Here is a 127,679-nt window from a genome sequence, read left to right on the forward strand (position 1 = left end):
CGTTGTTGGGTGATGAGCCAGCACGGAGGGCGCCCCCCAGTGGGCAAATTCCGTTATTGATTTTGCTCCATCAAAAATCATACCCTTCTGGATGACACTCCATTAGAGAACAGGATCCCTCGAAAAGGACGTCCCTTAGGGATGGCCTGCCCCAGGGCAGATACCAGCACTACCCTGCAGGTGACATGCTGTTAGGGGCCCTTGTCTGGGAAAAGGCAAGCAGCATAGGCCTACTCCCCTGGTCCCTATGGTTCAGTGCAGACTGTCCTTTGGCTTTAACTCAAGTATTTTATTCCTTCACGTTGATATCCCTGGACTCCCAAGTGATCTTGGTCAAGGGCAGACCCTGAATTGCACCCACCCTGCAACTACACCTATGGGTGGGGTCCCAGAGCCCTGGGCGCCAGCCGGCTGGGCCTCTGCTTCTCACTGCCTGCTCTGCAGGGACCCTGCAGCGGGGTGGGGGGCAGCCCAGGGTGGGCGTGGCCATGAGCCTCCCCAGTCCATCACAGGAGAACTCGGTGACGGGGTGCCCCTGAAGCTCTGCTGTGTAGGCTACAACTGAGACCAGGGAAAACCAAGATGTGCAAGAGGAAGGCACTGCGGCCCGGTGGCGCTGGTCCCCGGGAACCAAACCCCTTTGGAGAAGCCCCTGGCTGGTGCTCCAGGGTGCAACGGTGACCAGGAGCTTGTCCCTGGGGATGAAGGGCACCCCCAACCCTCCATGGGGACCGTCATGGGCTCAGAGGCCCTGCTTAGGCCCTGGCTGCTCACCCAAGGAGGCCAGTCCACTTGGGGTACAGTGCCAGGGCCCCATTTCTAAACCACGGCCAGGGCAGGAGCCCCCTCGCCCTTCTCCTCCAGCGGGTGGAGGCAGCCAGCTGTGCCCCTGCTCCCCTCCCTCCTGAGCTCTCCCCTCTCCAACAGCCACCACCTGCTCTGCTGGGGCAGCGGGGGGCAAGGCCCGCCCTGCCCTGGACGTGCACCCCAACAGCCGGTGCACAGAGAAGACCAACCCAGCGGACAAGTTCCATACGGGGGTGATGTGGCAGACGACAGGGTGGGGACCACGTGACCAAAGCGGAGTTGAAGGCCCAGCTGGAGATGCAAAGGTCAGAGAGATGAGCCTGAACGGCCTGGGGGAGCGGGGCGAGGCGAGGTTGGCGACTTCGAGGCCGGTGCTCCACTGGGCAGCCCTGGTGGTGGCAGCAGCCAGGGTGCGGGAAGGAACTGAGGGTGGGTGCGCGACCCCCAGCTGTCACAAAGCCCCACAAAACACTCAACCACCTGTCCATCCAAAATCAAGGCTGTATTTTCCTTCATTGGTTGATGTGAGAACAGAATGTTTAAAATAACCGGAGTCTACAGTGGAAACACAGGGTTGAAGATACAGAACCGAAGAAAGCAAACAGCTACAGATGGCCGAACCAAGGCTCAAACGCCGAGGACACAGGTGTGGATGCCAGGAAACAAGGTACGCTGACGACAGGGCATGGTGACATTCACGGGGTTATGAAAGTAAGACTGAAACCAAAAGGAAATCATGCCAAGGCCTTGGCCGGTGGGAAAACATGAGACAAACGTCTGCTGATGTCCTCCGTGAGAAGAGAAGTTATTTCTTTTGTGCCTTTAGCCTTTAGCCTTTTCACCTCCCAAACCCTACTTGTCTGGGGTGGATCCCGAGGACACTGCACAGTCAGCACAAGGTGCACACACGTCCCAGGGCCGCTCCGTGGTCCCCCCGGCGGCCCGGCCGCCCTGAGCGCTTGCATAGTTGAAGGACGGTGCTGCAGTTAAACGTCTGAGGGCATTTCCAACTGACAGCGGGTGGGTTTTTGTGACCACGTTAAACAGATAACCAGAGGAGTTTCTAGAAACCGTTTTTATAAAGTCTACCTAAATTAAGAATTTAATAACATCATATATTTATATTAACAGACTATTTACACTGTTTGTGTTTTTTTTAAAAAAACAAACCGAAAAAGAAACCCTTCTACACTTCTGCATAATAAGGCAAATAAAGTTTTGTACATTATTAATTATCTTAATATATATCTGTAACTTCGGTTCCAAGTACCAAGGGAGGGCCAGGGCCGGGCCTGAGTGGGGACCTCACAGTGCGCTGGACAAAATGACCGTTTTCTTCTCCATAAATAAGACAAAAAAACCCCCTGGGGCTCTGAGGCCATTAAATCGCAAAAGCAAACTAAAAGTTAAAAAGCAAAAGTCTTTTTTGTTTCATTTAAATGTCTAAAGAGCACAAAGTTGAAAAAAATACAAATCTATTAAAAACGCTTCTCACCTGTGGGAAAAAAGGTACAAACTTGAATTTTTTTTCCAGTAGCCTCATCTCAAGCTCGGAAAACAAAAGACCACCCCCAGAAGAGCTGTGTATGACACCCCCAACTCCGCAGGCTGCGAGTGGAAGAGCGAGCATCGCCCCAGGACCGATGGAACTGTGCTTAAGTTTTAGAAACAGACGTTTAGGTTAGTCGACAGCAGTGCGTTCGTTCGTGGAGGAACCTTCGCAGGCGCGGCAAGCGCGGCCCCGCGGCCACTACCGCGCCTCTACCTCCTGGGGGTTGCGCGACGGGGAGTAGTCGCGGGCCTCGCCGGGCGCGCGGGCCCCGAGCGGCGTAGTCCTGCTCCGCGGCGGCCCCGGGGGCGTGGGGGGCCCGGCCGCGGCCACCAGCGGGGGCGGCGCGCCGAGCGAGGCGGCGGCGGCCGGCGGGGTCCGCGCCAGGAGCCCGTTGTGCAGCGCGGCGGCGGCCGGCGCGAGGCGCGGGTAGTGCAGGGCGCCCAGCGCGGGCAGCAGCGCCGCGCCGTCCAAGTGCGCGGCCCGGGCGCGCTCCAGCTCGTCGCGGCGCGCTTCCCTCAAGCGCTCGGGGCTGTAGTCGTGCGGCTCGCGGTCGCGGTAGGGGCGCTCGGGCGGCTCGAGGAGGGCGGCGGGGCCCGGGGCGAGCGGGGCGCGGCGGGGCGGCTCGGGGCCGCGGTAGGCCTCCCGCGGTGGCTCCCAGGCGAAAGCTGGGCGCTCGCGGCCCGCGAGGCCCGGGCCGGGCTGCGGGGGCGCGTCGCCGTCCTCCCCGCGCTCCTCCTTGACCTTCACGTCGCTCTGGGGCCGCTCGGCCGCCGCCTCGAGCGGCTTCGCCGGCTCACGGCCCAGGAGGCCCGCCAGGCGCAGGCCGTCCCCCAGGGCCGCCTTGCTGGGCTTGGCGCTGTCCTCCCGGGGCGGGGAGCGGCTCTCCTTGACGCGGGGCTCGGCCTCGCGCTCGGCAGGCACCCCGGTCCGGCCCGGCTCGCCCTGGCCGCGGAGCAGGAGGCCACTGCCCAGGTGGCCCACGGCGGCCACGGGCGAGGTCCGGCTCAGCAGGCGCGTCTTCTCCAGGAGGTCCCTGGAAGCGACAAGACAGCCCCCCTCAGCCTGGCGGGACACCCTGCAGCGAGCTCCCCCGACACCAAGCTCCCACCTCAACGTGACGAGGCCACTGCCCGCCGTAGTGACCTCAGGGTCCTTGCGTGCGTGCGTGTGGGGTCCGCTTAGCACCCCCGCCTCCCGTGGAATCATTGCTATTGAGACCCCGTCAACACGTGGTGACCACAACCCACGTCCCCACGAGAGTTACCCCACGCCTGTTTCCCCTCCACAAGCACCACGGACACCGACTTTGCAGCGGAACTGCAGAGCGCTCCACGGGGACCCAGGCCGCTGAGCCCCTGAGCCCGGACAGTCCTTCGCTGAGAAACTTAGGGCAGTTCCACCCATGCCCCAGACCTGCTGCAGGGACAGGGTCCTGCAAATCCTTCCTCATGCGGAGCCTGTGGCCTGGCTGCGGTCACCATAGTTCCACCCACCCCACTGCAGGCTACTTCTCACCCGAGGCGCCACCCTGTTGTTTTTTTTTTCACCCTGTACTTCTTAGTCCTTTGCTCCTGAGCTAGGACCACGATGGGCACGGCCCCCACCTTGATGAAGGGCTGGGAGGGCAGCTGGGCTTGACTGGGTCAGATCCGAGGCTCCTTTTCCCCTTGGGAGTCCCCAGGTCCCCCGGCCCCCTGACCAACCCTGTGCTGCACCTGGCCACCATCACTCTACTCGAGCCCCACCCGCTTGACCCTGAGATCCCCATGGGGGACCTGCAACTCCCCGGGCTCCTGACCCGCTGTGGCGACAGTGCTGTGGCTGTAGGAGGTGAGCAGGCCCTGGGCTGCTCCCTGGCACCCTTCCTGGGTTCTGCGACACATCCCCACCGTCTTCCAGGCTGATTCTAGGTCGTCTCCTCTCTCTCCTTGCTCTGCGTCAAGCTCCACCCTGTGCACCCAGTGCCTGGCACGTAGCACTACCCATGAGTGAAATGCTCCGCATTCAGGATTGGGGGGACAGGACCTGGGTGGAAGGGCCGGACAGGGAGCCCTCTGTTCCAGTCCACGTGGCGGGCCACGACTCAAGAACACTCAAGCCCCAGCCTCTGCCGTTCACCTGAAAACGTGGCTACCACCTCCCCTGCCCTGGCCTAGCTCTGCAACGCATGGGGCTGGGGGTAGGGAAACACGCACAAGCTCAGCCCCCATCCACCTGCCCACAGGTGTACCTCCCAGACTCGGGCCCCCTGGTGGCTCAGCGGCCCCCTGCAGCGTGCAACGGCATTCTCTGCCCTGCTGATCTGAGCTCCCTCGAGGCCCCGCTGTGGTCCACAAGCCCACGGTCCCCGCCAAGGCCTCGGAGGGAGTGAACCCCCGCCCTGGATGGTGCCTGCCCAGACCCTGCACCAGCAAGGGTCCTCTGTGCAGACAGAACGGAGAGTGCTTGGGTGTGGGGTTCCCTTCCCCTAGTCTTCCCGGGCCCTGAGGATGCAGACTTCACAGCCTCCCAACCAAGGAGACTGAGGGCAGAGCTCAGTGCGCCCCGCGGGCAGGTACGCGCGGCTCCGCTGAGCTGCCTAGGGGCTGCGGGGGCGGGAAGCCGGCAGGATGGGAGAGCGGAGGGTCCCCACTCACCGCTCCTCCCTGCTCTTGTCCAGCTCTCGATCGTGGTTGGTCAGGGCTGAGACCTGCTCGGCGTCTACAGGCTTAGGCCACGGGGGTGGCGTAGGAAACGAGGGCGGCGCCCGGTGCAGCCGGTTCCAGGCCTCGCGGGGGCTGGGCAGGCCGTGCAGCGTGGGGCCCTCCTTGGGGGCAAAGAGGCTGCCACCGGGAGCTGGGGGGTGGGTGGCGGTGGGAGCGTGAGGCAGCGTTGCTAGGAAGGCGCACACACACGGAGATTCCCGATCTCAGACCCGCACGTGCCCCAAGGAGCCGGCAAAAGGGGTCCGTGCGCCCGGCGTCAGGGCGGCCCCGCCCCACGCAGGCGTGCGCGCGGAAAACACATGCGCGTGCCCCTGCGCGAAGTGACGGCGCATGCGCGGGCGGGGGGGGGGGGCGCAGTCACTCACTCAGCGCGTGGCTGCCCAAGCCTCCGAAGGCGTTGCTGCCCAGGCTCCCCAGGCCCCCGAAGGTGCTTGATCTGCTGAAAGGGTCTGTGGGGGTAACGAGGGCTCAGGGGTCTCCACGTGCGCACCGGACCCTCCCCCCACCCCGTGGCTCCCGAAGCTGGCAGGTGCTACCTCCGCAATCGGAGGGCTACCCGGTTCTTGGGGTCATCTCCCCACCCACCTGCATCCCCCCAGCCCTGAGGTCAGCACAGGCCAGCCAGACCGCACGGACCTCAAGGGGCACCTACCCGTCAAGTGACCAGTGGGCAGGAAGCTGCCAGGATGCGCTGAGGGTCCGAACAGGTTGGTGGTGGGATGGGCAGCACCTGAGAGGGGGACAGGTTGATGGAAGCCGGAGTGCACCCGGGGCCTCGACTGCGGCTCCTTCCAAGGGTGGGTGCGCCCTGGGCGGCTGTTCCTCCCACTGCAGGCATGTGACCAAGCAGGAGGTGGGCTTTCATCTCCCCGGAGCCTGGGGGACCCCGAGGGGGTGGAGCAGAGAGGCAGGTGCTGACAGCAGTGGAGCCCCCAGAGGAAAAAGGGCAGAGACACGGCCTGCGATCGAGCCTTCAGGGGGCTCTCCCGAAGCCAGCGGCCCTGGAGTTTCCGACCAGAGCTACAGTCCCGGTCACCTAACGGCGGGTGCGGCCTGGGTGCTGACGGACACTGGCCCGAGTCACGGCTGCCAGAGGCCGCAGCTCGTCCTGTGGTGTCCCCTGGCTGCAGGCCACAGTCCACAAGCGTCACGATGGCAACAGCCCCGGCTCCCCCGACGCCCCTCAGGACCGAACCTGGAGGGCAGCCGGTAGGCCCAGTCTGGGGACGGGGCCTGTTGAGTCAGGGGCCGACTCTGCCGCTTAGGGTGCCCCATCCCGTAGCCTAGAAGTGAGTGCCTGGTGAGACCAGTGACGGCGCCCCCTCGTGTCCCTCCAGCTCCCTCCACCTGTGGGGACCCCAATAGTGGTGCGCTGTGTGCGTCACAGGTGGGCTCCTCCACCCACACACACGCAGGTTCGAGTCCCCAGAGAGCTCCCAGCTAGAAACTTGACCTCACCTCCAAGCGACCTTAAGTCAAAGTTCGGAAGCCAGCTGGCCCCAGGGCTAAAGAGGGTGGTGTATCGACAGGGCCGTGGGTGGGTGAGGAGCACAGAGGGGCCCAGGCCACAGCCTGTGGGCTCTGGCCCAGATGGGAGGCCCTCTGCTTTCTGAGGGGGCCTGACGCCTGGCTGGGGTCTGGAGGCCATCAGGGTGGTGGAGCCAGGGCTGGGAAGAGGCGCCACGCTCACCAAGACGGCCAGCGTGACACCCGTCGTGCCAGTGTGCCGACAGGCTGCCCGCATGGACCACGTGTCCATGTGCAAGGGGCAGCGGGTGGGGGTGAGCGTACATGAGCTTGGAGGAGGGCGGGGGGAGGTGTCCGAGGAGCAGTCAGGGAGGGCTCTCTGAGGAGGTGACGTCCTTTGAGGGCCTGACAGCTGGGGAGGAAGCAGCAGCAGCCCCGGAGCGAGGGCTCAAGGCCGCTGACCTCGGAAAGGGCTGCTGCTCGGCTGCCCTCAGCATCTGGGAACTCGGGTTCCAGCAGGTTTCTCGCTTCCCTCTGATAGGAAGGCCGCACGGAAGCTCAGTTGCTTGTGCAAACAAGGTGGTCTGTGTGAGCACCTGCTTTCCTTCTGGGATTCCGGGTTTTGGTCCATACAGGCAGAGCTGCCTACGTGAACGGCCCCCAGTAAACCCTGGGCAGTGGGTCTCCACGAGCTTCTCTGGGAGACAGCGCCTCGCCCTGCTGTCACGGCTCCTCGCTGGGGAATGAAGTGTGTCCTGGGGCCCCTGGGGCAGTGCTCGGGAGACACCCACCCATTTCCACCCTCCCCCTCTTCCTGGCCGAGGCTGCAACGCATACAGCCGGGGCTGGAGTGTGACGTGTGCCGAGTCCTGGGAGCACTGCGAGCCTGGGGTAGTCCCAGGGACCCTGACGCCGCAAGGCTGTGGCGCGGCTGCTGGGGGGCGGGGCGGGGGCGAGCACACGGGTTCCGAGAGAAAAGCCAGACCCTTCCTGGGAGGGACAGCGGGAAGGACGCCCCAGAGAGGAGGGCATCCTGGCCAGAGTCCACGCGGGGCTCAGGTCGGCTGGGGGTGGGGGGGAGTCTCCGCAGGGGGAGAAGCTCGAGGAGGGCAAGGCTGCCAGACCCCACCAGCTACGGCCGGAGAAACAAGAACGCTGCCCGAGCAGCTGGAGGGAAAAGGTGAGAACGCCTCCGCCCGGCCGCCCCCCGGCCTGCACGGTGGCCGAGCCCCCAGCGCCCACGAGCCAGGCCGCCTTACCTGAGCTGGAGAGGAGGGGCCGGGCCAGGTCCTGCGGGTAGTGGAATCCGGCGAACACGCCCGGGGCAGGGGGTCTGCTGAACAAGTCCAGCTTGGCGCCCGTGTCCAGTTTGTGAGGGCCCAGCTGCATCTGCGGGACAGAGGGTACGCAGGGGCTGCCAGTGAGCTGCCAGCAAAGTGGGACACCACCTGCTCCTGGCCTTGCCCAGTGAGCGGACAGACAGGTTAAGATTTATCCTGACGACGTTTCAGCAGATGCAGAATAACCGAACGCCATGTGTGACTGACACAGGAAGGTCCTGACTGGGGTGTTCCACTCCTTTTCATGCGCTTCTTGAAAGCTGGTGTGTTTTACACTTAAAACACATCTCAATTTGGATGCGACATTTTCACTGGAAATACTTGGTTTAGATTTTGTAAAATTGAGCTGGAAACGTACATCCCACACCCAAGTCGTTCCAGTTTTCCGATGACTAAATTTGCCTTCAGTGTTAAGATTCAAATTTAGTGAAGTTAAACAGAACTACGAAGCCCGTCCCTGGTCACAAGGGCCGCAGGAGGCACGGGGCGAGGTGAGTTCTATCTGCCGAGACGGCAGCGACAGAGCGGGAGGCTTGGGCCCTAGCTGGGGACGCTGCCCCACCTCCTTCCCTGTGCCTTCTAGGTGGCTCTAAGCATCTGCATGTTGAATTGCACAATAATCTGTCGTAAATCCCTTTCTGTGACTGGTCCTTTGTAGCACATTTAGAACGTGATGAGTTAAAAGTATTGTGCGTGGGGTAACGCGTTATCTGAGACGGCAGACGAGAGCGTGGAGACCCTTCTGCGGTACGAGGGCAGCGCCCCGGCCCGTTGCCCCAGCTGTGGGTCCCCAGGTCTCCCACTTCCCTGTGTCGCTCGGCCAGGGCGCCTGGTACCACCTGCCGGGAGGGCGACGGCCTCGAGCTGGGTTCCCGTTCACCACCTGTCACCCCCCCACCCCAGGAGCACGAAGGCTCCGCGAGCGCTTTTGGTCATCTTTGCCCCTGGCTAAAAACCCAGGCACACAGCAGGCCCAAGTGCTAATAGACACCTGGGGGGAAGAAGGGGACAGGGCCGACGGCCCACTGGGAGGACTCAACTGATGGTGGGGAGGCCCGCAGGGTCAGCTCCTCCCAAATCCCTGCCTGCGTCACCCTGGGTGGCCAGGTGGGAAGTGGCCTTGAGTTCCCCACACACTGCTGTCCTGTCCCCTCCCAGCCCAGCACAGCGCCTGGGCGAGGGGCAGCCTCTGAAGCACAGGCCTGGCCGGCAGCGCGAGCTGTCAGGCTCACCTTTATCTTCTGCTGATGGTGGTAGATCTGCCAGGCGATCTGCACGTGCACAGCACACCACTTCCCGGGCTTCTGCGACAGGGCAGGCGACGGGCTCAGCTTTGAGGCCAGGACCTCCTCGCTCCCCCCCCCCGATTCCTGCTGTCACAGTGCACCCCTGTGGCCACTCAAGAGGCACCCAGGGTCCTCCCTGGCCTTGGACCTTCCCTGAGGTCCCGCCAGGCCCCTTCCTCCCAAGGTGAGGCAAGCAGGCATACACACACTCACCCTGACTGCTGTCCGGTATGGGTCTGACACCTGCCAGCGACAGAGGAAGAAGCATCAGACCCAGGCTCTGCAAGCAGCCCAGCCCCGGGGGGTCGGGGGGAGAGGACTATGTGGGCCTCCACAAGGAGCCACGCCGGCGGGAATGCCCACCAGAGAAGGAAGGAGGCACGGGCACCGCTGCCACCTACCCCGGGGGCTTTCTGTAGGAGGGTGTTAACAGCACTGGCCTGGCCTGTTAGCTCGAGTGGGTTTGAAGTCTGAGGGGAGAGACGGACAGGGCACGAGATGACTTTGCAGGCCCCATGCCCAGGTGGCATGAGGGCCCCCAGGCGCCACCCAGGGGCGGCCTGGCATCCCACCATATCCTGTCCGGAGGTTTCTGAAAAGGCTCTTGATCGACGTGCCTGGGCCAGGGGCTTCCCCAAGGGCCAAGGCAGTCCCGCTTCAGGCAAGGTGAGCAGAGCAAGCCCAGTCCCTGGTCCTGGGGCGTAGGGGGTGCTTCCTGCCTGGGCCTCCTGCAGCGAGGATGCCCCTGTGCTGCCGCCATCCAGACCCCAACCCCGAGCGCTGCCAGGAGGTGAGAACGAGCGAAGCCAGGCTCTCCCGGCCCCATGGGGCACAGAGGGCCCCACCAAGGGTCAGGATGTTCTGCACTGAGGTGAAGACCCCTTGGGGGCCACCCAGGGTCACGACACACGCAACTACGTGCGAGGCGGCTGGAGCTGCCCCGGGACAGCAAGGGCTGGCTGGGGGCGGGGCGGTCCTGCAGAGCCCACCCACAGTGCCCACCCCCCTCCTTGGAGCAGCTGGTACCTTGGGCTGAAAAGCACCCTGCAGGGATCCAAAGGGACCTGGGTGTGGGAGCAGGGCGGGCAGTCCTGGGACGGCTGGAGGGAAGGGCGGGAAAAACTGCAAGAGAAGGTGGGAGGGGCATTCCAGGGGCCTCGCTGGACGCTTGGACGCCCGGGGCAGGGACGCCGGGCCCAGCCCTCTGGTCCCCACCCCGTCACCCCTGCACTGGGTGGGAGGTTACACGGACACGGCACAGCCCCGCCGCCCTCCACACCCCTCACCCTGCCTGGAGAGCTCAGAGCGCACAGGGACACTCACGTTGGAATGTCGGAAGTAGGGACTGTCCAGCTTGGGCGTGTACTTGTCAAACTAGAAGGGAAGGAGGCAGAGAGTGAGGCCTCCGGCCACGCTGACGCCCTCCGCTGGTCAAGCACCCACCCACGCCCTCCAGCCAGGCAGTGGCCAGAGCAAGGCTGGTGTCCTTCAGCCAGCTGTCCCCTAGGCTCCCCGAGCGTGCTGCCCCTTGGCCTTCCCTGTTCTAGTGGTCCCAGCACGGGAGGCGCAGACTCGCCCATCTGGTGTCTGTGGCCATGACTGGGGCGGGGGCGAGGGCATGGAGCCCAAGGCTGGTGGTTAGGCTGCAGGACACACCGAGGCCACTGGCAGACTAGTGAGTGACCAAACAAAGCTGGGTGGGAGCAGAGGGGACCCTGCCCCACAGCAGCTGGCTCAGGGCATGAGACCTCGAGGACAAGGAACATGGGAAGAGTCCTGGCTCCCGTGGCCCCTGTCTTGTCGGGCCTCTGGACCTGCCGCCCTGCTACCAGTGGAGACACTGAGGACCCCATGTGGGGGCAACTGGCCCCACGGCCGTGTGGACACGCGGTGCTCCCCAAGCCCGAAAGAACGGCTCAGGATGGGGAACCTCAAGGCATGACCTGGGGCGGGCGGCGGGGGGGGGGACGAGAGAAGGAGCTGGACGGATGGCCGGACGGAAGGGGATGGTGTCAGCCTGCATGCGTGCAGAGAGCGTCTGCGTGTGCCTGCTGCGTGTCCTGCGCCCGGGCCGCCCCCGCCCGCCCGCCCGCCCGCCGGCACGCAGCCTACGCACCGGCGGGGGTGCGGCAGGCGGCAGGAGCGGCGTCGGGGGCGGCCCGGCAGGGAAGGGGGCGAATGTGTGTTGGTGCTGGTGTGTGTGCTGGTGTGTGTGTTGGTGCTGGTGGAACTCCGCCCGCAGCAGAGCTCCCGGGCCCAGGGGGGCGCTCTGGACCAGAAAACGCGCGTTCAGCTCTTGCCTGAGCAGCTCGTGATCTACAAGAGAAAAAGAGAGAGACAGAGAGGCACGTCGGCCGCGGGCTCCCGGCGGGGCGAGGCGGATAGTCACCTGCTGGCACTCCCGGTTTCGGCAGGCCAAGCCGTGGTGGCCGCTCGCTACGTGCGGGCCCCAGGGTGGAGGTAAGAGAGGTGCCTGTGACCAAGTACCAATCAGAATCCCCGAATGAGGCTGGCAATACATGATTGGCTGGCTGAATGAGATCAACAGGCTGGCATCTAAAGGCAAGAGAGAACACCGTGAGCCACCCTGGGAGCCCCCGGAGACAGCCCTGAAGGGGAGCCCTGCCCGTCCCAGCACCCCCGGACCAGTGTCCTGGTCCCATCCTGGGGCACTGAGCTGCCCCAACCCAAGCTAGGCCGACAAGACTTTAGAAAAAAATTGGAGACCCACAGAGAAATCCTTAGTGACCTAAGATTTGGCCGTGGGGAAGCCCCTGCTGGAATCAGGCAGGGAGGGAGAGGCCAGGCTGGGCCAGGCCAGCTGCTGTTCACCTGGGGCCCCTCTCCTCCACCATTCAACCCTCCTCCCCTCCCCCACCCGCCCAGCAGCCCAGGGACGGTGGATGGGAAGAGCCACGGCAGGCCCTGGGAGCCCTCACTGCCATGACCACGGAGCAGCTCCGGGTTGCACCAATCCCCTGCCTCAGACTGCCCGACCAGGCCTGGCAAGGGCTCAGAATGGAGCAAGGGATGTCTGTGTCCGTGTACGCGCGTGTGAGCACCTGTATCTGTGTGTGTGTGCGCGCACGCACACACACACATCGGAGGCCCTGGCAGGAAGCTTCCTCTGCCCTGGGCAAGGTGGCCTGCTAGCGCTATGGGCTGCTGGGGGGCTGCCGTCCAGCTGGGTGGGGGCTGGCCCCTCCCCAGGAGCCGCTTCCCTCCCCCCCGGGGATTAGGATCCCACAGTGGAGGGAAACAGTGACCCTACTGCCCCACCAGCGGCGCCCGGACCTACCGGCGGGGTGTCCTGGGATGACCAGGCTGTTGGCCGGCAGCGCCGGGGGCGGGGGCAGTGTCGGGGGCGCGGCGAACATGGCCGCCGCGTGGTGCTGGTGCTGGGCCTGCGAGCGGAGCGCCAAGTGTGAGGTAGAGAGGTGGGGGCCCGGCCCGTGAGGCGACAGGGACGCGTGCTTCGCGAGCCCCAGGCTGGCGCCGCTGCTGGCGCTGCTGCTCCTGCTGCAGGGAGGGGCGCTCAGTGCCCGGCCGGCGGCGCGCCCCGCGCGCCCACCTGCGGCTGCGCGGGCCCCGCCCCGCGCCCACCTGCGGCTGCGCGGGCCCCGCCCCGCGCCCACCTGAGGCTGTGCAGGCCGTTGTGCGCAGCCGCGCCGGGGCCCGGGAAGGCGCCCGGGGGGAGAGGCACGTGCGTCGGGAGGGAGGCCCGGGTCTGCAAGGGCGCGGGCGGCGGCTGCGGCGTGAGGCGGGGCAGGCCCGGGGCTTCCTTCTTGACGGGTGGGCTGGACGGGGCGCCGGGCGCGGCGCCGGCGGAGGGCAGGACCGGCGCGGGGCTGCGCACAGGGGGCAGGAAGGGCGGCTCGGTGCTCAGCTCGCGGCTGCGCTCCAGGCCCGAGACTTTGGGCTCCGCCCCGGCCTTGGCCTCGGACTTCTCGCCCAGCGTGGGTCCTGCGGAGAGAGGGGCCGGAGTGAGCCCGGGTCCTGGCTCACTGAATGCCCTCCAGGACTGTTTCCCACGGGGCGACGCGCGGCGCGGAGCTCCCGCCCACACCTCGGTACCCCCGCCCCCCAGGCCACCTGCCCCGAGGGCCGACCCGCAGGGAGTGTCCTGCACCTCCTGCCCACGGAGATCCCAGCGCAGGGGCTGTCCCGGCCCCATTTTACAGAGGGAGACGGAGGTGCACGAGGGAGCCGGGCCAGGCAGGGCGCTGGGCTCCCAGCTCATTCTGTCGCCCTTCCTTCCTCTGGCAGGAGCTTCACTTGTGCTAGCGGCTGCTCCTTCGGGACCCAGCCGGTGACCCCTGGCCTAAGCCCTCTGGGCCCTTGCCCTGGGGGAGACTTCCGGATGACACGCCTTGCCTGGTCTGTCGGGAGGAAGCTGCTGCGGGCCAACACTGCCCCCCTCCTCACCGCCCAGAGCCTCTGCTCCCCTCCGGGCTGCGGGTCTGCCCTTGGGCCGTGAGCTCCAGCCAGCCGGAGCCAGACGCCTGCTCACTTCAGACCCTCCTTTTGAAACTGCTACAAGGGAGGCCTCAGGTCACAGCCCCAGCGGCCAGGCGGAGGGCAGCACCACCCACGTGAGCAGCTTTGCCTGCACGGGGCAGCATCCCGGTCCCCAGGAGGAGTGGAAATTCAGGTCGCTGGGCTGTGGGCTGACCCCGCGGCTGCCACGCTGAGTGAAGAGCTGGCCACAGCCTCCCCTGCAGCTGCAGGACAGTGTGACCCAGGCTGGCAAAGAGGTGAGAGGTCTGGAGCCTCTGGGAAGTCTCCTTCCCTAGGGCAACACCTCCCTCTGCCTTGGGTCTGTTTGCTTAGGGACGCACGTACAGAGGAGGCCATTGCCACCACTCCTGCAACAAGGACAGGAACAGAGGACCGCTGGCTTCAGCCCACTTGCTGCTCACAGCTGCCCAGGGACGCTAGCCCCTTGTCCCCTCCTGTCTCTCGCACATCTCCACACGAGGCCCTCACAAAGTAAGAGCAGCCATCAGAATGGGAAGAGGCAGGCATGGGCCATGCAGACCTGGACGCGACCCCACGTGCACCACGAGTGCCCCAGACCTTCTGGAGACGCCTGGAACCTTCTACGAGCCTCCTGCCACTGGAAAAGCATGAGCACTGCTACTCATCACCCCCCCGCCCTCCGCCACTAGGCACCTCTCTGGGCACCTCAAAGCCCAGAGTTCCCTGAACTCTGCTGAATCGTAACCTCCAAACCTGTGGCTGTGACCTTATTTGGAAAAACGGTCTTTGCAGCCGTAATCAAGCTAAGAATCTCAAGATGAGATCAGTTTGGAATCGGGTAGGCCCTAAATCCAGTGACAGTGTCCTTGTAAGGGACAGAAGAGGAAGAGGCCTCGTGAAGACGGAGGCAGAGACGGGAAGGATGCAGCCAGAAGCCAGGGACGCCCAGGTTTGCCGGCGATACCAGGAGCTGGAAGAGGCAGGAGGGACCCCTCCCCCGGAGCCTCTGGAGGGAGCGCAGCCCCGCGCACACTGGACTCCAGATTTCTGATCTCCAGAACCACGAGCAGGTGAACGCCTGTTGTTTCAAGCTGCGCGGTTTGTGGTCATTTGTTGAAGCGGATACGCCCTACGTTAATTCCGTGTGAAATGCCAGCTCAGCGTGCCTGGCTCCTCGGAGCCTCTGGTGGGCCGCCTTACCCAGGCTCCCCAGCAGGCGTCTGCTCGGCTGCGATGCTCTGACTCGAGGAAGGGGCTTCTTGAGTTCAAGGCACGTAGAGGCCATGCCCGGCTACCAGGCCAGCAGGACCACAGGGCTGCGGGTGCCCCAAGGCCTGTCCTGTGTGGTCACATCCTGAGGGAGCCCTCCAAGCAAAAGGGTCCCTTCTCTGCGCTGGGTCCAGTGAAACCCCCTTCCCGGCCACAGCCCACAGCCGACAGGCTGGGTCACGAAGGCCTATCCTGGCCTTGATGGGACCGTGGCCAGACATCCACCCTCCAGAACAGTGCCTGCCAGAAGAGCTTTGTGGGACAGTGAGATGCTGGGTACCTGCGCCATGCCCCTCGGGGCTCACTGGCCAGGGCCTGGGTGTGCTGGCGGGGCCGCATCCCGAGCCGGGAGCTGCTGGCCACCCCGGGGCCCCTGAGCCCGGGGAAGTGCGTTCCTCACGGTCCCGAGCGGTGCAGGGACCCCGCTTTGGGAACCGCCGCTCCAGCACTGCCCAGCTCTGGCCGAGACACTGGCCCCGTTCTCAGCTTCCCTTGTTTCCTTGGGGTTTTCCCCGGGGGTTGGCGGGGGGGCGGGCTGCATCCCTCAGTAAATGACAGCACCCAACTCCTGCCTGAGGCTCTGCACCTGAAACCCAAGACAGCCTAACTTGGGGGCCGCCACGGACTTCAGGAATGTGTCCTGTCCCTTCCTAGAGGCCAGGAGCCCAGGGACACACGTACCTTTATCGGCTGCCGGGGCAAAGAGCTTCTCGGAGCCCACAGACGCCTGGAAGAAAGAGAGGAGGGTCAGAGGCCAGAGAGACCTACAGCGCTGGGGTGAACCTGGCCCTCACCCCCTGCCCCCGGCACCCAGGAAACAGGTCTGGGCAGGTTCTGCGCACACAAGGGCCGCCCAGCCTGGCAGAGCACATCCTTCTGTGCCCACAGCCCCCATGGAGGACGGTGACCACGCCCAAGCCCAGCTGCAAGTACTCGGACACAGGTCATTGGCCTGTGATCAGAGAACCCAGGACGCCCCACTCGGCAGGGATGCAGGGGCTCAGCGGGGCCCTGCTGGGTGGGGAGCTAGGACTTGGGGATCGGGGCTCCGCTGGGCCTGGCACTGGAGGTGGCAGGGTGGGGGCAGCAGAGCTGGGATGCCCCCGCCCCCCAGCCCCAGGCTGCAGGACATCACCTGCCACGCCCCAGACATGCTGCGTCCCAGGTCTGGGGACCCCGGCCACCACTGATGCACTGAGTATCCACGTGGAGTGGGGCCAGCCCACTTCAGGAGGGAACGTGGCAGTTTCTGATGGGCCCCTGGGCCGCTCGGCCTCTCCTCTCCTGGGGAGACGCCCCTGTGTGTGCAGGGCCTTGGGAAGGACAGGGAGGATGAGGGTGTGGCCCACCCGCTGGCTCGCGGCCGCAAGCCCGTAGGCTGTTCTGAGCAGACCTTTTCTTCCCAGCTGGTGTTGTTTTCAAACAGTTTCTCTGAGATATGATTCACATACCATGTAACACGCCCACTGGAGGCACACAGCTGTGAGCAACCATCACCTCAACCTGTTTTAGAACATTTTCAGCCCCAAAAAGAAACCACATGCCCTTCAGCTATCAGTCACCCCAATCCTCGCATCTCCCGCCGCCCCGGGCACCACTACTCTGCTTCCAGTGTCTCCCGATGCCCCCATCGTGGACGTCCTCGGGGAGAAAGCAGACAGTGGTTGCTGTTGGCGTGGGGTGACTGAGTACCAAAGGGCATGAGGCCTCCTCCCAGGACGTCCACTATCAAGAAAGACAGAAAACAGCCGGGGCTGGCGAGAAAAACGTGGGGAAACTGGAACCCTTGTGCGTTGCTGGTGGGAATGTTAAACGGTGCAGCCGCTGTGGAAAACGGTATGGAGGTTCCTCAAAAAATCAATCACAGAACTACCGTATGATGCGGCAATCCCACTCGTGAGCATATGTCCAGAGCACTGAAAGCAGAAGCTCCAACATGTATCTGTCCACCCACGATCACAGCAGCATTATTCACAAGAGCCAAAACGTGGAAGCAGGGACTTCCCTGGTGGTCTAGTGGCTAAGACTCTGCGCTCCCAATGCAGAGGGCCTGGGTTCGACCCCTGGTCAGGGAACTAGATTCCACATGCCAGCAACTAAGAGCCTGCCTGCTGCAACTAAAAAGATCCCACATGTGGCAACGAAGATCCCGAGTGCCGCCACTAAGACCCGGTGCGGGCCAAATAAATAAATACTTTAAAAACCCCAAAAACCAAAAAAAACAACAAACGTGGAAGCAACCCAAGTGTCCATAAACAGATGGCTGGATAAACAAAATGTGGTGTATACACACAATGAAATATTAGTCAGCCTTGAAAAGGGAGGAAACTTTGACTTGGCAGCAACGTGGATGACCTTGAGGACGTGATGCTCAGTGAAGCAAGCCAGTCGCAAAAGGACAGATCCCGTGTGCTTCCACGATATGACGCCCCCAGAGCAGCAAGTCCACGGAGACGGAGCAGGCTGGCGGGTGCCGGGGGAGGGGCGGGGCATTAGTGTTTGACGGGGACAGAGTTTCAGTCTGGCAAGATGAAGCAATTCTGGAGCTGGATGGTTGCACAGCGATATGAATATATTTAATGCCCCGAGCTGTACACCTAAAATGGTTAAGATGGTAATTTTGTTATGTGTATCTCACCATGATAAATAAAAACCTTAAAGAAAAAAGCGTGAAAGAGCTCTCTGGGGGTGATGCAAACATCCTCTGTCGGACTCTGGTGGGGGGCATGTAGTGGGATGTATTTGTCGAAACACCAAACTGTACACTCAGAACAGGCGCGTTTTGTTTGCACGTAAATTGTGGTGCAAGAAAGTCAATCGTGAGACGGGGACTGAGGTGAGAACAGACTGACAGGTGAACAGAACAGAAACAGGAGCCCCGGACAGTGACGCACGCAGGAGGCCCAGCGCAGGCAGGGCCCGGGTCTGTGGGAAAGGGCAGGAGCTGCTCGCACTGAGGCTCCCCAGGCCCGCGTCACTCCAGGCCTGCTGACGGCAACGTGCAGAGCGAACCGTGAACAGACCGCCGCGCCCCTTACACTCGTGCTGGGCTGGGGCCTCCTGCCTAACCACGCCCCGAAACCCCGCACTGGGAAGAAAACAGGTGGCAAACGCAGCCCGAAAACACAGGCCCACGCTCCTCGGGCTGGACTCGGACCCGCACCAGAGGGGAGTCCCCAGCGGAGGATCCCCCGCCCAGGGGAGCGGGGAGCTGAGGCCCGGCGTGCCCTCTGCAGGGAGGCTGTGGCTTTACCTCTTCCTAAGGGTGTTCCCGAGGCATCCTGCGTGGTGAGCAGCCTGGATCGTGGCCTTGCCCGAGGAGACCCCCGGGGGGTGGGCGGGGATGGGTGGGTGAGGGGTCCACCTGAGCTGGGGGTCCGCGGGGTCAGGACGGCATAGTCAGCAGCGCCGGGCCTCCTACCGCTCAGGGCCAGGATGGGGACACCTCACGCCGGCTCACTCTGCACTAGGCATGGCCCCAGCTCTGCTGGGAGCTACGGCCAGGGGCCCCCAGAGCCCTGTATCCTCCCGCAGAGGCCCATGAGTCACCGTTCCTCCCACCCAAAGAACCCCAGGCCTAACAGGACTGGACCCTCGCCATGACCCCAGGAGGGGGTCCTGTTGACACTCCCACTTGAGGCCACACAGCCCGAGTGACAGCTGCTTAATTACTAGCTGGTCTCGTTAACACTCTCGCAAATTAATTCTCCACACAGCAGCCGAGAGTATCTTTAAAAACCAAACCAGAACAAGTCACCCTGGACTGAAAACACTCCAGTGCCTTCCCACCGCCCCAAACTACAGTGTGAGCTTCTCCCCCTGCCCCGAAAAGGGTGTGGCCGGCCGGCCTGTCTGGGCCCTTGACCCAGTGGCTTCGGCCAAGTCCCCACAGGCCTTCCCAGACCCCGTCAGTCTGAGGGTGCCCCGCCCCCACTGGCGCACGTTTAAATCCTCTTCGCCTGCTGCCCTGCACCAGCGGGAGAAGGGCATGAGTGGGCAGGGCTGGCGCCGCCCCAATGAGATAGGCCAGAGCAGGGGCAGCCACTCTGCTCTCCGGAGGCCGCCCCCTCAAGGTCTCCATCACCTGAGGCACCGACAGCCCCTCCGGGCCTGGGGGTGGTGCTGACCGTGCAAGCAGCCCACCCCAGTGCCTCATCGGGCGCTATCAGCAGGTGCAATGAATGAGCTCAGCCTGCAAGCTGTCATTAGCTCCCAGGGCTGTGGTCGCTGGGCCACTGGGAGGGGGAGGGGCTACTCCACGGCAGGTCGGCAGGTCGGCGTGTGTGCCAGCCCTCACCTGATACAGCAGGGCACCCCGACCCACCAAGGCTGGGGTCGCAAAGGAACGTGGTAGAGGCGTCACTGTGAGAAAGTGCGTTTGCTCCTGCGGGGCAGGACTGCCCTCGGTCCGAGACTGGGGGTGGAGGGAAGAGCGGCAAGTCCAGTTAAGGCTGCAGGCGCCGCCGCTGCCCTGCCCGAGAGGCCCAGCTAGGCCAGTTCTGGTTCACTTCAAGGCCCCAAAGCCAGGAGGTGGCGCCCCAGACACTGGGAAAGTGAAAGGGGAGCACAGGAGGGAGTGGAGGGGGGCGAGGAGCGGCGACGGGGAGCGTCTTCCCTGGCCCTGCCAAGCCCTGGGATGCCACCCGGGCAAAGAAGGGAGGCAGGTGGCAAGGCCACTGTCCCCTGTCCGTCCGGTCCTCACAGCCACACTGCCCAAGTTAAAGTTTGCTCAGGGAAGCTGAGGGATCCAAGTCCCCACAGGGGTCGTGGGCAGGGACCTGGCAGGCTTCCACCGCACGGCAAGGGCCGGGATACCGGGCCAGGCACAGCCAGGCCCACTGGAGAAGTCTCTCAACAAACACCCACAGGCACCCTTAGCTCCCAGGACCTCTGAGGCCGTGGCTCAGGTTCCAGCCCTTCCCAGCACAGGCACAAAGCCACCCCTGCTGGGACTTGGCCCAGGTCGAGGTCCCTCGGTTCTTTCCCTTCCAGGACAAGGGGTCCGGAGCCGGCCAGCTGACCCAAGGCGGGTGGGCAGCCCTAGCGCAACCACCAGATCTGTGCTAATAACTTCCCGAGGATTATCCACTGGGACTTGACCCAGGCAGCGCCGGCACCCTCCAATCCTGGCACTGAGCCGGTGTGGGTGTGAAAGGAAAGGGTCACTTCAGGCCAAAGTGCAGGTTGGAGGTCCCCGGGCTGCAAGTTCAGGGTCCCCGTGGAAGAGGCCCGCTCCGTACGGAGAATGTCAGGGTCAGCACTCTTTCCCCGGAGATACGCAATCCCGGCCGCGGGCGGAGGTCAAGGCGCGCTTTGTTTGCGAGGACCCAACCTACGGGGCAGCCTCGGCCCAGACACGCGGCACAGACTCCGCCGGCCGCGCCCCGCCCCAGACAAAGAGCTCCAACTCCGGGCAGGTGAGCGCGGCGGCGGCCGGGAACCCGGGCGGCCGAGCCCGCGCCAGGGCGCAGACAAAGGCGCGCGTCCCCCAGCGCCCTGCCCCGCCTCCGCCGCGGGCCCCCCAGCGCCCTGGCCGAGGCCCAGGACTCTCTGCGGGTCTGCCGCCACGTGCGCCCCAGGGGCGCAGGCGGAGGTACGTGGGGTCTCCGCGCGCCCGGCTCCCGTGAGAGACGGAGTGAGCAGAGCGCCGGGGGCCTCTCCCGCTCCCCGTTCCTATAGAAGGGGCGGCTGCTCTCTCAACCCCGGCCCCCAAAGTCCCGAGTTCCTCCCCGCAGCCACCAGCGCTCACTCACCGCGCGGGCGCCCCGGGTCCGGCGCGCTCTGCAGGCGACCGCCGCTAGTCCTCGTACCGGAGCCGGAGTCGAAGCTGGGCGGCATGGACGCGGGCCACCGCCAGCCTCGGCCCGTCGAGGTGGCCCCTCTCCCGTGGCGCCCTGCCTAGCCGGAACCCAGGCCGGGGGCGCGCGGGGCACGCATGTCCGCCGCGCCGACTCGGCGCGCTCCGGGCGGCTCTCGGTGCGCACTGGGCTCCCGGACGCCGTCGGGCGCGGCGCAGGGCCCACAGGCGGCGGGGACGGAGGCGGCAGGCTCACTGCTGGCTGGCGCGCAGGCGGCGGCCAGGGAGCGCGGCGGGGCGGGGCGGGGCGGGGGCGGGGCGCGGGCAGGCCCGATTAATCCAGCCCCGAGACGCAGATCTGCCCGCACGGGGCCGCGGACTTGGGTTCGAGCGTTCGCCGTCCCATCCCCGTCACCAGGTCAGAGCGCGCGGTGCCAGCTGTACCGAACGCTGTATGGGCCGGCTCCTCCGACGCTCACAGCAACGAGTATGGATGGCTCCTACGCCCAGTTTACAGGGGGGAAAACTGAGTCACGGAGCGGCGAGGTCGAGGAGCTGGGACTTGAAGGAAGGACAACAGAGCCCCCACATCTGTCCGATGTAAGCTCCGCCCTCAGTTTCACCATCTGCGAAATGGGGATGCAAAGTGGGAGAAGGGGTCCAACTAGTTACTGTAATTGCGAGTACACGCCAACCCTGACCACTACTCCGGAGCCACCTGGCCGCTCCGTGGGCTCAAACCGAGTTCAGATCCAGGGGGAACAACCGCCCCTTGAGAAGGCCGAGTATCTGCCCCACATGGATCCAGGCCCAGGGGGTGGCACCTAACATTCCAGAGCGCGCAGGTGCAACACCAGGACGCCAGCAGCACAACTCCCAATCATGAAACTTGCTGTAAAACAATCCACGGAGGGTAAGGGGGCCGAGGGGCTCCTGGAAGGAGTTTGAGAGCCCACCTCTAAGCTGCTGTGGGGCTAAGGCCACCAGGAGGTCAGCTCTGGCGAGGCATCCTGGGACCCACAGCTTAGAGCCCAGGTTCAGGGCCTGCAGACGCCTGCCCTAAGCTGGGTGATCAGAGGCGGGTCCATTCAGCGGGGAAGCGCGCAGCCATTCAAACGGGACCCTGGGACACAGCTCCAGAGCCTCGGGCACTGGGACAGCGCTCCCTTTTCAAAAGGCGGCAAAACACAGGCAGACACATGCACTCACACAGCCCACAGTTAATCTCCAACCGTAAAAAAGAAATGGCCAACGGTGCCAGCCTCTAGGTGGGGCTTTTAAGTCCTTTTGTTCTGTTTGAATTATTTACCAATTACATATATTCCCCTTACCCCGCCCCCATAAACATCATACCACGAAACCCTGTTTCCTGCCATAAAAACAGCACATATGTGGCACCGTGCTGAATGGCTTCTAACCATGAAATCACTGGGCCCTCACGCCTATCCCTTGAGGACATACTATTGTCATCTCCGTTTTGTTGATGAGGAAACTGAGACAGAGAAGTGAGGTGACATGCTGGAGGCCACGGAGCTGGTATGTGGCAGGGCTGGGATTGGAAACCCGGCAGTCTGACCCTGGGGTCCGTGGGTTTAGCCAAGACGTGCTCTTCCTCTAGGAGAGCAGTAGAGACTGGTCCTGGGACGTGGGATTCTGGCGGGAGAACCCTGACTCCCAGGCTGGGGGGTGGCTGTACCTCAGGGGTGGGTGTCTGCGGGCCCATGTGCCCCCGTGCCCACTGCACCGTGCCCCAGCAGGGTGTGAGCTCTTGCACTTGGCCCAGCTCCAAGGCCTCTGGCAGCGAAGGGGAAAGGTGTTCATGCAGTGGGGTGTCCTGATCTACCCCTCTGGGGTCAGCAGCAAAAGGGCCCTAAGCCCAGAAGTCTGTGAACCTTACACAGCAAAGTGGAATCAAGGTTGGTCAGTTGACCCGGAGATGGGGAGACGATGCCATGGGCACAGCTTAATCTCAGGGTCCTTACTAGTGGGAGGAGAGACGGGAAGACGCTGCCCTCTGGCTGTGAAGATGGAGGAAGGGGCCGGGAACCCAGGCATGTGGGCGCCTCTACAAGCTCAGAAAGGCCGGGAAGGGATTCTCCCTGGAGCTGCAGAGGGGCCGGCCCAGCCCACAGCTTGACTCCCGCGGGGACACTCCTGTGGGACTTCTGGCCTCCAGACTGAGAGATAATAGTGTCGTACTCGGCTGCCGAGTTGGTGACAACCTGTCACCGCAGCCACACTCAGCTACACTCACAGCCAGGACCCCGACCAGGGGACGGAATGCAGAACAAGCCGCCCCATCGGCAGGCCTGAGTCAAGCTCACAGCCTAGTGGGAGAGAAGGGCCACACACAGGGAGACAGGGAATACGAGTGCAGATGGGGTGGACAGACAGTAAAGGGCAATGTGAAAAGCAGTGACGGGCACTGATCTGATGGCAGCTGGGGGAGCCTTCCCATGAGGCGCGTCTGAGCTGAGGCCTGAAACATGAGAAGGACCAGGCTACGCTGAGGGGAGCTCAGGGAAGAGCCTTCTGGGGCGGCCACAGCCAGTGCAAAGGCCTTGAGGCAGGAACAACCTGGCAGGGCCAGCCAGGGAGGTGGGGTGGGGCACGGGGCCTTGAGGGCCATGAGAGAGCTTGGGCATTTGTGTTGAGCAACAGGAAGAGATGTGTGTGGGATCTGAGGAGGAGACGGACGATGAGGTCTTTAAAAAGACCCCTCTGTAGGATCCGCCACAGGGCTGGGTGGGGCGCAGGGAGCTGGGCTAGGAGCTGCAGTGACAAGCAGGCATGGGGATGACAGGGGGCAGGTGGTGGGGCCCCTCCAGAGGTGGGGACAGGGGCTCTCCCACTGGAGATGTCAGCTGGCAGTGGTTACGGAGCTTGGAGCTCTGGGGGCGGTGACCCTGGTGCGCCAGCTCAGGCCACCTCCCCCAGTTGAGCAGCTGAATCCTCGGGGCCCCAAAGGTACACTGCATCATCATGTCTCCTCCGGATGAGCAGCCGGGCTGCACCCAGTCTCTCCCAGCTACCTGGAGACCCCACCCCTGGCAGTAAAAGTTTCCTGGAGCCCGTGGCGGTGGGGAGAGCGGGTGGCACCTGAGGGCTGGGCCAGCGCCGGGAACCAGCGGGAGCTTCTAGCAGCTTCTCCAGCCGCAGCCCGGCCTCGTCTCCCGGTCCAGACCAAGCCCCTGGGTCTGACCATCAGGTCATGGTCAAGGTCTCAGTGTGCCCCCCGGCTCCTCTCCCACCACAGCCTGACCTTGGAGGAGCCTGTCTTCCCGTAATGACGCGGCTTCACTTCAAACATCATTCTTAAGACCACCTTGGGCTCTCATGGTCCTTGAAAAGGCCGCAGTCCTTGCCAGGCTACCTCTGAGCCACGGCACCGCCCTCTGGTTTGGGAGTAAAGTCAGACCTTGGGCAGGACTGGCTTTAATTCTGTTTAGAAAGGAAAGTGGCTGTGATGTGAAAGATTTAATGAGGTTAGAAATCTAGAAGGAAACGGGGCGGGACTAGATTACCAGGAGGGACATCCCTGTGCGACTTCCAGGCCAAACAGAGGTAACCCACTCAGGGCCCGCGCGTGGTGGGCAGGGCCGACAACCAATCTTAGAACCACATCTGTCATCGTTACACAGAGCAAGGGGGAGGTGTCGTCACAGGGGCCATGGAGGGGCTCCACCCACAGCCGGGGGGCACTGGGAGTGCCCACCCCACGGCCAATCAGCCACGTCAGTCGCTGGGCTCCGCTCGGTTGGGCTAAGGCGCTGACAGCTGGCCCGCTCCCTCGTGGCTGCCTCTCTGGGGGGCAAGTGGATGCAGGGGCTGCAGACGAAGGCCTGTGGGCCGTGTGACAAGGACACCTGCCGAGACAGGGTCCCATGCGTGTGAGAAGGCCAGTGTGGCTGGGGGGGTCACTGGGGGGATGGGGGCCAGGCTTCCTGGGCTGGGCTCCCCAGCCTCGGTTCATCCTTGCCGAGCTGCGACTGTGGCCTCACACAGAGCGACCCCGTGGCTGTGGACCGGAGCGCAGACGCTCTGGGCCAGGCTGGCGGGCTCAGCGGAGGGGAGGGCGTGGGAGGCGGGGCGGGGTCCAGAGGGTCCTCGCTAGCTGGGCATGTCCATCATTGGTGTCCAGTGTTGGGAAAGAAGCAAAGGCCAGAAAAATCTACAAATGCTCACTAATGGGCCGACCAAGGGTGAACTCAGACCCCGCTCAACGCTGGCTCGCCCTCCTTCCTGACCAGAAAATGCAAGTTCAGTGCAAAACGGCAGAGGGGTAACTGCAGACTGTGCCGAAGATGTGAGGGTGCGTGCAATTGGGAAGACCCTCTGGAAAGCCTTGGAGGAGGGAGGATCTGATGGGCTGGGGAGAACAGCCGCGTGGATGCTGCGTGAGGCTGAGTGGGGCTTCTAGGGCGCAGGAGGCCCCGGGCCCTCTGCAGCCCTCAGCGCTGCGGCCACGACAACCCTCTGCGGTTTGTGCTGCCCGTGAGGCCGCTGCGAGCAGGCCAGGGCAGCCCGCTGCGGCGGCTGAGTGTGGCCCCCAAAGACATGCACACCCAGAACCTCAGGATGTGACCGTGTTTGGAATTAGGGTCTTTGCAGCTGTGATTCAGGATCTTGGGGTGAGTGCACCCTGGATTGGGGGCCCAAGTCCTATGACTGCATCCTTCTGCACAGAGGAGACACAGACACGGGGGTGCGGGAGGGAGGCCACGTGACCACGGAGGCGGAGATGGGAGCGATTCCACGAGCTAGGGAAGCCTGAGGCCACCAGGGGCAGGAAGCCTCCTCCAGGGGAGCGCGGCCCTGCCCACACCTTGATGCCAGGCTCCCGGTCTCCGGGACGTAGGAGAACAACTTCCTGTGGTTTAAGCTGCCCAGTGTGTGGTACTGGGGTCCACTGAGTGTGCGGTGGGCACCCTGACCAGCCCATCCCTGAGGGGAGTGGGTTCTCAGCCGGTGTCTAATGCAGAAGCCATGAGCTCCAGGTATCAGGAGGGGCGTGTGGGCACTGAGCGCACCCGTGTATGTGCACACGCGAGTGCCCACTGAGTGCACGTGTGTGCGACACTCCGTGGGCGAACACGCGCACGTGTGCGGGTGTGAAGGCGTGCGTGTGTGCGCGTGGGAGCACGCGCGTGCGCGACGCAGGGCAGGGACGTGCGGCGGCTGCCTGTCCCCAGCCGCGTCTGCGTCTGCACGAAGGCCACGGAGGCCTGGCTCTCTTCAGCCAGAGCAACGGCAAAGCCCTTCCTCTCGGGGCGGCGCCTCCGGTCCTGCTGGGGACCCGGGGGCACAGCGCCGTTGTGGCGCTGATCCAGCTCTGCACAGTGGCAGGGCCGGGGTGTGCAGGGACGGGGTGGGGGGTCTCGGCCGCCCTCTAACCCCTGCCCCAGCCACCTGACTGGTCCTCAAGCTCTGACCATTTCTGAAAGCATCTTCTTGTTCTACATGTTTAGCCTCTGCCTGTGCCCTGACCAATCCGTGGTTCCCCCAGGTAAGGACCACCCACCTCGCGAGCCTGCACCAGGCCCCTGGCGCCCCCGCCCAGTGAGGCCCCCTCCGAGGCTAGCAGGGCAGATGTCGTCTGAAGGTGCTACGACCCCTCCAGGCACAGAGGGGTATGGACACCCCAGGGCCAGAGGACAACCTCCCTGTAAGCGCCCAGGCAGCCCGGTGCATCCCTGCGGGAGCCCGGGGAGACCTGGAGGTGGATGCGGGAGCTGCCCGGGGTCCTGCTCAGAGGGTTATCTGGGGCGGAATGAGCTGACGCGTGCAGGGCCCAGGAGGCGCGGGCTACATTTCAGTCATCGGATCGTGGTCCTTGCTGGGACCTATGTGCCGCCCCCGTGCCTGCCTGGGACCCTCAGTGAGCAAACCGCCAAAGGCCCTTCCTCTTCCTCGGGCAGCCCCGTGGGAAGACACGCTCTGGTTGGAGCAGCCCTAGGTCACGGTGCACAGCCCGGAGCCCCTGTGAGGACACCCTGGTGAGGTCACCGGTGTAGGACCCCCTGCACCGGGGAGCACCAGCTCCCTACACCTCTGTCCCCCCAGCACCCGGCCTTGGAGGGGGGCCCGCGGCTGGGAGAGAGGAAGACGGGTGCACCGCCTACAGACTACGGGGAGGTGTTCTCGGGAGCGGGGCCGGGCTGGCACATGGAGGAAACCTCTGTGAGCAGGGACGCTCCGAGGGCAAGCAGGGGCGTCCTGCGGGAACTGGGGGCAGCGGAGGTGGCGTGGGAGGCAAGTACCAGCGGGATGCAGAGGGGAGCTGCCCCGAGACGGGCGGCAGGGACGCACGCCGGGCGCTGCGCGGAGCTGCTGTCGGGCTGTCGTGCCCTTTCCTGGCTGCCACAGGGACCTAAGGGGTGGGTCCAGCGAGCCTCGTGTCAGAGGCGAGAAGGCGGGGGCTCAGAGGAGGCCCTCGTCAGGCATCAGGCGTCAGCGCCTGGACCAGCGTCCGTGCTCACTGCAGACTGAGGGCCCCGAGCAGCGAGGCGGACCCGGGGCCTGGGGGGTGGACGCCCGCCCGGCCATCTCAGCAGCAAGCGCCGACCCCCCAAGCCCCAGCCTCCCCCCCGGGCCACAGGCACCGCCACAACCCCCGTTCACAACGCTTAACTAGAGAAGAGCGAGGCTCGGGGCTGCAGGGCTGCCCTCGGAGGACACCCGGCCCTCCGGCCAGCCACCTGACGGCCCCATGCCCGGCCCTGCCCGTTCCCGCAGCCCAGCGCGGGGAGCACGTCCTGGAGGGCTGGAGGGGCGAGCCTGGCGGGCAGGCCAGACAGACACCCCTCAAGAGAGGGCTGGGTGCTGGCCGGGCTGCTCAGGCAGACGGCAGCCGGCCCGGACCAGCAGGCTGCCTGACGAGCCCCACACAATTTTTCACCCCGTATTTTTCCAATAAAACAACAGTTAGACACCAACCGCAGCCATCTGGCCGCCCGGCTCCGGAGCCTCCTGGCAGCTCAGGCCGCCTTCCCCGCCAGCACTGAGCGCCCAGAGCAGGGCCGGGGTGGGGCGTGGGGAAGCATGTAGGGGTTCTGTGGCGAGGGGAGCGTCTCAGGGGGCGGGGGGCCTGCATCCCGGGCGTGGGCTGCCCCCGGGGCAGGGCCTGGTCCCGCAGAAGGGGAGGCGGCGGAGAGGTTTTCCATCTGTCTGTCTGTCCCTAAGTCTGCGCGTTGCCCTCCGGGGCTGGGCTGGTTGGAGAGGCCTCGCGGGTTTCCGGCTGTCCGTGTCCGGGAGGCACACTGTCCTCAGCATGTCCGCACCTCGAGCCAAGAGGCAGAGCCCGAGGCCGGTGGGCAAGGGGCGGGTGGGCCGGCAGGAGCCCGGGGCCGGGGAGGCAAGCAGGGCAGGAGGGGCAGCTGTAGGCCCTGGAGGTGCAGCTGCTCTCAGACCCTGACCTCAGATGCTGGCGGGCGCGGGGGCGCAAACCGGCCAGGAGACACGGAGCCCTGGTCTTCCCGCCGCCCTGCCCAGGAGGAGGCCTCCTTGGGGCTGCCTGCCCGGCACGCCATCCCCAGCGCCCAGCACGGGTGTGGAGTTAGTGCCCACAGACCCCCGCACGGGGCTCCGCCCTCACTCTCCCGCCCCACCTGCACACCCAGCTGCGTCTCCGCAGCCCGGGGGCCTTCTGACCGCTGCTTCCAGTCTGCTGTGCACCAAGAAGTGTGACAAGTCAAGCTTGTCCCAGCTTCGTTCAGCCTGTTCGCGGCCAGGCTCCAGGGGAGGCCAGGGCACTGCTGTCAGCGGACGGTGTTTTCCTTGCCACCTGTGCTCTCGCGGCCTCGGAAAGGCAGGGCTCTGCCCCGGAGTGCAGCAGAGGGCGGACGCCTCTCTCTGCTCTCCCCGCCGTAGGGGGTGGGGAAGGCGGGGGATGGTAACTTTGGCCGAGGTCCCAGGCAAGTGTCCACCCTGGCCCTCTGACCTGCGCCTGCTTTTGGACGGGCCCAGAGGAAGTTACTCATTGCCCAGAAACCCAGCTCGGGTAAAGGACAGAAGGAACTCCAAAGGTCTCTCCAAACCCACCACCCCAACTCAGACCCAAACAGCCTCGAGTGACCGGGGGTCACTGCCATGGAGGAAACAGAGCGGTCTGGACCGCAGGTGACACCCTCGGTGTCTTCGTGTCCCTGGGGAGCACTGCCAGGGCGAGGCTGTGTGTCAGGGACCTCCCAGGAAGGTGGCTCCCCACCACACTTGGATCAAAAGCTGAATTTCTTGCCATGACTTTTTACAGTGTGGCCTCTCTGAGCTCAGCCACTCTCTCCCTCCCTCCCTCCCTCCTTCTGCTTCGGCCCCACTGGACATTTTACATCAACATCATCCCTGCCTCACCACGCAGGAGGCGATCAGTCAGGTTGTAAGATCAATGATGTGGGAAAGCGGAATGCAGATAAGATGGCTGGTGCTACAGCTGCTTCTGTGGATCAAGAGGTGGCTATGAGGAAGGAAGCCATATGCCAAGAATGGCCAAGCAGAAAGACAGAGAAGCCTGATGACCACAGACAGGCCATGCCAGCCGGGAGGGTCCACATCTGGGCCTTTAGGTGAGAAATGCAAACTCCTTCTCTAGTCCAGTTCCATTACAGCTTCCTCCCTGACACGGGGCCATGTGGTAGACAGTTGGCGTGTGCACCTTGAAAGCCAGGACAGAGGTAGGGAGTTTATCGCGTAGGCAACAGAGGTCTCTGCATCCTTCTGTAAGGGCAGAGATGTGAGCTGGCGAGCAAGGAAACTGTGCCACGCCCAGAGGAGAGCTGGTGAGGGCAGGGTGAGGGCAGCTGCAGCCTCCAGACCTACAGCCCAGGCAGCCACGCAGGGCCTGGCGAGTCACAACAGCCCAGCCAGTGCTGATCACACACATCCCCGTCCCGGCGGCAGAAATACCAAGATTTGTCCATGCTGGCTGGTGAACAGCCCTGGGGCCCTAGCGGGGGCCCCTATCCCAGGGGGCAGCTCTGGGAAGCCCCAAGACCTCCCCACCACCAGGCAGCTCTTGGGCTCCGTCCAGGCCCCCTTCTCCGAGCGGCACCATGGTCCGCTGCATGGAATCTCGGCCTGGCCTCTGGCCTGCATCTCCAGCTGTCTGGAACACACCCTAGTGTCCCAGAAGCCCCATGTGCTCATGGAGAAGGCAGACGTGGGTGACCGGGGAGGAATCCTGTACCTTTCCCTGGCTCATCAGCTGAGAGGCTCTCTGCAGCATGGCCCGGCTCTGCCCACTTCAGGGGGCCCATCGCCCCACAAGTGGCAGGCCCAGTCACCCGGTGCTAGCTCAGAGCTCACCATAGCCCAGCAGAGGCACCCCATCACTCACGGAGCAGGTGGCGACAGTGGGAGGCTTCTCTCTCCCTCCCCCTGCCTGGGCCCCCCTAAGGCCTGCCCGCGACGGAGCCAGGGGTGGTCACATGCCCATATCGCCTGTGCAGCCCACTGGGGGCCCACCGCCATGGCCACGCCGGGCGCCAGTCACCACGGGGAAGACTGGGCTCTGCCCCTCCTCCTGGGGAGCCCTGGCCGCCGAGGCCCGGTGAGAGTGCCACGGGGTCAGCCCTGGCGCAGAACCCCGTCTCTCCCAGCAGAGGCCTCCGCAACTCGGACCCTGGCCTTCCCAAAGACCCTCCGAGTGGGGCTCTTCCCTCACGCTGCACGGGGAGTCGTCAGGAGGAACTGCTGGTTCCAGACCCCACCCCAGACCCGACCAGAGCGAGCTCCCGGGCCACCCCCGGTGACCGCGCCTGCTGTGCCCATCAGCCCTCGGCCAGGCTGAGCTCGGGGCCACGGCCAGGGCGCGGGTGGGCGTGAATGCAGAGGAGGCCAAAGCCACGGCCTCCGGCTAGCCCTCGGTCACAGCCTGCTGGCCTCGGTGCCCGGGGTTGACGGCCCTGGGCAGAAGTTCTCGGCGTGCCTGGTCGGAGCTGCCACGTGGGGCTGTGCCCTGGCTCGGCCCCTTCCAGCGCCTGGTCTCCACTCCAGGGTCCTCGCTCTGGCAGGAGGGGTGGACCAAGGGGTGGAGGGTGAAACATGCCAGACCCAGCGCTGACCAAGGGGCCCCTGGACAGAGCAGTCAGCTGCCTCAGGGTCTCAGAAGCCCCTCCCCACACCCCCTCAAAGCAGCCCGTGGCCTCAGAGAGCGTTTCCTGCAGATCTGCAATTAAAGGAGGTGCTGAAGGTGATGGCCCAGCGCAGCACTTTCCCAGGCGCTGTGATCTAGTACATTAAAGACATCAGGAGTGGGGCTTCCCTGGTGGCGCAGTGGTTAAGAATCCGCCTGCCGAGGCAGGGGACACGGGTTCGAGCCCTGGCCTGGGAAGATCCCACACGCCGCGGAGCAACTAGGCCCGCGAGCCACAACTACGGAGGCCTGTGCTCTAGAGCCCACGAACCACAACTACTGAGCCCGCGAGCCACAACTACTGAAGCCCGTGCGTCTAGAGCCCGTGCTCCGCAGCAAGAGGAGCCACCGCAATGCGAAGCCCGCGCGCCGCGACGAAGACCCAACACAGCCAAACTAAACACATAAACTTATATAAAAAAGACACCAGGAGCGACAGCTCCTGCGGAAACGCGGCACCTGTCCCAGCGCCCACCGGCGGCCCGACACCCTGTCCACTCACAGGACGGCTGAGGGGCAGCACTCGGAACCACAGACACTTCCTAGCTGCCCTGCCCTCTGGCCACCTTCCCCGGATGGTCTAGACCGCAGCAAGGACTCCACACAGAGCTTCTGGGCCCCTCGCCTTGGGCGGCGCACCCCCAGCTCAGCCGCCCACACCTGCTCCTCCTCCATTCGCCGCGCGACTCCTGCCCCCTCCCGGCCCGTGGGATGAACGCTCGCCCAGCCCAGACCCGTGCCCTACCTCATGAGGCTGGGCGTCCGGACCCCAGGCATCCGCTGCAGGCCTGCCCTGACCCTGAGCACCCTGCTAGCCGGCCTGGGTTCTTTCCACACTTGCTCATGTGCTCATAGGCTGCTCTGTGCTTGAGCGTGAAGCCTCACGCTCAAGCACGGGGCTGGCCGTCTGTCCGTCCACAGCTCCTGCCCACGCAGGTCAGGACACACCACAGAGGCAGCAACTGAGGCTCTCACACCGCACAGACCCCTCCGACGGGACCACGTTCCAGTTCACAGAAACTTGCCTAGACGCCAGTTGGTATTCAGCTGCCCTTCCATCTGCCTCACACGAAGAGCCCTCATGCACACTGGCCCCGCTGCCTGGACACTTGTCCTCCTTGGTGCCCAGCGCCACCCCCGGGGGGCCCCACCCCGAGGACGAGGGGCTCCACCACGGCGGCGCGGCCACCTCCTGCCGTCTCACCACCGAAGGCCCTTCAGGTGGGCTGCTAGCTCGTTCACCAAGAACGGCGTGCCCGGCCTGCCCGGGTTCCAGCTGTGTGACCTCAGGCAGGTTCCTTACCCTCTCTGTGCCTCGGTCTCCACTTCTACATCAGATGGCGACAGTCCCTGCCCCACAGGGCTTTGGGGCGGTGAGTGCCAGGCGCCTGCACCCGCTGGGTCTCACGCCTGTGCCTGCTGCTGCTGGGCGCTGCCCCTGAGAGCCAGTCCCGAGTGGCGCGCCCAGCTGCATCCCTGCCCACACAGAGCTCAGCACACAGTAGGTGCTCTGCAAGTAACTGCTGAGCCAAGAGCTCCTCCCCTTCCCCCAGGACACACAGGGCCCTGCAGATGGCCAGGACCAAGGTCTCCTGCACCCCAAGGGCCAAGGCAGGAGCTGCGGAAAGGAACGCAGAAGGATGCCGGCACCTCCGGGAGGCCCCTCGGCTGTCCCTGTGCTAACTCTCTCACTGCATAAATCCCGAGTTAGTAGAAACTTCATTGTTCCTGAAAAGCGGGGGGTAGGAGGGAATTGCGAGGGGCCAGGCGCTGTTGCTATTAGCGGAAGTCTCTGTTTTGGGGTGATATTTACGGCCCCCAGCATGGAAACGCAACAGAGTGTGGCCCCCGCTCTGCCCATGGCTCCCCCATCCCAGCGAACCCTGGACTGAGACAGCTGCTGACAGGCCAGGAGCTGAGGCCCGGTCCTGCAGTCCCAAGGGGCCCGGGCAGTGTCCCAGGTCCCAGCGTGGATGTCTACCGCATCTGGTCCTCAGCCAGGTCAGGGAGGTGACAGTCACCCGCACACCCCACAGGAGAACCACGACCTTTCTGCCTGGTGTCCAGGGCCCTGCCTGCTGGGGTCCAGGTCAGCAGGAGGGGCAGGTGAGGGGGTGGAAGGCTTACCTTGTCATCCCCGTCGCTCTCGCTGTCGCACTGCAGTGGGGGGAAGAGAGAGAGAGAGGTGAGTCAGCGCCCCACAGGCGGGTCAGGTGCTAGGGGCTGAGAAGGTGAGAGTGTGGGAGGGGCCTGGGCTGGGGGGGAGGGCCAGAGGAGGTGGCTCTGGCCGCTCCACGCCCCGACTTGGGGCCTCAGGTCTGGGATGGGGGTGTCCCCAGCCAGCAGGACCAGGGGCCCAGGCACCGGGAGCCGGGAGGGATCTGGGGGCCTAGGCAAGCCCTGGGTGGGGGCTCCATCGAGGACCTGGGCAGGGGGCCGGTTGTGGGGTAGGCGAGGCAGAGGTGAGACAAGGAGTGCACGTGACCGGGCAGATGCAGGCCAGCACCGGCACGCCCCAGCAGGCCCAAGCTACCCGGTAACCCCAGGAAACACGTGGAGCAGCCCCCCGCCCCCTCAGGCTCCCTCCCAGGTGCTGAGCTCTCCAGGCAGCGGGGGTGCCGCGGTGAGATGCGAGGGGCCCCTGGCTGCTTACGAGGCCGAAGGACCAGGGCTCAGGGGAGGGACTCTGGGCACCGCCTGGGCAGGGAGACAGAGAGGCCCAGCCTCGGGTGGCCTGAAGGGGCCGCAGGGAGGGCGGGGGGCAGTGAGGGCTGGGACCCGTGGAAGACGAGCAGTCAGGACAGCCTGTGCTGCAGGTGCTGCCTGGCGGGGTGGGGGCCACCTGCTCCCCCTGCCCTCCCTGCAGGTGCCCCAGCAGAATCCGCTCCACGTTGTAGCGCAGCTGGTTAAGGGAAGATTGTGAAAATCGTGCAAACAAATCCTTGTTTTCCATTTTCAGTGAGCAGAGCTTTAAAAAGAAACCACAGCAATTTTCCCCCTAAAAGAATATAAACCATAAAGAATCTCTTCCCAGCAACTGTAATTGTGACACGTTTATGTCAAGTGAATTACGCTGCTGAAAATAAATCTCCCCGGGCCGCACAGGAGGGTGATGGGCCCCAGGCAGACATGAGGACGTGCTCCACAGAAACCTCCACAGACACGTGCTGTTTCGTGGGGCCCTCCACCAGACCCGTTCTGCGATCGCACACGCCCTCCGCGCCCTGGGGCGAGGGCCGGGCCGGGTCCAATGACAGAGTTCACCGAGTGTGGCGGCCTGCCTCTGCTTTAGCAGGTGGAGAGTGACCCTGGGGACAGGGGGATCTTCCTGAGGCTGACAGCAGCCCCGTGGACCCTCTGGCCCCCAACCTCGCACTGCACCCTGCAGGCTGGCCCAAGACCTCCAGGGCGCGTGTCCCTTCACAAATGGCAGAAGGGACCACGGGCCCAGTCTCCTGGCCGTACAACCACGGTGAGAGGCCAGGTCCACCCCTCATGGCTGGCTGGCTCTAGCAGGGTGGCTGAAACCCAGAGACAGAGCAGGAAGGCGAGAAGGGGAGGTGGGAGATGAGGCTGGAAAGGCGAGTGGCCAGAACGTGCAAAGCTTCACTGCGCAGCGAGCTTGGACTGAGCTTTGTCGTGCGGCCACATGACCGGCACTTCCGGACGCTCTCTGTGCCAGCAGGGAGGGGTGGGGGGACTGGGGGCTCGTGGCCTGTGGGAGCGCGGCCTGGAGGGGGGCTGTGGGGGACAGGAACCCCTCTGATGCTGCAGAATTAGCTGAGCTGCCAGACACCCCCAATCAGGCCTCTTTATGCCTAACTAGCCCTTGAGGTGGAAACTGCAATCCCATCAAACCGTCAGGGGGCCGGGCCTTGGGCGCAGCGCACCTGTCCCTTGGGCAGCCTGGAAGCACCCCTAGGCCTGGCCCTGCTCCACCCCAGGCCCGGTTCCATCCTTTCTGCGCTTTCGGACGGTGCCACTGGTGACAGCTAAATGATCTGACGTCGAGGAGGGGGTGAGGGTGCTTTCCAGCGAGTCGGAGCCTATAATTAACCAAAGAGCTCACCGTTTTCAGGCAGCACAGGCTGCACTGCAAATGAATTCACGTTATTAAGTCCCACTGAATTAACGTTTAACTGCAATACAGTCGGAATTGAATGAGGCAATTAATCAGGACAAAGAGAGAAAAAGAGCCCCATCTGTCTTGTGGGAGCTGCCTGAGTGGGGCGACCTTCACGGGGCTGCGCTGGGCTGGGCGGGTCCTGGAGGGCGTCATCCTGGTGTGGGTGCGGGTCCAGGCGGGGAGTCCACAGAGCAGGGGACAGCCCCTAGGCCCCAAGGGATGTGCTGGGTATGGTGGGAGCCCAAGACATGGGCTCTGGAGCAGACGCCTGCTCTGACGCTGTGCTGCCACCTACGCTGTGCAGCCCTGGGCAAGTACCATGACCTCTCTGTGCCTCAGTTACGCTTCTGTAAAACAGAGCCAACAGCCCACCTACAGGATTGTTGTACAGCTTATATGAGTGAATACATGCAAAGCACTGGGACAGTGCTGGGTGTGTACTCATCATGATACACCGTGTGGTTGTATTTTCACCACCACCGCCACTGCCACCGCCATCACCACCGCCACTGCCACCGCCATCATCACTGTCACCATCACCACCACCATCACCACCATCATCACTCAATATTATTACTGTCTTCCAACTAGGCCAAGAATGAGGGTTTCCCCTTTGGAATGGCTGAAGGCCCAAACCTGAGCGTTTCAGGGAGGCGTCTCTGGGCCCTGGAAGTACCAGCTCTTGCCTGACCCTGATGGCCGCTGACCAGAAAGGCAGCACTGCTTGGCCCAGATGCGAGCCCAGTATCAACTGTACCCTTCCCTGCTCGCCCCCAGCTCCAATCCCGCTCCGGAGGCAGCACGCCCCTCTACTTGCCTACCAGTTCCTCCCAGCCTGGTCGAGCCAGCAAACAATGAACCAGTAGGACTACTCATCCAGGACCAGCCCCTCTGCCCCTCCTTCAGTCAGCCCAGAGGGTTACAGTCCTGAGTGCGCCTCAGCTCACCCAAGGGACCTCAGACCCCGTCAGCTTGAAGCCTGGGCCATGTGACTCTAATGAGTGGCTGGGGAGAGGCACCCCGCTGGGAGCTCAAGACCACCCCGTGTAGGTCAGAGGCAGATGTGAGCTCAGGGTCCCGCATCCCAAAGCCCCAAAGCTCAGCTCTTCCACGTCCCAGGCCACCATGTCACTCACGCTAATAGATGTGACGTGGGGATGCCCAAGGCTTAACCGCGTGTCGCCCACGTTCACAGATGTGATGTGACGAGGGACCCATCCATGGGTGGACATGGCCTTGAGACACAGCATGAGAAGCCATGAGCTGGATGCGGCTTTGTTTGGCCTAACTGGCCTAATTTTCAAAAAAAAATTCGCTGCCGGTTTCCCAGTTGGCACAGTGGTTGAGAGTCCGCCTGCCGATGCATGGGACACGGGTTCGTGCCCCGGTCCGGGACGATCCCACGTGCTATGGAGCGGCTGAGCCCGTGAGCCATGGCCGCTGAGCCTGCGCGTCCGGAGCCTGTGCTCCGCGACGGGAGAGGCCACAACAGTGAGAGGCCCGCGTACCGCAAAAAAAAAAAAAAAAAAAAGAAAAAAAAAATTCGCTGCTAATATTTTAAAATCTGGAGATTTCTCATGAGACCCTGCGTCTTACTGGGAATGCAGAGCCACGTGCCCACATACAGCCCCACCCAGTGCCAGGCAGGGCTCCGCTGGGCCCCCGCCCCGCCTCTCCTGACGTCCAGGGCCTGAGTGCTGGCCCTCGTCGCATGCTGGGGACAGAGCCCCCGGTGGGTCCTGGAGCCCGGGGCTCCCCTGCCTTCACTCTCGGTGATGGTGGCTGCTCGTTTCACCTCTCTGAGCCTCAGTTCTTCGTCCGCCGAGACGGGGGGCCTCCGTGCTGTGGTGGCTTGGGGTTAAATTAGTCAGTGTGGGTGGAGAGCTCAGAGCAGCAGCTGGTTGGCAGTCTGGGCTTCATAAGTGTGAGCCGCTGTCGTCGTCATCTCCACCTTCCTCAGTGTCACCCCCATCATCACCGTCATCTTCATCATCAGCACTGTCACCTTCGCCGTCACCGTGATGTGCCCCGGCCCCTTCCTCCATGTCACCCGACCAGCCCTCGGAGGCACCTGAGCCATCCACGGGCCTGGGCACAGACACTGTCGCCGGACAGTGCCTGCTTCCCTGGGGGCACCTGCACAGCAGGTCTGGAGAGCTTGGCCTCCGTCACCGAGACCCTTCCAGAAACCTGGGCAGCTACCTGCTTGGGGCGAGGGCGGCTCACAGGCCTCCACAAATTGACACGGCTGTTCAGCAGCCGCAGAGACGGGCCTTGTTCTGCTCTCAGAGCAAACGTTAATGACCGCTGCGTCACAGCAGCGCTGAGGAAGGCTGCCTCTCCCACTCCCCAAACAAAGGCATGAAAAATTCCTGGGCAGGGAGCCCTGCTGCTGAGCCTGTGCCCCCAGCAGACGTTCCAGCACCCAGGGCTGGGCCAGTCACCCATGGGGTGGGGGTGTCCCTCCTGATCGCTGCGGAGTCTCCACTGTGCAACGGAGGCACAGGTCGAGGGGCGGCCGGGGGGCTGCTGGAAGGAGGGTGTGAAACCACCCCGGCCCTTCTTCTCACTCAGGCGGCCCCCCCTCCATCCAGGGGTCCAGCAGGCTCAGGGTCAGTGTGGCCTGGCGCTTGGAGGCAGGGGTGGGCCGGCCCCTGCCCAGCAGCAGGCCCTGACTGCAGAGCTGCTGGGGGCCAAGGAGGGCCGGCCCCTCCCCCCGGCCTGGGCCGGGCTCCCAGTGGGCACCGTCACCTGCAAAGGCCGGAGCAGCTGCAAACTGAAAAAGTAGGCAGGATCCGCGGTCTGTGCGTGAGTGGAAGGTGACAGGACGTTCTGTTCAGGCCACCTGAGCGTGACAGCGAGGAAGGTCTGAGCTGCTGGGCAGCCGGTGCTGACCCCTGCCCTGGGTCGTAGCCACGTGGCCGGAGGTGTGCCAGGGGACGCCCGGGGAAGCCCCGGTGGCACAGTCCTTGGCGTGGGCAGCGCTCGCTGGGCATGTTCTCGTGGGTCATGTGTGCCTTTTGCACGCCTGAGCGCCAGGACACGGGAGTCGTGCTCCGAGGCATCTCTCACGTGAGCACCTGGCACCCTGTCCAGGGCTGCTCTACCCTAGCGTGTCCCGCCAGATGTCCCACTAGTGTGTGGCACCTGAACAGTCAGGCGACCTGCCGTGGGGCCACGCGGGCCCAGGAGCGGTGGCTGTGTGGACGGTCCGTGCCTGCGCTCGGGGTGCCCGCCCTTGGCCCGCACATCAGCTCCAGCTTATTAAACACTCTGCTTTTTGGAGCCGCTTTGGAAGAACTGGGGGAGAAGAGAGGGGCGTCACTGTCTGGGGAGCAGAGGGACCCCAGCCCGGGCGGAAGTGTCACCTTCGCTTCTGCTGCAAACGCCCTATGAGGATGTAGAACACATGCCAGTTGAGCGACTCAGCGAAAATACAGAGCCAGGCGAGGCGCTGTGAGCCCCGCTGGGCCGCGGGCAGCCTGGGAAGAGGCGGCGCTGTTCGGTTACGCTCTGCAGTGGGAAGGCCACTTCTCATCCTTGTATGCGCACCTCCAACATGTAAAGGAGCACCGCGGCTGAGGGTTTCAGCCAGGCACCCCCTCCCTGTCAGAAGTAGACCCTGGGGGCCCTCGGGGGCGGGGGTGCCAGGAGGGCAGTGCTGGGGCCTCTGCTGTCTCATCTGCGGAATGGGGTGCCCATGGGGTTGTCGGGTGGCCGGCTCTGCAGTGCCGGGAGTTGGGCTCACGGCTGGGGAAGGCTGGTACCACCCTCCTTTCAAGGGCGGCCGCAGCCACCAGTGCTCACCGTGGCATAAGCCCACTTCACAGATGAGAAAGCAGAGGCTCAAAGGTTAAAGGGATTTATTTGCGGCCACATGGCCACTGAGCAGGGGCTGTGAGCTGGGTCCGGGCCCCAAATGGCCCTGTGCCACTGTCCACCTGCCCTAGAACCCCAGGCAAGCCCTGGGACCCCAGGGCTGGCAGGAGTGGGGGCAGAAGAGAGGCAGAGGCCCAGAAAACCACAGGGCACGGGGCTGATGCTGTGTTTGCTCACTGGGCTTGCTTCCACACACTTCACTAGGCCCCGCCACAGATCTACCTGCTTATGGACGGGGAAACTGAGGCAGAGCGGTTGGGAGTCCTCCTAGGGCATGGCTGGAGGGTGGGTGAGCAGGGCTCCGGAACCCACAGTCTTAACCTGGCCCATATAGTCAGGGCCCCACGCCAGCGACTCCCTCGTGGTGGCCAAGACTGGACTGAGGTCCCAGTATTGTCCCTCAAAGAGCCCCTGGCCCCCTCGGCCCAGGAAGTCACAGTCGGCCCTGATTAACTAGGCATGATGCCTGGATGGTGGATCCTGAAAATCCCATTCTTGTCTACTCAGCTAAGTCACTTTTTCTGAGTGTTTAGGCTTTAAAGCAAAACAAAGCACTAATTACTCAATTAACGAGCAATTAAGTTACTGCATCCTAACAGCCTGAGCCTGGACTGCCTCTGTGAGCAGAGAGAAGGTGGGGAGACCACCGAGCAGGGATGCGCTGTGGGGACGCCATCCGTCATGGGGTGCAGAGGGGACAGAGGGGCCCGAGTCCGCCTGGGCCAGGTGCTCAGCCCACACGGCCCACCTGCCTGCCCCAGGCCCCTCCGGGCCAGGAGGACTGAGCCCCGCAGCCCGTTCCCCTTTCCCCGCTTCTGCCTGAGCGCCTGTGCCTCGCCGGCCGGGAGCCGGAGCCAGAGGTGGCAGTGGGTGGAGCTCTGGGGGCCACAGCGCCGCCAAGCCTGGCTGAGAAGAGATGGCCCTGCAGCCTGGCCGAGGGCTTCGCGGGGCCTGAGAGCCAGCGGGGTTGGGGGGCTGGGGCCCCTCCTGCACTTTCAGACGCGGCTGAGAGCTGCCTCTGAGGGAAGCCTCCGGGGACACGGTGCGGGTCTTGCTGGCAGCCCGGCTTCATCCCAGGCCCCAAGTCTGAGCTGTCGCTGTGGACGCCGCGGCTTCCGAGCGGCCAGCGTGTGGTCTGTCTTCAGTGGGGAGAGTCTGGGGTGGAGCCGGTGCCCAGTGAGAGGGGAGGCGGGCACAGCAAAAGCCGCCCCTCCCAACCCGCCAACCTCAGGAGGACCTGGAACAGAATTCCAGGCCTTCCCACGCCTGGCCTGTGCAACTTGGCCTGCTGCCCCGCCCCCCATTCCCCTGCCAGGCTGGCCTTCCCCACCCTTTCCTGAGCTGGGCTTGGGTGCAGTTCTCCACAGCTGCCTATGCAGTCCTGACCTCGCCCTGCAGCCATCTTCAGTTAGTTGCTCATTTGTTTATCATCAGCCTCCTTCCAGTGAAACCCAAGTTCCCTGAGAACAAAGATCTCATTCTGGGACTTCCCTGGTGGTCCAGTAGTTAAGACACCCCGCTCCCAATGCAGGGGGTACGGGTTCAATCCCTGGTCGGGGAAATAAGATCTCACATGCCACGCGGCAAGGCCAAAAAAAAAAAAAAGTACAAAGATCTCATTCCTGCAGTCTAGCGCGGGCAGGGAATGAGTGACTGACTGAATGACTCGGGGGGTACACACAGATCCCGGACAGCAGGGGCAGGGAACGAATGAATGAATGACTCGTGGGGTACACACAGACCCCGGACAGCAGGGGGTAGGGAGTGAATGAATGAATGACTCGTGGGGTACACACAGACCCCAGAGAGCAAGGGCAGGGAGTGAACCAATGAATGACTCGTGGGGTACACACAGACCCCGGACAGCAGGGGGTAGGGAGGGAATGAATGAATGACTCGGGGGGTACACACAGACCCCAGACAGCACGGGCAGGGAGTGAACCAATGAATGACTCGGGGGGTACACACAGACCCCGGACAGCAGGGGCAGGGAACGAATGAATGAATGACTCGTGGGGTACACACAGACCCCAGACAGCACGGGCAGGGAATGAACGAGTGAGCATTTGGATGACTTAGGCCCTGACAACAGGCCGCTCCCACCCTCCTCCTCCCCTCACGGGTCTCGAGGGTCGGTATCCAGAGGGCGCTTTGGGTGTCACACAGAGTGGGGCTCTGCCTGTGCTGGGGGCCGTACCCACAGCATTGCCTAGCGCCTCACATAATTCTGGAATGTTCACAAAGCTGACAGCCTGCTCAGTATCACCAGAGCCTTGACCCTGTTACGAAAAACACAAAGTTACTTTTCATTTTCTCCCGGTGCAGCTCCCACAGATACCAAGGAGAACTGGGGCATCTCCTTGTGGGTAACTTTTCCAAGAGCGATGAGGACGCACTGCAAGCGCCCCATGGCCTCTGCTCTGCGCATCCGCGCCAGGACTCAGGCCTGGCACTCACATCACGAACGAGTCATTTTCCCCCAGCAACTTCTCTTCCCATCAGTTTCACCAAGGGCCGAACTCTCTGCTTTCTAATTCTGTGCTGGGGTTATGTGGTCCCACCGTGAGGGGCGATGCAGGATGCGGGGACAGGGGGCGCGGAGGGCAGCCCCGTCCTTCCGGGGAGCCCTCCCTGAGCCCTCCGCGCAGGCTCCGCCAGCCGATTAGCAAATCTGCTGCCCCCAGACGGGCCAGACGTGTCTACCCCTGCAGCCCCCATCCTCCGCTCTATGCCTCATCTGTCCCCACCAGCAGCTCCTGGCAACACAGCAGCAGCCGCATCACCGCTGAGAGCCAAGAGTGACATCCGCCTCATTCCCGGGGCACACGTGACGTCCCCAAATCTCCACAGGCCTCCCGGGCCACCAGCTCCCCTGACATCCCCCCGCCACTGGCCGGCCACACTGCGACTGCAATTACACCTGCACGTACACACGTGTACTCACGTTGTGTACACGCACACACCTGTACACGTACCTGCACACATGCCCAAGCACACACACACTGACACACAAACGCTCACGTGATGGCTAGGGTCCCACGCACTCCGTTCCCCTTAGGAGCGCCAATGCCACAGGTACCCGGAGAGGCCGGGCCCCTCCTCCGAGCCTCTCCTCGGATGGCACCCTTGCACCCCGAGCCTCAGGGCACCCTCCACATCCTCTCCCCTTCCTGCTTCATCCGCTCCGTGCAATTTTGCTGACACGACACTCCTCTGACTTGCTTCCCCTCTTTCCCATCTGCCCCCCCCTCCATGGCCTCCACGAGAGCGGGGATTTCTGGGTTCTCTTCAATCCTCTGACCTTGGGGCCTGGAGTGGTACCTGGCCCACAGCGAGGGCGCCACAAATACTTGGGGACGGCCAGCAGTCACCGCTTTAGGACCCACTTCCCGCCCGAGCTGCGGGGGAGCAGGCGGGGCCTCGCTGCAGCCTTCGGCTCGCCTCAGGGGCCTCGCTGGGGCCTGCTGGGTCCATCCTTCCTCCACGCCTAGGACGCTGGGTCACACCAAACGTGCTCTCCCTTTCTCATCAGCGGCTCTCCCCGCAGCCCTCACTGGGCTGGAATAATGAACGATCCCATGTCAGGAATGAATAAAAGATGGCCCCTGCCGCCCGCCGCTGACCTTTTCGGAGTCGACTGTATTAACATATTCTCCTGTTGTCAGACTCAGAGCACTAACTGCCTTATGAATCATTTATCAACACAAAAAGTCTTAACCAGAACGGTGTTAACATTAATTCCTAACCTTCTGGGTCCCGGCAGCCCCGCCTGTTCCACATAATTGAATTTCACTCCCAGCGGCCTGCCTGTCACCCACCCACTCCCCAGAATGACCGTCCCTCCAGCCGTGGCTCCTGGCACATGTGGCCGTGGCCTTGAGGGGTTCCCTAGAGCATCGGCGTCCAGGCTCTAGGGACAGGACCAGACTGGACGAGAGTCCTTGGCTCGTGCGAGGGGGGCGGGGCCTCCAGGGGCCCGAATTGCTCAGGGTCTGCTGGCACCCCAGGCTGGGCCAGGAGGGGCGGGCGCCCGCCGCATCTCGCCTCTGCAGCCGCCCCGCAGGCCGAGGGGGCGGGACGGGTGGGGCCGGGGGTAGAAGCTGCCGCCTGTCCAGAGGGGCGGGGGAGGAACCTGGGGAGGGGGCTGTGGTGGCCCCCACGAGCCCTCCCAGAGCCCACTGCAGAGTGACCACGCTGCCCAGAGCTGGGCCTCACCGCCCCCCCGCCCCCCCACCGAAGGCTGTGCTCTGGAGAGGTCCGCAGCCAAGCGCCCCTGAACGCCCGCCCTCAGAAACGCTCATGGTGAGCACTGCTGCCCTAAGCAACTAAGTCAGGGCAACTGGTTACTTAGCAACCATGACAAACACACGAGTGAGAAGCAGCTCGCTGGCCTGGCGAGGGGCGTCCGGAGGCGGCAGGGCCACACCGCAGCAGGCCATGTTCTCGGTCGCCCTCCCATCGAGGGCAGAGGCCCATCCCCTCCCCTCGGACCTGGGCTGGCGTGGCTGAGCCGACCAACGGAAAGTGGCACACGTGCCACCAGGCCAGCCCCAGGGCTGCCTTGGCCCCCTGAGAGCCCCGAGCCGCCCCACTATCCCACAGGGAGAGCCCCGTGGAGGGCCTCGAGCTGCCATGGAGAGGGTGGGTCTGCGCCCACCCAGGAGCCAGGAGTGTGGGTGAGGCCACCTGCAGCCTGCCGCCCAGCTATGGGGGCAGAACGCCCAGAGCTGAGTGCACAAAGCAGTGGGATACGACGAGACAGCTCTGGGGGCCAGTGGTTTCTAGAATGTCCCAGAGCCTTCCACATGGAGAGCAGGGGAGGGGAGGGACCCCGTACGGAGGCCAGGGGCTCGGCATCGGGATGGAGGTGCCTGCAGGGCAGGGGCTGGTACGGTGTCCGGGGTAGCTTCTCCTGGCAGTGCCTGCTAAGTGCCCAAGGGGGGCCCAGATCCAAGGCCCCCTGAAGGCCTGACCCCGCAAGGCCAGCTGCGGGTGTTCTCCCGTCAGCGGCTCCATAACGCTGGGCGGGCTGGTGCGTGCGTCTCAGCTCCTGCCTCTGCAGCGGGCTGATGCCTCTTCGTGGGTCTGCTGCGGTTTGAAATAAAATAATGGGGGGTGGGGGGAGCCTTTTAAAGATGGTTGCAAAATGCCACGGAGACTTGAGGTTTTCTCACGAATGAATGCTCTCTTGCCACTAAATCCGACCCTTGCTCAGACAACAGCACAAGATACACAAGGGTGACACACCCGTGTCAAACCCGAGGCCCGGACAACCCAGCCTGAAGCTTCAGGCCCCCAGCGAGCAGAGGGCCTCCCAGCCTCCAGTCCGGCTTGCTGACCACTCCCCAGAGCTCCCATGGAGCCACCCACCCAGAGGAGTGCCAACGCCTGATGTGTTTGGGCAGCTGGGACGAGCCTTGCTGAAGCCATGGGCTGGCGGGCCCCTCCCTTCCTCCTTTCGGGCCCCTGGCGCACCTGCACCCCAGCTTGGGTGCCCTTGGCCCGACTTCCCTGCTGGCTCTTCCTGGGACGCTGCCCCTAACCGCTGGCACAGTTGCCCCCAGATGCCCTCCGCAGCAGCCAGCACTCTCTGGAAGCACCTGCCGCTGATGTACCTGCTTTCTCCCACCATCTCCCCACCAGGGAAGGGACCCCAAGACTCGCTATCCTGTGCCCCCAGGGCGTGCGGCGCAGAGGCCACAGGCCTCAGTGGTGCCCTCGGCAGACACGTGGAGTGTGACAGCGACCCGCCGCACGCAGAGAGTAACAGCAGGCGCCTGGCAGGCTCGCGGGTTCTCCCCGCAGCCCTGTGGGGCGGGTCCCGGGGCTTCACTGTCTTACAGATGAGAAGACTGGGGCACCGGGTGGCACCCAGCCCGGCGGCTTCACCCCCTCTCCCGACCTGAGACCCTGCTAGGCCCTGCCCAGCGGGCCGCTCAACCCCTAAGGCTTCGCAGGACCTCGACTGGCAGTGCAGCCTCCAGGCGGGCAGGGGCTAGCGGCCTCTGGCTCTGCCATCCCTGATCGACACCTGGGGGCCACACTTGGCCTTCCCGGAGGTGGCTCCAGCGTGTTCCTGACAGAGCAGAGCCAGGAGCCAGAATATTCAACCGGAGGGCCAAGCCGTCCTGCCGGGTCACGCGCCCCGAGGCCAAGGGCTCCCAGAGGCAGGGGGCCGCCCAGGTCTGTGCCACCCCAACCGGACTGTGACCCGTGGGGGCTCGCAGACGGCCTCCCCGCAGCACACGCTGGGGCGCTGCTCCTTGAGAGGACGAGCAGCACACAGCGGTGGGGCGGAGGGAGCGACGCAGGCTCGGGGCCAAGAGGTTGGGCCAGGGACCCCCGGGGAGCACGGGACGCCTCCTTCTCCCACCCCAGCGTCTGGCCGGACAGAGGGTGGCCGCAGGAGGTTTCCTGGCCGGGAGGCCGGGTCCCCAGGACCCCGGAGGGGCCCAGACGCTGGAGCCCTCAGGGGGAGGGCATGCTGCCCTGGCCTGCCTGCTGCACACCCCGCGCCCTGGCAGGCTGACCTCTGTGCGGGGCAGCAGAGTCAGGGGCCAAGGACCCGGCTGCCTGCAGAGGATGGCCACAGACAGAGGGGCCCAGAGTGCGCCCACGGGAAGCCCCGGCAGGCAGACCTGTCAGATGCGCACGGCTCCACTCGGGGCCGCTCGTGCCGGGAAAATCCCGAGCCCTTGACCGCTCCTCCGTCTACACCAGCACCCCCTGTAAAGCTAGCACCCACCCCCCATTCCAGCACCCCGTGCCTGCGCCACCTACGCCTACAGCACCGTGCGGGTCACCTGCTTCTCTTATTTATCACTCTGTCCCTGCTCTATCTGGGGCCTAGACCGCTCTTAGGAAGAACCTGCTGCCCCCGGCCTAGAGAGGCCCCCCACCCAGTGCCCGCTCCCAGGAAGCTGAGCAGAGGTCCTGAGGGCCATTCCCTTCCTGGTGCCACACCCACCGACCCAGGTCAGCGACAAAGAACGGTCCGGCTGTCCTGGGCGCTCTCCCCTCCTGGCCCTGGCTCCCAAGGCGAACACATCACGGTCTGCTTCCCTGGGAATAACAACCACGGATGTACCCACATGCCTCGTTCAGAACCCCTCACAACTGGCCGATGAGGCGGTGCTGACCCCCCTGCCCCAAGCCAGGCCAGGAGAGGTGCCGGATGACAGGGGCAGCGGGACACAGGCTCTCCATCAACCCACAGGGAAGGACTTCCGTGTCCTCTGCCTGGTCGAATGTGGGGCACAGCTGCACCCCAGGACCCTGAGAGGTGGGCCAAGTGAAGGACAGACGATGGAAGAATGGACGAACAGACGGATGGATGTATGGGCAGACGATGCCTCCTGACAGAAGGCTGGCTGGGCACGGGCTGGGGTTGCATCACAGGTGAGGACACTGCCCACCGCACACCCGCCGTCCCTGGCGACCCCTTCCCAGCGGGCGGCTGAGGACTGTCCTGTGCTCGGAGGTGGGACGAGGATGCAGTTCCCGGCTCCAGGGAAAGCCTGACAGGCTTTTATTGCTTTTGTACAAATTACGGCTGCTCGGAAGTGGCCCGAGAAGCAGGGTAACGGATGTTGTAAACCCGCCTCATAAAGACGGAGCCTGCCGCGGGCTGCGAGGGGGCAGCGGGGCGGGTTAGCGGAGGCCCGGGCCGCCAGAGTGTGCAGTGGGCGCTGCAGGGGCTGAGGGCGCTGAGCCGCTCCCGCGGTGGGCACGGGGGCAGGCAGGCTTCAGGACGGCCCAGGGGCACCCCGGGTGCCTCTGCCAGCCAGCAGGACTCTGCCGCTCGCGTCCACCAGCCGTCCCGCCCCTGAAGGCTCACGAGAGCCGAGTCCCCCGCCACGTGCTGCACCTCATCTCAGCCACGATCGCCCCTGGCTTACGGGCAAAGCTAGCAAGTGACCTGCAGGCGGCCAACCAGGTACCCCGTCCCCGGGGGCCACCTGCTCTGCCCTCCTGAGCCCCAGACCGGGGCTCCCAGAAGGCAGGGCTGTGCCGCTCGCTCCTGCCAGAGAGGGTGGCAGGGCAGAAAGCTGAGTGTGGAGCCGGGAGCCCCGACGAGCACATCCGGGAGGAGGGCCGGCAGGAGCCACAGGGTGGTGGGCGCGTGCACACGCGGGGCACGGGACACGGCCCTGCCGTCGTGGCTAGAGCGCAGCTGGCCTCGGCCACCGCCGCACCTCACAGGGTTGTGCGTGGGCTGATGCCAGTGTCACATGCGCGTGCACGGCTGACTTCCCCAGCGGAAGCCGCTGCGCCCCCGAGTGTGAGAGGCCTCGTCAGAGTGGGGAGGGGCTCCTGTGCTTCCCCAGGCTGCCCAGGTGCCTGCACCCCTCTCATGAGGTGCTGACACTCTGACCAGAGAGGGGAGGCACCCACAGCCTCTCTCCACGAGCCTAAGGGGTGCTTACGACAACACAGCCTCAGGAAGCCACGCCGTGCCACCCGGAGCTGAGGCCACGCCACCGCTACTGCTTCCTCCAAGCTCTCGGGACCCTGGTAACCAGCCACCACGCTGGAGGAAGCCCAACCAGCCCGCCGGGGAGGCCCACGTCAGAGGAGCTGAGGCCACCAGCCATGAGCTGGCACCCAGCCCCAGAACGGGGAGGAAAGGAGCCTCCCGTGACCCCAGATGTCGAGGTGTTTCCTCGACGATGAGCCCCGGCGGCCCCCCTCCCCGCCCCTCCAGACAGACGTCCTCGGCAACAGCTGGCTGGGCACAGCGCCAGCCTGGGCCCTGCCAGCCCTCGTGTCGGCTCTGTCTGGGCCACGCCAGCTGCTAGTTTTAACTCTGCCCTACTGCCCAGGCTCCGAGGGGAAGGGACCAGCCAGGGGCGCGCCACAGGCCGCAGCAGCCCCCCCCCCCCGCCCCGTGGCCCTGGGGCAGGGCGCCAGCTGGGCCTTGACACGTCTTATTCACCCACTTGCGCCAGGAACGCGAGGTGTGGAGGTCCCTGAGACCCGGGGCTGGCGCTGCAGTGCAGGTGATGTGAGACTGGCAGGCTCTCTGTGTGTGTGTGTGTGTGTGTGTGTGTGTGTGTGTGTGTGTGTGTGTGTGTGTACGGGGGCCACCCTGGCAGGTTTGGCAGGTGGGGTCCCGCCCGACCCAGGCAAGCCTGGGCATCCTGGAGGCCAGGGTGCAGGCAGGTGCCCCCTCCTCCCAGCCCTCCACCACTCTACTGGGAACCAGAGTTAGAGGCTCACTGACCGCCCCCGCACTGTTCCCGACACACGACACACGTGGGCCCCGCGGCAAGGGCCGCTCCTTGTGTGTTCGTGTGTGTCAGGGCCGCTTCGGTGTCAGGGTGAGGTGGGGAGGCCTTCCTGCCACGCCAAGCAAACTCCTCCGCAGCGCTCACCGCCTCCACAGGGACGCTACTTATCCCCGGGGCAGGGGCGTTGGCTGTTTGATTCCTTCCCAGCCTGCCGTGAAGGGCGGTGACTGGTGCAGAGCAGACCTCAACCCAGGTGTCTTGAGGGGAGGAGGGAAGAAACAAATGCACCCAAGCCCAGGGGAGGGCGGGAGGACGGCGGCTCAGCTGAGACTGGCCAGTGAGGGCGGGAGAGGTGCCAAAGGCAACCAGCTGGGTGCTGCGCCTTGGGCTCAGGCGGGCGAGGTGGCGGGCAGGCTTCCTCCCGTCGGTGACAAGCAGGGGCCGGGGGCGGGCGGGGCTGGGCGGGAGGGGACGGCAGGGACACCGAGGTGTGGCCAGGGCCGGGGGTCCCTTAGCAGAGACCCCTCCTGACAGTGGGCGCTGCAGCGGGTTCTCTGCCCCCGTGCCTCAGCGCCCTCATCTACAGGGTGGGCAGCCATCGCCAGGATAACAACGTTCACCTCGAGGGTGGCATGGGACACCTGCCCCGGGTCAGCACGGCGTCACTGCCGCTTGGCGTCCTCCACTCCCGTCCCCGGGCAGCACACTCGGGGTGGGGGCAGGGCCGGCCTCCCGCCCCGGCGGGAGTCTGGATACTCATTTCTCTTTAATACAGGAAAGCCCCAAGTCCCCTGCTTCGGCGGGAGACGAGTCCTCGTGTCCTTGGTTGCAAGCAGTCAGATTAGGAAAATCACTTTCTGAGTAATTTGATGGCACTAATGAACCTCTGATGGCGGGCAGGGGAGGTTGCACGGAGCTCTCAGGACACACGCTGTTGAGGACGAACGATAATTGGGGATTTGCTGGGGATAAATCTCGGCAAATTAAACTTTTTTAAGTACGGTCTATAAACCAGGTCAGGTGACAGACGCCCCCCCCCCCCCCGCCGCCCTGTCACCTAGTATGGGGGTGGGGGGACGCTGTCGGGGAGAGGCAAGGACAAGCGTGACCCCTGCTGGGCCTGAGGCCCCAACTGCAGACACGCACAGACGGCAAGGGACACACAGGCCAAGGTACACACCTACACGCAATGCCACGTGGCCAGACACACACACACACGTACTGCAGAATCACAGTTGTACATGTACAGATGCACCCGTGCCACGTCCAGTCACAGGCTCCCAGATGGACACTTACATGCAGACACACACGTGTGGCACACACCCACCTGCTACGAACACAGACACATCCGGGCACCTCCAGACAGACATGCGAGAGGACAAGACCCAGACACACATACAGACGGCCAGAGAGAAACACGTAACGCTTCTACGCGTAGGCGTGCAGCCGCATGGCCACACAGAGACACCGCCTCCAGGCACGTGCATGTGACCAACATATGTCAACACACAGGGGTACACGACACACACTCCCCCTTTCACTGAGAGCCACACACAGACACGGCCCCCAGCCTGAGTGGCACCCTCAGGTGTGTCTGAGGCCTCCACAGTGAAATCTGGGTCTAGAGGCAGGACTGCAGCCGCCCTGAGCTCAGCCCAGCTGGCCTCCAAACCCCAGCCCCCTGGCTCCTGGCAGAGCCGCCTGCCTGCCCCCAGCCCCGAGCCGCTGCCTGCTGGGCAAGGGTCCTCCGGGCCCATTTCCATTCCTCCAGCTGCAGGGGCAGCCCCACCTGCGACCACGCCAACTGGGCAAGAGTGCCACCAGGGCCGGGTTGACCACGCATGCCCTGCAGTGCTGGCCGGCACACGTCAGGGACCTGCAGACACATCTGCTCACGCCAGGGCCTGGTGCGCACACGCAGGCTGCCGCAGACATGGCTCAGGAACCCCACGGCTGAGCAGCAGGCTGGGCCCCTGCCCGCCACCATCTGTCACTCCTGTGCAGCGGCGGTACGGAGCTAAGCTGCAAGCAGCTGGCATGTTAATTACAGGTTCTTCTCCAGGAAACATTCAAAGCAGCGTTCTGGGGAGAAACCACGAATGACACATGGTGATTTGGAAGCAGAAGGGCCGCCCAGCAGCTCTGGCAAGGAGACTTGGGGCAGGGAGACCCCAGCTGCCCCGGGCATCTCAGAGCCAGCCGGAGGCTCCACACAAGGCGTCCCTGGGCCCAGCCTCTCGGGACTCCTGGACCCTCGGGCCGATGCAGGCCGGTGGGTGTTCTGGCTCCCATTACCGTGCCAGCTCGCCCCCATGCCGACCTGCGCCACACTGCCCACCATCTCCCACAGCCCTGGTCCTGGCCCAGCTCCTGGCTGGAATGTCACTGCCAACACAGTCAGCTCCAGGGGATGCTGGTGTGTCAGGTCCGCCCAGGCCCACGGGAGGAAGGGACAGCACGGGCCACCAACCATGACTGTGACCACAGATGAGAGCACCAAGGCTGCCCAAGGAGGGCAGAGGCCTCCCCAGGGAGACACCCCTTGGTGGTACCCGGGACCACCACCCAGAAGTGTCCAGCCCCCCCAGGTCAAAGGCTCGCAGACGCTATGGCCTGGCCCGGGCTTAGAGGCAGAAGGCAGAGCTGCCTGGGCCAGCGGACCCTGGGGGTCGGGGAGCTGGGGGAGAGGACGGCCAGGGATCCATGGCTGTCCCTGCCACCCGGGGAATTAATGGGTTAATTACACACCCTATAAAAAGCCCCCGTGATTTAGAGAGGCTGCCTGTCAAACCCTGGAACTCTGGAACTCGCAGTAAATCAGGGGCTGCGGGGATGAGGCGGGCGGAGCCCAGGCCCCTGCCCTCCAACGAGCCAAAACGGCTGTAAATCCGCAGAAATGGCTTTTACGGAGCTCTGGGTTTATGGTGTCATTAACAGTCCTCCTGATACTTAAGAGGAAATGAAATGAAGTCGTGAGGAGGGGGCTGGGGGACAGGGACGGGACCCCCCTTGGCTGGAGTATCAGGCGGCAGCAGGCCGTCCCCCTCCTGCCCTTGGGCCCCAGACGACAGCTAAGGGGCTGGGGCCTCATGTCCCGGTCCAGACTCTCCGGCCCGGCCAAGTATGGTCCGGGAGGTGGTGTCAGGGCGCTGGGGGGCAGCTGCTCCACGGGTGGGACCCCTGACACCAAGCGCTGCCCCACAGGACCCAGAGGCAGAGTGTCCGGCCCACCCGCACTCCTCGCGGGCCAGGACCCCAGGAGGGATGCTCCCTTGCCGCCTCTGCCCACTCTGGCCCCACCCCCAACCTGCACCAACCCCCCCTCCAGCCTGGGGGCAGCGCCTGGCACAGTCGGGACTCCTGAGGGCCGGGGTGCGGGGAGCAGACAGCAGAAGCAGGGCGGGAGACTTACGGAGTAACCTCTGCCTGAGACCGCCTGCGCCGAGCTCTGCAGGGAAGGAAGAAGGACAGTCAGGAACCGGGGGCAGCCCCTGATGGCCACCCTCTCCTCCGAGGACCTGAGCGGGCAGAGACCGGCAGCCCCCTCCGGGGTCTTTGCTGGAACTCTGGCCTGGGGCCACGCCGAGCACCATGGAGCCCAGATCAGCCTGGGGCCTGGCTTGAAGACCCACACCAGGAGCCTTCCACCCCCAGACCTGGAGATGTGGTCCAGCCCAGCGGGGTCTCCCCACGTTCCTCGGGGATGGGCTCAGCCCTTGGCCAGATCTCAGCCCCTCCCAGAGGACCAACCCCACCTTTCCACACGGGGTTCTGGGCCAGGGGTCGACCTCCTCTCTGTGCTCAGGTCGACCTTTCCCTCACCACCCACGAGCCTCCCAGGTCACAGGGTCCAGCGGGAAGCCTTCCTGGGGGAGGAGCTGGGGCCTCAGATGTCAAGATGTGGGGGTCAGCTGTGGCCTGGAGGCTGGCAGCCACCCCAGAGGTCCTGTGAGGGCGACCCCAGCGATGCTTGATGGCGCTCCCTCTGGTTCAAAAGGGCATTTCGGATCTGACGGGAGAGACCAGTCAAGTGCATTTCACCAGCTCCCCAGGGCTGGCGGTGGTCACCAGGGCTGAGCCCTGAGGTCCAGGAGGACAGGACATGGTGACCGGGCAGGTGTGTGTGCGGGGGACATTGGCGCAGTCAGCGAGGGTGGGCTTGTCTGAGGTTTGTGGGACCCACAGACCAGGGTCCAGCCCGCACTGAGGTCCAGATGCCAAGATTGTTCTGGGAGGGGTGACCACTGCAGCCTGGACCACTCTGCTCTGCTCAGCTGAGGCCAGGCCACCCCTCCCCTCCCCAGGCAGACCCTGGCGGCCCGGGCCAGCCCCTGGGGTCTGCCAGGCCGAGCTCACCGCAGTGGGGGTCCCTCACCACCAGGGCTGGCCCAGTCCCAGACCCTGCGGATGGGGGTGGGGAGGGTGCCACAGTTGCCCCCAAGCTTGCGCCCTCACGCCGCCGGCGCTGTGCTCAGAATCGGTCTCCGTTCATTTACCCCGGCTGGCAATTAGAGGAGTTCGAACTAGGGCAGCCCCCGCGGCCCCAGACAATTACCAGCCTATTTTCCCATCTTGTGGCAACAAGATCGGAGCCCGGCAATTAGGCCCTCCTCCCGGCCTCCCGTGCCCGCCCTCCCCCAGCCCCCATTTAAATGATAATGAGAGACGGCTCGTTCCATTTAGCCCTGCAGAAAACCCAGCTCTGCTCTGCCGCCACTTCTGCAGCTGGGGGTCAAGAAGACAAAGGCCGCTTCCCGGAGCAGCGCCTCCTCCTGGGGCCCCTTCTGCCTGAGTCCTCCCTCCCCCTGGGGCCCCTCTGTCCCCACCCCTAGCCCTTACATCACCTGCCCATCCCCTTCTCCATGGTCCAGGGAGACCTGGGGGCCCTGGAGGGCTACCCAGCACCCCCACTGTGGTGGGCCAAATCCCAGCGGGAGCTCCTGTGTGTTGCCTGCCTGGGTCATCCGCACACTGGGCCCCAAGAACACCCACCCCGGGACCTGAGCTCAGGGACCCGTCTTTTAGGCAGGACACCGAAGGGTGTCCCCAGACCCAGGCCAGCTTGTGCCTCGGCGGCGCACCCTCCCCTCCGCGTGGCCCCCAGTGGCTGCCTCAGCAGAGCTGGACTGCTGGACACCCACGCCACTGCCAGCCCGAGCTGACAGGCTGGTCCGCCTGGGCAGGTGGGAGTGCTTCCAGCTTGTTCCCTGCAGTTCCAGACCGACTCACCGGGCCAGGGACACTCCCCCTGCCCTTCTTAATAAACACATCTGTGGGAGTCATTCCCCATCCACATCCCTGCCGGCTGCCAGCCTGGCATCAACCCCGAGCCTGCCCCCAGCGGGATGCAGGACCTGCACCCCAGCACGGTCGCCTCCGTGGGCCCCTGCCAGTGCCTCATGGTTGCTCCTCATTTAAATCCCTCCTAACGGGGAAGCCCTAATTAGTGAAAAATCATGTTTTAATGAAGGCAGATGCTAACTCTGAGCACAAAACCCTCAACTGAGACTCTGGGCCCCTAAGCAAACGGCTTGCAGTGTCTGAAGGTTGGGGGCTGGTCTGGCAGTCGCCCCAGGGACCCAGAAATGCCCCTAAGCAAACGGCTTGCAGTGTCTGAAGGTTGGGGGCTGGTCTGGCAGTCGCCCCAGGGACCCGGTGAGCGGCTGGGCTACTCACGTCACTGAGCTGGTCCCGAGAACTGCTCCTCCGGGAGCTGGTGGCTTCTCGGACGCTGTCGCCGTCACTGTTGTGGTCGCCCCCTCTGGACACGGTGACCTTCATCTGGGGAACGGGAGAGACGGGCTCAGCAAACACCCTGCAGGGTGTGGCCGGGGCACAGCCAGGCTCGGCCTCCTCCCTGCTCCGCGACCCCCTCCCCGCTCCGCGACCCGGTCCCTCTGGGCTGAAGCCTGGGGCGGGGGCGCCAGGGGTACAGCCAAACACTTACAACCCACTACCGCCCATTCCTACCCAGAGTGGGAAAGAGATGCCTCAGAGAGCAAAGGGCGGGCACTCAGCAGCATAAACTGCTACCAGCTCTGTCTGTCCTTTCCTCCCGCTGGCCCAGTGGACGGCTGTAAAGAGTCCCGGATGGCGAGCGGGCCAATGGGCCGCCCTGCCCTTTTCCACTCCACCAGGGCCGGTCATGGGGCGTCAAGACAGGCCGGCGGCAATTCACCCCCGCTCCCGGCATGCACATCACTCCCGGGCCTCTTCAGTCCTCACCACAACCCAAGGTGGGCAGTCAGGGCTGCGAGGTCTGCAGAGCCACTCCCCGCTCTGTGTCCTAGGGCCATTACTCAACCTCTCGGTGCCTCAGTTCTGTCATCTGCAGAACGAAGCAAGTAGTGCTCGCTAGGACAGGTGCTGCCACGTCATATATCTGCCAGAATTTCTGTAGACCTGGCGGGCCCTCAGCTCTTTGCTCCTCACACAAAAGCCCTGTTAGATGCTCTGTGCCCACTTTACAGACGAGGAAACCAAGGCCTAGAGAGGTTAAGTGACAGTGTGGAAAGTGGACGCAGAATCCTGCTTGCATCTTTCTTTTTACTCGGAAATAGTTTCAAACCTCACAAAACTGTGGGGCGGGGATGCACATCACAGCCCCAGACCTCCACCCTTCCTGGCCCAGGAAGTCACCACCCCTGAACCAGGCCAGCCTCCACCCATGTCTTGCCAGCTCCTGGTGCCCTCCTGGCAGGACCCACTGAGCTCGGCCATCCCACCACCTCCCGGTCTCTCCAGCCTCCCTGTGTTGGAACATTCCCACAGCTTCGTCTGGACACGCACCGACAGCCTAAACCTTCGTCTGCGTGTCTGACGTCTCCTAGCAGCACACCGAGGCCGTGGTTTTCGGCCTGCACGCTGCCTAGCACCCGACGACCCCTGCTCCAGGGACGGCCCCTGTCCCTGTGGGGCAGCTTGGGGGCCGCGCAGGGCGTGCGAACGTCCTGCCCTCCTATCCACCCCCAGGCCTCCCAGCCCAGTGCACAAGCTCGCGGAGCTCAGGAGTGCTCAGAACCTGCACCACGATGGGGTCAGGCAGGCCCCGTCCTCCACACCCAGCCGTTTTGTCATAAGCATCCTTCAGCCCCGGAGACCCCAGGCAGGGCGGAAGGCCAGGACGGGTCAGCAGGGTGCACCAGCTATGCTCTGGAATATTCTCGAGTCCCCAGGAAACGCCTTATGGCCTGCGCCCTTCTTCCTGCAGAGCCCAGGGTGGGCTCAGCCAGAAGCTTCTCTCGAGGCAGCCCCTCAGAGCCCCTGCTCCCCAGGGCCAACCGAAGCCCTGAGATGGGGCACAACTCCCCAAAGCCAGAGGCCCCTACGTTGTGCGGCCAGCAGAGTGTAATGACAAACACAGAACCAGTGACCACCCACAGCCCGGGCCCTGGGTGCAAGGACCCAGGGGAGGGCAGCCCCTCTTGGGGAGCTGGAACAGCCACAGCCGGGGGAGCCCACGCCTCAATACCACCCTCGCTCCCCACGGCAGGCCCAGGGTGGGGTTCCAGTCCTCGCCCAGGCAGGAGCACCCCCGCCTCACTAGCTCCATCGTGCCCAGCCAAGCGGTGAACGCGCAGCCCCTGGGCCAGCGCTGCCTCTTCTGACTGTGCTTGCGCTTGTCTCCTCATCTGTGAAATGGGGGTGCCGACAGAGCTGCACAGGCACTATGGGGGTAAGAGGCTCTGCTTGTGAGCCGGAACCCTTCTCCAGCACCGAGAAGCCACCAGGTGTCCCTGCTGCCCCCAGTGGGCTCTAACTGCCCCGCAGGGATGGGCCTTTCTTGCCTCTGGACCCCGTGACAGGTCTCACCAAAAGGAGGGAATATGGGAGCCTGGGGGACCTTCCTCACGGCCTTGCTGGTGGGGAGCCTCTGCAAGAAAACAAACGCCCTAGTCCAGTGGTTTTCAAAGTGGGGTCCCTGGACCTGCAGCGGCGGGACCCAGGAGCTCGTTAGTGCAAGTGCGCACTTTCAGGCCCCACCGCAGACCCGCTGCGCCATCAGGCCTCGGGGGGATTCTGCTGCGGCTCCAGTTGGGACTCACAGCTCTGATCAATAGTAATCACCCCCATGAGCCCCACATTCACTGCTGGGGACAGTATTTTGGGTTGGGCTCGGAGCAGGGTCCCTGCCCAAGAAGAAGAAGGCTGGACCCAGGGACACTGCAAGGACAGGAAAGGCCTGGCGCAGGGCCGCTGTGTATAGTTGTGCAGGTTGCTCACTGCACAAGGACACCCAACGAAGCGGGAGGGGAAGCAGAGGCTGAAGAACAACCCCCACACCGCTGAAATGTGAGGAGGGAGGATGCCACATTCCACATCATACATTCACACAAGTTGTCTCCTCTCTAAGCTGGGCCTCAGAGAGGATGCCTTATCCTGACTCCTCGGTGGTGCCCTGCAGAGGGGGGCAGGCTGGGGTCTGTCATCCTTCCTCAGGCAGTTGGTTTTAGCTCTGAAAGCCCCATTTCCCAGAAAATCCTGTAAAACTGAGTCCTGTGCCCTGGGAACCACCCCAACCCTGGACTGGGACGGCTGGTCACCTTCTCTTCCTAGGCCAGGACCCCAAACAGCCCAAGCTCGGGTCTGGCTGTCCTGTAGCCCTGTCTGCTTCCTAGCGGCTCAGAAATGCTGCTAGCCAGCTATGCCAGAAGGCCAGGGATGCCATGCCTCCATTTCTAGCTGGAGCTGGAGAGATAACATCAGATTCCCTGGGCACAGATTGTCCTGGTAGGGCAGCTGGGAGGCCCTGTGCCTGTGCCCACCCCTGGGCCTTGTGGTCTATCCATCTGCCCATCCATCCATCCTTTATCCATCCATTCTCCCTTCCACCTATCCACCCATCTAGCCACCCACTCATCCATCCATCCATCCATCCATCCATCCATTCACCCTTCTACCTATCCACCCATCTACTCACCCAGGCATCCATCCATCCATCTATCCACCCATCTACCTGTCCACCCATCCATCCATCCACCCACCCAAGGCTTACCGAGTGCCTATGAGCTGGCTCTGTTCTGGGCAATGAACACAAACAGACACAAGCCCCGCCCCCTGAAGCCCACAAAGAGGTCAGCACACGGTCGGCAATGGCCACAGGTGCTTTGAAAGGACTACGGCAAAGAAGAGCAAAGAAGGGTCGCCAGGGAGGGCCTCACTGAGAAGGTGACACTCTGAAAGGTGAGGAGGTGGGTCACGAGGCTATCGGGAAGGGTAGGGGACGGCACTGCCGGGAGCAACGAGGCTTTCCTCGAGGTGTGCAAAATTCCTGAACACACAACAATCGGCTCGTGCAAGGTGGCACACCACCAGAACGTGTCCTCAGGCTGGCGGGGCCAGCACTCCCCTTTAGACGGGTGGATATGTGGAAGCAGGGCATTGCTCTCCAGCTGGCAGGGTCAGGTCACGGCCCTCAGAAGGGTGGGGAGAGGACACCACCCTCAGACTGAGGCACCCCAGGAGCACCTGGGGTCCGGGGCTTTCCGGCCAGCAGGGCTCCCCTCCCCGCCCTGGGTTCTGTGGCACATCCCAGGAGGAAGCGTCTGTCTCCCGGGCCGGCCGCCAAGCGCACTTGGCCACAGGGAGGCAGCATGTGGTTCCACTTGGTGATCAGACCCCCAGAGCGTGGGGAGTGGGCGGTCAGTCCAGGGGGTGCGGCTGAGACGGGGCTCAAGAGGTGGGACCCAGCGGTGTCCCCAGGCTGCCCCTCAAGCTGCACACCAGGTGGCTTCCCCCCTGGTGGGGGGAGGAAACGCCCTGGGCCTGGGATGCCCTGGGGCTGGCTGGGGGCACCCGGCACGCCTCTCTCCAGCAGTGAGCAGGCTCACGAGGACTCCAGACCCTTCACAGACCAGCGCCCACCAGAGCACACAGATACGAGGACGACTGAGAGCCCCTGGACGGCCCCGCGTGAACCCACCCCGGCCTCTCCTGCCCACATCCCGACCATCGCCCACCTGCTCCTGACACCTGCCCGGCGCCCCGCACGCACACCACCCTGCCGAGACCCTCGGCTGAAGCAGGGCGCACACAGGGCCCCCGCGACCCATGGAGCCCTGCCGCGCAGACGGAGCAGAGGCGCCCTCCCTCCGCACACCCGACTGCTGTGCGCACGCAGATGCACGCGCCACCTCTGGCGACAGTGGGGTGGCGGCCCTGGAGCTGTGCAGTGCACAACCCGGACAGCCACACGCGACAGCCCCTGCGGGAGCTCACGCCCCACCAGACGGTTCTGCCCGCAGACGAGCGCCAGCCCGTGGAGCTCGCAGGAGTGCACACGAGCACACACACATTCTCAGGGGCTCTGGGCTCTGCCCCATGCCTCTCCCCCCTGCCCCCCAGCGGTGGGAGGTGCCCTCTGACCCACGGCTGGTCTGCACTGGCCTCCAGAATAAGGAGAGACCCACTTGGCCTCCACACCTGCGGGCCTGGGAGGGGAAGGGGTGGAGGATGGCCTAGTGCAGACCCTGGGGAACCCTGGAAGGGGGCTGCGGCTGAGGCCACCCAGAGTCTCCTTCAAACCAGTCGGGGGACAGGCTCTGGGGGGTGGGGCAAGGGTCAGGCACATCCCAGCGAGAAGGGAGTCGGGGACGGTGCCGCCATGGCCAACTCCACTGCACCCCTGCAGAGACAGGCTCACGACAGCCCAGGCACCCCATCCCGTGTCCACTCAGCGAACACGCACAAACACGCACGTGCACACTCCCGGCCTCTCCGTGCCGGGGCCACATGGCAACCCAGGCCTGCAGCGGAGGCCCCTCCTCCTTCACTCCCCACTCCTCCCAGCACCCCGATTTCCTCTCAGGGACCAACCCCTGTGCAAACCAAGCGCTCCTGGGCCCCCCAGGTGACTCCCCTGGACACCTCAAGGACGTCTGGGCAGCCATAGGTCAAGCCCATGGCCCTGACTGGCCCCCGCGGGCTGGACTGGGAGGCCGAGCTGCGCTCATCCGTGAGAACCCATCTGCCTTCTCGCCCCCACTCGCGGCCCCTGCTCGTTCCAGCCGATCCCCAGTGTCCAGTGCGCTCTGTGGGCTCCGAAGCCTTCCATGATCCCTCGGAGCAGGTGCCCGGCACAGCTAAGTGGGGGGCGACAGCCTGTCCGGTCCACCTGAAGCCTGGACTGCAGCAGGGTCCGAGGCCCAGGCTGTGCCCCGCCCCCTAGCCCCTCTGTCACCCCGGCTACATCAGTACCCCAGGGCTGTAAACCCCAAGCTCTGCCCAGGAAGCCCCTTGCCGCCCAGACTACTTGCTCTGTACCCCGTTCCCTGTCGCTCAGGGGGCCACCTGACCCCACTGAACCTGCACCCCCTCCGGCCTGGCACGTGACAGCAGTGAGGACATCACATACTTTACTCTGTTCAGCCCCCCGCCCCCGCCCTCCGAGCTCCACGTCTGTGCTCCACCTCCCACTCTGGGAAGCCTGGGCTTTGGGCAGGGCCATAGGGCAAGGCTGGCCCAGGGAGGGGCCCTTCTCACAGACCGTGCAAACACACCCACGAGGGGGCTGGTGGGCGAGTCCGACGCTGGGGTGGGCGAGGAAGGTCAGGGCCCCCGCCCCACCCGACAAGGCGGCCTGCACGGCCTCTCCTCCGCATGCGCACAGCACCCCCCCCCCCAGCTCCGCGTGGAGGACGGTCACCCCAAGTGCAGCATTGCAGGCTGGCGTCCGCGACTGACAGCAGCGCCTGCTGGTGAAGTGTGGTACTGCAGCCGCCGGGTGACCCGGGGAAGCGGGAGGGAGGGGGCCGGTTCTCCGGGCTGCGAAGGGGTGGAGGCTCCAGAACCGTGGAGTCAGCCCTAAGGAGCCCCGGCTCTGGGCGTGGGCCCTGCTTCTCCCAGGATCCTTCCCGACGCTCCCTCCACTCCTGCGTCACCAGGTGTCCCTCTGAGAGCGAAGCAGGGTCGCTGGACCGCGAGTGCCCAATAGGCAGGGGCTGTCCTAAGTCCCCACTACCTGGCATGGGGCCCGGCACAGTGGGGAGGGTCCCACGGCCAGCACAGGGTCAGCGAGCGAGCTGCTGCCCTCGGAGGCTGGCCACCCCTCCCGCTGCTCCACGTCCTTCCCCAGGACTCGGCCGGGTGGACAGATGGACAGATGGGTGACTGATGGATGGATGGACAGATGGGGGATGGAGACGTGCAACAGACTGTGTACGGGATGCTGGCTGAGTTGAGGCTACACCCCGAGGAGCCAGCAGGCTCTGGGAGCTCTATGTAAGCAAGTGCATGTGAGTGTCCGCGACGCCCTGAGTGTGGTCCCTCTTGCTGGGGGACAGGGGTGGTGTGCCGTGTCCTGCCCCCAGTCGTGCCAGTGGACTCTGGGTGTGTGTGCCACCAGAGCAGGGTCCTCTGGGCTCCATCTCACCTCCACTCAGCCTGCTCCACTGCTGGCCCCATCTGTCTGCTAAGTCAGGCAGCAAGCACCTCCCCGCAGCCGCCCAGCCCTCCTCCAGTGTGAATTTTGAAAAACATAACTCAGCTCACGTCACTGCGCAGCATAAAACCCCCAAGTGGCCCCTCTGTGGGCAAGTGGCATTCACACTGCCCAGGCCCTGCGCCACCCCCATCCCAGGGTACTGGCCAGCTGGCTCTGTCACTCGGGCCTCAGCTCGGGTCACCTCCTGGGTGAGGCCACCCCGATCCCCTGGTCTAAAGCAGCCCCCTTCCGTTTCCAGGCAGGCCTGTTGTCACCCCCAAATCTCCCCACTCCTGTCATGCCTGTCTGGAACTCCAACGGGTGTCGTAGCCACCGAGGCATTCCCGGGCCCAGACAGGGACTGACAACAGAGCCCAAAGAAGTACACGCCGAACGGGCTGTGACAGCACGGCGGGCCGGGGGCGTGGGGTGGGTGCCGGCCGCGCCCAGGCGTCCACTCCCCTCCGCCCTCCTCTCAACAGCGCCCCTCAGCAAGTCCCCCATGCTCCATCCGCGTGAGGGTCCTGTCTGGGGTGGGGGCCCATGTTGCAGGACCTGGGCACAGGCGCCAAAGCCGCGGAAAGGCCAAGCACTCTGCCCTTAGGCCCTGCCAGGCCGCCGGATTCCCCCTGCAGGATGGGGCCAGGTGAGCCTGCCAAGGAGGCCAAAGCTGAGCCTCGCCCGGCCAGGCCTCACCCAGGAGGCAGGAGGAACCCTTCTACAGGGAATAACGATAAAGCAGCAACCACGGTAAGCGCAGCAAACGAGCGGGTCTAGCACGGACCGTGCACGCCAACTCAGCTTTTCATCTCAGCAACCTGAGGCGCATGCAGTATTGACAGCCCCACTTTACACACGAGGAGACAGGCCATCTGAAAGGAGGAGCCCTGCCTGGGGCCACTGCAGAGCCCGGGCGCCTAACCCTGGAACTGCACCTCCGCGTGTGTGGTCCCAGCCAGGCTGGCGCAGAGCCCACGATGACGATGACGGCATGATGCGGGGGGAGGGGGAGAGGATGAAGAACGACCCAGGAAAGCCCCCCGCGGCTGCCCGTCCCCACAAGCTGCAGCCCGGGCCTCAGAACAGGTGGAGGTGGGAGAAACCATGCACATTAAAGGAGCCAGGCATTTACAGCAGCTAGCCAGGACCCAGAATGGTTCTGACTTTAAATTGACTCACCGAAAACCCTTAGGGAGGGGTGTCATTACCCCACTGTACAGATGAGAAAACTGAGGCACCAAGGGGTAGTCACCTGCCCAAGGCCACACCGCTAGTAGGTGTCAGAGCTTATTCCCCACCACAATGCTCATCTGCCAGAGGCCAGGTGTGAATCTTCTGGAAGGACTCTACCTGGCCCAGTCTGGAAACTGTCTTGTAAGTGATCAGAAACACCCCTAAACAAACTGGCAAACAAATGTGGGCCCGGCCGACAGGTGTGATGGTGAGGAGGACGGACGGGCCAACGTGGGGTGCGCCCAGGACTCTGCAACTCTCTGTCTCACTCTCGGCGTTTACCGAGGCTTCAGGGGCCCAGCCCTCTGCCAGCCTCGGGGTTACCAGGCCTGGTGGAGGGGTGCAGATGAGAAACGGGTCATCACCACACCGCAGAAGGGTGAGCTGAGAGGGGCACGGGGGACTTCCCTGGTGGTCCAGCGGTTACGAATCCGCCTTCCAATGCGGGGGACGCAGCCTGGGTCCCCATTCGGGGAACTAAGACACCACATGCCGCGGGGCAACTAAGCCCGCGCGCTGCAACTAGAGAAGCCCACGTGCTGCAACGAAGGCCCAGCACAGTCAAAATAAAAATTAAAAAAAAAAAAAAAAAAAGCGGGGGTGAGGGGCACGGGCACAGGGGAGGGAGGGCGTATGCGGAGGGGTGGGCGGCGCGGGAGCTGAGCCACAGGGTGAGTGAACTGGGAGGCAGGCTGAGGGGGGGGGAGCAGGGGGAGCTCAGGCCATATCCAGGAGCCAGGACTTCCCGAGGGTGGAGGGGACCTTCCAGAACGCTTTCAGCAAGGGAAGGGCATGCTCAAATGAGCTCCTGAGAGGAACCTCGCTGCCCGCAGACAGGCAGGGAGACGGGGGCCGGCCAGCTGCTGCTGTTGTCTTCCACGGAAAGGTCAGGGTCAAGGGCAGAGACTCTGGAGCCGAGCCACCTGGTTTGAATTCTGGCTCAGCCACTTCTCCTGCTTGTCTTGGGCAAGTTACAGAGATGCTTCCTCGTGTTGTTGTTGCTGTTGCTGCTTGCTTTTTGCTTCAGTGCCCTCGTCTGAAAATGGCACTAGGAACACGCTGCCTCACAGGCGTGGTCGCTGAACAGTCCCTGGGCCGACTGCGAGGTCAGCTTCTCTTTGCTGGTGAGATGGTGGTGGGCTGGCCGTGACGGGTAGGCACGGCACCCGGTGACAAAGTCAGTTTCTTTAACAGGTGCAGGACTATTCAGATCACCTATTTCATCTTATGTCGGTTTTGGCAAGTTGTATTTTTCAAAACATTTGTTCATTTCACCTAGGTTGTTCAATTACTGGAATAAAATCGTTTCTGCGCCATCCCTTCCACGTCTGTAGCACCTGCAGTGCTACTACCTTTTCCGTTCCTAACACTGGTAATCTGCGTTCTTTTTTGCTTGATCAGTCTTAACTAGGGAGTTCTCAATTTTGCTGATGTTCTCCAAGAAACAATTTTTGGCTTTATTTTCTCTGTCGTTTGCTTCCTGGCTCACTAATTACGCTCATTTGCATTCGCCCCTTTCTTCTTTAGGATTCCTTCCTCTTCTCTTTCTAGCTTCTTCAGGTCACCGATCTTGAACCCGTCTTCCTTTGTAACACGCGCACTGACGCTGGAGGTCTCGCCCCGAACACCGCTTTAGCTGCAGCCCACACATTCTATATGGTGAATTTTTGTTTCCATTTGAATTTTCTATTGAAACCCTGCTCATAAGGACAGGTAGGAGGCAGAAGCAAAGGACTGGCCTGGGTAGGGGAGTGAGCAGTGGAAGGTGGCTCCCCGTTTCTGGCCCAATCACTGGGGCAGACGCAAGGCTCCCCACTGAAGTGCGGGGAAGCTTTAGAAGAGCTGTGTTCTGGCTTGTTCTCACTCAGTGCGGGGCTGTGGCATCTGAGTGGAGGGTCTTGGCCCTGGATACACACGCCTGGTGCTCAAGGGGAGGTTCTAGGCTGACACGCGCCCGGCTTTGCGGTCCAGTGGTGAGGGGTCAAACCAAGGCTGGCTGAGCGAGAGAATGAGGAAACCAACAAGAGGAGCAAGTGTGGGGAGAAAGTGAACTTGGGAAGCTCACCTCCCCACCCTGCCGGTTCTGAGACACACTGGACCAGTCTGAGGCCAGTCTCTCCTGGGAAGGGCTGCATAAGGGCAGAGTAAGATACACGCTGCCTTTCCAAGACTTGGTACAAAAATACTGGAATATCCCATGGATAATTTTCATAGTGACTACATGTTGAAACGATACTACTTAGAATATAGCCGTCCCTCGGTGTCCGTGGGGGACTGGTTCCAGGAGCCCCCTGCAGATACCGAAATCCACGGTTGCTCAGGTCCCTCATACAAAATGATGTAGCCCAGTCAGCCCCCTGCGTCCGCGGATACACAGAGCTGACGGGACATGGATCTAAAATATATTAGGATTAATTTTGTCTCTTCTCTTCATACTTGTAACGTGGCTCCTATTACAGTCCTATCAAAGAGTGTGCTGTTCCAAGCGCCACCTGCAGGGTCAGGACCTGCCTTTGACAAGGCCCCTGGGACCCCCCCAGGGGTTTGGGCGGTGCACCCCTCAGTCTCAACCTCCCCAGTCCCACCCCTGGGATAGGTTTCTTGCCAAGCCCCCCAGGCAAGGGCAGGTGGCTGGACATGGACACCATCTTCCTTAGACACCACCACCCCCGCTCTGACAAGTTGCTAGGGGTGTCTTGCGGTCAATGCAGCCCCTGGCTGGGGGGAGGCGGGCCAGCCAGACGTCTGTGCACACCAGACACACGCTTGCCTCTCCTAACATACTGGGGGACTGAGTCACATTCCGTGTCTGCAGGGACAGAGGCTTCACGGGGCGCAGGTGATCTGCTTCAGTCGGGACGCATCCTCAGTGTCGGCGCCTTAGGTGCTGACGACGTCCTCGTGCGGGGAGCGGCCGGTCCAGGGGCCTGTCCTCCCCAGAGTGTCTGCCACGTGATGGAGTAGATCTTGTTGGGAGTGACCAGGCGTTCACGTGTGGAGCACCTCTGTGCTCAGAAGAGGTGCGTGCACACGCACACGGGGAAGGCCTGCGCACGGCAGCAGACAAGCAATCCTCCCCAGGAAACTGCCAGCCGGGACTGGGCGTCCCAGGTGGACGCTGGAAGTGGCGTGTGGTCCTCTTTGAGGGCCAGGGACTCATCAGGGGTCGCCCACGCTCACCTCCCGGGGCTGCCCTGCCACCCACTGGCTGGATCCCAAGGGGTCTCCTTAGTAAGCACCTGCACAGTACGCTCCATCTCTGGCCGCTTTTGGACGGACCACCTGGTCACCCCTCCCTCTTCAACCTGGCAGCAAATCACAACCACCACTGCCCTTGCCCATCACAGGTTTAACAGGGACCAGGCACCAAGTCAGGGGCTCCTGCCCAGAAGGTGCCTGTCCCCTCCCCACAGCCCAGTCTGCAGAAGGGGAGGTGGGCTGCAGGGCCGGAGGAGAGGTCCCAGTAGAGCACTGTGCCCAGGCTCTGGTCTCCGTCCGAGGGCTCCCTGGGGCAGCATGGGGCCTCCCCCAAAGCCCCACGACACCCCCAAAGACTCACTCCAGCCCCACCCACCAGGCTGGGCTGCCCTACTCTCCCTATGACGGGGTGGGCCACACCCCACACCCCTGGCCTCGGGGCCAGGTCAGTTGCCAGGGCCCCAACCTCTGCCACCAGGCCACGCAGAGCCCACACAGCTGTGTCCTTTGGCCAACAAGGTGAGTCATCAAATTAGAATTAGCCACCAAAGTTTCAAAACTCACTGAATCCACAGAAAAACCCAGGTTTCCAGTTGTTCGCGGAAACAAAGATCTGGCCACACTGGACCTATATTTTCTCATGGCAACACGGGTCCCCCAGGACACGACACACGCAGCCCAGTCCCCTCCGTGGCCAGCGGGTGCCTCGCCAAAGTGCACGTCCCTCAAGGTCCCAGCACTTTGAACCTGAGGCCAGCTGCAGCCATGCGGAGCCCCGTAGGGGTTAGAGGGCCCCTGCAGGTTCAGGCAGAAGCCAAGCCCCTTCCTCAGCAGCGATCACACAGGGAACAGCCCCACCCCAGTCACCTCGGAGCTCCCCCACAGTCGGGGCCCTTCCGGAGGGGAAGAAGGAGGGCGGCCCCAGCCGTGGTGTCCCTGTGGGCTCAGCCCTCTTCCCCACCCCCCTTCTGCCATCAGAGATGGTGCCCCCGACAGTCCTGTCTCCCCCACTAAGTGGCACCCAAGCACTGCAGCCAACATGCCCAGAGCAGAAAGGCCTATAAAGGCAGCAGCTGCACCCGTCCAGTCCTGGCCTGCCTGTGCCACGCCCAGACAAGAGCACGGGGCCGGGGGCGTGGGCGGTGCAGAGATGCTCACGCTGCCCCTTGGGTTGGGAGTTCAGGGCACTGGGAGGGAGGGGGTGGCCTGAAGCCTTGCCACCCTCACTGCATGACGACAGGGAACAGTGGGAATGAACGTGAAGGGTCAACAACAAGACCTCAGAAGCGCCTTCAGTGGCATCTAGAAAAAGACCCCTTCCAGAGCCGGGGCTCCGAAACAGGACAGGTGGAGCTGATCCATCAAGGAGGCTGCCAGGGAGGCCTGGAGGGTGATTATGGCGAGCTGAGTCCCCCCAAGCCCACACCACGTGACGCAGTGAGCCAGGTCCAGGCCAGGCACCCCCTCCCCTGGCTGCTCTCCTGCAGCTCAGCCGGAATGGAATGAACGACAGGCAAGTCCAGATGTGCAGAAAACCACTTGTCAGAGTAAAGCACTTCCAGTACGACACATACTTCGTTAAATTACAAACACTGATGCTGTTATAAAAATAATGGCACAGCACTTTTTATTTTCTTTAATCAGAAAAATAAGCCCCATGTTTCTGGGAGGGAGACCAGGTATCTGTAGGCTCTGCTCTGGGTGTCAGGACCCCCCGAGGGCCAGGGTCCTCATGACCAAGCAGGGAGGAAGGCTCGGGTCTGGAAACCGGGGGGCACCTCCGTGGCCTCCATGAACCGGGTCGGTATTAGAGGTGGCTGTCACAGCCGGGTGAGACTGGGCGCACAGAGCACTGCGTGGGAGCCTGGCCAGGGCACCCCTGGTGGCCGACGCTGCTCTCCCACCTTGTGCCCAGGACTCCAGGAGCACTAGTGCGGGGCTGCCCTGAGCCAGAGGTCAGGGGCAAGGGGTGGTGGCCCTTGAGCGCAGGTGCGGGTCGGGTGGGAGTGGGGGGAAGCAGAGAAAGGTTTGTAGTGTGAGGTCTGTCCTGACCGGTGACGTCCTAGGGGGCCCGGAGCCGGAAAGCTGTAGGGGACGAGTGGGATGCTGGGAGGGGACATTCTGGGAATGGCCTCAGGCCCTGCAGGCTTTCTTGGTCCAAAGCTGGGGGGGTGGACAGGAGACTGCCCCCGGCTTCAGTGCTCAGTCACTGGGGTGGAAGAAGAGTCCTGAGGGGGAGCCTCTTGTCTCACCAGTAATTGCTACTCAACCACAGACAGCCCTGAGCATCCCTCGCGTCCCCTCTCCACAGTCACAGGACTCTAGAGCTGGGCAAACATCACCCTTTGCAGAGGGAAGCAGCAGGACCTCAGGCCTGGCTCTGGTTGTGCCCACATTCTGCCTGGTGGGGGACGGGAATGCACACTGGCCAGATGGGGTGGGGCCCAAGGAGGGCAAGGCCTACAGCTGGCACGCCCCCCAAAATCACACGCGCACACACTCCACGCACAGGCAGACACGCGCCGTGTATATGCGCACACAGACTCACACACTGGCTGGGCAGCACACCCGGGCGTGGAAGTCCAACATCCAAGGACATGTGGGCACCTTAGAGGCAGAGAGAGCTGCTAAAGGACCCCCCAGCCCACAGGCCTGAGCCTCGGGGGTGGCTGTGTGCCCCCTCCCGGGCGCGTGCGCGTCACAGAGCAGCGGGCACGGCGGGGGCCAGCCTGGCGGGAGGTGGGAAGGCGCTGTGGTCCTCTCCTCTCTTCCCGGCGTGGGGGGCCTCGGCTCGGTGGTGGCCCTGCAGGGGCTCCCGTCTCTGCTGGGCCTCAGCCTCCAGCCGCACACGGCCCGGCCTGTCCGGAGAAGGCCTCCGGCCAGTCTGACAACACATCTCGGGCCACAGGCTGAGGGGGCCTTGGCCCGGCCCAGCACAGCCACACCTGGGGTGGTCTGGGAAAACGGGCGTCAGGCTCCAGGGCTCACAGATGGGGCCTGGCGGGCCACTGCAGGGGTGGAGGATCGAGTCCGTCGTGACCTCAGGGGCCGGCAGGGTTGGCCTGGGGCCAGGAGGGAGAGCTGGGGCTGATGGGCCCGGACCAGGTCCAGCAGGGACTGCCGTGGCTGGCTCGGGGGCCCCAGGAGAGGCCGGCGGGGCGGGGCTGGCCGGCCCAGGAGTGACGGGCGCTCAGGTATAGGGAGTAACGGCTGGGGCTGGCAGGGCTGGCTCGGACCCAGAAGTGACCGCAGGGGCTGGCAGGGCTGTTTCGGGCCCAGAAGTGGCCGCTTTCGTCGGCACGGCTGTTCTGGGCCCAAGAGTGGCCGCTTGGGCGGGTGAGGCTGTTCTGGGTCCATGAGTGGCCGCTTTTGTCGGCACGGCTGTCCAGGGCCCAGCAGTGAAGGCTTGGGGGGGCCAGGCTGCTCTGGGGTTTCGACTAATTGCTGGGGCTGACTGAGGCCCAGGAGGGACCGCCGGGGGCGGCTGGGCTGGCCCAGGAGGGACCTTCGGGGCTGGCATGGGGCTGGGGACAGCCGCCGGGGGCAGCAGCACTGGCCCGAGAGTGAGCTGGCGGGCCGGCGACGTGGGCGCAGCACGAGGAGTGACTGTGGGGGCCGGCACCGCTGTCCTGAGGATGCCCTGCTGGGCTGGCCACGGAGACACGGGCCCATCCACGACCGCGTGGGCCAGCAGCGGTGCCAGAGGGCCAGCAGGGACCGACAGAGGTGGCACGGGGCCAGGACAGACCGCAGGGGCCGGCAGCGGTGCCACGGGGCCAGGATGGACCGCAGGGGTCGACAGAGGTGACACGGGGCCAGGAGGGACCGCAGGGGCCGGCAGCGCTGCCACGGGGCCAGGAGGGAGCGCAGGCGCCGGCAGCGCTGCCTGGGGGCTAGGAGTGCCCAACGCGGCTGGCGGGGCTGAGCCGGGAGTGACCGCTGGGGCCGGCAGGGCTGATCTGGGGCTGGAAGCAGCTGCTGGGGCCGGCAGGGCTGACCTGGACCCAGAAGTGACCGCCGGGGCTGGCTGGGCTGTCTTGGGCCCAGAAGTGACCGCTGGGGCCAGCTGCGCTGACCCGGGAGTGGCCGCTGGGGCTGGAAGGGCTGCCCAGGGTCCGGGAGAGCCCGACGGGGCTGGCAGCGCTGACACGGGGCTGGGAGTGACCCCTGGGGCTGGCTGGGCTGGAGCTGCTGCTGGCGCTGGGCCGGGCCGTTCTGGTCCCAGTGGTTGGCTGGGAGCGGCCCCCCTTCTGGGGAGCACACCTGCATGGAAGAAAGAGCACGTGTCCACCTGGGCAGGTGTGCCTGTAGACCCCCCATCCAGCCCAGGCCCCTGAGACATGCTGCCCCCTCACCAGCATTCCAATCCCCAAGGGAGTTGAAAGTGGAGTGTGAAACACCAAGAAGAACCCCTCTCTGAAAAGAAGGCGCAAACCAGTGAGTCCCTGGAGAGGAAAACAGCTGTAGTGCTGAGCCGACACCTAGGACAGAACCCTGTACCCTGGGAGAAAGCCCCTGGCCCCAGTCTCCCTGCCCCATGCCAGCTGGGCTCTGGGTGACAGCAAGGATGGCCCCTCCCAGCAGGGCTGCTCCTTGCACCTGGTCCACCAACCACAACTGATGTGACTCCCTCCCTGTCTCGCAGACCCACTGCGTTTCGCGTAAGTTTAGCACATGGAGAGCACCCAGCAATGAGCCTGGTCCCCACGCGTTACAGACACGCTGGACACCCCATAGTCGGCGGAGCCTGACAGACGCAATGGGGAAACGGGGCCAGCCTATCAGCGGGTGCACCCTCCAGTTCCGCCTGAGCCAAGCACCCCCTGCCCCCAGTTCCTGGGTTCCTGGCCTGGTTTGCCTTTCTCTGGCTGTGACCCCCACCCGGGGTGTCCCCTGCCTCCACTCAGCACCCTCAGACTTCCGGCAGGCGGCTGCCCCCGGCCCCAATCCACGTATGCCCCTAACCCCACCCCCGACAACAATGGAGCGCGTTGCCAGGCAGGCCCAGATGCCGACGGGTGGTGTCCAGGTGCTGCCGTGGCCCCCCGGCCGCCCGGGAGCCCTTGATTCGGAGTGGGAGGGCCCAGCGCTCACCTGCTTGGTGGGCTGCAGCGGGGCCTTCTTCTCCCCTCGGTCGCAGGTGGGCTCCAGGTCCTGCTCGGAGCTGCCTGCCTCCAGGGGCCGCCCGTTCTCACCAGGCTCTGCAGTCGGGCAGTTTTCTGATTCACGGGGCTTCTTGACAAGGCGACGTTCCCACTTCTCCTTCCGCTCGTGTGGCTTCAGGGCCATGTCCTTCTGTGGGGTGAGGAAGGACAAAGCCAGTTAATCGGCAGTGACACGATTCCAAGTGTTATCCCACCAGTGACACCATCAGAGACCACGTTGTGCCGAAGGTGGGGCCCTGGGCATGTGACAGCACCTACCTGGAGGTGCCACTCCCCGCCACCCCCCTGCAGTGGGCTGTCAGGCTGCCACACCTCGGGAAGGAGCCTCCCATCCTGGGAGGGCCACATGAAGGGGAATGAAGGGAGATGGGTGAATGGGTAGGCGGCAGACGGGTCTGATGAGCGTGGGTGGGCCTGTCAGGACTGGGGGTTTGGGGAGGGTGACTGGGGTGAGTTTCCCGAGGAGCCCAGCCAGTAACGTGGGGCCCTGATCCTTGGCCCAGTGTGAGGCCTCACCCAAGCTCAGCAGGAAGCAGCTGCTGAGACTGGTGGCTGGGCTGGCCTTCAGGAGGCATGGCCCATCCTGGCACCCTCTGGATTCCTCGTCTGAGACCGGGGCGAGCCCTGGGCTGAGGGCCATCACCGCAGTAGCTGGCTGCAGGCAGAGATGCTGCAACTCCAGCTGCCCCGTCCCCTGGTCCTGAGCCACCCGTGGGTTTATCAGCCCAACTCGAGGATGCCCAACTGGCATCCTGACCCAATGGGAGCCCGTCTTGGGAAAGCAGTCTCCACGTCAGCCAGGTGTGCAGAGCTGCAGCGACCCCAGACGTCACCCCTGGAGCAGGGAGCTGGGCCTGCCTTGTTCACAGCTATGCCCAGTGCCTGGAGCCGGGCCTGACACACAGTGGGTGTCTAATAAGCACGTGCTAAAACGATGCCGGCAACGGCAGCATGGTCTCCCATCCCCACGGGCGGCTGGGCCTCTGCACTGCCTGCACAGCTCCTACTGTGCAAAGGGGGCCTGGACCCACCACCACCCGCAGCTCTGCCAATGTGCCCAGAGATGCCTGGCATTCACTGGTGGTGAAGAGGGAAGGTGCACCCACCGGCCTCTTGCTTGGGTCCATGGGGGAACCAGGGGCAGCGCCAGCGCCACTGGGCTGCTAAAGAGAGAGCTAAGGAAATGCCAACAAGGGACCCAGAAGGTTCCGAAAGTATCTGCCCACGAAGGAGGGGAAGAGGAAAGCCTGAATGAGGGCAATGGTGACTTATCCCAGGTGACACCCTCACGGCCCCCCAGGAAACGTCCCTAAGCCACTTAAGCAGGTGGCAGGAAGGACCAATGTCCCAGCCTGCTGTGGTCCCCTGGACTGGCGGCAGGGAAAGGGATGTGCTGTGCTTGCCGCGTGGGCTCCTCTGACCTGCAGCCAGCAGCTCCCTCAAGACGACTCCCCACGTCCCTCCTCCCGTCCAGTGAAGGGGGGCCACAATTCCCAGAATTCGAGAGGAGTGCCAATGAGGTCAGCCAGACTGGAGCTGTCCCTCCAGGCACGGAAGCCCCCCAGCTGCCCCGCCTGGTGTGGCCCGTGGCCTGGCCTGGGAGCAGCCATGTCCAATCGCAGGCTGACTGACCACCCCCCTCGGCGGCTGCACACAGTCGTGTCTGCACAAGGCGGCGGCAGCAGATCCCCCTCCTCTCCCAGGCCCAAATGCATGGGCACACAGACCTGCGGCTCAAGCAGGATCTGGGGAGGGAAGGGCCATCCACAGCCTCTCAAGAGGGGGCATGTGGCACCCCTTGACCTCTGACCCCACACCAAGGGCTGGCGTACTCACCTTCCTGCACGCCCTGCATCCCTGCCCTGTCCCCAGTGTCAACTCAGGGGCTGACTCAGCGTCAACCAGGAAGAGAGAGAGGGATGGTGTGCCAGTGGGGTTGGGGGCTCCTAAAGGTCAGCTGAACCGTGAGGCCGCAGGCAGGACGCTCGTCCTGGTGCATCTGTGAGGTCAGACACCCTTCCACGCAGAAGCACTCCCACCACACATGGATCTGCCCAAAGTTCCACAGGCTTCTGCCTGAGCAGCAGGTGGGACCCCAACGTCCTGGATGCAGGATTGACCCTTCCCCATGCTCACACTCTGGGCTATCAGACCCCAGGGACACCCACAGGTCATCTGCACTTCCGTGGCCACTGCCAGAACCCCAAGGGCACCAGCTCATCTTAGCCCGAGGGGGTCACTCTCCCTCATACCCTGCCGACAGAGCCCCTGCTGACCCCAGGGCTTCCCAGCACCGGCCCTGCTCACAGGCCAGCTCATTAAACTGGCAGTGAGCGCCGACTCGAGGCTAGTCTGGCTCCAGGCATCTGGGACCAGATCAGGAGGGAGCTGGCCCAACAGGCGAGTTGGCACGACACCCACAGGCAGGGAAGCGGAAAGGAAGGAGCCACTTCAGGAGGCTTGGGGGCGACCCCTGGTCAGAGCCCAGGGAGCCTCCCTCAGGGAGCAGCCAGTGCAAAGTCCCTGAAGTGATGAGGAGTTCCATGCTCCCCCTCTGGTGCCCGTCTCCTCAGGACGGTGATGCCAGGAGGGAGGTTCTACTGGTCAGCAGCTGGCCCAGGATATGGCCACAGGCTTCCCTGGCGAAGAACGCTGAGGCTGTCCCTCCGGTGACGAGGAAGCACTGGTGAAGGTGGCTCGCTTTCCACACGCAAAGTACTTAATACGTATTGACTCCTGGTGTGCCCGTGACGCATGAATGTCAGCCCCCTTATAGACAGAGGCCAAGGCCCAGAGAGGTCCAGAGATATTCCTGGTCACCCAGCCCACAAGGGTCTCACTGCTAACAGGCTGCTCCCACACAGGCCCCGGAGAGCAGCGAGGCCCCCAGAGTCCCTCCCTGTCCACCCTGGATGTCACCTCCTGACCACGGGGCGCCAGTCTGCAGGGCCGTTACCTTAGAGCCTCACTGCCCACCCGTGGGTGCCCACCTCCACCCAGCCCCATCGTGGTGCAGAGGGTGGGCCCAGCAGGCCGCGGTCAGAGGCCCCAGGGAGACACAGGGCAAGTCCCCAGGCACCACGCTGTAAGGGGTGCATGAGTCAGGGCCCTCAGAGAAACAGGCCCACAGCGTGCGGGCGCAGGCGAAGCTCGGTTAGAAGGAGGCGGCGGCACGACCGTGCAGGCGACCCGCTGCGGGCGGCCTCGTGACCCCAGAGGGCCGCGGGAGTAGTTCCAGTCTGAAGGTGGAGGAAAGGCCCCCGTCAGACAGGAGGAGCCCCCTCTTCCTCGGAGCAGGGCGGGCCTCCTGGTTCCACACAGGCCTTCAGCAGACAGGACGAGGCCCGCCCGCATGCAGGGGACGCCTGCCGCACTCAGTCTGCGGTGGAAATGCAGCCCCATCCACACAGCCTCCCGTCTGGGGCCAGGCTGGCACGGGCAGGCGCCACCTGAGGGGCCCCGCGGGCGTGGGGAGGTGGGGCTTTGAGGCAACCCCGCCCTGCACACCCGGGACCCTGGAGACCCTGGGGCCCCGGGCAGGACGCGAGTCTCTGGGCTGCAGCCGTTCTGGTCAGGCCCCGGGCCCAAGCCTGCCCTGACAACGGGCCTCTCGACTCCCACACCTCGGAGCCCCCCCACCGTGGGCCACCTTGACCTTCTCATCGCCACAGAAAGTGGCAAGTTATCTCCCCCGACCTCCCCATGGGCCACCTCCTTCCGGAAAGAGTAACTAACCATCCTGTCCCCGTTCGACCTGGTCCTGGGATGCGCACGTCCCGCATCACTGCGGGGTGAGCCTCGCCTTTACAGGGCAGGAAGGGAGCAAGGACCCGCCTCAGGGTCTTTCTAGGGCCACCCGAGGCCACTTCTGACCTACTTGGCTGAAGTCACAAAGACTGCTTCTAGCCCGGGGGATGACCTCTGAGCTCTCATGTCTGAGCCCTGCAACAGAACAGGGCTGCCTGTGGCGCGTCCGAGCAAACACAGAGAACGAGTCCACTACTACCCATGAATCTACAGGGGCAGCCTGCCCCAGGGGGACACCTGGGACCTGTCTTTCTAACAAGCATTTGTGAACAAAGAAGGACAGGGAAGGGCAGACGTGCAGCGAAGCAAGCGTGGTGCTGACTCACGTGGTGAGCACCTCAGACAGACCCGCCCCTGCCGCGCTCCGGGACCCACCTCGGCCCCTCCACAGGTTCTGGAAGGGCCTCGGGAAAATTCTAGGTCATCTCTCCAGACACATCTGGCCACCGCATCGTTCATGTGGTAAAAAGGATGCGTCTGTCAACCACAGACTGTTCTAACTCGTCACATCTTCTGTAAACCTGTTTTTGGCATTCTGTTGTTTTTCATTAAAAACAACTAGATTGTCAGAATCTTTGAAACACCAGTGCCTCTCCCCTGGCCTGGACTCAGTCCAGCTCCATCCTGGCCACAGCCCACAGTGGCAGGTGGGGACCAGGGCGGGACCTCCTGCATCTGGAAGAATGGGGGGAGCAGGAAAGCCACCTGCCTTGGCCGGGCTGAGGTGCACCAGGCGTGGGCCTTGTGCAGACGGAGGGGACGGCAGGACCACCGGCTCTCTCCTGGCTGCCGCAGGCAGGAGGCCTCGTGCTGCACACGTCCTGGCTCCAAGCGAGGCCCATAGTGTTTCCCGCTTGAAGGTTCGAGAGCATGAACTCTAAGCCAAGGGCCCTGCCAGTTTCCTCTCCTGGAAGGAAAATCGCCACCTCAGCAGGATTTCTCTGGAGCAGGGCTTACCAGCGTCCAGATGCAGCTGCCCCTACCGCAAGCCACTGCCATGAGAACGACCGCAGAGCTCCCTGGGCTTCTGTTCTGTACCGCACTGCTAGTGAGCGCGAGCCAGGCCTGAGCTTGGTGCCCGAGGCTGGGGCTGCCCTCGAGGGCCTGTGACACCAGCCCCACGGGGGTGTATCTGGGCCCGTTTTGAAGGCTCAGCCATGCTTGGGCACACGCAGTGCCAGAGTTCTGCCCTCACTGGCCTCAGTTTCCTCATCTGTAGTCTGGCGCGGCAGCTGTGCCCAGGCCTGCAGGGAGGAGCGAGGCTGAGGCGTGCGGGGGTTTCACACGCAGCCACGCTTCTGAGCCACACTGCGGGCCCCCACTGACTTGAGGCAGTGGCCCTGCAGCGAAGCCCCCCGCAGTAGCCAGGCCCTCTGACCCTCCCGGACCACGGGGGCGGGGGTGGGCACGTTGCTGTGAAATCAGACTAGATCTTCCTGCAGCGATTTTACGTGACCACCTGTTAACCCCCCTAAACAGGATGACTATGCAGCACCGATACAATTTCTGACTCGCTTCTGTAAACCGACCGCGGAGAGATAAAAGCAATTACAACTAGTAAACAAAGACTTGGAATGATTCCCCTCACCGGGGGGCTGAGGCTGCCTGCTCCCACCTGGATCAGGCCCTTTCAGGCCCCCAGACCCTGCAGGCAAAGGCGCGGCCACACCCCTCTGGCCAGGCGGGGGCCCCTCTACTGTGTGAACCACGCTGGGGTCTGCTCCCCAGTACCTGGGCCCCAGCCCATAGAACTCACCCCTCGTCACCAAACTTGGGCAACTCTCGCCGCCGGGGGTGAGAAGGCAGATGGCCCACCCGGGCCCTCACCACTGCCCCCCACCCCACCTGTCCCTCCACTTCCCAGAGGAAGGCTTTGTGGGATGTCCATGTCACCCTAGGACAGGGCCAGGCCTGGAGACCCATCCCCGTAAGGGGCCAGGAGGCTGTGGGTGGCGGAGGTTGCCTTCTCCCAGAACCTCTGGACCTGAGGGCCCCAGCAGCCCTCCCGACTCGTGGTTCAGGCACCTGCTCTCCATGGTTCCAGGAGCTCACGCCACATCCCACCCACGTCCAGTCTGAGTGCGGCCCCACCCACTCTACCTTCAGAGTCTCAGCCATGGCTCACCGGGCAGGCTGTCATCCCCCGACCTGGATGCCCTTCAGAGCGCGTCTGCCCCAGGGCCTTGGCGCAGCTGCTCCCTCTGCCCTGGCACCCACGTGGCTCACTCCCTCTCACCCGCAAGTTTTGCCTCCAACTCCCCCTACCCCACACAGGGTAAAACCGCAGCCCCCAGGCCCCGCCCCGCCTTCCCCACTCCTCAGAGACTCAACTGCAGGTGCTCCTTTCCTGTGGTCGGGGGAGCAGGTGGCTTAGCGTAGGGTCTCTCCCCAAGCGGGAACCCCCTCCCCTTCCCCCTGGCCAGATAGGAGGCAGCTTCTGCACCACCCACCAGCAACTGGTGCCTGACACCCCCAAGTGACCAACTCTCCACGCCTGCCTGGGACTAAGGAGGCTCTGGTGACGACGTGGGACTCCAGTGCCAAAATCAGGGAAGTCCTAGAGACACTGAGGAGGCCCCGTGAACCATGACGACAGCATCTTCCTTCATTTAGACAGCCTTCACCAGAGCCCCTCCCTGCCCACACAGTGGGCTCGGGGCCAGGATGGAGGGGTGAGAAGGTCCCTTTGCCTGGCCTGACCCCCACCCCGGGCCCTGCTCCAGGTGCAGGAAGGCCGGGGACACCTCCAGCACCTGCCGCTGACCTCTCTCAGGGCTTGAATGCTGAACTGGGAGCTGTCCCGGCTGTCCCAACCCTGGCGTGGGGACCAGGTCCAGTCACCACCTCCAGCTATGCTGCTGGGACAGAACTGTCCTCCCTGACCCGTCCACCGCCTAAGTCACATTCACACCACACAGGCACCGCTGCCCGTCTTCTCCTCAACCCCACGCCCAGTGTGCCAACCCTCCAGGCAAGTCATGTTGCCTGAGTCACCTGGCCCTTGAGGACCATTTCCTGAAGGCCTCACTGACATCTCAGCTGCTCCGGAAGCTTCCAGCACCTGCCTCGTTGCATCCTGGTCCCTCTGGGTCCGTTTCCCGCTGGCCCGCTGAACACCTGGTGAGGCCGGCATGGCTGGATGGCAGGTGGTCAGGGAGCCGGGAGTCAGGAGCCGGGCCTCCAGCAGGACGACCACGGCATCTGGAGTGCTTTCCGAGCGCCAGCCCCCTGCACGTGAGTGGGGAGCCCCTCCGGGAGGGAGGCCCTTCCCAGGCCCTGTACCCACCCCTTCACATATCCAGTGAGCCCCCGCAGTGTGCCGGGACAGAGAAGTCACCTGGAAACAAAACACAGACCCACCCCATTGCTGAAGACAAGCCAGACGATGCCTGGCGGAAGAAGGCGGCCGCCTGCCCAGGTCTGCGCCCTGTGGGTCCGCTTGAGCCGCCACCCAAGACCATGTTCACGTGTGGGTCCCCCACCGCGACCCTGGCCGACGGCCTGGGCCACCCTCTGCCCCGCACTCGACTGGGATTTACGGTCACAGACACTGTCCTGACAGTGACATTGCGAGGTCAGTCTGTCCAGGCCCCTCTCGGCATGACCGCCAGCTCCTCCACGCCAAGACAGCGCATCCCACACTGTCTTGGCCCGGCAGGGGAAGCTGTGGGGGCCGGGGCCGCTGCTGCTGAAGCATCTCGTGCCTGCCTTCCGTTCGGGGGGGGCACAAAGAGAAACAAGCTCAGAGAAGGGCCTCGAAGAGGAGACGGGGAGGGCGCAGGACCACGCGGCAGGTACTTCCACCTTGTCACTCCCTAGACGAGGAAACTGAGACCCGGAGCAGGCACAGGGCTGGCAGGGGCCACACGTAAGGAGAGGGAGACACTCACTAGCTTCACTGGCCACCTCAGCTGGCTGGGAGGGCCTCGGAAGAAGCATCCTCAACTTGCTCCTGGGTGATGGCGAGAGCTGGGCAAAGGCCCCAAGGCAGACGTTCCTGGGTGCAGGGACCGAGGTGAGGAGATGGGTAGGGCCAGGCCTCGAGGGGAACGTGGGTTCATTCCGCAGATGACAGACAGGGACCCCTAGGGGATCTGGGCCAGGCAGAGATGTGATCTCTGGAGCCAGGGGCCCCTGGCTGTATCCAGACGAGTCTATGAGCATTCCTGTCTGACAAATCCTCACTGGGCCGCAGGCGGAGCCAGGGCTGAGGGCAGGCCAGGCAGCACGTGGGAAAAGCATCGGCTAGGGGCCTGCCAGGGTCTGAGGACCAGCATGTGGGTCCAGGGCTGGGGGGCAGAAGGGACAGCTGTGGTGTGTGAGGTCAGCTGAGTGATGGGGTCATGGCAGACCCACGGTCCCTGTGGGGATTGGCTCGTACAGAGACGGGAGCCCTGGGGCCACAAGAACACCCCACCCAAGGCTGCAGAGTATTTGCAGGGAGGGTGGCAGCTGCCAGGCACCCGAGATGGCACAATATGTCAGACTGGGGGCGACCAGTGGGACAGGGCCAGGGGAGAGGATTCAGGACGTGGCTGATGGCCACGCAGGGCTGGAGCTCCCATGGAAGCTGGTCTGGAGGACCCACCAGGAACCTGATCCTCACAGGGTCAACTCTTGACTCAGCGTGAAACTGCGAGGCCCCTCCCTCCCAAGGACAGGAAAGGCAGGGTGGCCAAACACGCAGCCCTAGGCCAGAAAGGTGAAGCCCAGGCTGGACAGGTGGGAGCCCTGCCGCTCTCTGGTCACATGGCCTCCACCCCCAGCCCCCAAGGAGCAGCACAGACCCACGCCCTGTGCCTGGCTCCCATCCCGCGCTGCCACTTGCCAGCCCTGTAGACTCAAAAAGTGACTTAACCCCCATGCCTCAGTTTTCTCGTCTATACAATGGAACAGCAAGCACCCACTGCAAGGGCTGCTAGGAGGATGAAGTGAGCCGAGGCCCCAGAGGCCGTCGCTCCTGTTTCCGTGGCTCTCGGCATCACCACAGACGGGCCGGACTCGGGCCTCCCACTCCTTCCTGGCAGTGGTGTGTGAGTGGCGGCCCCCTGCCAGGGCCACACGTGTGCCTCGCGCAGATGGCGGCTCTGCTCACCACAGTCACCGGCTGACGCTAAGCTCCCACCAGAGAACCCTCCCTTGTCTGGGACCTGCAGGCACCTGCGGCCGGTCAGCGTGTGCTGCTCCGTGCGGCGTCCAGAGGGCAGCGACCGCCCCAGGTGGCTGCTCCAAGGAAGGAGCAGAGCCGGGGCCACTGAGACGCTTCCCCAGGCCAGGCTGTGACCCGGCAGTCCCTGCCCTCACATACATTCCGCGCGCACCAGGATCCCATCAGCTCGCCCGGCACACTTACACAGAGTCCTGGTGAGCTGAATGAAGGGAGTAGCGCAGTGTGTTTTCCTTCCAGGACTACTGTGGGAAACCAGGGCACTGGAAGGTTCTCCACACCCAACTGGAGCCAAATACATCTGCCCCAAGTCCCCAAAGCACTTGACTCCATGCAGGTTTCAGATTCCAGCTCCCGAGGGAGAAAGCGCCTCAGGTGACCCCAGTGACCACCCACATCCCCACCCTCACCCCAGCCGACTAGCGCCTCACCCACCTTCCCCAGGCGTCTCCACCTGAGAGCCCCACCCGTGCCGGCTCCTGCCCAGCAGCCGCCTGGCCTGCACGGCGGACGCTGTCATGACAGCCCGTGACCTCCCCCCAGCCTCCGGCGAGTCTAGTCACCTATCTGCCTGGAGCCAAGCCCGCAGCCAGCACGGGCACGGCCACTGCTTATCGATGCTTAGTGAGTCAGGAGAGAAGGACGGGTCAGAGCCCTCCCTGGTGGCCAGGGGTTGCTGCCAGAGGCCCGGCAGCCTCATGCGGGCCTGCCTTCGCCTACCTTGGGGCCACCGCTGCCTGGGCCGCAAGGAGCGAGAGCGACGAGAGACCGTCCCGAGCAGCCGTCCAGGATAGGGAGGCTGCCAGGGCTGGATGAGGGGGGCCACGGCTCAGCTACGCAACCCACGGTGCTGAAAGCCTCTGACTGGGAGGCGGGCCGGCTGCCCAGGGGCCTCACGAGGCTGCACCTGGGGACACATCCTCAGGGGCACCAGGGCCAGCAGGTACGCCAGTCACCAAGGAGGCAGAAAGGGGCTCTCGGCAGAGGAGTGCAGGCCGGCAGGCAGGCGGGCAGCACGGCCTGGGCAGCAAGACCACAGCAGGCACCTGGGCCCTGCCCCAGGTGAGTGGCAGAGGCCAGGCCAATGCTTCACTCTCCCCATCTGCACAGGGCCCCCGTGACCATGGCTCCCCGCTCCCAGGGCTCTGCGCAGAGCACGTGAACCAGACGGGTCAAGGCCAGGACAGTGGTGTCCCCCAGCGGGTGTCTCACTGCGTGCCACTGCTGTCACTCTGGCGGCCCCCAGCTCACAGTGACCCCACGCCCACGGTAGGGGTGGTTTCCAAGCGCCAGCATCCCTCCTACAGAAGGCCGACTCTGCCCGCCTGACACGCATACCCGGGCCCCCAGCCCTCCGCAGCGCAGACATGCGCACACTGCCCAGAAGCCAGGGTGGGGCAAAGGGAAAGCGGGGTGCAGCTGCCCCCGGGCCGCACCACCGGGGCAAACTCAGCTTGTGGGAAGGGGAGGCTGCAGGCCGCGGGGGCCCACGACGCTCTGCCCCAGGCGCAGCACAGCCTCCAGGCGCCCAGGAGAGGGTGGCAGTGCGGAGACGGACGTCCACCACCTTTCCTGTCGTCAGCCCCCCGCCAGCCTTCACAGCGTGGGTGGGACACACAGGGAAACCAAGGCCCAGGAGAGGGTGGCGGTGGGGAGCCGGACGTCCACCACCTTTCCTGTCGTCAGCCCCCCGCCGGCCTTCACAGCGTGGGTGGGACACACGGGGAAACCAAGGCCCAGGGGCCACAAGTGCTGTGTGTGCAAGCCCCAGCCATGGGAGCAGGGGAGTGGGCCAGCGTGCCGGAGCGCAGGAGATGGCCCTGGCCCCCTGCATGGGGCTCAAGACCCTCACCTGTGCTCAGGGGCAGGCGAGGGTAACGAGCTGAACGTCCGTCAGGACTGTGGCTGCCTCCACGCTGGGTGTCACCTCTGAGTGTTCGCTCTGTGATCCTACTGCCCGCGATGGATACGTGGTGACGCGGGGGACGCAGCTGAGCCCTCCCAGCCTGGTGCAGCCTCGGGCTCTGCAGTCTGGCGTCGATCCCCGCGGTGCTCAGAAGGGACAGCCCTTCCCTAGAGGTGGGACAGCCGGCCCGGGCCACAACGTTGCTCCTGCAGTGCAGGAAAAGGCTGCCCCTTCGATGTCACGCAGGACCACCCTCTGCCTCTTCCCATCTGCGGACTGGGACTGTGGCGGGCAGATCCTGGGCGAGGACTTGTCCCCCCGCCCAGCCTCAGTTTCCCCATCTGAAGACTAGAAGGCAGCCTGGAGGAGGTGCTCTGGCCTGGAGGCTCAGACGCTCTGCAAGCTGAAGGCTTCTCCGGCTGCTGGCTCTCCTCACAGAGCCCAATCATCTGCGTGGTCTCAGCCCTGCTTCCCCGTCAGAGGGCTGGGCTGGACACGTGGCCCCGCAGGCAAACCAACAGCATGGGCTTCCATCCATGGGCCGTGGGGACTACACCCCAGCTCCCTGAGCACCCAGAGCCAGCACAGACCACGTGCTCTCCGCCCCTGTGGGCCGCTGAACCCGGCGCGCAGACAGACCACCACCATTGAGCCTCCTGATGTAGCCGGGGGTAGGGGGCGTCTCGGCACCCCTCACCGACTCCCCGACCCCCCACAGGGCCAGGTCCAGACCTGATCCCACCGCTCAGCGGGCGTGAGGCTTGCCTCCCAAGCTGGAAGAGCGCCATTATTTTTAGGGGAAATGCACAGCAAGCCCCTGGGCAGCCCCCCGCGTGGAGTGCAGCAGGGGCAGGGCTCCCCAGGCACGACTCCACGTGCAGCAGCTCACGTGCAGCCTCGGGGTGTGCTCTGTGCTCATAAGAGTAACACGTGTTGGTCAGCGTGTAGGAAACAGAATTAGAGGAAGGCAGTCACCTGCGACCACAGCTAAAATGTGGGGTCTCTTCCTTTCCATCTCTATTCCCGGGTACACACCTCCCAGACATGTGTACAGATGTGGTAAATAACCTTTTCCTGCTGCACAAAAGGAGACACAAGACTGAAAGCGTGGTTACAGCTGCACAACATGCTCTGGAAAGGCCTCGGGCTGGCGAGAGTGGTCACTGAAGGAGGCTGAGTTTGGACCTGACTTTTTTCAAAATACACCTTGTCATAAAGCTTGACTTTTGAAGCACGTAAAAGTGTTTTGCTGTTCGAAAAGCAAGTTAACAAAGAATCACATGGATGCCCAACCAGAAGAGTGGTTCTAGCGGCAAATGCTTTCTCTCCAGACCTGCAGAGACGGAGCTGAGGGCAAGGGCTGGCGGCCCTGAGGGAAAGCCCCAGGAGGCGCACAGTAGGTCTGCTGGGCACGTCCTGACTGCCTGCGAGGCGACTCCCGGGAGACCTCGGGGCCCGCACAACCTGCCCTGCGGTCGGAGGGCAGATCTGCCATAAGGAAGAAAGGTTGAGAGGACCTGGGGAGAGAACCACAGTGCAGCTCTGGCCTGCCCCCAAGGGCCTTCCCATCACCTCTGGTCAACACACTGGGAGGTGGAGACATCACAGGAATCAGAGGGACAGCAAGGGCTGTCCATCAGTCTGTCCCAAATATCCCTGGTCAGTGAGAACAGAAGAAAGAGCCCCAGTCCTGCCCAAACCACAACACCGCTGTCCCACTGCTACCTGCTCACTGCCCCCACACAGATAGATGAAGACTCAGAAAGCCGATGGGGACCAGGGCTCAGGTGTGAGACCCCCTGCCCAGACTGGGGCCTGCATCCTCAGGACAAAGGCAAGGAGAACTTGAGGGACACTGGCACCGCGCACAGGTCCCACCTCCTGAGCAGGGCCACATCCAACATTAGGTTATGCTCCAGGGGTGGCAGCCTGTGTCCGCATGGAGGCCGAGACGGACCCCCAAGGGCTTGGCAGAGCTCTGAGGCCAGGCAGGCTGAGGCCTCAACGCTCACGGTGCCGGGCCTCAATGTCCCCATCTGTGCCGTGGGGACACGCAGGCCTCAGAACAGCACCTGGTAGAGCACACTCATCTGCTGAGTGCTAGCTGTCACTATCAGCCTCATTATCAACTATCTGAACTCTGGGGGAAAACCACTACACTTTAGCAAGAAATGAGGCCAAACAAGCGGGGCTGGTCGAGAAGTTATGACTCGTCCAGAAGCCCCGTACTTTCCAAGGCAGGCAGGCTCCTCCCTGGCTCAGAAGGGCAGAGAAAGGGGCACGGAGTGGCCCTGGGGTGGTGCGGCTGTGTGAACGCCAAGCAGAACGCAAGCTCAGTCTCACTATGACCCGGCCGGGCTGGTCTGAGCCTGCAGAAGTCCCCTAAAGCCGAGGCTGCACCTTCCGGCCCCTGATGCAGAAGGGGCGCAGCCAGAGCCACTGCGGGCGGCGTGTGGACCCGACAGGTGCGCCGAGTGACCCTGGGCGCAGCTTTCCTGAACCTCAGCTTCTCCTCTCACTGGTTCATTCCACAAACACGTATGGGGCATTAGGACCCCGCAGGGGACACACACACACACACACACACACACACACAGAGACATGGGGCCTGCTCTCTTTCAGCTACAAGTTCTGGCGGGGAGAGCATCACAACAGAGCAGACAGCTTCGGAAAGAGTGCTAACTGACAGCAGAGAAAGTTTGTGAAATAAGACGGGGAGATGGACAGCTGGGGGGAAAGGCACGCTGCTTCAGGCCATGCCCGGAGAGGGCCTCTCAGAGTGACATTTGCGTCTGAGACAAGAAGGCGCCAAACAACCCAGGCAGAGGGAACTGCAAGTACGGAGGCCCTGAGGCAAAACCCGAAAGGGGCTGATATGCCGGTGTGAGAGGATGTCAGGTGGCAGAGGCCAGCTGATGGGATGCAGGGCTTCGGAGGCCGCAGCAGGGGTTTTGTCTTTTCCCCACGGGGCAGAGCGGGTACACTTCTGGAAGGTGGGTGGTGTATCCCCTCAGAGGCCGCAGGGCAGGACCTGGCTTGTACAAAGGCAGAAAACTCAGCCCTGGGACCTCCCCTGCCCAGTACGGAGCCAAGGCAGGTGCCACCACACCCCACCAAAGCGCGTTCGCTGAGGACCCCTAGGCCCAGGAGGCATCTCAGGCCTCCCAGATGTGCACAACAGACGATCCTGACACAGGTGCCCCACCTCTGTGCATCCATGTGCCCAGACAAGAAGGGGCAAACCTGTCCCTGGGCCACCTCTCCCTGGCTGCCAGCACCTGACCCTGAGGCTCTCTACGGACCCGGGGCACCCCTGGGAGGGGGCTCACTGCAGAGACCTGCACTGTGGGGACTTCCCTTCCCCCAAAGCTCAGCCTCTGTGACTGGTGAGTCCTAGGCCACTGGCCCCCAACCCCCAGGAAAAGGGGAGCTGTTAACTGAGCGGTCCCTGGGGCCCCAAACCCAGCGGGTGCTGGTCCCCCAAAATAAGTGCTTCCTGGGGCCCCTGGAGGGTGCAGGGGCGGGCTGGTTGGGGCTCACGGGACTCCGCAGCCAGGCGGCATTCCTACCCAGGCCCAATCGGTCCACTTGCCAACTCTGACAGCATCCATTTCCTTCTCCACTCTCTTGGTTCCAGGCGAGAAGGGAAGCATTTGCTCAACAAATACTGTCCATGATACCTCAACCAGACAAACAACTTTTTTTTTGCCATCCTATTAACCACGCAGCAAACAGCGGTCGCAGAGAGGGGGATAAAACATGACCCTCCCTCTCCCCGTCTAAACAGAAACCTCAAGGAGGAGGAGAGGAACAGGAGGAATTCCCCATGTATCCATTTTATCACGGCCTCCACCAAGTCCAGCAGTGTCCACCTCCCTAGCACATCCTGAACCGAATCAAGTGACATTCTGGCAACAGAAACACAATTGAAAAAAGACCGGCTGAGTGGCCAGACAGCCCCCAGTTCGGACAGTGTAATTTAGAGATTTTTCCCCCCAGCACCTCAAGACACAAACACACCTGCACCCAATGCACGTTGCCGGGTCCTCCAGGAGCAACCTGCCGGGCGCACGGGGCCCACGCAGCCCGGGGAGCCCTAAGGGGTGGGTGTGCCCATGCCCCAGGGGCTTCCCGCTCGCGACCCCGCGGCAGCATGCTCGCGGGGGGACCACCTACCTCCAAGGCCTCCAGCGTGCTGAAGCTGGCGATGGCGAAGCCATCGATGACCTCTTCCTCCTGCGAGCTGGACTCGCGGCGGCGGCGGCGCGGGGGGCGCGCGGCGGCGGCGCGGGGCGGGGGCGCGCGGGGCAGGCCCGTGTTCTCCTTGCCGGGCCCGGGCTCGGGTTCGTCCCCCGACGACGCGCTCTGGTCGCGGGCGTCGCGGGCCGCCTCCCGGCGCCGGCCGCGGTCCCGCTGCGCGCGCGAGCGCCGGCTCTGGCGGACCTTGGCCTCCATGGCGCGCGGTGACCTTGCGGCCGCGCCGTCGGGCTCCCGCTCCGCTGCCGCTGCGCTACGCGGCACCGCCGGGCTCGGTGCGGACCGCGCCGACTCCGGCCGTGGGCGGCGGCGGGCAGCGGGCCGGGCCAGACATGCCGCGCGGGTGGCCTCAGCCCCGGGCCCGGCGCGGCCTGGGCGCCTCGGCGCGGGAGGCCGCGCGCATCGGCGGGGCGGCCGGCGCTCAGCGGCCGTCGGCCGCGGACCCGGGGGCACGCCCCATGCGCGACTGGCGGCGGGCGGCTGGCGGCGGGCGAAGGCTGGGCGGAGGCCCGGTGGGCGGGCGGGGCGCGGACCGGGGCTGAGGCGCCTGGGCTCGTGAGGCGGCGGTGGCAGCGGCGCCCCGAGCGGATAACAACTGACGTACTTCCGCCAGGCAGCCGGCGCCAGAGGAAGTGGGCGCTTCAGCAGGGCCGACACGAGCCCCGCCCCGCCCTGGCCCCGCCCTGGCCCCGTCCCTCCTGGCCCCGCCCAGGCCGCGTTCTGCCCCTCGGCCTTGCCCCACCGCCCCGCCTCCGGCCCCGCCCCGCCCGAGCCGCGCTCCGCCCCGCCGTCATCCCGCCCCTCGGGGAAGGCAGCTGGGAGGCCGACCCGCTTCCCGCCCCTCCGCTCGCACCTGGGCAGGCGTCCCTGAAAGTGAGAGGTGTGGGGAGTTGGTTCGCTGCCCGCTGTTTCAGTTGCGGGGTGGGGGGGGCGTCTTTGCGCCTCCCCAGGCGCAGCCTCGTTCCGAAGAATCTTTAAATGGGAGCGCATGAGCAGAAAAGTGGGGGCCTCTCTACGCTCACCGTCACCCCCTTCCGCCCCCGCCCCCGCAGGGTGAGCATGGATGAGGCGTCCTCGTCCCAGCCCTGATGCGAGGGCCGAGGGTGGGGCGTCCTCGCCGCCACTCCTGATACAGGGGAGGGTAAGGGTCTTACTCTGCTTGTGGAGGGGCACAGACCACCTCCGCCCCGAGTGGGGGCGTGTGAAAGTCGGGTGACAGTTTCTCGGCCCCTCACTACCCTGCGCCCCAGTCCAGGACTTCTTCACGTGTCTCCTGCCCCTGTTCCCCCGGGAGCTTCCTGCAGGCTGGTCTTGCCCCTCCACGGCTTCCCCGTGCTCCCCACCGGCCCCTGCCCAGGCACCCCAACCTCTGGGTTCTAGTCTGGGAAGGGGGAGTTCTACACGAAGTGCAGCCCCTCTCCCTTCTCCTGGGTCAAGTTCCCCACCTCACCCCTCTGGGTGGGAGGCCCCGGGCGTGCCTGGTTGGCACAGAGACAGCAATTTGGGGTGCAGGGGCTGCTCCCCATCCAGGGCTGCACCAGGGCAGGAACGGATGAGAAAGGGCAGCCTGAGAGTTGAAAGCTAGGTCTAGGAGGACCTTCCTCTTTCACGCATGGAGACTGGTGAGGACCGACTGCAGGTCGGGAGGGGCCAGCTGTCTTCCTCAAATCTTAAGGTCATCAATTCATTTAGCACACATTTACCAAATGCCCTCCATCCCAGCGCTGTTTGTGATGCAGTAGTCGATGAGACAGATGGCCCTTTTAGAAGTGAGAGAGCATGAACGCAGCCAAATAACGTAATATGGAAGGGCAACTTGAAGAAAACTGACAGGGAAGTGTCACAGGAAGTGCGCATGGGGTGGTCCCGGAAGGCCTCTGAGGAGTGGCAGTTCGAGCTGAGACCCACCAGATGAGAGGGGGCCAGCCAGCAGCCAGCCCAGGGCCCCAGCGTGCGCAGGGCAGGGAGCTGTGTGGTCTGGGTTGTCACAGGCTGTTGGCAGGGTTGTCCCTGGGGGTGGCTGGGAAGGCTGCTCTGCAAACTTCTGGATACGGGGGTGGTGGGGAGCTCAGACCTCCAGACCAACCTCCAGTCCTCCCAGGCCCATCCTGCCAGGCTCCCTCTGCTCTGGGCCCTCCCCCCAGCCTCTCCTAGCCTCTCTGACTTCCCCCAGCAGCATATCCCTTTTGATTTTTCAGAGCCTTGTTAGGAACGCAGAGAACTTTCTCTGCATTCGTCCTCCCCTAATTCCCCTCTGAGGACAGAAGGCCAGAAAATCTGTGTTGGGGGGTGGTCCCAGGGGAAATCTTTCGGGTTTCATTTGGATCTAGGCCCTTGGGCCTGCCTGCCCATCCCCAGAGGGGTCTCCAGGCCCCATACCTGCTCCGGAGGCCTCAGAGACCTGCAGCCTGGGCTGCTGAACTGACCTTGGGGACTGTAGGGGCTTCCTATGGGCCCTTCCTTGTCACCCCTTCCCCACCCTCCTAGAGCAATGCTTGGGAAGGTCTAGCTTCTAGTGTTGAAATTTTCAAGTGTAGAAATGACTGTGTCTGCTCATCTGTTCTTGAAGACGCTTGGATGTGCGTTCAGGGTGAAGGATGGGGTCTCTGTAGATGCCCTGTGGGAACTCCTCTCTGAGTTTCTTAGCTCTCCTGGGGAGCACCCCCTCCCCCCCAGGTCTTTCCCTCCCTCGATTCATTTCCAGGTGGCTGGCCAGCGCCTTAGGGACCAGCTGCCGCCATCTCCTCAGGATTCTGGGCCCAGGGAACCTCCCCTCTGGAGAGGGGCAGGGTGGGGCGATCTGAGGCCGAAGCCTACTTGCCTGCCTTGTGCTCATTTTCCCCCCAGCTATGCACATGGTGACAGAATGACTGGGTACGCTTCCCAGGGCTCTGAACCTGCTCCGCAGGGTTTGCAGGAGCCCCGCAGAGCTGAGCGCCTGACGCCTCCGCTCCCTGCTGGTGTAAGGGGTGGCAGGGCCCCTGTGTCTCTCGTTTTGACCTGTTTGCTCGCACACACATTTGCTCTCTTCTTGCTGGAGAGACATGGGGGGGTGGCTTTGGAGTGCGGACACCAGCAGTGGCTAAGGGATAGCTTCTACACCATGCTAGTGTTGGGAACTTTCTAGATCTATGCTGTCCAGTCCAGTAGCCACCAGCCATACAAGGCTCTTGAGCCCTTGAGATGTGGCTCATGCAGCTGAAGAACTGAACTGTACATTTTATTTATTAACTTTAATCTGAAATGAAACAGCCCCTTGCGGCTGGTGGCTACTCTGCTGGGCAGGGCAGATCTAGGACCTGGGCTCCAACCTCAGCTTCTGTCATCGGACTGTGGGCAGATGGTCTCACTTCTCTGCATCAGCTGTCCCTTCCGTAAACCCTGGGTGGGGGCGTGATGACAACGCTCCCTGTGGTGGGTGGTCTGAACTCCACCTGGAGTGACACAGGCAGGAGGCTTGTTACCGTACCAGAGACTCAGCTGGTCCTGGAGATTTGCCTTTCCAACAAGCGGGGCTGCGGGTCTGGGGACCACAGGTTGTGCGCCCCTCTTGTTCACATGAGAAAGGGCTTCTTCGCCTCTTGCTCCGCCTCCCCCGAGAGATGCGCCCCTTGGGACCTGGCTCTTGATGACCTTGATTTCCTCCCTCTTCTCTGCCTTCCCACAAGCTCCCTCCACGCCCCTGGGGCTCAGCTTTCTGGTCCGCAGCCAGACCAGGTCTCTCCTGCCTCATCCCATCCCTGAGGACTCATCCCTCCCAGTCCAACAGGGGAAAGGGGACCCTCCCCAAGGGCAGGATGCTGCCAGAGAGAAGCCCCCGATCCCACCCCCAGCCTGCTAGCCCATTGCCGTGAGGCCAGAAGCCCAGCCTTCCCCTGGGCCCATCCCCAGAGCCAGGCCCTCGCCCGGTCACCACACACAGCAGAGCGCCCTCCCCAGCAGAGCTCTGAGAGGCACTGCTGAAAGTTATTTGCTTCCAGGTGGCCTGTCAGCCCCATCAGTCTCCGCTGTTTGGGTTTGTCTTAGAGTCACTGCTGTTCTGTCAGGCTCTGAGCAGAGGTAATTGGTGTGGAATTGTATTCAGAATTCAGTTTGCCCTCACAGGGCCGCTTCAGGCCCTATAAATCATCAGAGTCAGCTGCTCCTTTGGGGTTCAAACATACTTTTCGCTTGTAGGGTGACAGCCAGAAAATGAGTTCCTGCTAACAGGCCAGCCCCTGCTGCCCCGTCTGTGAACAGCTGTTTGCTCCAGCACGGTGAGAGATGATGTTGGTTTCCGCCTTCCCAGTATCCATCCCACCTCCTTCTGGCAAGCGTGCCTCCGTAGCCTCCTTCCATGGGTGCAGTCTGGGAGGGGTGGACAGCCCACTGCACGCCCCCCCCTCTCCTGGCCCAGGAATGGGCAGGTGTCCTAGTTCCTGCCATATTAATGCTGTGTGACAAACAGCCCCTGGAATCTCTGCGACTTGGAACATAACTCTTTCTTTCTTGCCGGTGGGGCTGCAGGTTCCTGGAGGGGCTCAGCTTCAGACTGTGGGTCAAGTTCAGGTCTGTTTCAAGGGTCTCTCTCTGGGACCCAGGCTGCAAGACGTGAGCTACCTGGGGCATTTTCTTTGCAAAACTCATGGGGCCAAGCCACACTGCACAGGCACTTTGAAAGTCTATGTTTAAGCCTCATCATGTCTGCTCACGTCCTGTCCAAAGCAAGTCTTTCAGCCAAGACTGCCACCCATGGGGCAGGAAGTTGAGGCCACCGCTCCAGTGTGGGGAGGGGAGGGTGGTGCTGTATTCTCGTGTGTGTGTGTGTGTGTGTGTGTGTGTGTGTCCCTGCTACAGGAAGGAAGTAGAGATTTGGGGACCATATTCCCATTTGTCACAACAGGGGCCCAGGCTACGCCAATCCAATGGCCTCTGACTGAAATTAGACTCTGTCCTTTTTTTTGGCCACGCTGCAAGGCTTGTGGGATCCTAGTTACCCCACCAGCGATGGAACCTGCGCCCCTTGCAGTGGAAGCGCAGAGTCCTAACCACTGGACCGCCAGGGGATTCCCTAGAATCTGTTTTGAGCAGGGTATCCAGGGGATTGGAATTTGGGTGTGCTCATCCCAAGTGTGCCCCCCCAACTCATTCCTGCTGCTCAGGACCTGCTCTGTGCTTGGGCTCTGAGCCACTGCTGCTCGGGGGCTGCCCAGCTGTCCTGACCCCCTACTGCCCCACCCTGTCCACAACCTCCCTCTTCATCAGCCCTAACTCAGATGTCACTCCTCCCCGAAGTGCAGTTGGGCGCTTCGTGCTGGGTTCACCCAGCTGAGTGGGAACATTTCTCAGAATTCCCCTCGCCGAGTGGCCTGTCAGGGATGCCCACGTGAGAAGTCCGTGCGCTCTGGCAGGCGGAAGTGAGAGCGAGAGCCGTCAGTTCACCTCCGGGGGCCCTGCAAGGCGCCCGGCTTGCCAGCGTCACCCACGGGGTCAGGACCCACCAGCCCCCGTCCCCGAGAGGCTCAGGCAGCTCTGGGCTGCAGCCCCGGGGGCTTCCTCCATCTCCTGCCCCTCCTGGAGCCCCGAGGAAGGGCTTGGCTCGCCGGGACGGCTGTGAGAGGTCCCTCTGGAGCGTGGGTTTGTCCAGGCTGTATCTTAGCAGCTGCTGCCCGGCCTCCTGGACATGCTAGAGACACACAGGCAACACCCCGTAGCGCTGTCCCGCCACCCCTATCCGCCCACCGCAGAAGGCCAGGCTTTGGGGCCCAGTCCCACAGGCAGTGTACCTCCCTGGGCCCAAGGCCTCTCCAGGCACAGGCTCCTTCCTGCCATCTTGGTACCCTCTCCTTCGTGAGTGCGTCAGCTCCAGAAGAGCAGCTGTGGGCCTGACTCCGTGCCGCACACACTGGGGGCCCTGAGTATCCTTTGTCTGGGGCGCCCCAGGAGTCCCGGCTCCCTGATTCTCCTTGGAGGGTGTCTTCCAGCAGGTCCAGCCTTGGAGGAGTGGAAGGCTCATGCAAGAAAGGGGTGTTTGGGGACTTCCCTGGTGGCGCAGTGGTTAAGAATCCGCCCGCCAATGCAGGGGACACAGGTTCAAGCCCTGATCCGGGAAGATCCCACATGCTGCAGAGCAACTAAGCCCGTGAGCCACAGCTACTGAGCCTGCACTCTGGAGCCCGCGAGCCACAACTACTGAGCCCACGCGCCTAGAGCCCCTGCTCCACAACAAGACAAGCTACTGCAATGAGAAGCACACACACTGCAACGAAGAGTAGCCCCTGCTTGCCACAGCTAGAGAAAGCCCGCATGCAGCAACGAAGACCCAACACAGCTAAAAATAAATAAATAAATAAATTTATAAAAAAAGAAAGAAAGCGGTGTTTGCAAGGCAGGGAGATCCTGTCTGCACTGTCCCTGTGTCCCCAACATGGCCCTGAGCGGTATGCACAGCAGGTTGGGGGTGGCAGCCTGTGGGAGGGAGGACAGGGCCACAGGGACCCCTGGGGCTTTTCCACTTGAAGTGGACAGAAACCCAAACCCAGCCTGGCTTCCTCTGCTGTGGAGCTTCAGATGTGCACCTGGGCCTCAGGTCGGGCTGGACTCAGACTGGCTTCACCTGGGAGGTGAGGGTTGCAGCAGTCTCATCCTGCTAAGTTCAGGTCAGCAGTAAAGAGGCAGTCTTTTCAGAGCCTTCAGAGGGAGCACAGGCCTGCTGGCACCTTGATCTAAGACCTCTGGCCCCCAGAACTCGGAGAGAGTGAGTTTCTGTTGCTTTAAGTTGCCCATTTTGTGGCCACAAGAAATGACTACAGGCTGCTACCCTGAGGGGGGTGCGTTGCTTCCCCTACCAGCACCCCCTCCTAGAGGCCCCTACAACCTCGCCTTGGTCCATGGAAGGGATGGAAGTGGCCATGTGCCCATTCTGAGCCTAGACTCAGGAGACCCTGTGTGTTTCCACTTGCTCTCTCATGCCTCTGCCAGGGCCGTGAGAAGGCCGTGCCCAGGCTAGCCCACTGGACCCAGGAGGATAGGGAGGGTGAGACACACCGAGGACTGAGTGCCCTGGCTACAGTGCTGGGCACGCCCATCCTAGAGTGAGTCCAGCTGAAATGAGCAGTCCAGCCAATGTCCAAACACGTGAACCATAAACACTTATTGTCCAAAGAAGCTGGGATCTTGGGGCTGTTTGTTACTCAGCATGTTGTGGACTAGCTGACTGATGCAGATGGCGATGAGGAGGGTAGAGGGGACGTGCAGCCAGGCTCAGAGAAGACCTCACAGAGCTCCTCAGCTACAGCTGCGTGCCTCAGGCATGGACTGTGATGAGCCCAGCGGTCAGGGACTGAAACGTTTCTGCTCTGCCAGCCTGTGGGAACCAGCTGTTGGTTCTGCAGTGACTTTCAGGACATCTGTGTGTGCAGCAGAGGCAGTGGTGACCTCGAGGGGCACAGACTTGGCCCTCGGGGGCCTGCAGTCAGTACTGGAGGTGGGTAGTTAGCAAGTCATTACACTCGAAGTTACCAGGTTCTGCCACGGCTGGTTGGCTGTGGGTGTGACGTTAGGAAGCACAGGCACCTCTCTCAATGAGTGTGACAGTGAAGGGGAACATGGTGTGGGACGGTACCTGGAGAGAAAGGTAGGGCCGGGAGAAGCTCGCCACGGAGGGGGCACCATGTGGTGGCGCAGCAGTGGTGATGGTGACAAGGGCACTAACAGCCATCGCTTTTTGAGAGTTTATCTGTCAGATGTGGTTCCAAATCCTCTTCCTGCATTAACTCATTTAATCTCTTAGTTGAGCTAACACAAGACTCTTTGTAGGTGTTCTTATTACAGGTTACCGTCCTTTTTTTTGTTTGTTTTGTTTTGTTTTGTTTTGCGGTACGCGGGCCTCTCACTGGTGTGGCCTCTCCCGTTGCGGAGCACAGGCTCCGGATGCGCAGGCTCAGCAGCTATGGCTCACGGGCCCAGCCGCTCCATGGCATGTGGGATCTTCCCGGACCGGGGCATGAACCCGCGTCCCCTGCATCGGCAGGTGGACTCCCAACCACTGTGCCACCAGGGAAGCCCAGTTGCAATTCTTAATTCCAGCTAGAAAAGTGCAAGGCTCAACGCATTCTCATAAAATGTTACGTGTTCCGTGTTACCCATGTAACAATCAAGAAATAGAACGTTACTTACAGCATTGGCTTTTATTTATCTTACTCGATGTTTTATTGATACGACATGATTGCTGCAGTTCCAGCCATCATGGCCTCACTCCAGCACCCCATGAGGAGAGGAAAGCAACAGTGATGCCAAATCCCAGGAGTTCTCATCACCAGAATAGTGTGTCTCATGGCCATTAATTGTTGTAAAGGAAGCTGGGAAAGTGAAAAACTGGCAAAGGGGGGTGGGTTTACTAATGACTGTCTTCCACCAAATATGATTTGTCATAAGGCTGGGGTTGGGGGTCAGACTTTCCTGTGGTCCTGGGGTTTCTGCCTCTGAAGGAACAAAATGGGGCTCTGTGAGCCAGGAAGGGGGGCATGGACGGCTATTTGGTGGACAGCGGGCATCGTCCATCGTCCATCGTCCATCGTGCAGCACGTCTTTGCTGCTGGCGTCCTGATTTTCCTCTGGGGAATCCCTCCTCTCCTGTACTCAGTCCATGAAGTTAAAGAGGTGTTAACTTCACCTCTGGTTCCAGGTGTGAGTGTGTCACTCAAGCCATGCCAGTTGCAGCATCCCGTGCGCAGTGACTGGTCCAGGGGTGGGCACATGACCCAGGGCCGTGGTGGTGACCATGGAAGGGAGGTTCCCTCTTTTCTCAGGTCTTGGGGGCAGGCAGGTGTCAGTTGGGGTCTTGCCATCACAAGGGGAGTGCCTGCCAGAGACTGGATCCCACATGGAGGACAACTGAGCAAGGAGACTGAGGGGACTGAGATCTAACGACATTTTTAACTTCGGATCCAGCTGTACCTGAAGCCAGTTCTATGCATGGACTTCACATACACGTGATTCAATTTATTCCCTTTTTGCTTAATCCAGTTTGAGTCTTCCGCCACAAGCACATCTTGCTGAAAGAGTGCATCTGAAACGACCCCGTTACCTGTCAAAAGCCCACGAAAGCCACAGCAAAGGGGATGGGGCCCGGGTTCTCTGGTTCCCTGTGCCTTGAAGCCTGATACTCCCTCCCAGGGTCCTGGCTGCCCCTCAGTCAGGGCTGATGCCACCCACCACCTCCTCAGGCAGGGAGTGGCCCCTGAGGCGTCCGGCCCCGGCAGCTCTCAGGCACCCGTGCCACGCTTGGTTTCTTTGTTTATCCAGCAAACACTTCCTGAGCTCCTTGGAACCCCGGAACTTCCCTTCGGTTATGGAGAACCCAGAGGAGAGCAGGACAACGTTGGATCTGTCAGGTTTTCTTTGGCTGTTCTTGCAAACGGCAGACACCCAAGTTCAGGTTCCGCTGACTCGGGCCAGAGGAGCCTATCGAGCGCATGGGAGGGAGGTTGAGCAAATGAGCCCTGGAGGGCGGGGTGGGGACGCTCAGGAGCCACCGGAATGGGGTTCAGGTGCACGTCCACGCGGGCTCCGAGGGGCGGCGGCTGCTCTCGGAGCTGTTTCCCTCTCCACTGCCTTGAACTGTGTGTGAGCACCCAGGCCTTAGCCACGACAGGCTAGCTCACGGTGCGAGTGGAGCTGGAAGCGCAGCGCTTCTCACAGGCTCATTCCATTCCTGTCCACGTGGTCATTCAGGAACCCAGGCCGGTGGAGGGTCTACTGTCTGGAACGGTATCAGTTGCCCGAGCCGTGTAAGAGGGAGCTGGGAGGGAAGGCCCCAACCTGTCCTGCGGTGGCCCTGAAGTGACACAGGGCAGAGCAGCCACATGGGTCCCCAAAACATGAGAGGGCTGGGAAGTGAGAGGAGCTCGCAGGTATTTGTAAGCAGTAGGTGTCTCTCCAACAGCGCTTACGCGTCCTGGAGTGTGGACAGGACTCGATACACACCAGCCGTTGCGCTTGTAACTATCTGGACTCGTACGCAGAAGCCCTATTTTCTAGTCCTTCAGAGATTACATGAGGTCTCGAGTCTCAGGTTAACCCAGGTCAGTGTTATTACCGAGCACCTGCTCTGCTGGGCTCTCTGTGGGACACATAAGACTCCATCCTTGCTTAAGGCACAGTGTCTCTATTTCAAAGATTCTGAACTTGTCCTGAATTCTGCTGTGGGCTCACTTTTTTGGCAGGTGGAAGGTCAAGGCATTTGAACACCTTTAGGCAGAGCCCGTGCTCCCCTGCCACTATCCTCACCACTCCCTATTCCCTTCCACCATGTGCTTTGCTCATCTGGTTCCTGCCTGTCTCCGCAGATATCTGTTGCCCCTGGATTTCCTTATCTGCTTGTCCAGGTTACTCTTTAAGCCTTGTTTCAGGTGGTTCCAGAGAATTGATGATTAACCTGACCTGAGCTGACCTTTAGAGATTTGGGCTGAAAATTGTCACTCCAGATACAGGCTGGAAAGCCTAAGTGCTGAAGGTTGGCATCTCCTGGAGTTGTGCAGTGCACAACCCGTGTGGGTGTACACGGCGACCCTTGACTGGAAGGGAATGAGAGACGGGCCAGTTCTGGAACCTGGCCACCATGGTGTGAGGAAGCTCAAGCTGCTGCCCATGGCCACAGCCTCTTCTCCCTCCTTCCCTCACCCTTCAGACCCTGCATGGCCCATCCTCCACTTATCACCTGCCCTCAGGGCTCAGCAGACCCTCACATGGACCCACTGGGGCCCCTTCCATCGTGAAGAACCTAAACCCAACACAACTAGCGGACGTAGAATGAAAGGACTTTATTCATGTTGCTGAAAAGGGCAGACCCAGCTTGACCTAGGGTTTCAGATAACCTGCCGAGACCCTGCCTCCCTCCACCAGCTCCGGTGTCCCCTGTGTCGGCCCTGTTCTTGGCCAGGCTCACACCCTGGGTGCAGGTTGGGGCAAAATGGCCCGGAACTGCAGCTGCCCGATCGCACTCTGCCCGGGCAGTGACCCCAGTGAGATGGTCCTAGTGAAATCCCGGGGTTCACTCTGATTGGACTCTCGTGGGGATCCTTGATCAAACACTGTGACTAGGGGGATGATGACAGTGACACTAATAGTTAGCAGTTATTGAGTGTCATCAATGACCAGAGTGCCATCTAGTTACCTAGACGTTTAATTGTCATAGCAACCCAATGAGATCAATTCCTTGTTATCCTCATCTTATCACTGAGGACACTGAAGCACACAGAGGTTGAACAACTTGACCTAGAAGTCACATAGCTTTTAGTCATGATCCGGGGGTGATGGGTCCCAAATTACCACCCTCACCTCCATCATCACCACCATCACCTCCATCATCACCACCCTCACCTTCATCATCACCACCCTCACCTCCATCATCACCACCATCACCTCCATCATCACCACCCTCACCTTCATCATCACCACCCTCACCTCCATCATCACCACCATCACCTCCATCATCACCACCCTCACCTCCATCATCACCACCCTCACCTCCATCATCACCACCATCACCTCCATCATCACCACCCTCACCTCCATCATCACCACCATCACCTCCATCATCACCACCATCACCTTCTTCATCACTACCCTCACCTCCATCATCACCACCCTCACCATCACCACCCTCACCTCCATCATCACCACCATCACCTCCATCATCACCACCCTCACCTCCATCATCACCACCCTCACCTCCATCATCACCACCATCACCTCCATCATCACCACCCTCACCTCCATCATCACCACCCTCACCTCCATCTTCACCACCATCACCTCCATCATCACCACCCTCACCTTCATCATCACCACCCTCACCTCCATCATCACCACCCTCACCTCCATCATCACCACCCTCACCTCCATCATCACCACCATCACCTCCATCATCACCACCATCACCTCCATCATCACCACCATCACCTTCTTCATCACTACCCTCACCTCCATCATCACCACCCTCACCTCCATCATTACGACCATCACTTTCTTCACCAACTGTTTCACCATCTTCCTCCTCCTCATTGTCTCCACCCCCATCATCAACATCCTGAGAGTGAAAGTGGAGGCGGAGGTGGTGATAGTGGTGAGGGACGCAGGGAAGACTTCTCTGGCACTGGGGTCTCCAGCCCAGATGTCAGGCAACAGTGCTTTGCCTGCATGGGGAGAGTCAGGGGGGCCCGTTGGAAATATCACGGCTTTGCTGAAGGACCAATATATTGGCTTCAGTCTCACTCTTTGCAGTGTCACTACTCATAGATGTGATGTGCTGGGGAGACATGGGGACTTGCTCACAGTTGGGGTAAGTTGTGGAATTTTCCTCCAAGAAGGCAGAGTTGGATGTGGAGTGACTCCTTCCCAGTCCCTCAAGCCCCACTTGGAACACCCACACCAGGTCTTGCAGGAAGTACTGAGGGCCACGGGCTCCTATCCAGGGTGATGGACACACAGTCTCCCACCAAAGGCTCCTTCTGGCTGAGCCCAGGCAGAAGCCAGCCTGGGAGGCTCCACCTGCTGGGTCAGGAATGGGCAAGGAATGAGTCCCAGGGCAAAGAGCTGGGCACAAGCTGGAACACAAGGGTGGAAACAAGAAAGAACCTCCTGGCTGGCTGTGCACAGACAAGTCTCTTCTTGCTGCGGTGAGGCAGCAGCTCAAACCTCTGTTAAAGAGACAACGCTCGGCCCTTCTTGCTTCCCTGGGCGCCCTGACATTTTTCTGAAGATGGGAAAGGCTGACGTCACAAGGAGATTCTTTTGACGTCCTCCTGATGACACAGTGGAGGATGCTCTCACAGTGAGAGCCATTGTAGCACCCAGTCCCCACGACACAGAGACCAAAGCTCCCGGGGGTGGTTAGTTTAAAGGCACACAGGACACAGCCTGCCTGGAGGGATCTTCTTAGGACCCAAAGAGTGTTAGTGAGGGCTCTCCCCAAAGAGACAAAGACCCAACCCAGTCAGGCATGAATAAAAATGGAGCTGTGCTACCTCAGGCAATGGGAGGTGCCAGGGATACTGGTTTCAGGTATGGCTTGAACCAGAGGTCAACCCAGGCCGACACATCTGAGTCTCCCTGGCTCTGTGCTCAGCCATTTGCCTTTGCTAGGCGTTTGCACGTATCCAGGAGTATCACTGGTTTGACTAAGGTTACCTGCCCAGACCTGGACCAACCTGTGTGACACAGACAGAGGTAGGGGAGTGACACCTGCTGACTGGCCAGACCTGGGTTTGACCAAGGTGAGGGTGGGGCCCCTGAGTCTGTACTCACAGGAGGAGGCTGCTCCTCAAAGCAGGCTGGGGTGCCATTAGCAAAAAGGGGGAGGGAGGTGGGCAGGCAGAGAGAGCCCTGTCGCCCGCAGTGGGGCTCCCCTGGCCCTGACGGATGCAGAGGGGCCCAGCATCGCCTGTCCCTCCCAGGGAAGGCCTCTGGCTGTCCTCAGTGAGGCCCGCTGGGAGCAGGTCCCCAGCCACATGTGTGCTCTGGGCACTGGGCCAGCAGCCTGGCCGGGGGGGTCCCAGGGGAGCGGGTGTCGGGCTGCCAGGCGGCCCACACGCTCTGGGCTTTTCCATGGCAACAACTGGGCCAGCTGGCAGCTGGGCAGGCGCTTCACGAGCCTCTCATAGGACGTGAGGCCGCGTCCTGCGTCCTGATGAGGGAAGAAGCCAGGCTTGAGAGTGTGGCCCACAGCGGCGTTAGCGACACGGCTGGCAGGAGGTGGAAGGAGGCCGGGGGCTCCCAGGAGGGCCAGGCAGGGCTGGGCCAACTGAAGCTCATCTCTCACCCATCCCGCAGAGTCTCCTGGGTGCAGATGCAGTGGTTCGGAGCCTGGCTCTGAAGTCATTGCGTGGGTGAATGACCTCCAACGCTGTGCACACAGCAATCTGGGCCTCAGTTTCCTCACCTGTAGGACACGCAAAATCATGCCTATGTCGTAGGGTTGTTGAAAATCGTAGGTTTAAATGAAATGGAATGAGTCAGGCACCCTCCACCTGGGCCCTCTGAGGAAGGTATAGAAAAGAAACAGGCGCCAGGAACCTGCCTCGAAAGAAATGGTGGACGACGGCCTTCAGGCAGACGGAGAATGATTTAGGCCAGAGCTCAGGTCTGCAGAAGAGAAGAGAGCTGGAGAAGGAATAAATGAAGGCACAATAAAATCTTCGCTTTTTCTTATTCTAGTTGTCCTAACACGTAACAGTTTCTTCAGAATGATCCCAGCACAATGTATCGGGGGGTTATAGCTTATGGGGATGTGAACAGAGCAGTGTTCCAGGAAGGTGTGGACATGCCTGTGGAGCCCGGCAGTGTTATTGGAAGTGGACTTGGATTGGTTGTGAATGTACATCGCAGACTCTAGGGCAACTACCAAACATTTTTTTTTTTCACAGGAAGTACAGTTGCCGTGTTGCAAAGGGACACAGGTGTGTTTGGGGCGTGGGCATCCACAGGTGGGGCTGGCACAGGAGGAGCTGTCCCACCTGGGGCTGAAGGGCGGAGGGGAGGGGACAGACATGGGAACCGAGGGAGTGAGACAGACACACGGGGAGGGAGAGAGGAGGGGACCCTACGTGGGCAGGGTGCCCGCAGGGGCTGTGGTCCAGATAGGTCAAGGGCGGCATCCAGGGGGCCTCCCTCTCTTGCCCCTGGCCCTGCTCTCCTGTGGACGCTCCCTGGGCTGGACTCAGTGGTGGCCGGAGGGCAGGGAGCCCCTGACTTGCCCTGTCCGGGTCCACAGCAGGATGGGGAAGTGTGGGGCAGGGAAATTCCAGGAAAGGCACAGATGGTGACCCGCCCCCGTTCTCAGTACCCGGGAGCTGCTAGACGCCTGTTTGTGTTCCTGGGCTTTACTTCCCCGCCCCCCTCGGGGGGTCTGGAGCCTGAGTGAAGGGGCCAGGATTTTGTCCTTGGGCCTGGGCTTTATTTCCCCGCCCCCCTCGGGGGGTCTGGAGCCTGAGTGATGGGGCCAGGATTTTGTCCTTGGGGGCTGTGCGCTCATGGCGGGATCTAGTCCTCAGGATGTCTCAATCACCGTCTTTTCAACGACCTCAAACAGATGCTCTGCCCCCCAGGGAGAGACGGCGTGGTGTGCCATGAGCCTGCCCAGCAAATTTAATCAGCCACGTTACTCATCTAACACATGCAATCCTTCTCCACCCCACAGCCTCCAGGCGACCACAAGCAGCGAGTAGAAGCAGGGATGTAGCCAGAGGGTGGGGACAGCCCAGGGCCATTCTGGGCCTGCAGGGAGGCCCTGCGGGAGGCTCCTGGCACCCACCAGCTGTTGGTGACAGCTGCTTCCGTCTGTCCCCCCACCCCAGGGCTCTGTCAGAGGGTTGTTGTTCAAACAGATTGATTTTGGCAAAGCCCGTGGGATGAATGTGCTCTCACAACTGTCACCGGGCGTGCGGTTTCCCGGCTGCCGGAGGGAGGGCCACGCCAGAGGCACTCCCTCGGTCTGGAGGCCAGGAGCCCGATGCGGGTCTCATGGGGGCCAAGGGGTCGAGGAGTCGGCAGGCGCCCCAGGCAGCCGGCTGGCCCTGCTCTTGAGCGCTGCTTGCAGTCAGGCCCCAATCCTCACCCCAGTGAGACACAATAAGTGAGTCAGATGGGTGACAGTCGGTGGTGAGGGCTGGCAAAGACAGGGCCCAGGGGGCTTAGGTCACAGTTAAAAAGGAGGCCAGGGGCGGGGGGGGGGGCGTCAAATAGAGGCCTGGGTGAAGGCCTGAGAGCGGACCCTGCTGTGGCAGTGGGGAGAGCGCGTGAACGCGCGGCCACCACTGGGTGAGGGGCAGAGGCTGTGAGTACGAGTGGACGACGGCGCAGCTCCCAGTGAGCTCAGCCTATGTGACCTGGGAGTGAACTGCGGCCGGGGTCAAGGTCAGACCGTGCACTGAGGGACCCTCGGCTCACCAGAGGCCACCTGGCGCTCCCAGGGCCGGGACGGAGCCCTCGGAGCAGGAAGCCCCTGCAGCCTGGGAGGACCCGCCGTCCACATAGATGCGACGGAAGGTCATCTCCGAGTCTCACGGGGCCAACGCTTTCCCTGGGAAGCAGCAAGGGGTCAGGTGCTAGCAGAGGGGTCAACCCGCCCCCTGGCCTTTCTCTCTGTCACGGTGACCCAGTGCCTGGGTCCTCAGGCCCAGACAGCGCTCCTGGAATCTGGAAGGCACCCCTGCTTCTCCCCGACCCTCACATCAAACCGGGCAATTGACTGATTCCAGCCGGTATTGATTAAGCCCCCGCTCTGTGTCAGGCTCTCTTCTCGTTACTGGGACGCAGCGAGACAGAGCACAGAAGGTGCCCCGTGTGAGTTTTGGAAGCAGTTCTGCTGGCCATCGTGTGAGCGTTAGCCACCGTCAAAGTTAGGGGGAGCCTAGTGCACACAAGAGCCCTGCTTCTGACACCGACTACAAGTCCAAGGCCCCTGAGATCCCCTCGGGTTGGACAACCCCCTGGGAGGACTACCCAAGCCCCCTCAGGGCTCTGTGCTCACGGTCCTGGTTCACTGCAGGGAGGGGGCGTGAAGTACCCCGGCCAAGGGAAGGGCGCAGGACAGACCCCGGAGATCCCCGACCACGAGCGTCCGGTGTCTTCCCCGTGGGCCCTGACGTGCGACAGCACACGCACGGGGTGCTGCCAGCCGGGGGCTCCCCGCCTCGGCGTTCCGATTTTACCGGGGCTGTGGGACCCACGTGGCTGCCCCCAGTGTCCAGCCCCCCGGAGGGGGAGCGGATGCCACTCAGCCCAAAGCCCCGCCGTGACCCCCATCGGGGACTCTGACGGGCCGCGGCCCCGCAGACGGCGCTCCCATCAGGACGCCCGGGGCCTCGGGTCCCTCCTGGAGCCGGACAAAGGCCAGCCCTCAACTTGGGGGGGGGGGTTAGCTCTACACCCGCTGCAAAGTGTCTCTGGCTGCAGCAGACTGAGAATCCCCGAGGCAGGGTCAGAACGTGCTACCTGCCACACAAGGTCCTTCCATGAGGCAGAGCCTCACGGCTACAACTGCCAACAGTGCCATCTGGGTCCCGTCACTGTGCCCTGGGCCAGGGCGGGGGCAGGGGGCACACTAAGTGGCCACACGGTGTGGGGCTTCCACGCTGCCCCAGCGCTGTGCCTCGGGCTCCAGCTGCCACTCCCTCGGGTGGCACGGCTTGGGTGCCCACTGTGTGCTGGTGTTCCGGGCTTGGGACGCAGCCGGGCTGCTGTGTGTCCTGTCCAGTGTCACACGGAAAAATGCATTAGGAAGACGGTAGGGAACGAGGGTACTCAAAGGGCAGAGCAGGGCCGGCTGAGCAGGTGCCTTATCTGGAGGAGGTGAGGGAGTGAGCCACGTGATGCCCGGGGAAGGTCAGCGGGGGCGAGCAGGCTGCCCAGCGGGGAGCAGTGGGGCGTGTGCGCAGGCCCGTCACCTATCGCTGCTGTGACGCGGCCTCTGAGCCAAACGGGCGCCGGGGAGGGCGTGAGACCCGGGAGGTAGGAGAGGCGGAGACAGCGCCTCGTGTGTCAGCTCGCCTGGCCGCGGGCCCCTGCCGCAGAGGCCTCGCCGGCGTCGGGCCTCTCCAGTCCGGAAGGGCCTGAGTAGCGCCCAAGGTGCAGGCAGGAGGACGCCCCCCTTCTTCCCGCCTCCCTGGCGATCAGGGACACCTCGTCTCACCTCCTCCTGCCCTCGGACCGGACTTCACCCCGTCGGCTCCTCTGGTTCTCAGGCCTTAGAACGCGGGCCGATCTACCCCACCGGCTGTCCTGAGCCGCCGGCTTGCAGGCGGCAGGTTGTGGGACTTCCCAGCCTCCATAACCACGTGAGCCCATTCCTAGAATGAATGAATGAATGGATACAAGCAGGAGGCCGGCTAAAGCCACTGCAAACCTAGGCAGCAGAGGCGGGGCTGGGGACGTGCGTCTGGATACGAGTCCTTCTCGTCCTGGTCGGATGCACTTGCTCCGAGCCCATGTCCCTGGCCCACTGTGCGCGCCGGCACCCAGCTGCCGGTGACGCGCCAGCACGCGCCAACGCGCTGGACGTGGCCGGGAGGACAGGAATTGGGAAGGCGCCAAGGTCCTCCTATCGACCTAGGAAACCAGGAAGGAGCAGTCGTCTCTCAACGGGGGGACGCTGTGTGAGGGGCAGGCTTGGGGTGTCGTGCTTGCTTCCTGGGGCTGCTGCAACGAAGCACCACAAGCCAGAAACAACAGGAATGCGTTCTCTTACCGTTCTGGAAGCCCGAAGCCTGAAGTCAAGGTGTGTGCAGGGCCACGCTCCTTCCAGAGGCTCAGGGGAGGGTCTTCCTGCCTCTTCCAGCTTCTGGGGGCCCCAGGTGTCCCTGGGCTTGTGGCCCCATCACTCCCGTCTCTGACCTGCACCCAGCTGGACTTCCTCTGCCCAACCCTCCTCCCGCCCTTTTCCTCTCCGGGGTGCAGGCCCCTCCCAGGCATCTTGCTTACTTACCCAGGGCCCGGGAATAGGACCTGGATCTGTCTGTGTGGGCGTGGCCTGTCTCTCGACAGGGATTTCCCCTCCTTCACCCCAACATGGACTTTGTTCCAGGAGAAAACGTCTAACGCCAGGTGGCCATCCAAGCACCTGCAACAGCAACGCTGCTCAGCTGCAGGCTGTCTACGGTACTTCACCTGCACTACGGCCCTGGCTCTCAGGCCGCCTCCGAGGCTGCTGGCGCTGTACCCATTTCACGACGAACATGGGGGCCGGAGAGGCAAAGCGACTTGCCTGAGATTCTCAGCAAGAGGTTGTGGTGCTGAGGTCCAAACAGAGGCTTGTGTCCTGCTTCCAGGCCGGATCGCAAAGGGGAGGGGACAGGACCAGAGCCGCTCTTGGGGGAGGCCCACCGGCTCCTTGGGGCGGCAGGCAGGAGGCCAGCCTCCCCCTGGTGGCTGGTCATATTTATTCTGCTTGAATAACAACGGCTATGACATGAAAAGAGCTAAGAGCTATTTCCTCTGCCCGAGACAGGGACTCACCTAAACGGCCGTGAGCGCCCTCGTGTCCGCCACGGCGTCCCCAGGACAGAGGCGACTGCGGGGTGCTGGCTAATGCGCTCGTTCACTCGTCACTTGAATGGGCGAGTGCTGACTGTGGCCTGTGGGTCGGGCCCTGTTCTGGGCACTGGCGGCAGGCAGAGCCAGGCACAGAGAGGCCCTGCTCCCATGGGGTTGTCCTGCTCCAGGGCTCTCGGGGTGGCCGCCATGGGCAGAGCAGGACGTGGCCCTGCCCTCCGTCCCTAGAATGTCCAGCCTCACACGTTGGCGAGAAATAGGGTCCTCCTGCTAAGGCCTCACCGGGACGGGTGACCCGATGGAGGTCAGGCAGGCTGGGGTGCAGGAGTGGGAGGCCAGGCTGAGGTGGAGCGGGGAGGGGAAGGCCTCTGTGCAGGTAGCACGGGGACATCCGGGTGGCCTGGACCCGCTGGCCAGAGTTCAGCTGCCCTTCACACTGCTGGTCTTTAAACATCTGTTCAGATTTTGTTAAGCGGTGGTGGGGAGAGACAGGTTTCTATTTTGCTAACATTTCATTTCTTCCCCAACACTTGTCATGAAAAATTTTCAAACACACGGGGAAGCCGAAAGAACGTTCCAGTGCAGACCCACAGCCCATCGTCCAGACGCGGCTGCACCATTTACTGTACCTGCTCTCCACGCAGCTCTCACCCGCCATCCAGCTGGCCGGTCACCTTGGGCAGCTGCAACAAGCAACCACAAACTGGGGGCCGCATCCAGCAGACTTTATCCTGTCACAGCCGGGAGGCCAGAGCTCTGGGATCAGGGGTTGCAGGGCTGGGCCCTCCCTCCTGCGGGTTCCAAGGCGAATCTGGCCGGGCCTCCTCCGGCTCCTGGAGTTGCCAGCATCCTTGTCCTGGGCTGGTGGCTGCGTTGCCCCGTCTCTGCCTACGTCATCACGTCACCTCCACCTCTCTGTGTGCCCTCCCTTTCTCATCTGATGACCTCTGGGGGCCACCGAATGGTAAGTGAGAGAGCTGGAACTCAGGAGAACAGGAGCCCAGGAATAAACGAATTCGTAGATGCAGGCGTGACACGGGCGGCGCCAGGCGGAGGCTGCCTTAACTGTAAGTCTAGAGCCAGCTCTGTTAGGGCCTCTCGGGGACGGGACGAGAGACGGGGGTGGCGGAGGGTGACCCCGACTTTCATCCTGCTCCATCTTAGACTTCATTTCTGAGCATATAATACCTAGACAATGATGGCAATTAAATGCAGATTAAAATTTAACTTCGAAGTGTGACGTACAAATAGGAGAGACAGATGCGAACACCAGCACCTCGATGTCCCCCAAAGCCAGTCCTGGGCTGGGGGCCGGCGGGTGGGTGCCGCCAGGTGGCCTGGCTGCAGGTGCCGGAGGCTGCTGGCCTGGGAGAGCTGGCGGCACGGGAGAGGAAGTCCTTTTTATGGGGGTCCCAGGCTTGCCGCATTGGGGCCCCGAGGAGGGCTGCCTCCCTGCCTCTGCCTCCTGATTCCTGTGACCATCAGACCATGGGATGCAAGCCCGGCCCTCCAGCCCTCTCAGCAAACATCGGACTGACGCGGTTTGATGGCCAGAGACACCCGACCCCTCCACGAAGCCCTCCCCGGGGGCACCTCTGGGCTGGCGGTGTTGACTGCGCCCCAGTCAGCAGCTCAGGGAGAGACCTCGCAGCCAGGAGAGGAGGCTGGGGACCAAACAAAGTGAGATTTCAGTTTCCAAAAGGGTGGAGAGGATGGGGGCCAGGCCCTCGGACCTCTGAGATGGATGTGGCCTTGGGCACAATTCCGGGGCAGACCTCGAGAGGACACTGGAGGCCCTGGGAGAGGGAACAGTCACCGGGTGGCAGGCTCCCCTGCTGCCTGACAATCACAGGAGCTCACGGCTCAAAGCCACCCGGCCCTCTTCTCCCCACGAATCGCCGTCTGGGGGGTCAGGTCTGGGCAGGTGGTTCCTTTCGGAGGTTCCGGCGAGAGTCCTTTCCTTGCTTTTCCAGTTTCTAGAAGCTGTCCTCATCCTTGCCTCCCACCCCTCTGCAACTTCAGAGCCAATCCTTCCAACCTCTCCTTCTGCCGTCACGTCCCCTTCTCTGACTGACCCCCCACCTCCCCTTATAAGGACCCTTGTGACGACACTGGGCCCACCCCCATCACCCAGGACAATCTCCCCATTTGAGGACCAAGGCCCTTTGGCCTCATAAGGTAACTATTCACGGGTCCCACGATTGAGACCTGGCGTCTCTGGGGGCTGGGACTCTTCCCCCCACCCCTGTACTAGACCAGCAAGGAATAAGGCGGCTGGGGAAACGTGTGTGAATCTTAGCATTTGGCCAGACTTCCAACCTGTTCTGTGGCGAACAGCAAACAAGGCTGGATGCTGAAGGAGACAGTGACCGCTGGGCCGCGGGTCGCCGCCTGCTGACAGACGGGCTGTGCCGGCCGGGCCGCCCCTTCGCCGGTCCTGGAGGTGGGTGAGGACCCTTAGGGGACACTCCTCAACCTCGTGGCTGGAATCCACGGATTGTCCAAAAGATTCCACTCAGCTGCGACAAGGGAATGCCCATCCCCTGGGGACGGAGGTCTGGGTGTCAATCCCAGCTCCGCTGTCCTTGCGCGTGGCCTTGGGCAACTTACTGACTGCGCTGCTCCCCCGGTTGCTCACCAGGAACACACGTCTGCCTCAGATGGGGGTGTGAGGATTACAGTGAGTTGATTCACGTGTAGCAGGCGAGTCTCTAAAGATGCCGGCATAGCATCTCCCACTTGCTGCCCTCCGCTGGTCCTGGTGGGGCTGCTCCCTGCCCTGGAACCGGGCTGGCCTTCGTGATTACCTTGGCTGACACAGCGCAGTGAACGTCGGGCCATGTGCTGGGCTGTGTGACACTGATGCTTGCACTTGGAACCAGCCGCCATGCTGTGGGGAAAGCCCCAGCAGCTCATGTGGGGAGGGGCCACGTGGGGAGGGGCCACGTGGGGGAGGGCCACGTGGGGGAGGGCCACGTGGGGAGGGGGCCACGTGGGGAGGAACCAAGGCCCTTGGCCCCCAGCCAAGTGGATCCTCCCACCCAGCTGAGCTGCCCAGGTGTGGAGCAGAGGCAAGTATGGTCACTGAGCCCTGCCCACCTGGCAGGTGCATGAGCAAAAGAACTGAGTGCAGTTGGGTTGAACCACGGAGTCTGGGCGACTCGTCAGGTGGCGACAGAGAACTGAGGGCCCGCGTGAAGCACTTGGCTCGGTGGGAAGGTGCTCAGTAAGTGCATGGGGCGCAGGTGTGGGCGCAGGACGCCTGGCCCTCACCTCCCGCAGCTGAGCCCCACGTGGCTCAGGGTGTGTGGGTCGTGGGGACCCCAGCCGGCATGTCAGGCGGGGCAGGGATCTCACTGGGGTGACGTTGCCCCCGGGGCATGTCTAGAGACATTTCTGACTTACGCACCGAGGCAGGAGTGACACCCGCTCTACGTACAGCCCCTCCCTTCCTCCCTTCCCACTTACGGGCGTGGTGGTGGCGCTGGGCCCGCCTGATCACCAGTATCATCTTATTCTGAGGCCAGCAGATTAGCAACCTTCATCCCCTGCCGTGTCTGCTTCCAGGGATTCAGTGCAGCAGTAAGACCTCATTTTAACTTGATCACATTGGAAAGATTTTTTCCAAATGAGGTCGCACTCACAGGTGCTGGGCACACACTCTTGGAAGGCCATTCAACCTCTCGACCCGTAACAAGGCCTTAGATGAGTGCTGACGCCCGCCAGTGCTGTGCTACGCTGGCCGCAAGGTCGTGCAGCGGGAGGCTTGGGGTCGGCCTTCTTATCCTCACGGGGCTTCCCGCACACCCCCTCGGCCTCCAGAGGGCCCGGCCTCAGCTGCTCGGCTGTGCTGGGAAGGAAGCCCTTTCCACGTGCTGCTCCAGGTCTGTCGGGGCTCTGCTGGGGCGTGGGGGGTGTGGAGCGGTGGCCTCTCGCCTCGGCTGGCTGGCCCGGGTCTTCTGTCTTCCCCGGAAGCCTTCCCTGGGGCTCTCCGGAAGCGGGGACCTCCTGAGGCCTGGGTCCGGGGCTCGAGCGATGACACTCCCTGGTCTGACCATCTGGGTGGGACACAGGCCAGCCCTGATTCCGGGGGAGGGGAAGTATACCTCCCCCCGTCACCTCGATGGGAAGGCTGTCACAAGTCACGGGGCGTGGGTGCAGGGGTCCGCGGCGCCCTGGCCGTCTTCGCCACCGGCTGCCGGCACACAGGCGGCCTCGCCCCACAGCCCGGTGGGGCGTTCGATTGTTCTTGTTCTGAACTTCAGGAAGGGTGTGTCACACACACACGTCACCTTAGGCCACCCCAGTCAGGCGGCACATTCACACACTACACTGACCATTCAACGCTCACACACTCATTCACACACATGCCCACACACTCCCGCACATATGCACACACGTTCGCACATGCTCACATACAGACCCAGAGTCTTATTTATCAAGCCGTAACCGGTAAAACCACACACACTCCTATTTATTCCAAATTAATGGCTCCCCTCCCCCGCGTCGCCTGTCGGAGCGCCGGTGCAGGGCCGGGGGCAGCAAGCCCTTCAGGTTCCTCCTGGCGCCCCCTGGCTGACCCCCAGGCACATCCCTGCCCTCTGCCCTGGGCCGGCGAGACCCTGCCCTGCTCAGCGCCCTCCCTCTTCTCTGAGCAGTCCCCCCACTTGAATGAAAGCCAGTCTTTATAAATGGCCTGGGGGACCCTGCTCTCTCTCGGCCTCCTTGCCCCCCACCTTCCTGTGCCCTGGCCAGGTGGCCTCCTCAGGCTTCTGTGCTGACAGCTCTCTCTGCTGGCACTCTTCCCTGGGTGGCAGAAGGCTGAGTATCTGGTCCCCCCGGGGCCTAGGAACGGGGACAGAGCCTTCCGAACGCTGGGCGCTGGCCTCGCAGCTGCCTTGTGGCCTCACATGGGGCTCCGACGTGTCCATCTGGGGACGCCGGTTACTCTGCGGATTGAGCCCTTGTCCGGCCCTGCCCTGCCAGCTGCAGGTGTGTCCCCTGCTTGATCCCTTGGATGACACTGGCACAACCGAGTAGCTGGACAGATGTTCCCTTAACCCCTTCTCACGCAGGCCGGGGAGCAGACCGGAGAGAACGCCCAGACTGGCTGGGAGCTCGTCCTGACCCCCAAGGCCTGCTGGGCAGGGCTGGGCGGGCGCCCCTAAACCTGCCGCCCAGCCACCCAGAGCGAGCTGGCGGGCTGGAGCCAATCCAGACTGCAGCGCCTTTGGCCCCAGTAAATCCTCCCGTGGGAGGCGTAACCAGGCCTGAGGCGTCTGCCTGCTCAGCTCGGCCCACAAATTGCAGGTATACATTTCCTAGCTTATTGCAGGGACTCTGGGCTTCAATTAAATCAGCCATCCTCCTGCTGCTGGGCGTGCTGAGACGCCTGCTCTGGGGCCCTGCCAGCTGCCGGCTCTGCCTGGGACCCTCAGCCCCTCCACACAGGCCACGCGCCCGACGCTGCTCAGGCGGTGGGGTGCCGCTGTGAGCAGAGACAGAGCCCTGCCCTGGGGGCGCCATCCGGCTAGAGGCACATGTGGCCTCACGAAGCCACATTGTGTGCCGCACGGAGGCCAGTGCCTCACAGTGGGGCTCAGTATGCCCAGGACGGCTGGTTTGCTTTGGATGACCAGGAAGGTGATAATAGAATTCAGTGAGGAACGAGCCCCGGGAACGTGGGGGCAGAGGGAGCGGCCCATGCAAAGGCCCTCGGACACGAAGCCGGAATGCTGGCCACACCCTGCGGGGACGCGTGGCCGGAGCACAGCGTGGGGAGCCGGTGGCTGAGGGAGCATGCCTCCAAAGCCGTTTATATGGACTGTGGTTTCATAGTGTGCTGCGTGGGAGAGTGTCCCCCCAAATTCATGTCCACCAGGACCTCAGAATGTGGCCTTGTTTGGAAATGGGGTCTTTGCAGATGCAACTAAGTTAAGGTGAGGTTATATGGGATTAGGGTGGGCCCTGAATCCAAAGACTGGGTCTTTATAAGAGGAGAGACAGAGACGGAGACACAGAGAGGAGAAGGACCCCTGAAGATGGAGCAGAGATTGCAGGAGCCGCGGGACGCTGGAAGAGGCAGAAGTGTGAATAAACATGCATATAGACATACGAATAGGGCTTCCCTGGTGGCGCAGTGGTTAAGAATCCGCCTGCCAATGCGGGGGACACGGGTTCGAGCCCTGGTCCGGGAAGATCCCACAGGCTGCGGAGCAGCTAAGCCCGTGCACCACAACTGCTGAGCCTGTGCTCTAGAGCCCATGAGCCACAACTACTGAGCCCACGTGCCACAACTACTGAGCCCGTGTGCCATAATTACTGAAGCCCACTCATCCTAGAGCCCACGCTCCGCAACAAAGAGAAGCCCCTGCTCGCGGCAACTAGAGAAAGCCCACACGCAGCAACGAAGACCCAACGCAGCCAAAAATAAGTTAATAAATAAGTAAAGTTATTAAAAAAAATACACAAGCAAGTACCGGGTGCGGCCGTGGAGGGACAATAGGGCTCCCTGATTGGGAGAGATATGGGTACTCTGACGGGCGGTCACTTTGGGTTTCTGTCTCTTAGTACAGGGGCTCAGTATGGAGGTCAGCAGGCAAATTACATGGACCCGGCCCTTCTCGAGAGCAATTTCATAGTGGTTCAGACCCTTCTGACCTCGTGGTTTCACTTTCAGAAATTATCTTCATGAAATAGCCATAACTACTTCCTTGTGGGTATATGTGTCCATATTCTAGAACTTTCTGGAAAAGGGAGAACCTGCATGGGCTCTGGGCTGAGAAGGGGGAGCCGGCAGCCCTGACAGAGAGGGCGTAGGAGCTAAGCTGCCCTGACAGCAACCTGACCGGGGCTCTGGGGTCAGCCTGGGGGAAGGCGGCCGGGGATGGGGCCCGTCACATCCTCACACAACCCCTCATACACCTGCATGTGCCCCCCGTGGTGGGAGCTGCTTGGGGTGAGGCTGGGCCTGGCCCTGCCCCCCACCCCCCTCCACACCTGCCCCTGACGGCCCTGCAGCCCTGGATGTCTTTCCCAGGGACCTGAGGGCTGCAAGGAGGGGCCGGCAGGAGAGCACAGCCCCTCTGTGGGTGCTGCAATCCCCTCTTCCAGGCCTGGCCGCCCCTCACCAGCGGTGGACGTCCTGCCCTGTGACTCGTGGGCCTGACCTCTGGGGCCGTCATCCATCCGGCCTCCTTGTACTTCAGCCTGTGGGGACCCTGGCCTGGCCTCTGAGCCTGCCCTTGGGGGGCCTGTGTCCTCAGAGCCGCGACACGAGCCCGCCTGGCTGTCCGCTGGGCCGCTGCACATCCGGTGGAAGGAGGGATGGGTGTGCCCCCCAAGCGCCCCTCCCCGCCTCCCCTGCCCAGTCTCTCCTGTTTAAGAGAGCGTTCAGCTCGTCCTGACACTGCAGAAGGAAAACCAGTGAAATCCTCAGCGAATGCCCCAGAGAGTGAGCCCTGGGAACTCCTTATTCAGACACTTCTGACCCGTGGCAGGAGGCACCAGAGAGGATGTGATCCTGGCATGGGGGCGGTGCAGGCGGGCCCTGGAGACTCCTGGGCGGTGCCGGGTGGCCCTCACTGCCTGCTGCCTTCCCGAGCTGGTTGGGCTCATCCTCCTCCCTTTGGCCTCTTGAGCGGGGACTGCTCAGCCCTGCCTGGCCTCCTGGGGACCCTTTATTCCATTGGGCGAGGACTGCCCAGCAGGCCTGGCCTCCTCTCTGCTGGGTTCTGCGTGGCTTCTTCTCACAGGCCGGGGGCGTCTCCCAGGGGCAATCAGGCCTGGCCCTTGGCTCCTGGGGGCTCCTGGGGGCCCTCCCATGGGGGCCGCTCGGGTGTCTGTGATTGTACTTGCAGTGCCTGCCTTGAGCGCCCTCCCCGACAGGAGAGGCGGGGCGGGGGGAGTCTGACCCCCAAGACCCAGATATCTACACCCCTTATGTCAGCCCAGGGGTCCCCGGGACAAGCCTCCCGTTCAAGGGCCCTTCTGGGAGATCCAGTTCCTGGGTGGTGAGCTCAGAGGGAGTCACTTGTCACCTCCTGGAGATCTCTGGTCGCCAGTCCAAGCTGAGTGGAAGCATGTTACACTTGAACTTTGGAGAATTTACCGGGAGGTTGACTCTGCACAGGACCCCTGGCCCAGCTCGGCCGCACTCAGCACCTGTGGCCTCCGCCTGAGGTTCCTCTGGCCTCTCAGTCCCCCGCGGCCCCGGGGCTACGGCATGAGCAGCGGGCGCCGGGATGCAGCTGGAACGCTCGCCTGGCAGATGGGGGCCACGGCTTCCGGCAGGTGCTCTGAGCAGCGGCCAGTGGGTTAACACTGGATTCTCTTCGCAGAGCTGGTGGGGTAGCACTTCTCCCGGGGGCTTAGGACTGAGCGATCCTCTGCAGAGCACTTATGGGCTGTGTTCCCAGGACCCGAGGGAGTGGCCCTGGGGGTGGGTGGAAGGGTGCCAACAGCACAGAGAGGGAGGTGCTGTGACCTTGGACTCAGGGCAGGCATCGGGACCCCTCGTGGGAGCTGTGGCTGCAATCTGTCAGTCAGGAGCCTCTGCGGGGTGCAAACAGAGGAGTGGGATGCAGGGGCAGCCAGCAGAGGGCTGGCAGGGCCAAGGGCAGCAGCGGGGAGGGAGAGGTGCCCTGGTGACTGGCAGCTGCATGGGGGAGGGGCAGAGGGCCTTGGCCCTGCCAGCGTGGAGGGTCCTGAAAGAGGAAGCCCTCGTCCCAGCAGCCTCCCAGGTCCTGTGGTTCACTCGGCACACTGGCTCCGACAGTGCCCATCCCAGAACTGGTCACGCGGCCAAGGAGAGCCATGAGCCAACACCTTAGGCCTGGGTTAGTGCCCGAGGTGCCCCACTCAGACAACACGGCCGACGGGGGAACCTGGGGCATCCTCCTCCCGGGCGTGGGGATGCTGGGCGGGAGCATTTGCTGATGACCATGTGTTGGCAAAGCAGACCCAGTCCTGCCCCACACCTGCCGCTCAGGAGGGCCTTCAGCGAGTTCCCGGTGATGGAGGGCACCTTCCAGGCCTTTTCTCTGGCCGTGGCCTGGGCCTGTCACCCCTGGTGAGTCCTCCCTACCAGGCTGGAGCGGGGGTGGTCTTGAGCCCCGGGAACTCGGCGATCCCACCCCGCCTTCCCCGAGTCCTCGCCAGGCACTCAGGACCCAGCAGTGCGTAAACCAGGGACACCTCCACCCTCAGTGGCTGCCCCTGTGCAGGAGATGGACCATAAGTAAACAAAAGCACATTATGCATGATTGCTGGAGAGAAGCGGGGCTAGGGCGAGGGTGGTCTCGGGGGCCCGCAAACTGCAGGTGACAAGGAAGGCACTCGATACAATAGCTGAGCCGCCCTTGAATGAAGCTGCACCTGAGCCCTCACCCCAGCGCGTCCCTCACCCCAGCGCGTCCCTCACCCCAGCGCGTCCCTCATCCCAGCGTGTCCCTCACCCCAGCGTGTCCCTCATCCCAGCGTGTCCCTCACCCCACCTCATCCCAGCGTGTCCCTCACCCCAGCGCGTCCCTCACCCCAGTGCGTCCCTCACCCCAGCGCGTCCCTCATCCCAGCGTGTCCCTCACCCCAGCGTGTCCCTCACCCCAGCGTGTCCCTCATCCCAGCGTGTCCCTCACCCTACCTCACCCCAGCGTGTCCCTCACCCCAGCGCGTCCCTCATCCCAGCGTGTCCCTCACCCCAGCGTGTCCCTCACCCCAGCGCGTCCCTCACCCCAGTGCGTCCCTCACCCCAGCGCGTCCCTCACCCCAGCGTGTCCCTCATCCCAGCGTGTCCCTCACCCCAGCGTGTCCCTCACCCCAGCGTGTCCCTCACCCCAGCGTGTCCCTCACGCCAGCGCGTCCCTCATCCCAGCACGTCCCTCACCCCAGCGTGTCCCTCACCCCAGCGTGTCCCTCACCCCAGCGTGTCCCTCATCCCAGCACGTCCCTCACCCCAGCGTGTCCCTCACCCCAGCGTGTCCCTCACCCCAGCGTGTCCCTCATCCCAGCACGTCCCTCACCCCAGCGTGTCCCTCACCCCAGCGTGTCCCTCATCCCAGCATGTCCCTGACTCCGTCGTGGGCCTGGAAGGCTCCCGGTGTCTCAGTGAGAAACCCCATTCTGGATTTCATGTCTGTCCCTCCTTCTGCCTCAAGGAGCATGCCCAGCCGTCTCACCTGCGGCTGATTGCTGACGTGGCGCACCTGTTCCCACTCAGGGCTGCACACCTGCTCCTTCCTGGTCTCCAGGTGGAATGGCCGTTGGCATGACGACCTTTCTCAGTGGTCCCGTCTCAGGTCCCGGCGAGACCGCATCCTTTGGATGAGTCAGCATTCTGGATCTGGAGAAATCGACTCGGTGATCCACGCAGGAAGCGAGTTTAACACAGGTGCAGAAGACACACAGGGAGGTCAGAGGCCAGAGCATGACAGGCTCCCTGTGCCGGGGCTCAGGCTGGTGAGGGGTGACTGAGGCTGCCTTTGAAGGCAGAGCCCTCGGCTGTTCCCCTGCTGGCTCTGGGCGCTCTGCACGCCTGGAAACACCTGCACATTTCCTGCTTGTGTGGGGTCCTCAAGCCAACCTCACTTCTGACACCCACTGCAAGTCTGGTGGTCCCTAAGACCACCCTCAGTTTCAATGATTTGCTAAGTCTCACAGGGCTCAGAAAAGCTGCAATGCGCAGGGCTACAGTTTATTACAGCAAATGGTACAGGTTAGAATGTGCAAAGGGAAGGAACACACAGGCCCAAGTCCCAGAGAAACCAGGCGTGGGGTCCCGGTCCTGCCCTCTCCGGGGAGTCGCGTGGGCAACGCTGGAGTCTCCCAGCTGTGATGAGTGACAACACACGCAGTGCCGCCGACCAGGGAGGGTCACTGGGACTTGGGGTCCAGGGTTCTCACTGGGTTTGGTCACATAGACATGGCTGCCTGCCCGTGTGGTTGCTCTTAGCCTCCCACCCCTCTGGAAGTCGAGCTGACGCTGTGTGGACAAAGGCCTGACCGTAAATCACATGGCAGCAGAGACAGTCTGGTGTGGCTCAAGGCCCCAGGTAAACAGACACTCTTATCAGGCAGGACCTCCCCAGGGCTCAGAGGTCACCTCCCTGAAGCTGGCGAGGGCCAGTCCTAAGGACCTTGGGAGCTTGCAGAGTGTGGACAAGCGGGACCTTCTGAGTTAACCCTTTCCTGCCCACGGCGGCTATGAGCACAACTTCTGCTCTGCGTCCAAGCCGGGCATAGGAGTGTCTGGGTGGCCAGAGCTGGGTCCCGTGCAGCGGGGGTGAGAGGCGGCATCTGGACCTGTCAGCATAGACGGTGGGAGACAGGGGCAGCCCCTCACCACCCCTTCGCTTGTGGCGACTTGCCTGAACGCAGGAGGGGGCTTCCGCTCCCCCAAGTCACGGGAGGTCCATCCACTGTTAAATGATGGATCCAGAGGCTCCCACGTGAAGGTACGAGGTCCTGGTCTGCCTGTGTGTGTGTAGGATCTGCCTTTGTCTCGTTCTGACCCCAGAGGAGCAGGCTTCGGGGACACTCCTCTTCCCCGCCGCCTCTCTGCTGGCCACGTGGGTAGCAGCGACATCAGATTCTTCCAGGCCGGGAGACCTGAGCCCATCGGAGCCTGATGCCCTGCACGTGGCCACCTGCTGCTCTGGCATCGTGGGGTCTCCCTGGTGGAGCGGGCGGGGGCAGGACAGCATCCCGCGTCCCTGACAAGTCGACATAGTTGGACAGGCTGGTGTGACTGTGCGGCCCCCGTGGGTCCCTCCCGCTCTGCCCTCCCCGCTGGGGTCTGGGCTGCCCACTGCCGGGCACCCCTCACTCCCTGAGGCGTTCAGGTCCGGCTCCCCCCACGCCCATCCGCTGTACTTGGGTCGCCCCCCTGTGCCGGGTCCCCTGGCCTGCCCCCATGCTCAGCCTCGGCTGCAGCGCCCCGTCCTTCGGCACCTCGGTTTCCAGCCCCGTCTCCGGAGCCTTGTCCGGTCGTCCCCCTTCTTCCTCTGCTGCCCCAGGACCGCCGCCTTCTCGCCGTCCCCGCCTCTCCCGCCTGCTGCCCCTCGGCGGGTAACCCTCATGGTCCCTCTTGCACGGGTGTCCTGACCCCGCCATGCTCTCCCTTCATCACGCTTTGCTGAAAAGCTATCATTCTGGACGCTCTCTGCATCGTTCAGCTGAAGTTGGCAGCGGGGGACATAAGGACAACAATCGTTCTCACTTTAGATTCACAGCCACCGACCCTGGGAGTGTCCGCAGCTGTCAGTCCTGCGTTTCCCAGTTCTGTCCTCTCTCCCGGCGTCCGTCTCTCCTCTTCTCCAACGTCAGGCACCCCTCCCATCCTCACTCTCGCCCCCCACCTCGTTTCCTACTCCAGCAGTTGCAAGAGGACTTCCCCAGCCCTGCACCCCGTGTCCGCCCGCTTCCTGATCTGCCGGGACCCCGCCTGCCCGCCTTCAAGGGGCAGCTGCCGGGATCCTCTGGCTTCCTGCGCCCGGGCCCGCATCCCTCACCTGGGCCGCATGGTCCCCCAGCAGCGGCTTCCTTCTTGCATCGTCCACAGTCTCTCTCTAGGGGCTCTTCCATCTACACACATGACTCTCCCTCAACACCCCCAGCTTCTGTTTTTCTTCCCCTGGCCTGCTGTCTGTCCACGGCTGAGCCCCCGCTCCCTGCATCCTCTCTGAGCTCATCCTTACCCTGTTCATGTATTCCGGCCACACTGTCCTCCTGCCTGTACCCACTTGGCTGCCTTGCTCCCTCCTCGGGGCCTCGGCCGGGAGCCACCTTCCGTCCAGGACTGAACAGCACAGCTCTCCCCCTGGGCTCCTCTGATCAAAACACCACCTTGGGTTGGCCTCACAGAGTGTCACCCGAGCAGTGCATGGGCCCCCCCACCCAAGGGACCACACTTAAGTTTAATGCTCTGCGGTCGCTGCCTTGAAACGTCTAATGATTTTGTCTTTGAGCTTGTTTTGCGAGTGGGGCTGGATGGGATGGAGGAGAGTGCCCCTCTCCCACCCCAGGGCCCCAGGCCCTGGTTCCCTGCCCTCCACGGGGCCTGGCGTGGGCAGAGGGATCAGATCAGGCTGGGAGCCCCCCCTGCAGTGTCTCAGCGTCGGGTGGCGGTGGCCGCCCCACACGGATGGCGGCACGGCAGCAAGCCTGGAGGACGCAAGCCCCTCGGGACCCTGATCAGGGAAGCACGTGCGTCCCAGCACGGAAGTCTACATTCCTCGGGGGGTCACCTGTCTGAGTGGTCTGTTGGGGTATGGGCCTCTGGGAAGGGGAGACACCTGGCCCAACACCCCCAGACCCTGGCTGGCTGTCAGACCATCAGGAGGAGGGGACCTTCAGTCGTCAGGTCCGAGCACACGGCCGTGTGGCAGGAACAGGCCCCACAAACGTCCCCATGCCTGGCACCCTCCCTGGTATCAACCACGCCTTCCACCTTCCGTAATTCTGAGTGTCTGGGGCCTCGCTGACCCGGAGGGATGGCCTCTCCCAGGTTCCGGATTCCAGGAGGCTGTAAGCCACTCACCTGAGCGCCCCTGTCACGTGTAACCCAGCCAGCCCGATCCTCACCTCGACCCCCCCGCTGTGGGCTCTCACCCCCAGGGCAGGGCCAGCCCCGCGCCCCAGAGCCCCAGGAATGGCTCAGCCAGCCACTGCTGGGCTCCCCTGAGGCATCCTTCCCTGGGAAGCCCAGTAAAGGCTCTGAGCCCGGTGCACCCCACCCTCTGCCTCCTGACCTCCCCGTGGCCCGTCCTCCTGGGAGCTGGGAGTAACCCCCTCCCGTCAGCGGACGTGGTCTCCTGATCCGCTGGCCTGGTGGTGCCTCACATTCCCATCAGTACTCTGTGCTTTACAACGTCCCTCAAAGCTTTGGGGGGTCCTCTCTTCTCCCTGCGACTTCCCTTGGTCTAGGTTGTGTTTTCTCCTGGGCCGGCTGAGGGACGAGCCACACACGTCACGTGAGTCTGGTGACGCTGCCCGTAGATTCCATGCTGTGGCATGTGCACTGCCTGATGCAGGAATGAAGAGTGAAATTCGCGCTAATAGTGTCAACATTTTATTTAGTTAGAATGACATGAAATAGCAAGTGAAAAACACTATGACAGAGAGAGAGAATCGGCGGAAGAAAGAAAGAAAGCGAGAAAAAAGAAAAAGGTTCAGTGCCTACGACACCCTCCCGCTGTGTTTTGAGCAAGGGGCCTTGCTTTTCAATCTCTACACCGGGCCCACACAGCCGGCCCGCAAGTGCTGTGTATCTGCGTGGGGGTTTGTTCGTCATCTGTCCCGTGTCACTGGAATGCAGGCTACCTGAGGGTGCGGACCTTGGCTCCCGAATCCCGGGACGGTAGACGGATGATTGGCTCGTGGCGTTGTTGGCGGGGGGTGGGGGGGGGAGGGATGCCAGAGGTGGTGTTGGCAATAGCGGTGCCGCTGTTTGGGGCGGTGTGGATAATGGCGTGGCTGCTGGTGACAGCGGGTGACAGTGGTGGTGGTGAGGGAAGGGGGATGTCCGCTTGGTTTGGGGTTTTTAGAAGATTTTTTTGCTGTGGACCATTTTTAAAGTCTTTATTGAATTTGTTACAATATTGCTTCTGTTTTATGTTTTGTTTTCTTTGGCTGCGAGGCGTGTGGGCGTCTTAGCTCCCCGAGCAGGGATGAAGCCTGCACGTCCTGCATCAGAAGGTGAAGTCTTAACCACTGGACCGCCAGGGAAGTCCCTGTCTGCTTGGTTTTTGGGAAAAGGACTCACGTGAGGACCCTCATCTCTGGTTCTCGCGTGTCCAGGCTCATGGCTCACTCCAGGCAGTGGTGGAGCCCTGCTGGGTTGCCTGTAACATTCAGGCTGCCAGCAGGAAACAGAATTCAAACAAAGAAACCGTATAAATTGACGATTTACAGACGTTCAGGCAAGGCTAGGGGATGCTGGGGTACCCAGGGACCGGCAAGAGCGGGAGGCGTTTCCAAAGTAACTGGGCAGCGAGCGCTGGTTACGTGAGTCCAGTGAGGGCTGGGGACCGGGAGGGGGTGCCCACGGGGCTGACTGGCCGGCCAGTGCAGAAGCCAGTGGACAGGGAGCCTGGGAAGTGCAGCCGTCAAGGCATCTCCACACGGCGAGGCGGCCCAGGACAGAGAATGGATTGGGGGGGAGGGAGGGTGTGTGCCACACTGACCGGCCGCACACCGACCCAGCCCAGGAAGGACCATCCCAGCATCCCGGCACATTTGCGGGGAAAGCCTGGGGCAACTTTGGGGACGGTGCTCTCGGAAAGTGATCCTGAACCCATTCACGGGATTCCCATCCACCTTTGGGGGCACTGGGGTCACGATGTGGAAAGGAGGCAGATAGAAGCATCCCCACGATCTCAAACCCAGCTTCCGAAAGTCCGCCAGCTGATGCCCTACTATCCTGGAGCTGGGCGCCCACCTCAGACCTCAGGGAAGGCCCATCCGGCCCAGACCTTGGCTCTCATGACCCCACGACGCTGAGCACGGTTGCTCACACCGTGATCAGGAAGCAGCGTTAAGGTTCCACCAGTTCATTTGTTCTCATTGTTTTCCCATAGCCCTCACTCCCACCCCGGCCCTCCTGTTTTGTTTCGCAGCAACCTCTCTGAGTCAGCCCACCAGGCCCCAGCTCCCAGCCAGCCCCGCCTCAAACGTGGCAAATTCCTCTTATTGATGACGTAAGCCCATCCCTGCAGTGACAGCATGAAGCCATCAAATTCCTCCAAAGGGAAGTTTGTAATGGGAAGGGTTTGGTGGTGAATAGGGCTGCTCTCCTCTCCATCCTGGGGCTGCGGCAGGACACGGGCCCTGGAGGAAGAGACAGCCTGGACCAGCAGGAACTCGGGGACGCTGGCAGGGCGGGAGCCCCTTGGAAGTTGTTCTCAGGCACCTGTGCTCCATTTCTCTGGAGGGTTTTTGGTTTCCTCTCCCTCTTCTGTACTTTGTTCCTTCTGCAGGCTGAGCTTGGGGCAGAGGGACAGATGCCTGGGGAGTCAGGGGACCTCTGCAGGGGGACCCGGGTGCTGGGGCCGGTGCCACCTCCCCACCCCAATCTGTGTACCCACTGGAGAAACGCCCGCCCTGGGTGGGCCGCGCAGCAGAGGAGAGGCTGTGCCCAGGACACTACTGACACCAGCTCTCTGATGGCAACAAGGACAGACTCCCGACCTCGGAGGACCGGCCCCTGCAGGTGCATCCTCTCTGTCCCCCCCCGCTGTCCCATGTTGCACATGCCTCAAGCACACACGTGCATTTGGAGAGGAGGACACACACAGACCCGCAAGTGTACTTCAAATGTAGAAACCCCGCCAAGGTAAACATGGGCACACCTGCACACACACACTCACAAGGCTCTCACATATACACACACACTCAGACACACACTCTCACACGTGCGCACCTGCATGCCACACACTCACACACCCCGCGCACACGCAAACACCCCCCACATACACGCGCGCTCACACACGCACACTCGCGCTCGTGCCCACCCGGGCCCAGCTGCAGACCCAGACGCAGATGGCCACGCGTATTTACGGACACTCACAAACACACGGGCGTCCAGATTCAGACTCACACGCCTGGCTCACGCACGTGCCTCGTGGGCCTCCATGCATCCATAAGCAGAGGCACACATGTGTGCACCACAGACACACCTGCATCTCCCTGTGCACGCGTGCTCACGTGGGCCCATGTGCTCACAGACAGATGGGCCCGAGGACGCAGGGCCACGCGCACCAGGGCCTGGCTCCCTGGCCTCTGGGGGGGGTCTTTGCCTCCACTTGGATTGAACAACCGGCTCTGTTCTGGGACCTGGGGGTGGGGCGAGGGGCAAGTTCCACGCTTAAATGCCTTTGGCAAAACTCCCCAAGGCAGGAGCGAAGGCAGGCCGTGCTTCGGAGGAAAAGCCCCAAGCAGCTGCAGCCCAGCCCTGCTCTGGGCCCACGTGGCAACATCTCCCCGAGGTGGACAGCCACTGAACTACCAGCCCTGGAAATGCAGGAGGGGGCTGCAGGGCTGCAAGTGCTGAGCGCCCCCTCCACCAGGCAACCCAGGGAGCAGAGGCCTGGGAGCTGCGCTGGGGTGTCCAGGGCTGCGCCCACCCCGTAGCTGAGCTTCCCAGCCGGGGACCTGGGCTCGGCGCAGGGTGGCAGCAGTGTGTGCCCGGGGCCGGGCGGGGGCTGGCCTCCTGCCCTTGGCCCCATGCCCGTGGACGCCATGCTTCATGGCAACTCTCACGAGAACAGCCCTACCCACTGAGGAGCAGGTGCTCGCTAGAAGATTCCATCCCAGGAATCCCGTTAGGAGCTAGGGGGCCCCGGCGAGGGGGATTTCATTTTATTATTACTTTAAACTTAGCATCTTCACCCCAGCTGGGATCCGGCAGCAGGTCTGGGTGCAGGTTGAGTGACAGCGGATGCTTTCTTGGCCTCTCTCCAAGCGCGGCTGCCCTAGCTGCTGTGACGTCACCACAAACTGGGCGACTAGAAACAAGGGCAGTTTATCCTCTCCCAGCCTGGAGGCCAGACGTCCAAAATCACTGTGCGTGCAGGGCGGCTCCCCCGCAGGCTCCAAGAGGGTCCCTCCTGCCCTCCCCAGCTCGGGGGCCGCCAGCGCCCTGGGTGTTCCCTGTGCAGACACGTCCCTCCAGCCCGGCCTCCACCTGCACTCAGCCTTCTCCTCCAGGCATCTCTTCCGTGTTTCTGTTTTCTCTTCTTGTAAGGATACCAGTCACTGGATTTAGGTCCCACCTTAATCCAGGATGACCTCACCTTAACTAATTATATCTGCAAAGACCCTACTGCCAAATAAGCCGCATTCTGAAATCCCGGGAGGGGCACGCACGCTTAGGGGACACTCTTCAACCCGGTGCCTCGCACGTACGTGCTTACTTAACCTGCACGGTGCTCACGAGGGGTAGGCACCTTATCATCTGTAATTACACAGTGGAAACGTGCAAGAGGCCCTAAGCGACTTGTCTAAAGTCCCTATAGGGAGCAGACACTTTTCAGCTCCCTGTCGTTGAGCTAACAGACCAGCCCAAGCCTAGCGGCATACAACTACGACAGCACTGATTCTGACCGTGAATCTGCAGTTCGGGCAGGGCTTGGTGGGCGGGGACAGCTGGTCTCTGCTCCACTCGGCAGGAGCTGGGGTGAGGCCCTCTCCCAGGTCTGCTGGGTCAGCTGGCTGTGGGCTGAGACCTCAGCTGGACCCTGGCCTCGCCACGTCCCCTGGGCTTCCTTACAGCTTGGCGGCTGGGTCCAGGCACAAGCATCCCGAGCACAGACAGAAAACCAGGCGGAGACTCTGGCCATAGACAACCAAGCCTCAGAGGCTGCGCATCCCTTCTGACGGCTCCGCTCGCCGAGGCCGCCACTGGGGCCCATCCGGTTTCATTCAAAGGGAGGGGAGTCGGCTCCGCCTCATGGCGACGAGGGGTATGGCAGGTTCTGGAAGAGTGTGGGGGACTGAAAAATATTGGGTTGGCCATTTTTGATGCAATCTGCCTACAATCTGGGAATAGACGTGAGTTCCAAACCCAGGCTTTCCAGATCCAGGGCCCGTGCGCTCAAGCACAAATCGGTTTATTGAGCACCAGCTGTGCGCCAGGCCCTAGGGCAGGCACAGGTGCTTTACTTGGACCATCGCTGCCATCCTACAGCTGCCCGGTCAGGGGACAACATCTTCTGACACATGAACAAACTGAGTGGAGGCCTGCTGGAGGCCTGGCCCTCCACGCAGGACGTGGTCAGTGCAGACGTGGAATCCACGTGCCACCTGGACTCTGAAACAGAAGTCACACTCCAGGGCCTGTCAGGTCACACCCAGCTCACAGACACATTGGCCAACAGGATGCTTCTAAAAGTGGGATCTTCACCCCCAGATCCAGGCTTGCAGCTTCTCTCGAAGGGCCAGATGCGGGCATGCCGGTCGTTTCTACGGGGTGACGGTCAGCTGGTGCTGCGTGGAGCGGCTGCCCCGCACGTGGGCTCCTGGTCTGACGTGTGTCGGTCCCCACCACTCCCTGTTGTGTCACAACTGGCTCTTCATCGCCTTGCAACTCCTTTCGCTTTCTCGTGCGGCTTCAGCTGTGGTGGCCTGCCTGGGAGGATGCCTCAGCCAGATGAGAAGAGCATGGCGGTGTGCAGGTGTACACAGGTGTGCTCAGGTACATGTGCAGGTGTGCCCCCAGGTGTGTGCAGGCGTGCTGGGCGCCAGGCACTTCAGCATGTCTTACCCTAGACTCCTGAGGCCCGAGGTCTAGTGTGGGAGGTCAGCTGATGCCTTATGACCACCTGCCCAGGAAGCAGATGGGACTTTTCCCCAGTTCTCGGCCACGCCGCTCCGAGTCTTTTCTGGCCCAGCTAGGGCTGAGGGGCTGGGCCCAGGCGGGATGTTCTCACACTGCCACCTGGTGGTCTCTGCCCCGAGCGGCGCAGGGACATTCCAGCCCACCCAGGCTGGCCCCAGCACACCTGGGGCTCTTCCAGGCCAGGAGGCAGACTCAGCGGTGGTCCCTGCCCAGAGCCCTGCTGGCAGGGGCATGTCTCACGGGTCACAAGACCTGGCCTGGCCGAGACGCCTCATCCCCCAGCCTCCTTCACCTTCTGCTTCATCCTCTACTGGGCATCGTCCTCCAGGAGCTTTGGGAAGAATTTGGGGACTGAAGAGGGCAGGACCCTCTGGAACACCTGGGCTAGAAGCACCCAGACCCTCTGCCTAAAACAATGAAAACGTGCCGCAGACGGGAGGCTGCTTCCAGAAGGCCGATGTCCCTGCAGCTGCCCCACTGAGGCCGCCACAGCCCAGGGAGGACCCCCTCCACTCCAGGCAGCACCCTCCGTCCCCTGATGGATGCCTGGGCTGGCTCCTCAACTAGGGAGCAGGGTCACCCAGCCAGCGCGGGACAGGGAGTTGGCAGGACAGGCTGAGGCGGTGACTGGGTTTGTGTCCTTGCAGAGGTGGGAGTGGCTGCAGCTGCCCCTGAGCCCAGCACTCTTTGGCTGGGCTGCCTTTCGAGCTTGGTCTGCTAAGGTGCCGCCCAGCGCACGCTGGCCCCTGATCCGTGCTGGGCCCACGCCCACTTCCGGCTGAGAGAAGGCCCTGCCTCTCAGCCTGCTCCTGTCCAACCCCACATGTCCTCCTGATTCATTCATTCATTCACCCACCCACTCATTCACCCAGGCCCTCCCTGCATCAGGGAGAACACCTGTGCAAGGCCAGTAAGCTTCTGGGACACCCATCCTGGAGAGGGAGTCGGGCACTGGGCAAGGAAGTTCACTACAAGTTAATTTCAGGGAGAGACGAGTGTCCTGAGATGGGCCGGGGCGCGTCAGGCGGGCGTCCAGGAGGAAGAGCCAGCGAGCTGAGACCTGCGGAGGGGCACCCGGGCATGTGAAGGGGGAGGTGGGAATCGCCCAGCAAGCACAAAGGCCCCGCGGCAGAGGCCAGCATGGTTGATGCAGAGGACAGGAGGCATGCAGTCATGGAAGTGGGGAGATGGAGCTGCGGAAGCCCCTGGGGGTCCCCTTCCCTGCGAGAGCCCTCAGAGACTGAGTTCTGGGGCAGGACTGTTTTCTCTGGCCTTGGGAAGCGGGCCTTAAACCGCGTCCCCGGAGGACGGAGGCTGAGGTCTTGGATCGGTTTCCTCCGGAACCCGGTCTTCCCGGGGGAGGTGCTAAGCCGGGTCCGTGTCAGAGACGATGAGTTCAGGGAATATTGTGAAGCGAAAGGTGCACTAGGAAGCCAGGACTGGCTGAGACGAGTCCCTGTCGTCCGTCTGCATTTCTTCCCACGTAAATTCTTCTTTGCGTTCACGCGCTCTCGTGACACAGCCGCAGATCCCTTCTCGGCCTCAGGCAGAGCGGGATAGACTGTGAGGGCGAATCCACAAGGCAGGTAATCCAACCTCAGGCCTGGTGCTCAGCCCGCACCGTTGCCCTGGGCAACCACTGGAGTGCGGATGCTGTCTGTAACCTTAAAAACTGATTACTGGTCCTCCCCTTGAGGCTTCAGTGTTAAAGCAGATTAAGTGGGAGGGTTAGCCGGCTTAGGGCCTCAGGGGGGCCTCCGAGGCATCTGCAGCTCCCGTTTCACGCAGCGATTAACTCACTTAGGAGCTGGCAGATGTGACCGGGTGGGGTGATTGGAGCTGGGGCGCAGGTGGGCGTCTGCTCCCAGGGGGCTCTGGGACTTGGGGTTTCCCACACGCTCTTATCACTTCCTTCTTCTGCTGGGAAGAGGGTCGCAGAGTATGGCAGGGACCCCTGTCCAGAGTGGGTCCCGGTTAGTCCCATCTTAGGTCAGGACGACCCCTTCAAGCTGAAAGACAGTCAGACCAAGGCGCCTCTCTCGGTCTCACAGCCCAAAGCCCACTTTCAGCACCTTCAAAAAGCGGCCAAATCTGGCCACTCGCTACCACCTCCACTCTGCTCCGCGCCGCTGCCATCCAGGCCTGCTGGGCCCCGCCCCCGGCGCGGGCTTCCAGCTGACCCAGGAGCCTCACCTGCTGCTGCTCGCACCCCGGGGTATCCCTGCCCGTGGGGGGTGGGTGGGGCCTGTGACTCGCCTCCAACGAATAGAAAGCGGCCGAAGTGATGGGAGGTCCCTTGCCACGTTGAGAGCAGCCCTGTGGAGAGGCCCTTGCGACAAGAGGCCGAGGATGGCCCCGCTGAAAGCCAGCGACTTGTCTAAGCCAGCGACTTGTCTAAGCCAGCGAGCTGAGCCCTCGGAGGACTGGTCCTGCTGGGAAGCTGTGAGTGAGCCTGAAAGTGGACCCTTCCCCAGTGAAGCCTTCGGGTTAGACCTCAGCCCCCCAACACCCAGCTGCAGCCTGCCAGGAGCCCTGAGCTGGGGAGCCGCTAAGCCACGCCAGGCTCCTGACCTGAGGAGATGTGAGGGCGTGGACTGGAGTTGCTTTAAGCTGCTACTTTTGGAGTCAATTTTTACACAGCCACAAATAACTGGTACATGCCCCACACCCTGCTCTGGGCCAGCAGCCAGACTGCTCACACACTTGTCTGCACACAGTCCCCAGGGCCCCCATCACACCCCAAGCAAAGGCCCGAGTCCTTGCAGCAGCCCACAGGCCCCACCTCATCATCACCCCTCGATCTGAACTCTCCTCCACCTTGCTCCCTCTCCTCCAGCCCCGTGCACGTTGTGTTCTTCTTGGAGAGTCCAAGCTGCCTCAGGGCCTTTGCACTGGCTGTCTCGTCTGCCTGGGATGCTTCTCCCTGAGTTATGCGACTAGGTCACCCTCTCACTTTTCGCACGACCCCCTACTTAAACTTACCCCCTCCCGCCGCCCCGTCCCTTCCTGCGTATTTGTCATCAGCATTCGGCACTCTGTTTCCTGGCTCCCCCTCTTGCTGCTAGGATGTGCACGCCATGAGAGCAGGGGTTTCTCTGTGGTTGCCTGTGTTTTCTCCCCTGCAGCATCGCTACGGTCTAGATCAATGTCTGACGCAGAGCAGATCCTCAATAAGTATTTGTTGAATAAATGAATGAACAAAGGGAGCAGAGGGCGAATCCAGCGGAAAATGGCTCTTTCGTGCGCAGCAGCATCAGGTGCTCCACACGTGTTTACTGAGTAGGTCTGTCCCACGGGATACAGGCGAGGACGGGGAAACGCTGAGCCTATCAGAAGAAACTTAATCCTCAGGCTGACACTACCTAGATCTGTTCCGATAATGCTCTGATGCAGAAAGGCGGGCCTCAGAGTGCCAGCCCGCGGCGTCGGGAACCCCCAGAGCCCTCTGACCACCGGGCTGGCGGCAGCCGGCCGAGCTGTGCAGGGGGCCTCCACTGTTTTCTTTCCCTTTGCCGCGTTGTACAAATGTGTACTTTGCAACAACACTCCAATTCTTTTCTCCCAATTTTCTTCTTAAAAATCACAAGAAACATTTTTTAACCGCACAAGTTTATGTCTGAATCATTCTTGTAAAAAATTCTATAACAGCAAGTAACTACCCACCCAACCCCCCTATTGATGTGTGTTAGGGAACTGCAGGCACCATCAGGAGATGAGACGGGACCACAGGCCGGGCGGCAGAGGCCTCGAGTGGCCACCCTGTCACCATGTCCCCTTTTCCTGCCCACAGTCATGGCCGGATGGGTGGACAGGGTGCCTGTCAGCCTGGGCCCCTGAGTGAGTTCAAGGCGCAGGTGACCTGAGGACCTGGGAGACTAGTGATGTGAGTGAGAAGTGGGCCTTCGTCACTTTCCATCCCTGAGGACTGGGGATCGTTTAGTAGGTGCAGCAGAACCTAACCAGCCCTGACTAATACTGAAAGTGACACCCAGAAACGGTGCTGCTGTAACAGAAAATAAACACTGGAAAGCATGCGGCACTGGCTTAGTTGGAAGATGGAGAGAAAGCTCCACGCTCTGCGGTGGGAAGTGTTTGGTCGG

At 62.9% G+C, this 127,679-nt stretch overlaps 2 protein-coding genes and 1 long non-coding RNA gene across 27 annotated transcripts; 1 reads left to right on the top strand and 2 right to left on the bottom strand.

Moving 5' to 3' along the window:
- Positions 1-1,290: 1,290 nt before the first annotated feature.
- Positions 1,291-85,817, bottom strand: FBRSL1 (fibrosin like 1). Of its 17 annotated transcripts, none has more exons than XM_033836668.2 (20): positions 85,140-85,810; positions 70,013-70,213; positions 53,743-53,847; positions 51,479-51,514; positions 32,959-32,988; positions 15,587-15,632; positions 12,793-13,120; positions 12,456-12,676; positions 11,645-11,713; positions 11,274-11,473; positions 10,481-10,531; positions 10,184-10,279; positions 9,559-9,627; positions 9,371-9,400; positions 9,104-9,175; positions 7,791-7,920; positions 5,717-5,794; positions 5,430-5,513; positions 4,996-5,233; positions 1,291-3,392 (listed from the first exon to the last, which is right to left on the bottom strand). In XM_033836668.2, exons 1-20 carry the CDS (start codon positions 85,416-85,418, stop codon positions 2,558-2,560), a joined length of 3,198 nt encoding a protein of 1,065 aa, XP_033692559.1. In that variant the 5' UTR covers positions 85,419-85,810; the 3' UTR covers positions 1,291-2,557. The 17 variants fall into 17 exon arrangements, 15 of the variants coding, with proteins under 15 accessions (XP_033692559.1, XP_033692562.1, XP_033692554.1 ...); XM_033836671.2 differs by having other exon boundaries at positions 4,996-5,194; positions 85,140-85,808; XR_004521365.2 differs by adding an exon at positions 6,994-7,267 and having other exon boundaries at positions 3,255-3,392; positions 11,274-11,713; positions 85,140-85,812.
- A 213-nt stretch (positions 85,818-86,030) lies between these two features.
- Positions 86,031-91,520, top strand: LOC117307714 (uncharacterized). Its single transcript, XR_004521617.2, has 3 exons — positions 86,031-86,273; positions 89,397-89,476; positions 91,282-91,520. It is a non-coding gene; the product is annotated as an uncharacterized lncRNA (long non-coding RNA).
- Positions 91,521-93,384: 1,864 nt separating this feature from the next.
- LOC109551095 (uncharacterized) lies at positions 93,385-108,630 on the bottom strand. 9 transcript variants are annotated; one of them, XM_073789909.1, is made up of 4 exons: positions 107,718-108,630; positions 106,860-107,139; positions 99,022-105,437; positions 93,385-98,886 (listed from the first exon to the last, which is right to left on the bottom strand). In XM_073789909.1, exon 4 carries the CDS (start codon positions 97,287-97,289, stop codon positions 96,495-96,497), a length of 795 nt encoding a protein of 264 aa, XP_073646010.1. In that variant the 5' UTR covers positions 97,290-98,886; positions 99,022-105,437; positions 106,860-107,139; positions 107,718-108,630; the 3' UTR covers positions 93,385-96,494. The 9 variants fall into 9 exon arrangements, with proteins under 9 accessions (XP_073646010.1, XP_073646002.1, XP_073646009.1 ...); XM_073789901.1 differs by having other exon boundaries at positions 93,385-103,818; positions 104,214-105,437; positions 107,718-108,629; XM_073789908.1 differs by having other exon boundaries at positions 93,385-103,048; positions 103,684-105,437; positions 107,718-108,629.
- Between the last annotated feature and the right edge of the window lie 19,049 nt (positions 108,631-127,679).

Source organism: Tursiops truncatus, chromosome 13, assembly GCF_011762595.2.
Source record: "Tursiops truncatus isolate mTurTru1 chromosome 13, mTurTru1.mat.Y, whole genome shotgun sequence".
NCBI lineage: Eukaryota > Metazoa > Chordata > Mammalia > Artiodactyla > Delphinidae > Tursiops > Tursiops truncatus.

Excerpts from the sequence above, each read along its gene's own strand:
- LOC109551095 (XM_073789909.1), bottom strand. The coding sequence starts at position 97,289 with ATGTTGATGATGGGGGTGGAGACAATGAGGAGGAGGAAGATGGTGAAA.
- FBRSL1 (XM_033836662.2), bottom strand. The coding sequence starts at position 85,418 with ATGGAGGCCAAGGTCCGCCAGAGCCGGCGCTCGCGCGCGCAGCGGGAC. Across the intron at positions 5,514-5,716 it reads GCCCACTGGTCACTTGACGG|ACCCTTTCAGCAGATCAAGC; the intron begins GTAGGTGCCCCT and ends TTACCCCCACAG. Across the intron at positions 3,393-4,995 it reads GACAAGAGCAGGGAGGAGCG|GGACCTCCTGGAGAAGACGC; the intron begins GTGAGTGGGGAC and ends TGTCGCTTCCAG.